The sequence below is a fragment of the Diadema setosum genome, chromosome 4 (genome assembly GCF_964275005.1).
Source record: "Diadema setosum chromosome 4, eeDiaSeto1, whole genome shotgun sequence".
NCBI classification, from domain to species: Eukaryota; Metazoa; Echinodermata; class Echinoidea; order Diadematoida; family Diadematidae; genus Diadema; species Diadema setosum.
In genome coordinates, this window is record NC_092688.1 from 37,236,523 (window position 1) to 37,361,247 (window position 124,725).

The 124,725-nt window shown below is 38.3% G+C and overlaps 1 protein-coding gene across 1 annotated transcript; it reads right to left on the reverse strand.

Annotated features, from left to right (window-relative positions):
• Window positions 1-3,527: 3,527 nt before the first annotated feature.
• LOC140227837 (uncharacterized) lies at window positions 3,528-106,200 on the reverse strand (the record flags this gene model as incomplete). Its single annotated transcript, XM_072308230.1, is given in 14 exon segments — window positions 3,528-3,599; window positions 17,441-17,623; window positions 18,778-18,849; window positions 20,308-20,490; window positions 21,862-22,044; window positions 34,253-34,413; window positions 35,590-35,835; window positions 36,289-36,372; window positions 36,779-36,904; window positions 37,890-38,231; window positions 39,521-39,826; window positions 104,169-104,282; window positions 104,285-104,509; window positions 105,879-106,200. Coding segments are annotated over 14 exon segments (2,619 nt in total), but the record flags the coding sequence as incomplete, so codon positions are not given.
• Window positions 106,201-124,725: the final 18,525 nt, after the last annotated feature.

The following is a 124,725-nucleotide window of genomic DNA, read 5'->3' on the forward strand; positions in this document are numbered from 1 at the left end:
CATTCATGGCACACGATGTATGCTTATGTGACACTTGTCAATTTTTCTCAGATGTCTTTCTGAACAACTTTCTACCAAGTGGAATTGACTTGCTGCGCAAGTGTTGTTGAGAGGGGGTTTCAAGATACCTCGATGGTGCATGCTCAGATCATACGATAAGCAAAGCCCGGGAGTGTCAGGCCATCGATGGTGACATGAGTTGTTAAAATTCTCGTTGTGTCAATTGCACGGATGATTATCCGTGTATTATCTGGATTTATCTATGTGGTAGAAGTCCCTTCACTACATTTTGTTGTAGAAGTTGGGAGCTCACAAGACCCAAGGCCTCGTGAAGGAGGATCGCCCAAATTTTGCTCTCGATTTTTGGTGTGAGAACAGCTTGGGCATTCGATGGCAATTGAGCATTTGCTTCGCGATTTTATAGAGCACTTACCTTCTGATATGGGCAGTGTGACTGCCTTCATTAGCAAATCAGCCAATTTTTAAATTTGGCCCAAATGAGATCAGAATTTAAGTTAAAATCAAATTTGGTACCAGGCTTTGAAAGAGTTTGGCTGTAAGGACGTGGCATCCGGATCAATTCGGTTGTCAAAATGACCATAACCACAAGGGCAGAGTCAAGGCCACCCATACAGGGCAACGCAATCAGTTTTGCCAGGAAGGAGGCTGACATGAGAATATCGTCGTCTGTTGAGCTGCCGATGGGGATGGCTAGCTTGCTGAAGTCTTCGATGGGCGGGGCAGCGCCCCTGTCCCCGCGGACATGGCTCGCATGTCCGGACTAATCGCCGGGAGGAGAAGCTCTCCTGCACCAGCTGGCATGGCTCGCATGCCGTTTGTCATTACCACGGTGTGCCGCCGCCCAATCCATGAAGCGGGTGAGTATCTGGTCTCTCTAGTTGAGCTTAAAGGCGGCCTTCCATGCCCTGATCTCCCCGCGGGGATGGGGGCTGAGACGTCTTCCTGATCACTAGACATTGGAGTTTGAGAGGTATAATCAGGGAGGTGTCTCACCTCCCTGGTATAATTCACTGCCGTCACACTTGAAAAAGATGCTTACTGCTCACTGACACGGGTATTTATAGCCAACTGGGACTGCCTGGAATTTTTACTTACTTTGAATTTCATTATGTGACTTCACTGCCTTAAACACCTGGGAAATGCTAACCTCTGAAGACTTATACGAGTATTACGTAATAGAATTTTATCAACAAGACCGGTCAAGAAGGTATATCTTTCAGCCATAAAAGAGAATCTTCACAAGTTACTGTCACAATGTTGGAGCAGGGACTCAAGAAGGTATCCGTCGAGTTTTAGTTTTGAGCGTTTTCTGAATATGTTTTTTTTTTTTTTTATACAACTTTGGTCGGTATAAAACAGGCACATACCTCCTGTAAAAAGCGTTTATAACGAAATTTCGGTTACAAATAAGAAAATGTTAGGCCCCAACATTATCCGCTCGATATTTTTTTTTTTCTCTAATTGTTTATTTGTTCGATTATAACAAAATTTCGCAAAAAAAAACCACAACAAATCAAAACAAAAACCCGAGGACTTCGGTATAACGGGAGTCGACTGTATATTTCAGCTCAGCTCACTTAGGCTCTCTGAGTCCTGGTTGTGGGGTTGTCCAGCATTCCACATTAAATAATGTTTTTTTTTTTTTTTTTTTTTTTTTTTTTGCAATGTTTCACTATGTGTCCCGTCCTCCGTTCTTACTCATTCTTGTCCCTTCTCGATTTCTTTCCCGATTCGAATGTTACTTCAATATCTTTCTGCTAGTGTCCTTTTGTTCTGGTCCATGTTCTCATTCTCTTCCTTCCCTCACTTCCTTTCTTTACTTTTTTGCCCACCTTATTTTTGCAAATTTCAAAGAAATCATATGTATATTGGAAAATGACAACACGTGTATCTGACAACAGAATAGCAAAAACCCCAAATATTACATTCATAGTATCATAATAACAATCTTTAAAGTCTAACATTAGCAATGAGATCAAAGGAATCAAGGATACACATTCAGAATAAAGAGGAAGAAAAACCATGCAGTAGCCTGCCGTCCTTAAGCACATGTTTGATTTTGATGGCAGCCTCAGAATCTAAAAAAAAGGAAATAAGAAACATAATAATACATAAACAAAATGGGCAATTTCCAATTGAAATGCTTTGTGTTGATGTTGTGGCGTCTTGTCTATCAATGTCTAAGAACAATTGTGACTCTTCTCTATGACGTTTAGCCTTGGTTAGTTCTCCTCTCCATCATTTTATTTTGTTCTCTTGCTTGTTCTCTTCCTCCTCTTTCACGAGTCCTTTCTTTTCCTGGTCCTCTCAAGAAACCCACTCCTCGAATAGTAACAGACTTCCATAACCATTTGTCTAGAGCCGCTTTCAGATTGCCAACCTCCGGACGTCATCCCAGACTGCAGTCTGGGGTGAACACGGAGTGACATTCCTCCCTAACAGTTTATGCAAACACGGGGTAAGGTCACGCTACCCTTTCACATATAGCTTCCCGTCTGGGATGATCTCGACATGCGTTTCCGCGGCAACTCGTCCGGGATGATCTCGGCACGTACGTTCCCTTGGCAACCACTCCCAGAGCGCGCGCTCCACGACCTGCCTGCAACGTTAAATTTGGCGGGGGTTTAGAGCGCGGGTTTGTTCGAAGAGTTTTTCTTTAGACTCGGTAGCCAACGTCGATCGCGTTTTAAAACTACAGTTTTCATACGTGGATGTCAGGATGGATCCTCGTTACGTACTTGTTATGCTGTTACTTCAGTCTATACAGCTGAGGAGTCGAGCAATGTTGCTAATTATACATCATGAAATGGAATCGGTACACGGACGACGGATTACAAAACGACGGAGAGAGATTTTGCGACACGCTGATGATTTTGTTATGGGTACGGTACTGGTACGTACATGTACGTGTACCGAGCAGCGAAAACTGTACAAGATTATTGTTATGTACTGTAAACTTTTTTACTTAAGTAAACACTAAATTGTATATTTATTAAGTTTGAAAAATAAAAATAACTTTTCTAAAATTAAATATTTAGATATAAATATTTCAAAAGGTGGTTGTATCAATGCTTTTATTTCGTCAATCTTGCAAATTGACCCCATGTGTAGTTATCCCGTACCATGTCCCGCACACAACTGTAGTTCCGTACAAGGCTCAAAACAAAGCGCGCGCTTGCATGCGGCGACTGGGATTTCCGGTTCGGTTTGTCACCCCGTGTCGTGCCGAGACATTTCACATTGCCGGCGAACAAGGGTGAACACGGGATGTCCTCCGGAGGTCACCCCAGAGTCGTGCTAGACGGTCTAGCGTGAGTGTCACCTCGTGTTCGCGCCGTGTTCGTGCCGTGTTCACCCGGAGGACAATGATCTCGGTATCTTTCAGATCAACAGTGGACGACGGTAGACACGGCACGACGTCCGGACGTCATCCCCTGTTTTCAGCCCAAACTGAAAGGGGTTTTGGATTCGTCATCAGGAGCTTATAAGTGTCCTTGAGCACAACCTTATCCTGTTTCGTGGCTGCTCTCGCCTGTTGAACTGCTCTCGCCTTCTGAACCGCTGTCATCACTGGGTGTCTATTGGAGAGTGAGGGGAGATCAGCAAAATAATAATGTTTTGTCAGATAGTTATAGAGATGCCATGTGAATTCTTGTCGGATGCAAATAAGTTACCGTGGTTACGCCAACCCTTATTGTCAGCATTGCTAGTTTTCACTCGCAGCTTATGGGACAATATTTTAGTTTGGCCAGTCTTTCTCCTCGGAACCTTCGATCTACACATTTATACACTGGAAGACTTTTGCCTGAAATTGTATTTTCTGTACTTTGAAATACATTTTCATTCGACGGTTTGAATAACGACGATTTATACTTATTTATCATATTTTTGGTGATTCACGTATTACACGTTTTAGTTTGTTTTTTTTAAGTGGACCACTCTTTTTCCATACCAACTTCATTGTTATCTTTAAAAGCATACACTGTACTTGAGCTGTTCTGGGTTATAGTATTTATATCATATCTTATCATATACTATGCGACTCACATTTCATTTCGCACTTTTTTTTTTCCTGGAATGGAATTTATCAAGCTATGTGGTTGTTCTTCGCCTGCTTTTTTCACTTCTTGCTGAATGAAAAATGAAAAAGAGTAGTGAGTTGAACTGAAAAAAGAATAGAAGTAAGCAGCCTAATTTTGCCCAAATCTGAGAGCATCAAAAGAAGAAGGCTAACTTTACATATTGTGCTAGCAGCAGCGTGCGTTGCGACAAGTGTTTATTTATTTATTTATTTTTTTTTTTGGAGCGACGACATGCTAGTCCGTGGACGTCGCGTCGGTATCAACGCTTCCCAATAGCCTACGTCAAACCATCGTTATGCATCAGTGGGTGCTTTGCTCCCCTCTATGTCAAGTTATAATGTCTAATGCCAGAGTCACCCTCGGCGGGATTTCGTACCGGGTCCATAAGGAATTAAAACCGTGTCGACCAGGTTCGAGCCGTAGAAACTCGAATTGACCCACATCGTAACCCGTGTCAATTCCTGATGGATTCCGGGGGATACGATACGGTGGTGAAAATTTTTGGTCATGTTCAAAATATTTTCTCACGGATTCCAATTCTGTATTGATATCTGAATTGACCCGGTTCGAACCGCATTGACTCGCATCGACCCGTTGCAACCCGCAGTGTAAAACCGTATACTGGTAAACCCTTGCTGTGTATCGCACAACCGCATTGCCTTCAATGCAACGGGTCATCCGGGTTGGTACTGGCCGAAGTGGGTTGGCACGGGTTGATAGGGGTTGAAATGATTCAGTTAAGGATTTTGAAAGCGGTTGTTTATACGATTCGATACGGGTCGGTGCGGCTCGAATCGGGTCGATATGGTTATGATTCCTTATGAACCCGGTTCGAAAACTGGCCGTGTGTGACTGTAGCATATACAGATTACCCTCCCTTCCGGGACTAATCAGGGTCATTTTCACCAGGATCAAATCCGTTTTGTGACCCGGCCTTGTGTGACTCTAGCATAAAATCTACTCCAATTCATAGTAACAAAATACTAGCTAATGTTGAAATTCAACTCATTTTTCTGCCTGAAATATGAATATACCAATCTTTTTTTTTTTCATCTCAAAAGTTACTAAGTTATCTAAGTAAAAACATGAAGACATCTGATTTTTTTTTTAAATTTTAATTTTATTAATATCTCAAAATAAAGTTGAAAGCAGATCAACTATGTACCTTCACTTCTTTTTTATTCTTCTCACCATATTTATTACCCTTCTTCTTTCTCTTCACCGATGACCATTATAGTATTCATGAAAATGACTGTAATTCTTATTTGAATTTCCTAAATTGCCCCCAACAAATGGAAGGAATACGACTTATTATACTGTCATAATTAATTGGAGAACGTGCTATTCGTAGAAGATTAATTATCAGACTATTCTCCAATGCTGTCTAAAGCTTGAGGATGTGTTTGGTAGCGATGTGGAATAATTTTTTTCAATTCAGTTCAAACTTTACTTCATTTTTCGAAAAAACATAAAAATTTCACTTTCTTTGGTAACAGAGAATAAGGTTTCATATAATCAAAACAGAGTAAATTGAGAAAACATAATTGAGGAACCTTGGGGTTCCTCATATCACTTCTTCCGAACGTCATGGTCGTGCGCATTGTGACTTGTCTTTGAAACCTTTTTTTTAAAGTGGCCTGGAGAGTATAAGCAAGGAGTGCCCTGACATGAAAATCTCACAGGTGCATAAATAGCCACCGGCCAAGTCTAGTCACTGCCTGTCGTGCCCTATGTAATGGCAGACAGAATATAAAGTTGTGAACGAAAGAGGGCAGGCTCTTATTGTGACAGTAATGTAAAGTATATACATCAAGTGAAACTGAAGTGGCGAGGTCTTCAAGACGTACTGGTGTAAGAAACAAAAAAAAATATATGGTGCAATCACAAGATGATATAATGCAAACTCCTTGCTGCGGAAAATATGGCTTTAAAAATAGGGAAAATTTATCATTTGTAATACGTAAAGGGTGCTGCTAATGATGGAATATAATGTTTCCACTTTGTGCAATTTTGGGGCATTTGATTTCAACTTCATTTTTATTGTTTCCACCGGCTTTCCCACTGATTTAGGTTATGTCAGCTTATCCTTAATAAGCTGCAATGCTTTATTACTATTGGATGCGTTATAATTGATACGAAAATCACAATTATTGTGTATACCTCTTTGCCTCCTGTAGTCACCCAGCAACTCGCTGAACGGCTTGTCATTTATGATGATGCACTCCATCTAGAGCATGATAGACAATGATATGGAAGAGGCACATATTCTATATCAATAAAATCAATTTTGATTTCATCTAAACAAAATTGTTTCATGCCGGAAATGAATTTAATCACGCGTTGTTACTAATTACGGAATGACGCATCCACCTTCGATGCACAAAGTTTTCATTTTCATTTTCTTTAACAAAAACTTCAACATTATTTATCGTAGGGTGTCGGGATAGATTACCTCTGATATCCGGGCACTTACCCCATGGGCAACTACCCTTCGGATAACTACCACCCGGATAATTACCCCCCTCCCCCCCCCCCCAGGTTTATTCCCCCTTAGGGCAACTACCCCCCGGACAATTACCCTCCTAGGGTAATCACCCTCCAGGGCCATAACCCCCTAGGACAACTACCACCCGGTCGCGTCATCTACCCTCCTAGGGCAACTACCCCCAAGGGCAATTACCCCTATAAGGACATTTACCCCGTGGATATCTACCCCCTGGGTAACTACCCCCTGGATGACTACCCCCCGGATAACTACCCCCCAGATAACTACCACCCGGATAACTACCCCCTGGATAACTACCCCCCGGATAACTACCACCTGGATAACTACCCCCCGGATAACTACCCCCAGGATAACTACCACCCGGATAACTACCCCCCGGATAACTACCCCCAGGATAACTACCACCCGGATGATTACTCCCCGGATAACTACCCCCAGGATAACTACCACCCGGATTACTACCCCCCCCCCCCCATAACCATACTCCGAACCACCCCCCCCCCCCCCCACCGCCCCCTCCTGATACTTACCTACTGGACAACCCTCCCTCCCCGCCCCCCGAAAGTTACCACCCGTTGTAATTTTTCCATAAGTTCATAACACCATATCAGAAGATGCACCTTTCTCTTACACTGTCATCATTTGTGACCCTGCACCTCAAAACAAACAAAAAGTCGCCAGATATGATTTTTTATAATTAAGACCATATTCTGAAAGAGCAGACTTTAAGCTTTAAAATGATGTATAACTCAAATCAAATGGACTCTCCTAACCCATCTAAATACTGGAAAGAAAGCACAAACTCAGGAAAAGTGGGAACTGAGAAAAGAGGCTCTGAAGTACAGTGTCTATTCAAGCGCTTAATCTTTACCAAACCGTGCTGGCTGTGCGATGAATGGGACAAAGAACAGGAAGTAAACCACCAGATTTACAACAATGAAGGGATTATCAGATTAAACTGAAATTCAGCATGCCTAATTAACACATTCTGTCCATAATTAATACCAATTTTCAAAGCAGTATAGCACTATCCTTTCAAAAGTTATTAGAGTTGAAAGTGAAGAGTGTGGACAAGGTTTTTTCAGAAATGAAAAAGGGATTCTAAAGACACGCATAATCACACTATTCTACCAAAAATGTTCGAGATAAACTGCAAAGAAAACACACTTTCCTGCCCGTTTTATGATACCAAATTTTAGCATAAAAGAAGACCGCTCTTTCAGAAAATATGAAAAAGTCAAGTTCGGCTAGGTTGACCCATTTCACTTATTTTCAGTCCTCACGCAAAATCAGTAGGTGCGACTTTATGTTCGTTTTGAGGTGCACGGTCACATTTACTCTTTTGGCTTGTCATTTTCTACCGTTATAACACATTAGACGATAAATATAAGAAAAGGAGAGTTGATTTCACTGCAATTAATATTCCGTTAACATTAGCGAGGGACCCTTCGATATAAAGCCATAATTTCTGATAGGATCCGGGCACGGTTTTATGAAAGTTATCAGTCCTGACAAGCTGTCAGATCCACACAATTACCAATCGTTGTAGGTCGATCAAAGCAGGTCCATGGTAACAAGTCGGTGACTCGAGATTATCAATCAAGCAGAACCCATGGTTTTACTGAAATTATTAGAGACTAACAAGATGTCATAACTGGCAACTTTTATCAAACGGTGCCCTAATCTGTCATAAGAGTAAAACTACAGCTTGTTTTACATACAAGTAGAATTGTGCTAGTTTTAAAATTAAATGTTCTCGACACTTTAAGAGGAAATCCAGTTCAAATATAAGTTAGTCTCATTAGAAAGAGTAAAATATTACGAGTTTAACGGTATTTTTTTTTTTTTTTTTTTTTTTTACAAAACACCCCTAGTTGCTAAAGGGATCGTATAGTTTTGGTTGAGACCTAATTTCAGGTTTCTAACAGTTTTTGGTGAGATAATGAGAAACCTCTTATGAAATATGAAAGAACTTGTAATTCCATGAAGAATTTAACGTTTATTTGATGAAAATTGGTTTTGAAATGACTGAGATATCCAAAACAGAGCGATTCTAATAAGTGTGGGACCCACACTTTTTTTTAATGATCGCTTTGTTTTACTTTGTTTTTTGGATGTTTCAGTCATTCCAAACCCAATTTTCATCAAATAAACTTTGAATTCCTCTTAAAATGGTATGCTCTGTACTATAACATCAGTGTTTTCTTGGTATCTCGCACAAAGTTTAAAGCCCAATTCTCATCTCCACCAATACTGTACTATCTCTTTAACGAAGTCTTTTGTCCTGCACCCTCTTTTTGAATAGATCTATAGAGAGTTGTAGTTGACAGAATCCTTTTTACATTATAGGGCTGCTCTGTTTTATCCCGGCCATTTAAAGAGTTTTTTTTTTCTTCAAATTCATGAAATTCTTCCGTCGAGATGTTTTCATTGCAACTGATTGACAAATTGCCCCACATCGACGTAAATAAGCACTGAATTGATCAGTGTTTTAGTAATAGCCATGATAAAAAATCATGGGCGTACATACTCGAGCAGGATTCGAACCTACGACCTCCTGATCACCGGACAGGCGTCATCTCCACTAGACCACCGAGCTTTCGCCCGACAGCAAGTGTTGGTTCTAATCCTTATAGCATGCAGCGGGTACTGCTTTGTTATTCAAATTCATGAAATTCTTCCGTCGAGATGTTTTCATTGCGACTGATTGACAAATTGCCCCACATCGACGTAAATAGTATTTGTAAAGTATTTTTTTTTTTTCACAAAAACTTCACAAAATAACATGCTCTTTAATATTTCGTAAGGGGTTTCTAATCATCTCACCCAAAAGATGTTTAAAACCTAAAGTTAGGTCTCGACCAAAACCAGATGATATGACATTTTTTTTTTTTCAATTCAAATAGCAAACGTTGTTCGAAAATAACAATGAGAGACGTACTTTTCTGGGGGAGAGTTATTGTAATAGGGGTGATTGTTTGGAGCCTAATTTTAATAAGGAGTACTAAACTTGTCAAGGGAGGTAATGCTCTGCGGTGATCATACCCAGGAGGTGACAATCTCTTCCCACATCCTTGATATACTAGTTGTTAATGCCCAATAATGCAGTAGGGCAATTCTGAAATGAGCGTTAACGGTATAACACTAAAATAGTTACACAATTGATGAAACAATACAAAGAAAGCACATTAAGACAGAGACGAAGTACACAAATAATGATACAGTGCACTCCTGTTACAACGAACACGGTTATAACGAAATTTCGTTATAACGAAGCAAAACTTCTGGTCCCAAAAATATCGCCATTAAAGTCTATGTACAAAATTCGCTTATAACCGCCGAAGACGGTTATAACAAAATTTTCGTTATCACGAAGTCTTTTCTGAGCGCCACTGACAAAGAAACACAAAAGAAATGTGCTCCGTTACAACGAAATGCGGATCGCACTCGAAAATGCATAGCGGAACAAGCATTTTTAAAGCGTCTCTGCATGAGTGAACGCATCATTGAATGTTCACTCCCGTGTATCACGCACAGTTTCCGAGGGGAACTTGCGTTATTGTAATACAATAATCTGAAGTCAGATAAGGTTTGTTTCATTGTTCCGAAGTCCTTTAATACAAAACACACAGATTCTGATACAACTAAATGTCCGTTAGTTCGGAAATGAAAGAGGGTTTGTTATTAAGCACATTTTGGCGTTATTCCAAAGGTTCGTTAATCCGATAATAAAATATGGTCCTTACTTTTATTCTTATACGGTTCGTTAGTCCGAAAATGACAGGAATTCAAAACGTTTGTTAATCGGAACATTACAAAAAGTATCGTTAATCCATGGTGGAAAAAGGAGAGTACACTAACAAAGCTTAAGAATTGCAATTCTTGTAATCGTCTTAAGATAAATAAATCTTCGAAATAACAAACCTTTCTCATTTTTTTTCATTAACAAAATTTCTTCGGAATAACGAACCTTATTTAACTTTCGGATGAAAAAGCCTTCGGAACAACGGACTTTCTGAATAGTGAACCTTTCTCTTTTTTGATTCATAAACCTTCAGAATGACGAACCTCATTTCATTTTCAGATCAACGAACCTTCGGAAAATGAACAATATATTATTTTGATCTATAAATTATGAACTCTCGGAATAACGATTCTGCGGAAATGCGAACCGTCACATAAACAAACCATACTACCGTACTAACGTACTTTAGTAAGAAAAAACCTTTGGAATAGCGAACTGTAACCAAATCGTACACCGTCATTTCTACACATGTGTGACAACACAAACAACTTTATGCTCTTTTTAAAATGTAATATTTAAACGAAATTAAAAAGGTAATCTCCCATTTCACATAGCTTTCCAGCGTATTATGAGGATTCAACAAACAGAATTTTTTATGCGTGGTTTCCTTCTTTTCGTTATACATTGCATATTACATTTGTTCGGTTATAACGAAATTTCGTTAAAACGAAAAAAAAAAACAAACAAACTGCCGGTCCTGAGCATTTCGTTTTAACGAGAGTGCACTGCAATGAACACACGTAGACGAGATAAATCCCTTGTAATGAGAGAAAGAGGAAAGGTGAGTTATGAATGACAGGAATAGACTACTTTCACGGTGGACAGAGAAAAGCGAGAGGGAAGAGGAAGATGATGGGTCAAAACCAGGGCACGTGAGGCATGAGATATAAGCGCCTCAAAATAAAGAAGTGTTACATGGAGTTGTAGTAAACGATAGACGATTGTGGTTAAAAAAAATATTGCAAAAATTTTAACTCATTCTGAAGTGTAACATTGTGTTATGAGTGGTTCACAATCTACAAGCTTTGCTTTTTAGTGGACCTCTCTATTATTTCTTCCTTTTTTTTTTCAACTGAAGCATGACTTTGCATTTTTTTTTTGCCAGTATGCGCTCCTATGTTTATTGATACCATTTATTGATTAAGACAAATGTTCTTTGTTTATGATGTAAAACCTGATCTATCTTGTGTTATGTTTTTGTTGAAAAAGAAAAAAAAAGAAGAAGAATGAAAATAAATGAATTGAATTGAATTGAAAACATTTCTTCAAAATGTCTTTAGTTCAATGGTAAAGGCATTCAAACTTAAAACTTTTTTTATACTATACTATCAAGAGAAATCCAAAATTTCGGAACAGTAAAAGAAAATACAGATTTAGCGAAAATAGTTTTGGTTAAAGGCATTGACATTTACTGGATTACCGGGTAGGATATGAAGGGACAGCTTCGTTTTTTGTGAACATAGAGTCAAAATACAGAGGGAGAAATTAAGCTTGTACATAAATCGTCCTAAATGCAAACGATACAAATCGTAAATCCTTAAGATGTTGTTTTCATAAGATGATGTATCAGTATGGCATCTCCGTGATTCCTGGCAAATAATACAACGAACTTCGTTTCCTGTAGTAATGATATTCTTTTTATCAAAAGTAAGATTGGGGGTGGGGGGGGGGTGGGGGCAATGACCCGGGAGGTAGTTACCCAGGGGGTAATTGGCGTGGTGCACTGTCCTGGGGGTAATTTTCCTCTTGATAGTTATAGGGGAGGGGGAGTTGTAGGCCTACTTAATCATCCATGGGAAGTTATCGGAGGGGGTAGTTATCGGGTGGAAGTAATCTAGGGTCTAGTTTTCGGAGGAGGGGGTAATTAACCTGGGGATAATTATCCTGGTGGTAATTATCTGGGGGGGGGGGGGTAGTTATCCGGGGGTGATTATCCGGGGGGTAATTATCCGGGGGTAATTATCGGGGGGGGGGGGGGTAATTATCCGGGGGGTAATTATCCGGGGGGTAATTATCCGAGGGGTAATTATCCCGGGGGTAGTTATCCTGGGGGTAGTTACCCAGGGGGTAGTTCTCCGGGGGGTAGTTATCCAGGGGGTAGTTCTCCGGGGGGTAGTTACCCAGGGGTAGTTTTCCGGGGGGTAGTTATCCAGGGGGTAGTTATCCGAGGGGGTAGTTATCCAGGGGTAGTTATCCGAGGGGTAGTTATCCAGGGGGTAGTTTTCCTAAGGGGGAATTGCCTTAGGGGGTGATTGTCCTAGGAGGGTAGTTGTCCGGGGGTAGTTGTCCTAGGGGGTAATTACCCTGGAGGGTAATTGCCATTGGAGGGTAGTTGTCCGGGGGGTAGTTGCCCTAGGGGGGAATTGTCCTGGGGGGTAATTATCCGGGTGGCAGTTATCCGGAGGGTGGTTTTCCAGGGGGTGGTGTTCCTAGAACCCTAGATTACTTCTATCTGGATTGATGGACTTCCGAAATTGTTGCCACCACGAAGACTTAACTGTTGCAATGATAAAGTCACGACATCAAAGTCTTGATGTAACCCTCCCCCTGTTTTGAACAAGACAGTGCTGGACTGATGAAAATGACTAATTCTTACTTTACAGAGTGAAGCCTGTGAGGCAATTGTCTTAAAGAATGTCCTTGGAAGGTTCAACCATTGGAGATCGGCACGTGTAAGATGGGGCAGACGACAAAGAAATTCAGCCAAATTTGCTGCTGCTGACTCTGAGACGAATCGTTCTTCTGTCGATAATCTAAATATTTTTAATTCGCTGATCTGCAACAGTAAGAGAGAACAAATAATCAGTTACGAACTTTTAAGCACAGGCCTCAATACTCATTTTCTTTTTTCTGTTTCTGATTCTCGATGTTTTCGTAATGTTCTTAGCATGGATAATTAATTTGTACATGTAGCTATAGCTACATAATCATCAAATAATGTTAACTTACATAATGACGTAGTGATATATTAATACAATAATATCGTCCTTATAAATATTGAGTAACTCAGTGAAGCCTGGATATTAGACATAATAGCTGTGATGAAGGTGACCTGTCATTCTCTGTGAATGGTCAATGACTAGAGCATCAAACATTACAGTAAATCCAGGAGAGAATAAACCGTTGGATAAAAGGAAGGCGTCACATTGCTTTCTCGATTATCATTGAGACTGTATGACTCGACGTCCTAGTACCCTTTACTCTAAGGTGTAAGTGTCTCCGTCCATACACTCAAACATGTCCTATATACTTTGGAAACAAAATGATAGCTTGGTCACAATTATGATTTGCATTATATAGTTTTCTGTTTCTTTTATTTCTTAATCATATAGGCACACCTCTCTTCCCTTGTTTGGTTCCATTCAATTACCTGGTCTGAACTTTTATCCGTTCTCCGTTTCTCTTTCGCTAACACTGACTATCCGGGGCTTACAGCCGAACAAGCTTGCTTTCATGTAAGTCCCATTATACTTTTCTTTGTACAACCCCACTTCGATTTCGACCAGTTATCATAGATTATTGAAATCGTTAAAGCCACTGAAAAAAATAATGTAATTTATTTCCATTTATTGCAATAACTTCTTTGTTAATCTGAATGAAACATAATGAAGTCACCTTAAATTTCTTTATTCAAACCAATAGACGAAATTTATAACATGAAGTAGTCATTATTTTCATTAATTTGTCAAAGTCATCGTTTGTGTCTTTTCGTCTGTTTTGTCCTAGTGGTCCTCTTTCTTTTCCTATGTAACGAAAAAAGCAAAAAAAAAAAGAAGAAGAAGAAGAACAACAACAACACACAAAAACCAAACAAAAAACATATCTATATTCTTTTTTTTTTTGTTCTTTTTAGGACTAAAACTACAGCTGCACCATCTCAATCGCAGCATTTAGGGATTCCCCTAATTCCTCCCCATCTCTCCCTCCATTCCCCTCCCACTCCCTCCCTCTCTCTTTCTCTCTCCATGCTTTTACACTCACTGTTTGTTTCATGGCAGAAAATTAATAATCAAACTTATCAGAGAAAAAAAAAACACCTGTGTATCATCAGAAAAGTAAATACTGTGTACAGCCCATCCGGACAAAGTTTATTTATTTAGGAATTGATTATGTTTACATTTCAGTATATTTTTCATTGCATGAAAAGTGCCCATATCTTTGCTTTCGTTCATACATTGAATATCATAATGGTAAGGAGGACTTTAAGAGTAACAATCATTGTTTAATCAATGTAAAAAAGAATAAGATTTATTTGCAAAGGAATTAAATTCCGACATAATTATAAATCACACATACCCGGTTTGTTCTCATTTTCGAAGAAGAATTTACGTAACCCTCCAAACACTTTATTATCATTCTTTTTCACGTAATCAGCACACTTATGTGATGCGATGACACTCATAACGACGTTATTGAAAGTAGCAAAAAGGCATTCTCCTTTTTTACATATGAATACGATGAGCACATTTTGACATGACCTGGTCTTCCAAGAGTTTGCGAGATGACTGCCATGTTTATGCTAATGCTTAACACAGATCAAATCCTGCTCTAAATTTCGTGTATGTTTCGCCATGGATATTCAGCAAAGACTGTTATGTTTTGAGGTTATCGCTTTTGGTTGCAAAAACAGAAAAATATTATTCAAATCAATTCAATAATAATACCATGTCACTGTGATTTGACAAACAAACAAACAAACAAACACTTTGTGAACTTATACCGTATGTCCCCCCCCCCCCCAAAAAAAAAAAAAAATACAACGGGACCCTCCGCAATGACATCTTTAAAAATAGTTAATCAATCCAAATAAAAATTCAGGGTATGAAACTGTAACTCATTGTCCACATCTTATGAGGAATTTTGTAGAGGATGCCGAGAATGTCTTCCCTCTAAGTTCTGTCTATTGTATTCACACACAAAAGCATCGAAGTGCTAAACTTGGAAGAATCAGACTCATGACATGCTTTACAACTTTTCACATTTCTCTGTGATCGCTTAATTGAATGAGTTTTTTTTTTCTTCAAAATAGAGCTAAGATGTTATATTTTAAGACCCTGAAGTAGCATTTAGACAGTTTTATCATATTGGGTGTTATCAATGCGAAAATTTTGATTGTATTTTTTTTTTTTTTTTTTGGGGGGGGGGGGGGACATACTGTATAGCACATTGAAATCGAGGACTTGCACTCACGTACCTCCACGGCATGTGTTATCCCCCAAATTATGCGAACATTGACATCTCTGAAGACAATTATTGTATTTGACTTGCTTCCACTCAAGTAAACGTTTACCCTGGGTAACTTGTTAATTTTAGTGAAGCAATTAACCTAGATTTGCTTATTTACAGCTAAGATTAACATGTCATCATTTTGTTTAGTCTTTTCTTTTATTTATCAGTCATTGTTTATTGGCCCGCTACACGTACATGTACGTGTGTGTCCGTGCCTCTGTTAAGTTACAATGCCCTAGCAGTCCTTTTTCTTCTCCCTTCCTGAAGAAAAATAAATAAATATGAAATAAACACTAAAATAGAGAAATAGATAAATAGATAAACAAATAAAATGTGAACAATGTTCATTTCCTGGGAATAATAGAACAGCGGCACTACCACATCACACCATCTATAGGAATCTTATCCCATCCCCACATTCTCCTCTCTCTCTCTCTCTCTCTCTCTCCCTCTCTCTGTCTCTCTCTCCCTCTCTCTCTCTACGCTTGCGCAGAGTTTGTGTCAAAGCAGAAATTTAATACCGATAATCAAACTTATCGTAGGGAAACGTGTGTATCATCGGAAAATTGGGAATGGTAACCCGTCTTCTTTCCCATTGGTGCATGGTGGCAGTCACGTGGTCATCGTTGATTATCATATTTACCATGCTCAAATGATTATATGTTACTTAACACTAAATGACATTATCACAGGTTATTGAAAGTACCAGAAATATTATACTCTCCTTTATACATAGAGCATAAGGAGTGAACAGACTCAGTCAATTTAGATTGATTTGATTTGATTTCTGAGTTTCTTTTCCATACATAAATGACATACGAAGTCAAGTGAACGAACTAGGGGAGATTGATCACAGTATAATTTGAATCTGATAGTTAAAACAAATAAATGATTAATTCAGATATCCAACTTTTTTTTTCTAACACAATGCAAAATGAAAACAAACAAGCATTATTTCAAGCATTTATATTTACGCAACTATAGGATCCCGTATATCTGTCGTTGAAAGATTAAGCAACTCTTGATGTACAGAAATTCAGGAGACCATCACCACAAGCAAACGCTTGACGAGGACAATGGCCTCAGAAATGATAGTCTAAACGAAACGACATTGTAAGAATAATGATAAAAGTCACCACTCACTGAGTGACGAAAAAGAGGAAAGGAGGAAAGAATTTTCCTGAAAGAAAATAAATGAATACATAAATAAATAGATAAAATGTGCACAATGTTCATTTCCTGGGAATAATAGTACAGCGACCCTACCACATAACCGCATTTATAAGGATCTTATCCTCCTCCTCCCTCCCCCACATTCTCTTCTCTCCCTCTCTCTCTCTTCCTCTCTCTCTCTTTCTCTCTGTCTTTCTCTCCCACTCGCTCTCTCTCTCTCTCCACGTTGCGCACTGTTTGTGTCATAGCAGAAATTTAATACCGGTAATCAAACTTATCGTAGAGAAACGTGTGTATCATAAGAAAAGTAAAGACTGTGTAAAACCCATCCGGCTAAGGATTGTATTTCGGAAGTGTTTATCTTTATTTTTAATACATTTTCTAATGCAAGAAAAGTGTTTAAACCTATTCTTTTGTTAATACATTGAGTGTCATAATGCTGAGGAGGACTAGAGTTGCAAACATTGTTTAATCATTGTTAAACAGAATGAGGTTAATTTGCAAAGGAATTACAGCCGACAAATAAATCACACATACCAGGTTCTTTTTCATTTTCGAAGAAGAAATTATACATGCTTCCGACATTAAATGACTCATATCAACTATAGTCAAAGACTACATTACCTGGCAGGATGATGCTGAGGCGACAGCTGTTGAGAGGAAACTATCTGGCAAGTAGGGACATCTCAGACTAAACTTCGAAAGACGTGGAAGACCAAACACCCACTGGGCAAGGTCTCCTCCCATCGGGGACTGATTTAGTAAATAATCATCAAGGTCGAAAAACTCTAAGGCAAGATGTTCAATCTGAGAGGGAAAAGCAAATTAAGATATTGTGAAGACTTAAAGGTGAAGAAATAATGAAATCATATGAAAATGGTGGGAAGGAATAATCGAAGACGAAGCGAAGAGACCAATGTAAAGGTGGATAGAATGCTGCTGTATCCCATTCTAAATGGTAACCCGACTTCTTTCACATTGGTGCATGGTGGTAGTCACGGGGTCATTGTTGATCATCATACTTACCATGCTCCCATTAAAATAAAATGATTAATTCAGACATCCAACATTTTTTTCTTACACAATGCAGAGTGAAAACAAACAAGCATTATTATATGCATATGTATTCATGCAAACATACGATCCCGCATATCTGGCGTTAAAAGACAAATTAAGCAACTCTTGATGTACAGAAATTCAGGAGACCATCACAATAAGCAAACGCTTGACGAGGACAATGGCCTCAGAAATGATCGTCTAAACAAAACGACATTGTAAGAATAATTATAAAAAGTGACCATTCACTGAGTGACGTAAAGTTAAAGGGGGGAAGAATTTTCCTGAAAGAAAATAAATGAATAAGCAAATAAATAAATAAATAAATAAATAAATAAATAAATAAAATGTGCACAATGTTCATTTCCTGGGAATGATAGTAACGCGACCCTACCACATCACCGTATCTATAGGGATCTTATCCCTCCTCCTCCCCCTACATTCTCTCTTCTCTCACTCTCTCTCTCTCTATGTCTTTCTCTCTCTCTCTCTCTCTCTCTCCACGTTGCGCACTGTTTGTGTCATAGCAGAAATTTAATACCGGTAATCAAACTTATCGTAGAGAAACGTGTGTATCATCAGAAAAGTAAAGACTGTGTAAAACCCATCCGGCTAAGGATTGTATTTCGGAAGTGATGATCTTTATTTTTCAATACATTTTTCCTTGCATGAAAAGTGTCCAAACCTATTTTTTTGTTAATACATTGAGTGTCATTATGCTGGAGAGGACTAGAGTTGCAACCATTGTTTAATCAATGTTAAACAGAATGAGGTTAATTTGCAAAGGAATTACAGCCGACAAATAAATCACACATACCAGGTTCTTTTTCATTTTCGAAGAAGAAAATTAAACGAGCTTCCCACACTAAATGACTCATACCAACTATAGTCAAAGACTACCTTACCTGGCAGGATGATGCTGAGGCGACAGCTGTTAAGAGGAAACTATCTGGCAAGCAGGGACATCTCAGACTGAACTTCGAAAGACGTGACAAAGTACACACCCATTGGGCCAAGTATCCTCCCATCGAGGACTGCCTTTGTAAATGATTATCACGGCCGAAAAAACCTAAGGTCAGATCTTCAAACTGAGGGGGAAAATCGAATCAAATTATTGTGAAGACTTAAAAGGCGAATAAATGATGAATTCATGTGAAATTGGTGAGAAGGAATAATCGAAGACGAAGCGAAGAGACCAATGTAAAGGTGGATAGAATGCTGCTTTATCCCATTCTGAAGGAACGGATGCTCGTGGCAGTGGGAATGGTAACCCGACTTCTTTCCCATTGGTGCATTGTGGCAGTCACGTGGTCATAATACCATGTTCACATGATTATATGTTACGATAACACTAAATGACATTATCAGGTTATTGAAAGTACCAGAAATATGTACTCTCATTTATACATAGAGCAAAAGGGGTGTACAGACTCAGTCAATTTTGATTGATTTGATTTGATTTCTGAATTTCTTTTTCATACATAAATGAAATACAAAGTCAATTGAACGACCTAATTAATCACAGTATAATTTGAATCTGATAGTTAAAACAAATAAATGATTAATTCAGATATCCAACTTTTTTTTTCTAACACAATGCAAAATGAAAACAAACAAGCATTATTTTAAGCATTTATATTTACGCAACTATAGGATCCCGTATATCTGTCGTTGAAAGATTAAGCAACTCTTGATGTACAGAAATTCAGGAGACCATCACCACAAGCAAACGCTTGACGAGGACAATGGCCTCAGAAATGATAGTCTAAACAAAACGACATTGTAAGAATAATGATAAAAGTCACCACTCACTGAGCGACGAACAAAAGAAAAGGAGGAAAGAATTTTCCTGAAAGAAAATAAATGAATGAATAAATGAATTGACAAAACATGTGAACAATGTTCATTTCCTGGGAATAATAGTACAGCGACCCTACCACATCATCGCATCTATAGGGATCTTATCCTCCTCCTCCCTCCACATTCTCTTCTCTCTCTCTCTCTCTCTCTTTCTCTCTGTCTTTCTCTCCCACTCTCTCTCTCTCTCCCTCTCCACGTTGCGCACAATTTGTGTCATAGCAGAAATTTGATACCGGTAATCAAACTTATCGTAGAGAAACGTGTGTATCACCAGAAAAGTAAAGACTGTGTAAAACCCATCCGGCTAAGGATTGTATTTCGGAAGTGATTATCTTTATTTTTTTTATACATTTTCTCTTGCAAGAAAAGTGTTTAAACCTATTTTTTTTTGTTAATACATTGAGTGTCATAATGCTGAGGAGGACTAGAGTTGCAAACATTGTTTATTTGCAAAGGAATTACAGCCCACAAATAAATCACACATACTATAGGTTCTTTTTCATTTTCGAAGAAGGAATCATACATGCTTCCCACACTAGATGACTCATATCAACTATAGTCAAAGACTCCATTACCTGGCACAATGATGCTGAGGCGACAGCTGTTGAGAGGAAACTATCTGGCAAGTAGGGACATTCTAGACTGAACTTCGAAAGACGTGGCAGAGCAAACACCCATTGGGCCAAGTCTCCTCCCACTGAGGGCTCCTTTTCTAAATCATTATCACTGTCGGAAAAACCTAAGGTCAGATCTTCAATCTGAGGGAGGAAAGCGAATTAAAATATTGTGAAGACTTAAAGGCGAACAAATAATTAAATCATGTAAAAATGGTGAGAAGGAATAATCGAAGACGAAGCGAAGAGGCCAATGTAAAGGTGGATAGAATGCTGCTGTATCCCATTCTAAAGGAACGGATGCTCGTGGCAGTGGGAATGGTAACCCGACTTCTTTCCCGTTGGTGCATGGTGGCAGTCACGTGGTCATTGTTGATCATCACACTTACCATGCTCACAGGATCACATGTTACGATAACACTAAATGACATCATCAGGTTATTGAAAGTACCAGAAATATGTACTCTCCTTTATACAAATAGAACAAAAGGAGTATACTGACTCAGTCAATTTTTATTGATTTGGTTTGATTTCTGAATTTCTTTTTCATATCGAATACAAAGTTATTTAGACGAACTAATTGATCATAAATGATTAATTCAGATATCCAACATTTTTTTTAACACAATGCAAATTGAAAACAAACAAGCATTATTCTGTGCATATCTACTTAAGCAAACATACGATCCCGTATATCTGTCGTTCAAAGAAAAATTAAGCAACTCTTGATGTACAGAAATTCAGGAGACCATCACCACAAGCAAACGCTTGACGAGGACAATGGCCTCAGCAATGATAGTCTAAACAAAACGACATTGTAAGAATTATAAAAGTCACCACTCACTGAGTGGTGGTAAAGAGAGAGGGAGGGAAGAATTTTCCTAAAAGAAATGAATAAACAAATAAATAAATAAATAAATAAATAAATAAATAAATAAATACATAAATAAAAAAAAATGTGCACAATGTTCATTTCCTGGGAATAATAGTACAGCGACCCTACCACATCACCGCATCACCGCATCTTATCCCTCCTCCTCCCCCTACATTCTCTTCTCTCTCTCTCTCTCTCTGTCTTTCTCTCCCACTCTCTCTCTCTCTCTCTCTCTCTCCACGTTGCGCACTGTTTGTGTCATAGCAGAAATTTAATACCGGTAATCAAACTTATCATAGAGAAACGTGTGTATCATAAGAAAAGTAAAGACTGTGTAAAACCCATCCGGCTAAGGATTGTATTTCGGAAGTGATTATCTTTATTTTTAATACATTTTCTCATGCAAGAAAAGTGTCTAAACCTATTCTTTTGTTAATACATTGAGTGTCATAATGCTGAGAAGGACTAGAGTTGCAAACATTGTTTAATCATTGTTAAACAGAATGAGGTTAATTTGCAAAGGAATCACAGCCGACAAATAAATCACACATACCAGGTTCTTTTTCATTTTCGAAGAAGAAAATTAAACGAGCTTCCCACACTAAATGACTCATACCAACTATAGTCAAAGACTACATTACCTGGCATGATGATGCTGAGGCGACAGCTGTTGAGAGGAAACTTTCTGGCAAGTAGGGACATTCCAGTCTGAACTTCGAAAGACGTGGTATAGCACACACCCAATGGGCAAGGTCTCTTCCCATCGAGGACTGGATTAGTAAATCACCATCAAGGTCGGAAAACCCTAAGAACATATCCTCAATCTGAGCGGGAAAAGTGAATTATAATATTGTGAAGACTTACAGGTGAAGAAATAATAAAATCATACGAAATTGGTGAGAAGGAATAATCGAAGACGAAGCGAAGAGACCAATGTAAAGGTGGATAGAAGACAGATGTATCCCATTCTAAAGGAACGGATGCTAGTGGCAGTGGGAATGGTAACCCGACTTCTTTCACATTGGTGCATAGTGGCAGTCACGTGGTCATTGTTGAACATTATTACTTATCATGCTCACAGGATCACATGTTACGATAACACTAAATGACATTATCATAGGTTATTGAAAGTACCAGAAATATGTACCCTCCTTTATACACAGAGCAAAAGGAGTGAACAGACTCGTTCAATTTGGATTGATTTGGTTTGATTTCTGAATTTCTTTTTCATATCGAATACAAAGTCATTTGGACGAACTAATTGATCATAGTATAATTTGAATCGGACAGTTAAAACAAATAAATGATTAATTCAGATATCCAACATGTTTTTTTTTTCTAACACAATGCAAGTTGAAAACAAACAAGCATTATTTTATGCATATATATTTATGTAAACATATAGGATCCCGTATATCTGTCGTTCAAAGAAAAATTGAGCAACTCTTGATGTACAGAAATTCAGGAGACCATCACTATAAGCAAACGCTTGACGAGGACAATGACCTCAGTGTGAAAACAATACGACATTGTAAGAATAATTATAAAAGTCACCACTCACTGAGTGGCGATAAAGAGAAAGGGAGGGAAGAATTTTCCTGAAAGAAAATAAATGAATAATTGAATAAATAAATAAATAAATAAATAAATAAATAAATGTGCACAATGTTCATTTCCTGGGAATAATAGTACAGGAACGGATGCTCGTGGCAGTGGGAATGGTAACCCGACTTCTTTTATATTTGTGCATGGTGGCAGTCACGTGGTCATCATGGTCATTGTTGATCATCATACTTACCATGTTCAAATGTATGTTTCGATAACACTAAATGACATTATCAGGTTATTGAAAGGAGCAGAAATATGTACTCTCCTTTGTACCTAGCAAAAAGAGTATACAGACTCAGCCAATTTTCATTGTTTTGATTTGATTTCTGATTTTTTTTTTCATACATAAATGGAATACGAAGTTAGTTGAACGAACTAATTGATCACAGTATAATTTGAATCTGACAGTTAAAACAAATAAATGATTAATTCAGATATCCAACATTTTTTTCTAACACAATGCAAAATGAAAACGAACAAGCATTATTTTATGCAAATTATATTTATGCAAACATAGGATCCCGTATATCTGTCGTTCAAAGAAAAATGAAGCAACTCTTGATGTACAGAAATTCAGGAGACCATCACCACAAGCAAACGCTTGACGAGGACAATGGCCTCAGAAATGATAGTCTAAACAATACGACATTGTAAGAATAATTTTAAAAGTCACCACTCACTGAATGGCGATAAAGAGAGAGGGAGGGAAGAATGAGGGTAAAAAAGAAAAAGGAAAAAGAAAGTGCAAATGTGAAGTGATTGCATGAAAATGAGTTGAGTCAGTGGCTCAGGAAAACTATCCCGTTACACTTTTTCCCATTATCCCATCCATGGTCATTACAGTTAAAGACAGTCCATACTTTTGTTTGGATTTTTTTTTTGGGGGGTTTTCATCTTAATTTCTTGGTCAGGTTCTCATAAATATTACAGATTCATATAAACAACATGGACAGAAATGAGTAAAATTGTTCAATGAGTAAAGATGGTCCTAGTGGACCAACAAGGGCAGGACCCAACGGGACGAAATGGTCGTGGAAAAGCGTCTTTCAGAATCACAAGAGGACTTAGTAAAATCAAGTGATATTGTATGAAGACATTAATAGAAGTATTAAACAGAGTTAACAGTGGCCCAACAACAACAAATATGATGCGAATTGGTCCAACTGTGTTCACTACTGCACCCAAAACGGACGTCCAACAATTTAGAAACGTAGAATTTGTATCTACTCTCACTGTTTTAGGAATAGATATTTCGTACTCTTTTCACGACCGGAATGCGCAATTAAAGATAATTTTTATGAGTATCAAATCACAATTGTATATTTGGAGATCTATAGAGACCTATCCCTTTGTGGGAAAATACAGATTATTAAGACTTATGCATTATAACAAACGCAAACAGAAAAACTGACCAGAAATGAATAATATTTATCAGTAGAAAATTGATTCCATCGGAATTTCATCGGGATTAGAACCCAAAGTTGAATTATTGGGAAACTTATTTCGTCGGAAAATTTACATAAAGAACTCTAACCCAACTACATTGATTATCTATTTGAAGAAACTCTAGATATCGCACATTGGTGCAATTCTAAAGTGTATTTCGGGTAGAATTGGTTTTGTTACCGTAATATTTTATTTACAACTTTTTCTCGTATTTAAAACGCACGTTCAGACGTTCAGAACCGCAACATACAATCACATAGATCTCATGTGGCGTAGACAACAAAATGGTATAGAGTTTATTACTATCGCATATTGAGATTGGTGCAATTCTGAAAAATAAAAGTGTAAATATTCTGGACGAAACTGACTTCGTCACCCTATTTTAAGGATTTTAGTTCAAAAAGGGTTATGTCTCGGTGATGGTGATTTTTTTAATGCCTCCGCCAAGGACTGATTCAGGCTAAAAATACGTCGCCCGCTAGACTATGGAAACGGTAACCCGACCTGATTATGTTACGATGGTAATGACTTTATTGAAAGCAGCAAAAAAGCTACTCTCATTTACACACTGCTAGAGCGAAATGAGTATACCTGTGAGCTGAGTCAGTGGCTCAAGGAATTTATCAATCTTGCCCATTATTCCCCTCCATGGTCATTATACTTAATGACTGTTTTTTTATTGGGGGGGGGGTCAAGTTGTGATCAATATTGTCCATAGTCATATGAAGAGCATGCTCACAGAATGAGTAAAATTCTTCAAAGAGTAAGGTTCCCACCATATACAATTTTATTTATCATTCATATATGTAATGTACTCGAGAATGATTTCATTTGATTTTGTGCCCTGTATATGCTATTTGTACATACTGAACGTGTAACTCATAATTTATGTGTTAATTTGTCATGGATGGTTATTGTAGACGCAACACTGTATGGTTTGTGTGGAAACTTAATAAATGAAGTGAATTGGAATGAAATGAGAAATGACCTTTTAGTGGACTGACAAGGGCAAGTCCCAATGGGACGAGTGATGGTTCAAATCTTCGTCCACACTCACAAGAATAGTAAAATAGAAATGTTGTATGAAGACATTAAAAAAAAAAAAGGGGGGGGGTAAAGAACAGAGTTATTGGTTTCCCAACCTGTTTTCTAGGTGAAGATGGATATGTTCGTAGCAGTAAATGACCATTTACATGACAGCATTAAGAAATGTAGCCATAATGTAAAATAGAAATAGAACGCTACCCGATGTATTGTGTAGCGTCATGGAACGCATACCCAATTATGCAGTGTCAGGATTAAGTTGATAACAGAAAGAAACAAAATTGGTGGATGCATGGAATAAGTATATCAATAATGTTTTTCAAAAGAAAATGATATGAACTCCCTGTACTCCCAAAGCAAGTAGCAGATGCATCCCGGGAATAAAAGCAATCATGAGGTAAGACTCCTAATCTTTCTCCTAGCACTTCATCCGCACGATTGGTCTCTAAATAACATTCCTCCACACAATGGTGACCTTTGCATTTGACATTGTCTTCTTTGACTGCAATCATTCCCGTATGGTGCATTGCTCTTATAACACCCACATTTGGAAAAAGTGCAATTTGTCATTGTTGTCTTTAAAGTTCATGTGCTCAGTCATGCATGATGTTTGTGAGCATAATCAGGTATCAATGGAAAGAAGACGAGTTTCCCTATCCTCACAAGCAACATCGCGCATTCCAAAACTGACAATTATAAAATAGAAGCCCTTCAAAGTTGGGTTACTTTTTTTTGATACGCACTGTGGAGGTGAACAGGATATTGCTCAAGTGATTCCAATACCAAGCTTAGTTGACGGGTGAAGACGGAGGGATGTTATATGCGCCTTTTAATTGATCAAAAAAAAGTTGCAGCCTTTTTTCTATGTTGTCTGGTGCGTCTCTGGATTGTTTTGATTGCATCATGAAAGTTTACCCTGGGACTTCGAGTACAATTTTTTTTTTGTTCATTTTTCCATCTGTGAAGATGGCTGGATAGCCCATATTCAGCTACATTAATTTTTATTTTCCTTTTGACGTGTTGGAGAGTTTGCACCAAAAAAATGGGATAATCTTTCTCCGAAGTGATGACGTAACGGCGCAAGAGACCTCCCCTCATATTGAACGAACTTCCTGACCTGCAGAATATGCGTGTTTGGCGATCTTCCCTTCTAGTGTGTATGGTCTTCTTCACTGTATGAACACCTCGTAGGAAAGGGGTCGTGTGGGCTTAGCAGCACTAATGTGCATTTGCAGTCAAACCACCTTTCCCTGGCTTTGACACAGAGGTGCTTCTTGTACTCCAGCAAAAATAAAGAAATAATTAGATAAATAAATAAATGAATAATGAATAAATAAACAGATAAAAGAAAAAAAAAACCGGAAATCACGGTCGTCCTCGGCTACTCGCCAGGCTTCCCAACCCTAAAGATACATTGCTAGGTAAATTAAACTTCTTTCTCAGGTGTATCTTCAGGCCATGATACTTTTGAAGTCGTGAAGGGACGTTTCACGGCTTTTCCGTACAACAATTCGAAGAAGATAGATAATAACACACCACACAAACACACTCATGTTAGTAGGCAGTTCATCTTTTTTGAATTAGTGAAAACCGTCGGATTATAATACCATAATGACTCAAACTTGTGTTGACGACATGGTTAAGGTCTATATCCGTGCCGAGAGTGGTATGAGGCAATTTGTTCAGTACTCACCCTGCAAGTTTCAACTAAGGAACGCGATATAACATGTGGAGATTTATAGTCATTTCACTTCTCGTATGGCGGCATTAAAATAACCGGGTATAATAAAAATGGATACATTTGTTGTTACAGTTTTCTCAACTCCATCCTCCCCCCCCCCCCCGAAGAAAAAAAAAACAAAAAACAAGATGTCCGTCAGATCGGAACAGCAGCATTTCATGATCACAGGAATGCTTTTATTGCAGTATTTAGTCACACCTCCAAGGTATATGTATCGTTGGGTGCTAACACGGGATTGTGATCTATCTGCTGGGCGTATGCAGCAAGGAATGGGGGCAGTCCAGCTTGATTTCGCAAGGCTGTTTATTCGTAGCGGCCGAAGGACAATTAATAGTGTTTATACCGTATACGGCTAGTGAAAACGTATTGCTCTGTAGCCAGGCCAGGTGACTTTCGTCATCATTATGCTCGAAATAATCTTCTTAATTCTCGGGTTTTTTTTTTTTTTCATAATAATTACTTTACCAACGAGTTATGACTGGACAATATATATATCTGAAGCGCATCAAATACAAGTTGACCTTGGTTTCACTCAAACTTGCATTAGATTTAGATCACATTATAATGTTCTCCGTGACGACTGCATACCTGGATAAGGATCTTCCCTCTTAAACATCAATTTCACAGTGATGATGGTCACAAGAGGCATTTTAAAACACCTACGATATTGTACGAGACATCTGTGAATGTATTTCTAGATATAACTTTGATCCTCTGTTTGAGAACCGTAGCCTGCAGTGAAACAGCGTTTTTATTATACTTATTCTTATAATTCCAGGTAGAATAACATTTAAAACCTGTTTTTGTCTCTGTATATTATAAAGAGGCAAAGAAAAACCGTTTCACTGTTTAGTATGTTATCATCCAATTAATGCATTGCCTCTGTGAAATAACTTATCAGCATTCCATCTGCAATCTGTACACAATAGCATACTTTTTGGGGGGGGGGGTAGGAACTGTTGTGAAAAGCCCTTACCTGACAGTTCGAAGCCTCATCGCCTAGGATCTTGTAAAAGTCCGGGTAAAATTGTGATTTCCGTATTCGTATTTTACGCAGTACACTGCTCGAACACATGCTCTCCGCCAAGTCACGTGACACAGTTCTTCCGCATTCCAAAGATGTCATATGTAGAGATTGCTGATAGAACGAATATGAATTGACAGTAAAGGAAAGTAATTATTCACAGAAGAATGTGGTTGATAAAATTACACGCAGTTGATTGGATGTTTGAAACTCAGAACAAACGGGATCATTATGTTGATACACGTTCGATACATATCGTAATATCACTTATTACCACTCGTGAAGGGAATAATTTATTCTCATTTTGATATAGTATGCGAAAGAACAGAGGGACGATAAATATGACTTCATCCATGCTCATGTTTTGTGCCCTAAATAGGTGTATGCCCAAATACATAATTAGGTACTTTACACGATACTCATTTTGACGTCTCCCTTCGACACACGGCGTCTTAAGTATAATCAAAGTTGAATGATTACTGTATAAGGAGCATTTTGACAACTGTAACTGTCGCGAATCGATCTGATTTTATTCGACCATGAATATCCTCTATTTTCCTCTTAGAGTCCAATTATTTTGTCATAAGAACAATAAAGAACATATTACTTGACTCATCATAACTATTGTATTCTTTTAATGTCACAAGGAAAAAAAAAAAACTATATACGATTTACCAAAACAAACGTTCTGATTAATTACATGATACGAGTGCATGAATTAAGGGAAAACACACACCAAGTCACCAAAATCAACTATATCATGCGATGAAGACAATTATTCTACATTAACAATACTGAAGTCCATATTACACTTTTACAAGATTTTGTATTTCAGAACTCAATCAATAGGACCTCGTCAAGTTCTTCCGCATTTCAAAAGTTGCATATCTAGAGATTGCTGATAGAACGAACATGAATTGACAGTAAAGGAAAGTAATTATCCACATGAAGAATGTGGTTGATAAAAGTACACGCATTTGATTGGAGCCTTGAAGGGGTCATCCCACGAGACCGACACCCACGAGTCATACGGTCCACGAGATCGACATCAAAAATAGGTCCATGAGTCATACAGCCCATGAGTTATACGGCTCACGAGTCATACAGCCCATGAGTTCGACACTAGGCACAAAAGGCTCATGAGACCGACACTAAGCAATGAAAGCTCACGAGACCGACACTACACAATTAAGGCTCATGAGACCGACAGTACGCAAAAGAGGCTCACAAGACCGACACTAAGCTTAAAAAAAAAAAAACAAAAAAAAAAAAACCGAGACCAACACTAGGCAAAGAAGGCTCACGAGACCGACAATAGGCAAAAAAAGCCCACGAGACCGACACTAGGCAAAGAAGGCTCACGAGACCGTCAGGATGAACAGCGCCATCTGCATGTCAATTACAAATATGTACCTATACAGGGTGTTCAATTAAGGAGAAAATTACATACTGGCGGGTGCAATTTCGTTACGCTGTCGAGCGAGAGATTGTTGCTAACTAATAACAGCACCATCTACATATCAACGACATTAAGAATGTATTCTTACAGGTGTGGCTTTTAGGGGGCAGTTCTGTCACGCTACGGGGAGCGACAATGTTACCATTTTTTTTTATAGACAGTGTCCTCTTCATAGGACCCCCCCCCCAAAAAAAAAAATGAAAAAGTGATAGAGGACAAGAACGATGAATGGTTTACTTTTAGATGCCATCATGCTATATTTAGTAGGCTTTCCTAATTTCTACTTAGACGGTGGACAGAATCCAATTTTTATTTCGCCCTTTTCTTTCTCGCTTCACAAGTTAAGTAAGCCTTAATAGATATCCTTTCTGCCTGCTTTTACCCGCCTGCTTAGAGTTCAATTTGTAATTTTCTTTTTAACTTTAATGTATGAAATTCAACGGATGAAAACTTTTTTTTTTTTAATCGCAGCGATTCACCTCGATTTCACTAGCTTGTGTTTGTAAAACTATTCTTCTCAAAACAGTACATTTTTCATGAAATAGAAAAATTACTTTCATGGATGCATCTTCTTTTTTCGAATTCTTAACGCTGCCTTAATTGACAATTACATTATTTTCTGTGATTTTTCATTATTTCAACACCTTTGCAGATGATAAGCCCCCCCCCCCCTCATGTAAAGCAGGTGTGCACTACAACATTGACCATTTTGTGAATAATTTTCTTGTAGTGAACTTCATTTCATACCTGGGTATTTTTTCTAGTTGGTTGATCTGAATGTCCGCATCATTTTATTATTTTTTTTTCTAAGTAGGTATATACCGGTATGGGCTTTGCAGACAGGAAAACAGGGGTGTTTTGGCATTTTCGAAAGTAATGTTGAAACATCCCATGCACTTTGACTGAATTTTGTTTATTTTTTTCACAAACACTCACATATGCAAACACAATTAAAGATCTTGAACCGTTCAGGGGGTGAGGGAGGGTAATTGACGGGGTAATACCCAAGCAACTCTCCTTTTCCATCTCTTATACCTTCTTTATGCCATTATCTGGACACCCTATACAATTAATTGGTCTATAGGGGGCGCTGTTCATCCTGTCGGTCTCGTGGGCCTTCTTTGCCTAGTGTCGGTCTCGTGAGCCTCTTTTACCTAGTGTCGATCTCGTGAACCTCTTTTGCCTAGTGTCGGTCTCGTGAGCCTTTTAAGTGTAGTGTCGGTCTCATGGGCTTTCTTTGCTTAGTGTCGGTCTCGTGAGCCTTTTGTGCGTAATGTCGAACTCATGGGCTGTATAACTCGTGGGCTTATTCCACTTGATGTCGAACTTATGGGCTTAATTTACTCAGTGTCGAACTCGTGGGCTGTATAACTGGTGGGCTGTATGACTTGTGAGCTGTATGACTCGTGGGATGTATGACTTGTGAGCTGTATGACTTGTGGGCTGTATGATTCGTGGGTGTCGGTCTCGTGACGTGCCACCGGTTTGAAGCTCAGAACAAAAGGGATCATTATTTTGATACACGTTCGATTCATATCGTAATATATCACCACTCGTGAAGGGAATAATTCATTCTTATTTTGATAAAGTATGAGAAATAGCAGAGGGACGATAAATATGACTTCATCCATGCTCATGTTTTATGTCCTAAACAGGTGTATGCCCCAAATACATAATCATGTATACACCAACGGCGTAGCCAGGATTTGATCTTGGGGGGGGGGGGGGGGGGCGGTTAGTCTGCGAGGGAGCGAAGCGACCGAGCCCGAGCGAGCGGATCGAGCGAGGGGGGGGGGGGGGTGTGGGAGGGGGGTGTCCCCCCTCCCACGGTAAGAACTTTTTGCAGTTTGATGTTGCAAATGGTGCAATTTGATGCATGTTTTTGCTCATTTTATCGACGTGAAACAGTCCCAAGTGTTTAAGGTAGCAGTATATTTTAGTGTAGATTATTATTGAACAATTTGCCTATAAAATGGTATAATTTATATACACTTCTTGTATTAATTCTTTTCACTGAATATCATGAACGCGACTGAACCCGAGCGAGCGGAGCGAGCGAGGGGGGAGGGGAGGGTGTGGGAGGGGGGTGTCCCCCTCCCACGGTAAGAACTTTTTGCATTTTGATGTTGCAAATGGTGCAATTTGATGCATGTTTTTGCTCGTTTTATCGACGTGAAACAGTCCCACTTGTTTAAGGTAGCAGTATATTTTAGTGTAGATTATCATTGAACAATTTGCCTATAAAATGGTATAATTTATATACACTTCGTGTATTAATTCTTTTCACTGAATATCATGAACGCGACTGAACCCGAGCGAGCGGAGCGAGCGAGGGGGGAGGGGAGGGTGTGGGAGGGGGGTGTCCACCCTCCCACGGTAAGAACTTTTTGCATTTTGATGTTGCAAATGGTGCAATTTGATGCATGTTTTTGCTCGTTTTATCGACGTGAAACAGTCCCACTTGTTTAAGGTAGCAGTATATTTTAGTGTAGATTATCATTGAACAATTTGCCTATAAAATGGTACAATTAAAATACACTTCGTGTATTAATTCTTTTCACTGAATATCATGAACGCGACTGAACCCGAGCGAGTGGAGCGATAGAGGGGGGAGGGGAGGGTGTGGGAGGGGGGTGTCCCCCCTCCCACGGTAAGAACTTTGTGCATTTTGATGTTGTAAATGGTGCAATTTGATGCATGTTTTTGCTCGTTTTATCGACGAGAAGCAGTCCCACTTGTTTAAGGTAGCAGTATATTTTGATGTAGATTATTATTGAACAATTTGCCTATAAAATGGTACAATTAAAATACACTTCTTGTGTTAATTCTTTTCACTGAATATCATGAACGCGACTGAACCCGAGCGAGCGGAGCGAGCGAAGGGGGAGGGGAGGGTGTGGGAGGGGGGTGTCCCCCCTCCCACGGTGAGAACTTTTTGCATTTTGATGTTGCAAATGGTGCAATTTGATGCATGTTTTTGCGTGTTTTAACGAGTTGAAACAGTCCCACTTGTTTAAGGTTGCAGTATATTTTAGTGTAGATTATTATTGAACAATTTGCCTATAAAATGGTATATCATTTAAACAATCTTCTTGTATTAATTTTTACACTGAATATCATGAACGCTGTCTGCAGTTCAGCAATCAAACAGAAAAAGCATGCACACGAGGGTGTAGATAGGGGCATATCCCCTCCCACACGAAGGTGATTTTGCGTTTTCAGACCTGAAATTCAGCGATCTGGTGCAAATTTTTGGTGCAATACTTTTTCATCGAAGTGTTAAAATCACGGAATTTAGCTCTTATTCCGAATGTGCACCATCTGTGTGTATGTATAAAGTCTATAGTGAGGTAGAGCTTATGGGAAGGGGGATTCCCCCTCCCGCTCGCGGAGCTTTTGCGTTTTTAGAATTGAAATAAAGCGATCTGGGTATAGCCACAGTCTACTTCTATGCATGGCGGAAGGGGGGGGGGGAGGGGCGGGCGAGCAGGGAGAAGGCGTGGGCGAGTGTTATCTCCACCCTTCCCTTCCGATGGAGCTTTTGCCTTTTTAAGGTTGGAATTGAGATATCTCGTATACGCATATTTGATGGAATCAACATTTGGGAAATCACAAAAAAAAAAAAAAAATGATGGGGGGGGGGGAGGGCTGAAGGAGGAAAGGGTCGATTAAAAGGGGAAATTCCCCTTATACATGAGGGAACCTTGAGTTTTCGGAATATAAGTGATAAGTCTTGTGCACCCAGGATTATTCATATTTTTATTTTTATTTTTTGTAAATCTAAAAAGTGTTTACTAAGCTAGGGAAAGAGGCACAGAGGGGGAGGGTTTGGGAGGGGGATACCCCCTCCCAAGCACGAGAGATTTTGCATATTTTGAATTGAAATTCAACAATCTGGTGCACACTTTGAGTGAAATATTCAAGAAAATATCTTATTTGATGAAAGGTTGCAAAGGAGACCCGATTCATGTGCATGCATACAGTATACACGCATTTTTTTTTCCGCCTCCCAAATCCCAGGTCCAAATCTTAGGGGGGGGGGGCGACCGCCCCCATCGCCCCCCCCCCCGGCTACGCCAGTGGTATACACGATACTCAGTTTGACGTCTCCCTTCGATACACGGCGTCTTTAGTATAATCAAAGTTGAACGATTACTACAAGGGACATTTTGTCAACTGTAACTGTAGCGAATCGATCTGATTTTATTCGACCATAAAACTGTTCTATTTTCTCCGTAGAGTCCAATCATTTTGCCATAAGAACAATAAAGAACATATTGCTTGACTCATCATAACTATTGTATTTTTTCTAAATGTCACAAGGAAAAATCTATATACAATTTTCCAAAAGAAATGTTCTGAATTATTACATAATACAAGTGCATAAATTAAGTGACACGGTGATTAAGAGTTAAAACACACAACAAGTCATCATAAGATTAACTGTGTCATACGAGGAAGATGAGTATACACTAACAATACTTAAGTCAATATTACACTTTTACAAGATTTTGCATTTCAGAACGATTTATCCAATCAATGGCACCTTGTCATGTCTTAAAACCAACTTTGAGCAACTGCTGTTGAGGTTGTAGATTATACACTCAATTTCACATAGAGAAAGACGCACACATAAGCACGGAATCTTATTATTGTTCTACATAAATTTTCTGAAATATTTCAAATCAATATTTAAGCTGCGTCACTCACCACTTGGTTCTTTCGCATCATGAACGTCAATCCTGACACTGTGTGTTCTGATGGATTGTAGTATAGTCTGTATTCACCCCATCGTTCTCCCACAGCCCTTGCTGCCTCCTCAGTATGACATTCAAACGCAACGTCAACACAGAAATTACGTTGACCACGCTCTTTGTTAACGGAGGAATGAGATGAGAAATTACTGGTATCACAGTTTATCAAGCCTTTGATGATATCAAGGCCAAGCTCTTTCCCTGAAGCTGAGGTGAAGTAGAGTACGTAGCGAAACTCCTGAGGTCGACGAAGAAGTTTGTTTTTTACCTCGTCGAACTTTGAGCGATCATTGGTGAATAAATACCCAATATATACCCCTGCAATGTATTCTTGAAACAGTTTGTGGGGAAAAGAAACTGTTGACTCAACCAAGGATGAAATGATAACATCGCGTCGACGCTCCCTTGTTACGACATCTCTTTCTATAGTCAAAACACCCACTCTGCAGCATGTTTTCATGGCTTTCAAACACTTTCTGAATTTGTTTTCAGGAAAGGAAATATTTCTGTCCAGTAAACCGTTTAGGGCTATCTCGCTTATTTCTTGAATTGCCATTCCAGCTTTATTCAAATGCTTAGCAATGTTCTGGTTCTGTAAATTTGCACAGGCCTTTGATGCGTAATGTTCTTTCAGAAAAGATATCATCTCAAAAAATATCATGGAGAAAGTTTGCAAATTTTCCATTTCTGTTCGTCTCTCTTCACTGAAGTCTTTCCACATCAGACAAAGCATCGCACAATAGATAGGAAATGGAGCCATATTTGACTGGATTACATCATTTTCCTCCATAAAACTGATCAAGCTTTCTGCAAGATTGTCTTTTTCCGCAATCCGAAAGTACCTCCTAATGTAAGTTGATAAATTCTCCTTGTTAAATCCATCAACGCTAAGAATAGTGTAAGCGTCAGCAATAGTCTTGTCCATCATGAACTCATCTGTCCTCCATGGTCGTGTGGTCACAATTACTTTGCATGACTTATATTGCTCAATTCCCAAAATGCGAATGATCTCACTGCTGTTAATTTCACTTAATTTCCCGGTAAACTCATCGAACCCATCAAATATAATGAGGACTTTATTTTGATTTCTTGTAATGTAATCATGTATTTGGTTCATTTTTGCTGTATTAGAATCAGAGAGATATGTTTTCACAATACCACCAATACTTTTTTTGTTAGTGACCTCTCGAAGAGGTATTAGGAGCACCATGTCCAGATCCTGGAGAATCCGTCCCTGGCACCAGTCCCAGGCAATCTTAGCACAAAGTGTTGTTTTCCCAACACCTCCCTCACCTTGTATCAGAAGCCGCTTTGAAAGATTCCCATTTTCATCGTTGGTCAGAAGATCGTCGTATGTAATTGTCGTCTTACGCTTGCTATTTTTGTCTATGATACTTATATTCGTATAAATGTCATCCAATTCAACGCGCTCAATAAAGTTGAGTGGATCCACCGTGACTTTGCGTCGTGACACACGGTAATACGCCTTCAGCTCTTCCTTGCATTGTTGTACTTGTTCCTTAGTAAGCGATGATGGTTCTTAGAAGAGAAACCAAAAGATAGAAAAAGTGAAGACACAAAAATCATTACTGTACATATGAATGTACATAAATACCCACACACAAAAAGACAGGCCTATTATCCATACACAGATAGACAGAGAGGGAGAGAGTGAGAGAGAGATAAAAAATAGGGCCTGGAATATAATAAATCGATTGATCCAGAAGATGCTAGTGTAAACGATAATTGCTGATAGAGGATGTCATTACAAGGCACTCAATGCTACAAAGTGTTACGAAATCATTGTTTTTACTAACTGCATTACATAGCACAACTGTATCATTGTACAACGAAATGACGAATGTTGTTAAAAAGGATAAGATGTAATCATGAAAATATAAAGTCACTCTGCATAACGTTATAATCTTTTTTTTTTTTTCCAACGAACACTGACGAATAAGATTGTGGCTACCTACGTAACATATTTCTTACCCAGCATTAATTCTTCTTCCTCCCTGTCCTCGTGAAATATTTCTGGTATGTTTGGTCTTCGCCAGCAGGGGTTCCAGCCACATCCTGAAATATATCATCGACCACGACAGAGCATCATTATCAATGATCATTTTCATATAAAATTATATTCTGGGCGCAATATTTTCCACATCGTTCTCGTTTCCCCTCTTTTAATACCCACATTCTCAGGCCACCATCATGTCAAGAATACGCTTATGACGTAGTGTTTGATGTTTATGAATGTTATTATTTGTTTTATTTTACATCGAATTAATCATCCTTGGTAATAGATTCGAAAGTTCTGTGTACAAGGGATATTCGGTCGTCTGTATTGATGTTATTTTTGTATCAGAATGATGAAAAATGAAAAGAATAAAACCAAAGAAATACACACAAACAAACACACACATACACACACACATTTACAAATGAATAGAAATAGAAAACCTTACAGAAAATAGACAGACACCTTTTCGCGGTAGGTAGTCCGGATGTTTGTTTTGAAGATACTTTCCAACAAGGAGAAATAGGATGACTATGGCAACAGGCACACCAATGGTGAGTCCGACGATGAGACCCAAAATATTACGTTTCCCTGAAATTTGATAAAGACACAAATGAAGCACTCTTTGTGTATTACTCAATTATCAAGACATTGAATATGAATATACATGTAAATAAACGTTAATATTTGTGTATTGATTAAGTCATCCAACGAGACCGACAGCCGCGAGCCATACGGCCAACTAACTCGACATTAAAAACAACAACAACAACAACAACGACAACAACAACAACAACAACAACAAGGAGGTACATGAGTGATATACTGTTCACGAGTCATACGGCCTGTCAGCTCGTTGGGCAAACAAGGGTCCATAAGTCCTACTCTATATGCAAACAAGACTTTACAAGTCTGACGGGTATAAGGCCAAACAAAAACAAAAACAATCTTGAGACAGACACTGCACTTATTAAAGCCAAGCGAGTGCTGGACTGGTGGGCCGTTTTTATTGCCTAAACTCATTGACCTTACTTGCCTAGAAGTGTCGATATCACGGACTGTATGACTCGTGGGCTGTATAACTGATCGTTGGTGTCGGACTTGTCACGCGTAGCCCTGAAAATTGTCGTAAGGTGATTTTTTCCTACATTTTTTTATTCAATTATTTGAAATAGGTTAACGTCGTTTTCTTTCTTTTTTTTTTAGTAGTAAATTTGAGACTGGCAAAATGGACATTTTTTATTGTGTGTGGAGGAAGGCAGGGGCGGATCCAGAAATTCTGTAAAGGGGGGGGGGGGGGCGTGACTAATATTTCTGGTGGCACTTCCGGGATTTATTTCAGATTTTTTTTCTTTTTATTTCTTTTGTTTTTCACGAAAAATAAGGGGGGGGGGGTGGGCGTGCGCCGGTTGCGCCCCCCTCTGGATCCGCCACTGGAAGGTTACTTTGCTCAAAATATGAATAAACGAATTGTACTTCTCCGTGACCAAACTCAATCAGAACATTTGTTTGAAATATCAATTGTACACCAGTGACTATTGACCAGAGACATATAATTGACAACATTTCACGAAACCTGATGTAGGCAGAACGGTGATTTCTCGGGTCGACGTTCCATTCAGCGAGTCACCGGTAGCCACGCACATGAAGGTTTGCTCTGTCCCATGTACAGCTGAAACAGTGATCGTCTCGAACCTCTCGTATGTGCCATCAGAAAGTGTGTTCTGTAGTGAAACCACGGAATTCAGTCTCTTTCCCGACTCCTCGGTCCATAGCATGGTAACGTTAGGTTTGAATCCACTCACGACACACGTAAGATTAAAAGAAGGGGTGTTGGAGAGATATTGGTATGTGCATCGGCTTTGACGAGATTGACTCTTATCAACACATTCCTCGATTGTATGTCCGGTTGCCATCGCTAGAGAAATACAAAAAAAAAAATATTTTGAATTGACATATCATTATAGGCCTATTTTGTATTCCAATCCAGATTCCATTCAGCATTTCCAAATATCTAAAAAGACCTTTGCAGTTTGTTTTTATTCATAGAAAACAACATTTTTTTTATTTTATCTTACGGGATTTGCATAATTACAAATTAAACTAGAACCCAAGATTGTTCATTTTGAAGAAAAATGAGAAGTGGCTATCATGAATAGGAAAAAGAGAAAGAACTGTCATGTTTGTTTGTTTTATTTTCAATCTGTACTTTATTAGGATGAAATTACTGATATATAACATGGAGATGTAATATCGAATCAATTTTACCATAGAAAATCTATGAAGTGACAAAGAGTAAGGTAATTAGAAGAATAGTGACAAAATTAACTTATTTTAATTACCAGAAAAATATCATTGATAATTAGGCGAATAACGCATTACCTTTTTCATTACATATTTTCAATCACACATTATCAAAATATCCATATTAAGTGACTCAGTGCAAGGATTTAAGCAATCAAGTTCTACAATCAAATTCACGTGATTTCCTGCTTATTTAGGGATCACATGAATGCTCGAACATTGGTAATTTCTATAGGAACTCCAGAATGTACAGAAGTTAACATAATTATATCTAAATGAAACAATGTAAAAAAACATGCTGAAAGTGCTTTCGTATGTTCCTTCCAAATATTGTTGTTGCTTTTTCGAGCATATCTTTATCAAAACATAAATGAATATTGCCGCGTGTTCACCATGTTCCCCGCGCTCACGGCAGTCAGGTTTCTGGTCACTGTGGACGAAACGTGATAGATGTGTGACAACACGATGGGACGGGGTGAACACACGACGGGATGGACACACGTAATAGGCCGTGATGCCCGCGAATGTCATGTCATGTTAGAAATTTGCCATGGCAGTTCCGGTGCTAATGAGAAACCTATCAAAGTCTTCCGTTAGCCAACATCACGGCTACAATAGAAATTGACTGTACTGCTTGTAGCATACCTGTGACCCCGTGCATGACAGATGATTTAGATAATATCGACAAGGCATCATTTTATTGCTCCTGGATTCATTCAGCTTGCGTGTGTACAACATATACATATATATATATATATATATATATATATATATATATCATATATAATCATATACATTTCTATTTCTATTTGAACTGAATTATTGAGAGGAATTTCATCTTGTCCAGTCTAGAATCTTCCCCCCATTACTGTATGACACGGCGAAAAAGAATATCTTACTTACAACCGATTGTGATGATCGTGGTATTTTCAAAAATTTGGGTATTCTTCAGCACCACCTGACAATAGTAACAACCCTCATCTGCCACCTCCAAGTCGCTGATGACGAGGCTGAAGTTCTTGTCGATATCAAACCGTTCCTCCCTGCTCCGAAATTCCCTATCGAAGAATTCAGCCTTTACCGTCCTCAGCTGCTGCTCTGAGATGCTCTCCTTGGCCCACTGCACATCGAGAGGCTCCTCCTGGATGTCGCATGGCAATCGGATGTCTTCTCCTTTCCATCCTTGAACGTTGGGGGCAGTGCCTACCACTGAGGCTATAACATGAAAATATTAGCAAAGTATAGGTTCATGTCCTGCATGCATGACTTACCAAGCTACATGCACTAAACTGTCTTCCCAAAGTCACCTCCTCATATGATGCATACTAGTACTGATCTTTGTGCTTCCCTTTCTCTATGTTACCAAAGGAAAACCCAAAGTAGTTGTTACGCTTTCATTAAAGGACAAGTTTACCTTCATTTTTTATTATAGACATGTGGGTTGAGTGAATGCAGCATTATTAGTAGAGCACATCATTGAGAGTTTGAGGAAAATCGGACAATCCGTTCAAGAGTTATGACTTTTTGAAGTTTCTGCTCACTCAAGGCTGGATGAGAAGACTACTATAGCTTGTGATGTCACATGAGTACAACGATATAAAGAAAGAATAAAGAAAATGCAACATATTTTCACTTTTTTGGCATAACAAAAGAACACTTGACTTCTCTCTTTCAGAAGGCAGGGGGAATAATATTACCCTTAACATGTCAGTAACAAGTCGAAGAAATGTGCACTTTATTCATAAAGTAAAGTTTTGTGAAATTCTTTTTCTATTTTCTTTATATGGTTGTACGCATATGACATCATACACTGTAGTAGTCTTCTCATCCAGCAGTGACTACGCAAATATTTAAAAATTCATAACTTTTGAACGGATTGTCTGATTTTCCCAAAACTTTCACAGATATGTTCTTCTAATATTATTGCATTCACTCAATCCACATGTATATGAAGGTGGACTTGTCCTTTAAGAGTTGTACCATTATTCTTTCACATACGAATGTTGTGGGACGAGGCTTTGGATGAGTTTAGTCTAAGATTCAAAAAGCACAGCTTTTTATCCAAGATAACTGGAAATCGTACACATGTGATGTTATCTTATTATAACAATCATCAGTTTACACTCTTTTATAGTCTCTTCTCCATATTTCGAAGTTCATAACAAAAGCACGGATTATATCTATATCACAAACATGGATTTGCACTTGCACAATTGAAATGAATCAACAATAACCTTAATGAACATTAAAAGAAAAAAAATATGACTGATAATATGTACGTGAGCACAAAATTGAATTGGCATGTAACCCCAACGAGAATCAATGACGTCATGATTCTCCTTTGAAGCCCCACAATGAGTGCTGACCAGAAAAAAAGAAAAAGAAAGACAGCCTTTATTGAAGGACGAGTCCTCCTTCATATACATGTGGATTGACTGAATGCAGCAATATTAGAAGAACACATCTGTGAAAGTTTTGGGAAAATCAGACAATCCGTTCAAAAGTTATGAATTTCTAAAGTATTTGAGTAGTCACTGCTGGATGAGAAGACTACTACAGTGTATGATGTCATATGCGTACAACCATATAAAGAAAATAAAAAAGAATTTCACAAAACTTTACTTTATGAATAAAGTGCACATTTCTTCGACTTGTTACTGACATATATGTTAAGGGTAATATCATTCTCCCTGCCTTTTGTTATGCGAGAAAATTGAAAATATGTTGCATTTTCTTTATTACATCACAAGCTATAGTAGTCTTCTCATCCAGCCTTGAGTGAGCAAAAACTTCAAAAATTCATAACTTTTGAACGGATTGTCCGATTTTCCTCAAACTCTCAATGATGTGCTCTACTAATAATGCTGCATTCACTCAACCCACATATCTATGAAGGTGAACTTGTCCTTTAACGTCCCTGTTAGAAAGAGCACAGTATTCCACAGTGTGTTGACAATACTACTATGTTCACATAGTCAATTGATTTCACACTGTGGTATAGTTTTTCATAGAGCAGTGGCGGATCCAGAGGGAGGCGCAAGAGGCACACGCCCCCTTTATTTATCGTTAAAAACAAAAGAAATAAAAAGAAAAAAAAAATGAAATGAAACCCGGAAGTGGCACCAAAAATAATAGTTACGCCCCCCTTTACAGAATTCCGGGATCCGCCCCTGATATAGAGTGCGTGCATATAGTAATGTTTTATAAACTGATGATTCCCAATGTGTTCACAATGTTAAAAACTCTGTAATCTAACAATGTGAAGAGATGTGTTTTATAACATTTGTTCTGCACTATATTAAAAGGAACACATTATCCTTTCCGGCAGGCATGGGCATTGTCAGAGGCAATTCGTTCATACAACCTACGCGTAAAATATTTCTCATTTGTCAAATGCAGTCTGATGTTCCAATGAAATGAACATGTGAATTAAACAAAAGTTTGTGAACTCATCCCTAAAGGTGTTTGTTTGTTGGTTTTTTTTTTTTTGCATTGAAAAGCACCGAAGTTAACACACTCACTGCATAATACTTTTGTACACTGAGCTGAGAAAAACACAATTTGGTTTTGTCTAGTTATGACATGTGTTGACTATAGACCAATATTCAAACGATGTCAAAGAATATAACGAGCAGTAAACAGAGTTCTTTCGTATACAGGTATTTCAGGTATTTTCCCAAAACCGGTAATTTTTTTGGCAGCTTTGTAGTTTGAACACATTTATTGGCATCACTCGGCTTGGACTTGACAACGTTATACTGACTGCACGATCGGGAAAGCATAATTGGGCTTACCTTCTCCAACGTGTCCACAGAACACAGTAATAGCCAATCTTAATAAGAGAACGAGGTCGTATCTTCTATCCATCACAATCATGTAGTCAAAGACTGAGAGAGTTCAAAAAGAATAAGTTGAATACACTTCGACCGGAATATCCAGAGAGACTGCCAAGTAATCTAGATAAAAAACATCACATCTTTTTTAAGTGATAGCCGAACACACCATGCCTTGCACCGTTCCGAGACCAACGGGATTCTTTCGTTGAGTGGGCGCATGGAAATAATGGCGACGCAGCCGTTTGCTAGCTGTAAATTCGCACATTACAATGTACATCGCATAGAGCATAATAATTGACACAGTTCATAGCACACCTATTGAAAGGTTCAATATGGAATACATAATAATTATTTTGCATGACAATAACTTCATACAACGCATACTGACTACACATTCTTTTCCCGCGCCCAAAGATGGACCTGAAACGAAACTAATGCTATTACCTTAAATAGAATTGGACTGTGTGCAGTCCTCAATGTTGGGCATGGTACTGCAGCACACATCGTTATGATGAATGAAATGTTGAAGGTTCAAAATTGTATATGCTTACAATTAAATTCTAATGAAGCTGCTTCATACTCTGCTGTTTACAGCCTCTGATACCTGAATAAATGAGTGATATACCAATGGTTCTTAAAAAAAAAAAAATCATATTGCGCTTCGTTTTGCGGCACTGTGTGACCTGTTATGTAGAAGATGGTATTGACAATCACTTCAAATGGCTTAAAAGTGTTAAGTGGTTAACTGCTCAACTGCTGTCGTATTATTGATATTGTTTCATCTATAAGAAGAAAAGAAAATAGGCCTAAGTAAAGTTCCGCTGATGATGGTAAAAATATTTGTATTTTTACAAGAGTTTTATCCGAAATTACAGATCCGTTGACTCATATTTTCAATTCATCAATTTCCAATGGTATGTTTCTGGCTAAAGTAATTCCAATTATAAATCTAATTGTCGACCAATTCCCTTATTATCTCCATTGTCTTTTTTGTTTGTTTGTTTGTTTGTTTGATTGATTTCCCGTACTATAAAATCAACATATTCCATACATAAATGTCAAGAAAAGAAAAACATAGGGAGGTTGGCCATTTTCAGTAGTGACAATGATTGTCACTTCTGGACCCCATTTCATAAAAGATGTTAGCAAGGCAACTCTTGCTGGAATAGCAACTCCCAATTGCAGCAGCCAACCAGGAAGCTGGATTCTTGTCGTTACTATGACAATTGCTATTCCAGCAAGGGTTGGTATCATATCAACTTTTTAATGAAATCACTGGAAATGGGGCCCAGGTCTTCCATAGGGCCCTGTTCACAAAAATGTCACACAATCAGGGACTGATAATAGAACAAGGCAATCGCCAAATTGTGTCTCGCCCATTCGCGTACAAGGAATTAATATTTTTCATTTTCCATCATTTACCATCCAAGTTTGGTCACAAACGGACAAAGGGATCAAAAGTAATGAGCCATAATCGAAACGCGCCATAAAAACTTAACATTGGGCCCTAAAAATTTGTTGACCCCTTTCTGTGACCTTTGACCTTGTGATGACCTTTAACTCCCCAAGGGACATCTACCGTCCACGTTTGGTCACAAACGGACATAGGGATCAAAAGTTATGAGCCACAATCAAAATGCGCCCTAAAAACACAATATTGGGCCCTAAAAGTTTGTTGACCCCTGTCTGTGACCCTTGACCTTGTGACGACCTTCACCTCCCCAAGGGACATCTTCCATCCAAGTTTGGTCACAAACGGACACAGGGATCACAAGTTATGAGCCATAAACAAAATGCGTCCTAAAAACTTAACATTGGGCCCTAAAAGTTCGTTGACCCCTGTCTGTAACCTTTGACCTGGTGGTTACCTTCAATTTCCCAAGAGACATCTACCATCACCCAAGTTTGATTGCCATTGTAGCAACATGTGCTGAGTTACGTGTGATAAGAGAGTCTTGCAAGTAAACTTTAACGTATAACCTCAAATGACCTTTGACCTTATCATGTGACCTCTTACGGCACCATAACATGAAGGTACCCCGAGTGCATCCATCACCCAAGTTTGATTGCCATTGTAGCAACATGTGTCGAGTTACATGTGATAAGAGAGTCTTGCAAGTAAACTTTAACGTATGACTTCAAATGACCTTTGACCTTATCCTGTGACCTCCAACGGCACCATAACATGAAAGTACCCCGAGTGCATCTATGACCTAAGTTAGGTTGTAATCCAAGCAACTTATGTGAAGTTATTTGTCAAAAGAAAGTCTTGCAGGAAAACTTTAACATAGAAAAGAGAGTCTTGCACATACTCTTTAATATATGACCTCAAATGACCTTTGACATCATCACATGACCTCTGACAACACCATAACATGAAGATACCCCTAGTGCTTCTATCACCCAAGTGTGGCTGCCATTGCTGTAACAGTTGCCAAGTTATGCATCATAAGAGAGTCTTGCAGGTAAACTTTAACATTTGTGACGGACGAGGGACGGACGAGGGACGGACGAGGGACGGACGAGGGACGGACGCCATTTGGATCCCTTACTCCCGCCTTCACCTCCGGTGGGCGAGACAATAAAATATAACACAAACAGAGATAGAACGGTAGATACATTACTACATTTTGACTACATGATATACCACATTATACATAATATTATTGTTCATAGGTTTGGAGCATATAAAAAATCAGCGGAAAGGATATCGATTCTGTCTAAATTAAACTTAAAATGGGTAAAAAGTTCAATGTATTAGAAGAAGTTATTTATATTAGAATTATTATCTTTCTTAATCGACACAAATATATACGAATTTTCAGTTTCTCAGAAAAACAATGCACTATTCATGGAGTTCATCATTTCGCTGACAAAGTAGTTAATGTAATTGACAATCATTCGCATCTAATTACGATTTTTTTTTTTTACTTCTCCAAGGCCTTCGATACAATTAATCAGAAAATTTATCTTACAAACTATGGCATTATGAAATACGTGAGAAGGCTTTGCAGTGGTTTAAGAGTTGATTAGACAATAGAAAACAATTTGCTACAAATAAACATAACAATTCAGTTGCAAGAAATGTTAAGTGTGGTGTCATTTTAGTCTTTTAGGACCGTTGTTATTCATAATGAAATTATTAATGATTTTTCTTCTGTATCTGAAGTGCTTTCCTTAATACAATTTGCAGATGATACGACCTTTTTTTTTTTCTCATGATGATGTTGATGTTCATGTCCAACTAATTGAGTCACGGCGAATAGATTATCACTGAATGTTCATCGTGTCACTGCCGGCAACCCAGGGACAGCCTGGTGGTAGTGTCGCTGCCCGGAAAGCAGTAGATGACAGGTTCGAGTCCCACCGGTTCCTTTTTTCCGACATGTTTGTTAATTTACACTTCATTAATTTTGTTCGGATATAACGAAATTTCGATTATATGATAGAGAAAACTGCTGGTATGGCGAGGACGGGTTATACGTTGTGACGTTGAATGGCGGAGTGAACGGACGTAGTTCTGGCGTGCTCTCGACTTTTACTTCCCCGGAAATCATATACACCTTACTTTTTCACATCTCTACCGAGAATGTTATCTGAACGTGACAAGGAAAAAAGAGACTTCAATCTTCGAAAACAAACTGGAAATAAATCACGTTCAAAAACCAAGCCAAATGAAATCGAAACTGAAGGAAGTGCGACTGGGGCGTCTTCTCGTGATGAATCGCCAGATCCCTCCGTGCGGCCCAAGGAACCCAGCATTCCTAGCGGCTCCGCCCAGCAGGCTGCGCAGGACCAGAGCGAACCGTCCATACGGGAGCTTATGTCCATGATGACTGATCTGAAAGAAACTATCACAACAAAAATGGACACTGTCCTTTCGGAAGTGGTTTCCTTCAAGAGAGACCTAGCCGAAGTCAAAAAGAACATTGCAGAAATGGAGCACAGCGTAGCTGACACCTCGGACAGGATCGCCGAAGTTGAAGATAGTAAGTTGCCCAACCTGAGAAAAGAAATAGACAAAGTACGATATGATATGGAAGAGAAAATGCTGCTCTACGAGATTCACAACCGGAAACTAAATCTACTCATATACGGCGTCACCCCACAAAGCAACGAAAATGTCTACGAAGAAGTCTACACTGTCCTCGCAAACCTCCTTGGGGTTTCCCGGGACCAGGCGGAGAAAATACCTCTTACCAACGCTCACCGAGTGCCTCGTGCGAGGAATCCCAGGGAAAACCAGAGTGACCGAGCGAACAACCCCCCGGACCCCATCATTGTCCGATTCAGCCGTATGGTGGACCGCGATAGAGTCCTCCGAGCTTTCGAGAGGCCGGTACAGCGCGAGGACCCGCCGAGAGCTGCCGCACCCAGAGCTGCTGCACCTGGCGCCACCAAAGTCTCCAACGAACGGATCACGATCCGTTCTGATCTACCCCCAAGTATGAAGCGAGAAAGAGGAAGGCTCGCAGCCATCGCGTACAAACTTCTACAGCAGCAGAAAGTCTCCACCAGAATCATCATTAACAAAACCAAGGTCATCCTGCAAACTAGGAAAAAGCAAGACGAGGGATGCCAGATCCTTGGTCGACCTACAGTGAGTCAGGAAAGTAAAAAGAAAATGCATTAATATTGCAAGGGAAAAGAACAGGTTAGCACTTTTGCATCTATTGTCAATGTCCAGCTCTCGTCTTCTTTTACTATGTTTATAGATACAACTCTGTTGTCTTGTATCACGAATTGAATCTGTAGATTATAATAACTTTGAATTTGTTTATCAAGGGACAAAAAAAAAAAAAAAAAAAAAACGTTCCTGGCATTCATAGCAAACAATTAGATGTAATTGTAGAGATTGATGAATTGTTCTCTGCAAGTATGTATGCTAACTTACAACTACCATTTTTATTTTTTTTTATTTTCTGACAAAACAAAAAAAAAATCGAATCCCTCGTTTCTCCGAAACTGTGCATGACAAGGGTTAATTGCACAGTAAATTATCATTACGTTCATAAATGATATTACTTTAATAAATGTATATTGGAATAGAACAGTCATTAAGTGTTCTGATATAAAGCTGAGTATCATTTTGCTATTTTTGCTCATTGACTGTATCGATGTATACATTGGCCAAAAAAAAGAAAACAACAACAAAACAAAACAAAAAAAAAACATTTCCATGAAGCGGAGTATCATTTTGCCTTTCTGCTCATAGACTTTACTGATTCATACTCCGGCCAACTAAAAAAAAAAAAAAAAAAAAAAAAAAAAAGTGCCGCATATCAGTCGGTTATATTAAACGACTTTCCCTTTATCAGATCATTCAATCTGCAGCTTATTACAGGGGTCATATAAATCTACATTTCTACAGCGTTTTTATTGCCCTAAAACATGGCAAAGTCCTACACTCAATGATTTGCTATCAATTCACTCCTCAGTCCATATCCCTATACAACCCTTCGATTTTCTCCCGATTTTATTTGCAGAAATACTTTTCTGTCAACACCATCAATATTATGTTCGTATGGACCACATCACTCCGCTAATAGCTACGAGCCTTTCCTTATTTTTTCAATGCTGAGTGTGGTCATTGTAGTAGCATCATACCAATGGGATGTTGTGTGATCTACGTCTTTGTTTTGCATATTATGCATATCCGCATACGCTTCCACTTCAGTCAACAAACTTTCATTTTTTAGGTGGCACTGCCATATTTGTTTCTTTTTCTCATGTGTGGCAAATTGTAACGTTCATACTGCACTGAACCGTGACAAAACATGTATAAATACATGCAGGTCACATACTCTTTGTAATTATTGTGTGCTTCATAATTACATAAAGAATCTCCTCCCCCTTCCTCCCCCCTCCAAAAAAAAAAAATATATATATCTACCCGAAATTGAGGTAACCTACATTTTTTATTTATTTATTTTTTTTTTATTTGCAAACCGGATATTTCAAATAATAGTGCTTTCGGCTCAGGGTACCAGCCATCCTGACCTATTATTCAATATTACAGTCTTGACGTATATGCTAAACTGTGCATTAAGCATGCTGTTTGTTCACGTTCTGATAAAGTTACAAATATTTCTTTCGCAAATGAGCATACACCTGCCCACATACCGGTTTTGACCGACTATAAACTCCCCTATGCAGTCTGTGACCTAAGATGGCTGCTCAGCTCGCCGAGTTGACATACAATCTATCATTATCATTTTGGCGCCACTTGCAGCGAGATTTAGTCTCATGAACTTGTTTTACGCCTATATGCATGTACACTAATGATTGGAAAGTCGGTTTTTTTTTTTTTTTTTTTTTAAATGAAACTACTGGAATGTTGTTCCCCCTTCTTATTGCTTGCTTTTTTTCTCCTCTTCTTCTTCATGCTTTCGAACTGACGTTTAAAAGCTCACGTTTTTACGATACGGATATGTTTTTTTTTTTTTCTTCTTTTCTGTCTCTGCATGCTCGTATATAAATGTACTGGTTTGCACCTGTTGTATTCCTAATACCCTGGTAACGAATTGGCCGCTCAGCTCACTTAGCTGACATACAAAGGTCTATAGTCGTTGCCATTTTGACACCACTTACTTTTGTCACACGATTCGTGGCTGGTCAAATACATTAACGTTGGAAAATGCTTTAAGCGCAATTAAAGATGTTATCCGCCGCTATATGCAATAGCGGCACGGGTTCTGTTAATTTTTCTTTAAAGTCATTTAAAAAGGATATAAAATTGTGTATTATAACTTTCTTTTCTGTGATATGACCACGTGCCCAAATATTGGATTTCACTGTATATATAAGTGCCAGACACATGGTACTAACTGATTTTGTAATTTGAATTGGCTGCTCTGCCTACTGAGTTGATAGTTAGTCTGTGTTGTTTTCTCTTCGGAGCCGCTTGTGGCGCAATATTGTCACATACTAAGTAGTTTGTAACTGGTCATGCACTGTTATATGGTTGATAACGTTTTATACACTTTATTCATCATCAATTTGCCAGAGCTGCAAAGACTCTGCTGAAATTATTCAAAAACTTTTTTTGAATATCAAAGTTATTAAAGGAAAGATGGTACATGTATTGGCCGACGTGCCTCCTGCCGTTAATGCCGTAAAAATATATGTTTAAGACAACACTCTTGCGTTCTCTGAACCACTATGACTGTCATTGTCAGTGTTGAAAGTTTATTTCTATGTTTAAATTTTTGGAGAAAAAAAATTATGATTTGTATATAAGGTATTCCACTGATGGTTCATTAGCAGTAACCACCCTACTGGATAGGTTCACCGACCTATCATACTATCCAATCTCAACATTCACTCTTTATTTATGCTTCTTGCACCTTGAAATGCTATTGTCTACATTTTATGCTGTTATGATCTTCTGTTCGAATCAGGAGCACCTGCTTCGTCATGTAAATGTATACTGGTTTTGGCCGGCTACTTGCCTGACATGCCTGAATTAGTCGCTCAGTTCAGACGACCGGTATTTAGTAATCAGCTGTTATTTTTGGCACCTTTTTAATACAATATATCACATTGTTTGTGGAGGGTTAACAACACTTAGAAAATCTGTTTGAGCTTACATGAGCAGTAACCATTTAACAGGCTTGGTTCACCGACCTGGCACATTATCCAATCTTTTCATTTACTGTTTATCTGCGCTTCATGCATTTGAACTGCTGTTTGCCCACATTTTTATGCTGCTATGATTCTCTGTCGCATTGCGAGCACCTGCTCACATATTAACGCATATACTGGTCTAACAGGCCATGCCGGCTACTCACCTTAAATGCCTGAATTGGTTGCTCAGTCCACTGAGACGACCGGTATTTAGTAGTCAGCTGTTATTTTGTCGCCTTTTTTAGTGCAATTATATTATGCAATTTATCACGTTGTTAGTGGATGGTCAACAACACTTAGAAGATGTGTCTAAGCTATCTGGCACTATTCATTATAATCTGTTGTTGTTTTCATTTCGGAGCCACTCGTGGCGCGATTTCATCACATGGTCTGATACCGGCCATGTGTTGCTATGATAGGAAATGTAAAATACGCATCACCCATTATTTATCATCAGAGCGGCGAGGACTCTGCTAAATCCATTAGAATTTTGTTGTTTTTCCTATTTTTTTCAAGTAAAAAATGGTATTGGCCAATTTATCGCATCCTTTTAAGTTTATTAAGAAGAAAAAAAATGTAGACAACACTCTTGCGTTCTGTGAACTATTATGTTATTTGAGTGTAAAGTTTATTTCCAAGTTCAACAATAACATAAAAAAGAAAATGACTGTGACTTGCCACAAGGCATTGCAATGATAATTCATTGTGCAGTAACCACCCTATAACACAGAATAGGTTATTTCCAAGTTATTCCACAGAATAAGTTATTTCCAAGTTCAACAATAACATAAAAAAGAAAATGACTGTGACTTGCCACAAGGCATTGCAATGATAATTCATTGTGCAGTAACCACCCTATAACACAGAATAGGTTCACCGACCTGACATATTATCCAATCTCAACTTGGTAATGCTAATCTATGCTCATGCATTTGAACTGTTGTTTGTCCACATTCTATGCTGTCATGATATCTCTATAGTATTACGAGCACCTGCTTACATTTAAATGTACTTGTTTTGTCCGACTATTGTACTTGCCTGACATGCCTGATGGCCGCACAGCTCGCCAAGTCGACATACTTATCATTAGTCAGATGTTATTTTGGCGCCCTTGTAGCGCTACCTTTTCATTTTGTTCGTTAATAGTCACATCTCCCTGATCATGTATATTAATGGTTGAATGAGTTTCCTTCAATAGCCATGCATTATTTGATGTCCATACAACAGCGGTACAGACTCTGTCTGAACTATTTTTTACACTGGTTCCGCTCCTTTTGACTTTCTTCTTCCTATATTGTCGAACAAAAGTATACCAAAAGGTGTATATATAATTTGATATCTTCTACAAACTCGTCATTAGAGTAAACGCCATGATTATGTTACTCTTATGTTATGTTACTCTTCTGCCATTTGCTTCCGCCATTTGCTTCTGTGTATTTTTGCCCCGGAAGCCCACAGAGACACTTGATTTGTTCTTGTTATTGTGTTGTGTGTGTTCTATGTCACTCTCTGTTAATGCCTCTGTACATTCTCACTTACCTCATTCTGCTTTTTCTCGTCTCACTTTCTTCTTCTCCGCAGCGATCTTCTGCTTATCGTGATTTTGACGTCGTTTATGCTTATAGATTACTCCAGTGTTTTGCCTCTTTCTGGCGACTGGTCATTTTCTTGTACCATCTACTTATCTACGATATCCTAGTCTTGCTGATATCGCAGACTTTTGTAATCTCGTCTTGCATCTTTAACCATGGCTAATTTTCTTAATGCTCCTTTTAATTCGGTATCGAATGATGATCTATTTGAATTGTTTAGGAACACCAGTTTAGACTCTGACCCTGCTAGCTGGCTAACCAACACACGACCCACCCTTTATGATGATTTTGTCACCGAAAGCCTGAATACAGCAGCTAGTGAATTGCCTCATGATTTTAGTAATGATCCCACTCAAAATATGTTGTGCAATTATATCACAGTGAATCAATACAAAGATATCATTCACAACTTCTCTGAGGACACGTTTTCTTTATTACACTTAAATATAAGGAGTTTGAATAAACATTTTGATGATTTAAAGTTTTTATTAGAATCGGATGAAAGTCAGTCGTTATCGGTTATCGGATTAAGTGAGACATGGTTGACTTCCAATGCAGGAAATTCTTTTGCAATCGATGGTTACGATTTATTTGTTAATAATAGGCCTGATAAGAATGGTGGGGGTGTGGCATTGTATATATCATGTTGCTTTGAAACTATTGTCCATGAAGGTATTTCTAGAATGGACAATGTTGTTGAATCTTTGTTCATAGAAATTCTCATCCCAGGATGTAGAAATCTTATGGTAGGCATTGTATACAGACCTCCTAACTCAAACGCCAATGATTTTTTAACGTATTACTCAGATTTGGTAAATTCACATGTTTTCCGAAATAAGGATTGCTTTTTGCTCGGCGATTTTAATATTGATTTGCTGAAGTCTGAGCATGACAATATCTCTAGTGATTTTATTCACACACTTCTATCCTCATCCTTTCTCCCGCTTATCTCCAAACCCACACGTACTACAGATCGTTCTGCCACCCTCATTGACAACTTTTTTTGTAATGTTTTACCCCTCCCCGATTCTTTCATAATTCTTTCAGACATGACTGATCATTTTCCAATAATGACTTATTTTACTCTTAAAACATCATCTTATATTAAACCTCTGTCACTTCCTTTGTTTAGTCGTAGAGTTTCACCCGAAAAGCTAGCTAGTTTTGATGTGGCTCTCGAGAATGCTGACTGGTCAGGAGTGTTTGGCAGCGATGATATCAATATATCTTTTCATAATTTCATGGAAATATTTAATCATCATTTAGATGATGTAATTCCAAAACAAAAAAATAGAACAGACTATAAAAAAACACCCAGATTACCTTGGATCTCAAAATCAATCCTTCGTTCAATTAATAGGAAAAATCGTTTGTATTATAAGTATAAGTTGGAAAAAACTGAGCGATCGAAAAATAGATATACATCATACAAAAATACTCTGACAATGATTTTACGTTCTGAAAAGAAAAGATATTACTTCAAGCAATTCTCGAGATATAGGTTTGATATGAAAAATACTTGGAAAATTCTGAAACAGGCCATGAATGTTCCGAGTAAACACTCTGACATTGATAAAATTAAAGTGAATGATGAAGTGATTAATGATTCTCATCATATGTCAAATATTTTCAATTCCTATTTTTCAAAAATAGGTGAAAATTATGCTCAAACTATTCCTGCAACAGAAACTCATTTTACTGAATTTTTAGGTCAGCGCAACTCTGATTCCATATTTTTGACACCAACTAATAGATTTGAAATTATTGATATAGTTTCCTGTTTTGAGAACAAACGAAGTTCTGGTTATGATGAGATAGATAATTTCATACTTAAGGGTGTTATTTCCTCGATTGCTGATCCACTTGTTCATATATTCAATTTGTCAATCCTCAACGGTGTGTTTCCGGATAAAATGAAATTGGCTAAAGTAATACCAATATTTAAGAAAGGTGATAAACTTGAAGTCAGTAATTACCGCCCAATTTCATTATTGTCTTCACTTTCTAAGGTTTTAGAAAAACTTATTTATAAGAGAATGAGCAATTTTTTGAAGGTACATGAAGTTTTTACGAACTATCAGTTTGGTTTTCGTGAGAAACATAGTACTTCGCATGCTCTTTTATATTTCGTTGATAGAGTAGTTCATGCCATCGATAATCACTCTCATTTAGTTAGTATTTTCTTGGACTTCTCCAAGGCCTTCGACACCATCAATCATGACATTTTACTTTATAAATTATCGCATTATGGAGTACGTGGGAAGGCCTTGGAGTGGTTCAAGAGTTATTTGTTCGATAGAAAACAATTTGTAACAATTAAAAACAATGATTCAGATATCAGAGAAGTCAAATGTGGCGTCCCACAGGGAAGTCTTTTAGGGCCGTTATTGTTCATTATTTATATCAATGATTTTTGTCGTGTATCTGATGATCTCTCTTTTATTCATTTTGCAGATGATACTAACGTATTTTTTGCCCATAATGATATTGATTTTCTTGTTCACAAAATTAACATTGAATTGAATAAAGTGACAAATTGGGTTAGAGCTAATAAGTTATCACTTAATGCTCAAAAAACGAAATATATGATTTTTAGCAATACTGTTGATAGTTTAAACACTAATATAGTTTTAGATGATTCTCATCTACAAAGAGTATCAAATATTAAATTCTTGGGGGTCATTGTAGATGATAAACTTTCCTGGAAATCACATGTTGATAATATTTGTAATATAATATCGCGTAATACAGGTGTTATTAATAGATTGAAATTTCATATTCCTCAAAAAACATTACTTATGTTATATTCGTCGTTAATATTGCCTCATTTGAATTATGGAGTTTTAGTATGGGGCAACACGCATCAGAATTTATTTGAAAGAGTGTCCCTCTTGCAAAAGAAAGCCCTCCGCATTATCTGCCATTCCCCTGTGCGTTCTCATACAAACACGTTGTTTACCTCCAATAAGCTCTTAAAAATTAAAGATTTGTTTTTGTATAACTTAGGCCAATTTATGTATAAGTATTGTAACAATTTGCTTCCGTCTATTTTTAATTCCATGTTCCTAAAAAACCAATCATTTCATGAATATCCCACTAGGCGTTCCAATGAATTTCACTTACCCCTCTTACGCACGATTCTTGCTAAAAATACACTTATTTATATCGGCCCAAATTATTGGAATTCTCTGAATCAAGATATAAAAAACGCCCCATCCATACATTCTTTCAAGAGGAGACTGAAGTCCTTTCTATTGCAGTCGTATGACTTTCCAGGACTCAACTAGCCATTTGGCCTTCTCTCTCACATACAGACTTACTCTTTCCTCTTTGAAGAATAAATTCTAATCTTTTGGATGTCTGCTGCTATCCACGCTTTCGCCAAAAGAGTCAAAGACATGAACAATAATGATGAATGTCTGTCTTATTCCTGTTCTCACGTCCCTTCAATTCCTTGCTTTTCTCCTTTCAGACGCTACAATCACTTTTTTCCCCTCCACATCCATTTTCTGTGTCCCTTGATACACTTCTGTCGAAGATCGCTGTCTCTCTCTCTTGTGCATTTTCGTTTGCTATTTTGTCTTCTATTTGTTCATCGTTTCCATTCCGTTTTGTCCCGTACAGCCTTTTCTTCAGTAGTTGTTTTGCTGTCTAGTCTTGTTTCATGTTTTTTCGCGTCTGTTAGTCTTGTCCATCCCGTTTTGTCCCGTACAGCCTTTTCTCCAGTAGTTGTTTTGTTGCCTAGTCTTGTCCTATGTTGTTCACGTCTGTAATAGTAAGTGTATTTATCTGTGATTCTAGTTCTCAGTGGGCTTCCAGACTTCTTCCTCTTTTTTTCCCCTCTCCTATAGTATTTATAATGCTTTAATTAATTTTTCCATTGACGTTATTATTCCAGAGGGGCCCACATTCTACAAGCTCTGTCTTTTTAGTGGGTCTCTCCATTTTTCGCACTTTAAGCAAATTTATACATGTACTATATTTCGATCACTTCTGTTTTTTTTTTGTTTTTTTTTACTATAATGTATAATTACTATGTGGTCCTCCTCAATTGTTTTATATTCTTTTCGATACATAATGTTATGTTTACCTTATTCTCTGTTGTCAAAAGAAGTGCAACTTATATGTTTTGTCGAAAAATGAAATAAACTTTGAATTGAATTGAATTGAATTGAACATGAACTACAGTACTCTCCGCGTAATTGGGTATTGCTTAAACGGGTACTCAGTTTAATTGGGTGGTAATGTCAAAATCAGTTCCATTACACATTAAAATTACCTGATAATCGGGTTGCCTCTCCGCATAAATGGGTAAATAATTTTCTTCTAATCTAATTTCTACCCACATTTATCGCAGATATGACACTTTAAGAAATCATGAATGTCAAATTTTCCACGGCTTATGGCATTCTCTAAAAGAAGACGATCATTCGGGGAGTTATCAAAAATGAAAACACATGTACCAGTACCGACTTCCCACACGTAAACGAATATTACACATGTAGCTGGCACTCACAATTTCACAGACAGACAGGAGTTGAACACACTTCATGTCCCTTGCGCTCCGAATGTGCCTTATAGTCCATGGGCCAGGCCAGATATTGGTACCATCTGAGGTGGCAAAACCTTTTTGGTGTCATTTTGTTTGTCGGGCATAGATATGCTTATCAAGCTATGATAGCATTTCCAAATGAATAGCTTAGTCATAATAAATGAATTTTTAACCAATGTGGTCTCGTTGTTATATCCCTATACTTCTGAATCGAAACTAACCGCTATACAAAGAAGAGCACTGTCTTCTGTATGTTCCATAGAGCTGTAAAATGCAGCTCTATGGTATGTTCACGTGTGTTCTGTTGTAAACGCGGTGCGCTTAGTCTTTAATCAAGGCAGCGAAGGGAATATCCAAAGGATATGATGTCCACAGCGCTTAATCTTTATTCTAGACGGCGAAGGGAATATCCAAAACGTATGATACATTGTATATCCTTTTATCTAAAAACAACAACAACAAAAACAATCCCTCGTGAATTTTACCGTATTTTTCAATTATTTATAATTTTTCCGGCGAAAACTCCACGGTGAAAACGCTAATACCACGCCAATGTCGCTTTATTTCCCTCCAACAATATAAGATAATGCAAAAACAATGTACCAGTACACTACGATACATTAAGATGTATTATTGTAAATGAAGAGAGTGATTGTTGTTTAAAACTGAGGTAGTCCTATTTGTTGATAAGGTAGTATGAAAATAGTATACATAATTCCTTTTTTGAGGAACTTTACATATGATAATTATATGATATGTACATTGGTCTAGATAAAGACTAAGCGCACCGCGTGACAGCTGTGGACATCATAACCCTTTGGACATTCCCTTCGCTGCCTTGAATAAAGACTAAGCGCACCGCGTTTACAACAGAACACCTGTGGACATACGGAAGACAGTGCTCTTCTTTGTATAGCTGTTAGTTTCGATTCAGAAGTATAGGGATATAAAAACGAGACCAAATTGGTTAAAAATTCATTTATCATTACTAAGCTACTCATTTGGAAATGCTATCATAGCTTGATAACCATATCTTTGCCCGACAAACAAACTGACACCAAAAAGGTTTTGCCACCTCAGGTGGAAATCTACCAACAACCCATTTTTCGGGTCTTGGCCCATGGACTATTACAAGCACGCGTGTTAAGCATACAGTGTAGGTGTTTGATGCAGTGTACAATGCATGTACATACATATTGTGTGTGTCCAATGTGAATGAGACGTGTTCTTCTGTTAATCGAGTACTCCGCTGTAGAAACGCTCTGCCCGAGCCTACCCGATTATGCGGAGAGTACTGTATATACTTTTCAGTAACACTGTTGATGTATTGAATTGTAACATAGTTTTTAAAGATTTTAATTTAGAAAATGTGTCAAATTGTACATTTGTTGGCATCATTGTTGACAACATATGTATTGGCGTAAACTGGTGGGGGGGGGGGGGATAGCTGGTATATATCCCCCCACTCAGAAATCTCCCTCGTGTGGAAGTAGCCACAATCACCCCCTCCCTCTCATTCCCCTAATTTTTGTTTATATTTTGAAATATTTTCAAAAGCCCTCCACCAAGCTCCTTCCCCCCCCCCCCAAAAAAAAAAAAAAAAGAATAAAAGGCTGCACCAGTCCGGTTGTGGGCTTTTTATCTTTACTGTATGTATATCTAGGCAAATCAAATTTCTGAGAACAATCTAATAAGATGCTAAACTCAATGATTCCGCAACAGTTCAGTACCGTATCTCATTGATATTTTGGATTCATTTTAATCAGGTTGATAATAATTATTATGTTATTTGTATGGTACATTGTAAAAATTAAGTTGCAGATTGGCTGTATGTTACATAATTTACTTTTTATTGTTATCATCTATGAGGTATTATGTCAATCGGCTTTTATACCTTTCTCCTTCTCTCCGATTTGTCTCTCCCACTCGTCCTCGCTTCTTTCTTTCTATCTATCTCTCTCTCTCCCCCTCTCTTCAAACTACTCTTATGCGAAATAGTGAAACATTTTGTAATCACCATCCAAATATGGTTCTCAGGGGTATTCAGAGTTTACTGGTTATCATTTGAGATTCATTTTCAATATTCATAACTCTACATTGAAAGAATTAAACAAGCAACATGTCTGTTTGATACGGTTTCATGGGGCGCCCTCCCCGTCCAGCAGTGGCCATAATATGTGATTGAAAGTTCGCAAGCCACACTTTTGCAATACTCCTGTTGCGCAATAATTATTCCTGAATGTTATAATATTGCAATATTTTCTTTGATTTATTTTTGGAATATTTCTTCTTTTTTTTTTCCGGATCCACATATACATTCAAAAAATTGGTATCTTATATTTATCATACGATTTATATTGACAATTTTGTATTTTTTTTTTCCAAGACGGTGCGATTTTTATAACACACATATTTTCTTTGATGATAATGATAATGAGTTGAATTGAGGTTGTTGTGTGATATTGATTGATTGAGTGTAATAGCAGTATTCAGATTATTATTAGGAAATAATTTCAATTGTTATGAGAATAATTGAAATGTGAAATATAAATGAATGCTGTTATGTTTGTATGCTTATTGCATATGCGTGGGTATAGCCCCCCCCCCCCCTATACTTGTATGTATGAGGTATTACGGTTTTTGTACTTTTACCATTAATTATATATCATATTGTTAAAAAGATAGTAATGTTAAAAGTTTATATGGATTGAAATGATGATTCTAATAAGATGAAAAACAAATAGATTCATCATTTTATATCTCTTTGCATATCTCATTCCAAGTATTCTCTTCTGTCTCTTTCTATCTCTCTTGCTATCTCCTTCCCACCCCTTCTGTGTTTCTCTTTCTCCGTCTCCATACACAAATGTTTAATATCTGTTATGTCATCACTGCCCCCTTATTCTTTTTTTTTAGTATGCGTATAAACAAAATTTGAAAGTTGTTGGAGAAGTATAATGATTTGTGCATCTTTGATATATTTCAGTCTGTAAGTTTGTGAATGTATATGATGAATTTTAAGATAAACCATTACCATTACCATTACCATTACCATTACCATCACCATAATATTGTGATGGTGACTATCGCCGGTCTTCCCCACCCTCCACTCCTCAGTACGGATTTACACCCGTGGTTGACAACAAACTCTCTTAGAAAAGACATATAGATCATATATCTGTTGATTATTCCATGTAACATAGGAGTTTTGAATAGACTGAAATTTCTTTTTTTTAATAGAAAAGTCTTTATTTATGTTATACTCCTCTTTGGTATTGCCTTACTTGAATTTCAGAATTTTAGCTTGGGACAATACTCATCAGACGCTCTTGAATAGAGTATTAATACTGCAGAAGAAGGCCATCCTTATAATGTGCCATTCTGCTATATACGATCACATACAGATTTATTTTTGACTCTAAGTAGTTATGAAAAATTAATGAGTTGTTTTTATTTGATTTAGGTCAATTTATGTACATTTACTCGACGTTCAAATGAATTTCACTTACCACTTTTTCGAACAATTTTAGCTAAAAATCCACTTATTTAATTGGCCCAAATTCATTACTGGAATTATCTGAATCACGAAATCAAAACTGTTCCTTCTTTGTACTCATTTAAAAGGAAATTGACGTTTTCTCTTTGGCAATTTTTACAATGACATCTGCTATGAATCGTATTAGTCTACAAGCTTATTTTGATATCTTATGCATTGTCACTTACATTGACGCCTGCATTGACCGATTAGAGTCGTGGTTGTGCCTATATAGTGTTCTTTACAAGCTATAGTCCCGCAGTTATTTTTTTTTTCGAGATCTCCACTCTATTCGCTTTAGATATAAGGGAGAAGTGGACATCTCTGTGTTTGTCTGTTTGTTTGTTTGTTTGTTCATTGTCGAACCTCCACGTATCGTTATCCCTGTTGTGCTAGTCTTGTTTCCTGTCGTTTCGTCAGGTCAGTATTTTCCCCTTAACTAGTCTCGTTGCTGCATGTCCTAGTCTTGTTTCATGTCTGTTTATGTTTGTGTTGTATCTTTTACTTTTGTGGTCTGACTCTTTGTAGGCTTCCAATTCTTTTTTTCTCAGACTTTATTTTTTCTGTCCTAATAACGGGCCCATACTTTACAAGCATTGTCTTTTCAGTGGGTCCCTCCGTTTTTCGCAAAGTGCATATTGATATTTCACTTTATTTCATTTAACTTCAGTCCAATTGTAATGTTTCTTTACTGTAAGTTTACAATTGTTTCCTCTGTTAAATCCACATCGTCTTGTATACATGATTTTTTTTTTATCTCTAAAGAAAGTGGGATGTATATCATGTTATTCTTATTGTCGATAAACGATATTATTAAAATCTGAAATTAAATTGAGTTAAAAAACCACACGCAGCACTGCTTTGCTCATTTCCGTTATGAACACATTTGAAATAAATCATGGCACTAAGGAGGAGTCCACTGAATGATAAGTTTTAATTTGTTTAAAAATATGGCACTAAGGAGGAGTCCACTCAACAATAAATTTTAATTTGTTTGAAATTATTAAAACCTCTTTGTTTTTTATCTGAAAGAATTCGAGAACCACAATGTCGTAAAACAATAAATGGATCTGATATTTGACTTCCAAATTATAAGATTAGTTTTAAATCTCCAAGCGTTAATGCGTTGAGTATTATTCTCATTGGGGCTAATGTTTGGTAGGTGGGTCCAAAAGTTGGCCTACGTAAATCACGTAATGCAAATGGAAATGAAGGGAGAGAGAGAGAGAGAGAGAGAGAGAAACAGAGAGATAAATACTATGGAGACAGGGCCTGGAAATGTTTAGCGGGAAGTAGTCGAGCCAAAAAAAAAAAAAAAACAAAACAAAAAAACAAAACACACATTTCGGAAATACATTGAATACATTGAATGGAGATACATACGATTGTAGCAACAAAATAAAGGACACCGTAAATTTTACAAGTGATAACTGTTTTACAGGCAATCATGGAATTCTACAGAAATTGTATTAAATAACAAACACACATAAAACGTCTACACGAATTTGTATTACCTGTACATTTTAAAAAACAGAACTATACAAAATAGACAAAGTTACTACAGGCTGTATTACCATCGCACCAACGGCAACTTCCCGAAACGTGGACGTCCCATAGCAGGCATTCTCGAAAGAAGTTATTAAAAGCTTAATTCAACAACGCATAATGTAGAATGTATATCAGTTTTCTGATCGAAATGGTGAACCGTAACTGCAACACTGAGATTGTGTATTTCATTTTTTTTTTTAATGATTGATGGGTATCAGAATCAGTTTTCACGAGAGGAATATTATCCAGACATTCGATAAAGGCTCAAATCCAACTTCATTTTCCAAGCAGGGTGCAAACCTAATTTCATTAATCGGCCAAGGTCCAAAACTCAAATCATGAAGCGAGAAAGGTGCCAACTCAATATCATTTTCTCGATGAGAGTGTGTATAACCCCAATTCCACTGCTCGAGCAGACTGCGCAATGCAGGAGTGTTCCTTGAATCGTGTTCCGTGAACCATAATGATTGGGTTGATCCGATTCGATTCGAGTAACTCAAGTCACAGTTTTATGTGTTAATCCACTCTTAAAAGAGCGAGTCTAATCCCGAAGCAAGATTAGCAGCTCATCACAACGGAAACCATCCCTATGACCCTCCAAAGCTTAGGCACTCTCCATCAAATGCATTAAATGAGTGTAAGTACATATAAATAAATAAACTAATCAAAATGATTGCGGAAATAGACAAAAAGCGATAATATCCCATGAGCTATAGAATGATAATGAAGATTCACATTGCAATGAGATATTTTGTATGCAATTTCCGAAAACTATGAGGTAATCCTTATAATGAACATTACATAGTATTCGGTCGAATATAAATAACAACACCTTTTTTATGTATACACATGCATTATAGGTAGCTCAATTACAAATGTCTCTACATGTAAAATTGTCTTTACACGAAATGTATTATAACTGAATATTAATCGTAATAGTTGAATGTCAATCTATCAACTATGAGAGCGACAATTGTGACAAGCAAATTTCAAAATAATCTACCGGTATGCATTAATGTTGATAAGACGAATATCAATCATGAGTCGGCTTTGACTTGAGTAGAATGATGATTTTATATTCCTATTCTTATGTGCCAAAAGAATGTTGTGCTGAAACTCCATGTGCAATGTAATATAATCATCTTTGTGTCACGTCCTCGTTCTTCATCTCCATCGAGGGTCTATGACGTATTGTACTTTTTGGTTTTGTTTTTAAACACAATATTCGTCTCATTAAAATTGTTCCAAATGCACGATAAATTCATGACTCAATGGTGATATAAATCTTTGTTAAATTTGTTACAACTTTGGGAGAGTATTGACATGGCTTCAATGTAGAACGTTTTACCATGGATCTTGTATTCACACTACAGGTGAACACGTGCGAACATAGTGAAATCAGGACAGTCTTCCAAATTCATTGTTATAACAATATTCATTGCCTGTGTATATATGTGTGAGTGAGTGTGTGTGCATGAGTGCACGCGGTGGGTTTTTTTTTTCTCTCAGTATAACGTATGCTTACACTCTTGCTAACTGTTCGTAATCCTGCTCCTTAGTTGTTAGGAGCCGATGAAAATGTATTGTGCATGAGTCAAATAAAACGTCTTTGAAAACAAAACACAGTAATTGTATCTACAAGACCCGTCAACAAGGTATATCTTTCAGCCATAAAAGAGAATCTTCCCAAGTTATGTCACAATGTTGGAGCAGGGGCTCAAGAAGGTATCCATCGTGTTTAAGTTTTGAGTGTTTTCTGAATGTATGTTTGTTTGTTTTGTTTTTTCAACTTTGGTCAGTATACAGGCACATGCCTCCGGTAAAAAGCGTTTTATAACGAAATTTCGGTTACAAGTAAGAAAAATTCAGGCCCCAACGTTATCCGCTTCATGGTTTTTCTTCTGATTGTTTATTTGTTCGATTATGACAAAATTTCGTAAAAACGAAAGAAAACTGCCGACCCCAAGGACTTCGGTATAACGGGAGTCGACTGTATTTCAGCTTAGCTCACTGTGGCTCTGTGAGTACTGGTTGTGGGGTCGTCCAGCATTCCTCATTAGAATGATTTTTTTTTGTGTGTGTGCAATATTTCACTATATGTCCCGTCCTCCGTTCTTACTCATTCTTGTCCCTTTTTGATTTCTGTCCCGATTCGAATGTTGCTTCAATATCTTTCTGCTATATAGTGTCCTTTCGTTCTGGTCCATGTTCTCATTCTCTTCCTTCCCTCCCTTCATTTCTTTACTTTTTTTTAACCACCCCTTCGGTTCTTCAGTTTAGTTCGATTTCATTACTGCATCTATTTTTCAAGGAAATCATATATTGAAAAATGACAACACGTGTATCTGACAGTAGAAAAGGAAAAAATCAAACAATATTGCATTCATAGTACGATTTGTATCATAATCACAATCTTTAAAGTACAAATATAACAATGAGATCAAAGGATTTAAGGATACACTTGTTTCAGAATAAAGGGGAAGAAAAAAACATGCAGGAGCCTGCCGTCTTTAAGCACATGCTTGATAGTGATTGCAGCCTCAGAATCTCAAAAAGGAAATAAGAAACATGATAATATATATACAAAATGGGCAATTTCCTATTGAAATGCTTTGTGCTAATTTGGTGGCGTCTTGTCTATCAATGTCTAAAAACTTTGTGACTCTTCTCCATGACGTTTAGCCTTGTTTAGTTCTCCTCTCCAGCATTGATTTTGTTCTCTTGCTTGTTCTCTTCCTCCTCTTTTTTTTTTTCGAGTCCTTTCTTTCCCTGGTCCTCAGTCTCAAGAAACCCACTCCTCGAATAGTAACATATTTCCATAGCCGTTTGTCTAAAATTCGTCATCAAGAGCTTATAAGTGTTCTTCAGCACAACCTTGTCCTGTTAAGTGACTGCTCTCGCCATCTGAATCGCTGTCATCACTGGGTTTCTATTGGAGAGTGAGAGGAGATCAGCAAAATAATCAAGTTTTGTCAGATAGTTATAGAGATGACATGTGAATTCTTGTCGGATCCAAATAAGTTATCGCGGTTACGCCAACCCTTATTGTCAGTATTACTAGTTTTTACTCTCAGCTTATGAGATAATATTTTAGTTTGGCAGTCTTTCTCCTCTGCACCTTCGATCTACACATTTTACGCGAAGATTTGCCTGGAATTGTATTTTCTGTACTTTAAAATACACTGTAAATACGTTTGAATAACGATGATGTATTACTTATTTATCATTTTTTGAGTGATCCATGCATTACACGCTTCAGTTTTTGAGCGGATCACTCTTTTTCTACACCTACTTTATTCTTATCCTTTATAGCATACCTGAGGTGTACTTGGTTATACTATTTATATCATGTCTTATTATATGCTATGCGATTCACTCTTTTTTGTACTTTTTTTTCCTTGATTGGAATTATTCAAGCTATGTGATTCTTTTTCGCCTGCTTTGTTTCACTCCTTGCTGGATCGAAAAATAAAAAGAGAACTGAAGTGAACTGAAAAAGTGGCGTTGCATGTCTTCACTCAAAATAGCTAAATCTTTGCTGGTGACTGTCTAGAAAATCTTAAACTGAAGAAAGCAACCTAATTTTGTCCAAGTATGAGTGCGACAAAAGTAGAAAGCTAACTTTACATATTGTGCAAGCAGCAGCGTGCGTTGCGAAAAGTATTTTTTATTTATTTTTTTTTTTAAGCGACGACATGCTATTGGACGTCGGTATCGACACTTCCCAATAGCCTACGCCAAACCATCGTTTTGCATCAGTGATTTAGGTGCTTTGCTCTCCTCTTTGTCAAGTTATGATATCTAAATCTACTCCAGTTCATAGAAACAAAATACTAGCTAAGTTGAAACTCAACTCATTTTCTGACTGAAATATGACTATAACAATCTCCTTTTTTTAATTTTTCATCTCAAAAGTTGAATAGATTGAAATAGTATCTTCCTTCTTCGGCTTTGATTACGCTTTATTCAAGTTTGGTATTGCCGTACTTGAATTACGGAATTCTTGCTTGGGGGAATACATTTTCGACATTGCTAGATAAACTTTTTCTTCTGCAAAAGATGGCGCTCAGAATTGTTTTTAACCTTCATATCCGTGCACATACTGACAAGCTGTTCTTTGAACACAAAATTCTGAAAATAAAGGAGTTGTATTTGTTTCAACTTGGTCAATTTATGTTTAATTACAACTGCAACCATCTACCCAAAATATTTTATTCTTTATTTCACTGTAACAGCCACGTATTATCCCACGAGACAATCTAAAGAATTATTTCATCTTCCCTTAGTGAGAACTGTACACACAAATTTGTTTATACCGGACCCAGATTTTGGAATAGCTTAGATAATGATCTAAAAGAATCTGTGAAGTTAATTACATTTAAGTATAAACTCAAAAAATATTTGTTTTCTAAATATACCAGTTAATTCTGTTCAATGAAAAAACTCGTCATGTTTCACTTTTCCTTGAGATTTTGTAGTGTGTCCACAGACCTTTTCCATCCCTTTCCTTTTCCCTCTCCTTTTCCTTCTCTATTCTTCCCTGCTCCTTTTTCCTCGTTCTTTGTTGTCCAGTATCCGTCTGAGTGCATTTTCTCAAGTTCTGTTATTTCTGTGTTTTGTGTTATTGTTGTTGTCGTCGTTATGTTTTTTGTGGCCGATTGCATATCTTCCTTTCCGCTCAATTTTCCTGGCATACCTGGCCCCATAGTGTCTGTGCCACAAATGTTACATAGTTTATACGTTTGCATTCTAAAATCCTAGTAAGTATTGTTCATAGTATCAGCATCATTATATCAATGAGTAAAATGTACAATAGTATATAGAAGAATTTAAAATGAATATGTTTTATTGGTATAACAAATTGGTGCTGTTGTTGTTTTGTTCCAGTGTTCCACGTCTTACAAGCTTGGCTTTTTTAGTGGAACACTGTTTTCCATCATCGTGATTATTTACTATTTTTGTTGCCATGGCAAAGTGCATTGTTTCTTTTTTACGACATCATTCGTGTATATACTTTATATTGTATTTAAAAAAATTCTTTATCAGACGAGTGTAAGAGAAATGGGGAAAAAATTGTATCACTTTGGATCATGTCAACTTTTTCTTTTCTTTTCTTTTTGATGATGGAAACAAATAAACTATTGAATTGAAAAGTTACAAGCATTATCTTAGTAAAAACACAAAGGTATCAAAGTTTTTTTCTTTTAATTTCATTAATATCTTAAAGTAAAGCTGAAAGCAGATCAACGATGTACCTTCACTTCTTTTTCCATTCTTCTCACCATATTTTATATCCTTCTTCTTTCTCTTCACCAATGACCATTATGGTATTCATGAAAATGATTGATTGTAATTCTTATTTCAATTTCTTTAATCATCCTCAGCAAATGGAAGGAATGTGACTTATTATACTGTCATAATTATTTGGGGAACGTGCTATTCGTAGAAGAGTAATTATCAGACTATTTTCCAATGCTGACTAAAGCTTCAGGATGTGTTTGGTAGCGATTTGGAATAGTTTATATCACTCCTTCCAAACGTCATGGTGGTGCGTATTGTGACTTGGGGTTGGAGCATTTTTAAAGTTGCCTAGACAGTATAAGCAAGGAGTGCCCTGACATGAAAATCTCAAAGGTGCATAAATAGCCACCGGCCAAGTCTAGTTACTGTCTTCGTGCCCTGTGTTATGGTAGACAGAAAGGACCGAATTCACGAAGGTGGTACAATAAACCATGGTTTAAACCATGGACAAAATCATGGAGCGCCAAGTGTCGCATGGATTATTTCGTCACGAAATAGTCATTTCGTCGATAAAAATCATTATTTTGTAACGAAATGACAACATTTTGTAACTAAATGAACATTTCGTCCACGTCCTCAAAGCTGTCATTTTGTCGACGAAATGACCGATTTCGTAACGAAATATTCCGTGCGACAATTGGCGCCCCATGGTCTTTGTCCCTGGTTTCAACCATCTTTCCATTTGTACCACCTTCGTGAATTCGGACCATGATTATATAAATAAGTTGTGAACGAAAGAAGGCGGGTTCTTATTGTGACAGTAATGGGAAGTACATCAAATGAAACTGAAGTGGCGAGGTCTTCAAGACGTACTAGTGTAAGAAAAGAAAAAAAAATGTATGTTGCCATCACAAGATGATACAATGGAAACGCCTTGCTGCGGAAAATTATGGCTTTAAAAATGGGGGAAATTACTCATTTATTATACATAAGGGGTGCTGCTAATGATGGAATACAAATTTCCAGTTTGTGCAGTTTTTGAAGGGGCATCTGATTTCCACTTCTTTTTATTGTTTACACCAGCTTTCAAACTGATTTAGGTTATGTCAGCTTATCCTTAATAAGGTATCGATGCTTTACTACTATTACATGCGTTATAATTGATGAGATGAAAATCACAATTATTATGTATACCTCTGTGCCTCCTTGATAGTCACCCAGCAACTCGCTTAACGGCTCGTCATTGATGGTGATGCATTCCGTCTAGAGCATGATGAACAATGATATGGAAAAGGCACATATTCTATATCAATACAATCAATTTTGATTTCCTTTAAACAAAACTGTTTCACGGCAGCATACCGAATATGAATTTGATCACGCATTGTTGCTAATTATGGAATGACACATCCACCTTCGATGCACAAAGTTCTCAAAAACCTGAATTGATTGTCGGGTGTCGGGACGGATTGCGAGTACAAGTGATTACAACGTCAACGCTTGAGATATTTATATATATATATTTTTTTTTTTTTTTTTTTTTTTTTTTTTTTTACTTTCAAATCTCACTGTATCTGCCATTGGCATTGGGGAAGTATACGACTAGATTACTTCTATCTGGATTGATGGACTTCGGAAATTGTTGCCACCACGAAGACATATAACTGTTGCAATGATAAAGTCACGACATCAAAGTCTTGATGTCAACCCCCCCCGTTTTGAACAAGACAGTGCTGGATTGATGAAAATGACTAAATCTTACTTTACAGCGTGAAGCCTGTGAGGCAATTGTCTTAAAGAATGTCCTTGGAAGGTTCATCCAGTAGAGACCGGCACGTGTAAGATGGGGCAGACGACAAAGAAATTCAGCCAAATTTGCTGCTGCTGACTCGGAGACGAATCGTTCTTCTGACGATATGTCATATATTTCCAATGCGCTGATCTGCAACAGTAAGAGAGAGCAAATAATCAGTTATGAACTTTTAAGCACAGGCCTCAATACTCATTTTCTTTTTTCTGTTTCTGATTCTCGATGTTTTCGTAATGTTCTTAGCATGGATAATGTTATTAATTTGTACATGTAGCTATACTACATAATCATCAAATAATGTTGTGGGGGCGCTGTGGCATAGTGGATAAGACTCCCGACTCCCGAACGGAGGACCGTGAGTTCGAATCCCGCCCAGTGCTTACATCCTTGGACAAGATGTTTTTACCCACAATGTCCCTCTCGACCCAGGTGTATAAATGGGTACCTGGCAACGCTAGGGTAATAATAATAGCAGGGCCCTCTGGTAGAGCAGTGGCAACACTGAAGAGGCTACCTTGGGTAAATAAGACCTTATTATTATTATTATTATTATTAACTTACATTATGACGTAGTGATATATTAATACAATAATATCGTCCTCATAGATATTGAGTAACTCAATGAAGCCTGGATATTAGACATAATAGCTGTGATAAAGGTGACATGTCATTCTCTATGAATGGTCAATGACTGGAGCATCAAACATTACAGTAAATCCAGAAGAGAATAAACCGTTTGATAAAAGGAAGGCGTCACATTGCTTTCTCGATTAATATTGAGACTGTATGACTCGACGTCCTTGTAGCCTTTATGTTAAGGTGTAAGTGTCTCCGTCAACACTCAAACATGTCCTATATATTTTTGGAAACAAAATGATAGCTTGATCACAATTATGGTTTGCATTATAGTTTTCTGTTTCTTTTATTTCTTAATCATATAGGCATACCCTCTTCCCTTGTTTGGTTCCATTCAATTACCTGGCCTGGTTCTTCGTTTCTCTTTCGCTAACACTGACTATCCGACGCTTACAGCCGAACAAGCTTGCTTTCATGTAAGTCCCATTATACTTTTCTTTGTACAACCCCACTTCGATTTCGACCAACTATCATAATTGATTATTGAAATCGTTAAAGTCACTGAAAAAAATAATAGTGTAAGTTATATTTCCCATTTATTGCAATATCTTCTTTGTTAATTTGAATGAAACATAATGAAGTAACCTTAAATTTCTTTATTCAAACCAAAAGACGAAATTCATAACATGAAGTAGTCATTATTTTCATTAATTTGTCAAAGTCATCGTTTGTGTCTTTTCGTCTGTTTTGCCCTAGTGGTCCTCTTTCTTTTCCTATGTAACGAAAAAAGCAAAAACAAAAAACAAAAACACAAAAACCAAACAAAAAACATATCAATATTCATTTTTTATTCTTTTTGGGGGGACTAAAACTACAGCTGCACCATCTCAATCACAGCATTTAGGGATTCCCCTCAATCCCTTCCCCTCTCTCCCTCCACCCCCCCACTCCCTCACTCTCTCTTTCTCTCTCCATACTTTTGCACTGTTTGTTTCATAGCAGAAGTTTAATAATCAAACTTATTGGAGAAAACAAAAACCTGTGTATCATCAGAAAAGTAAAGACTGTGTAAAGCCCATCCGGATAAAGTTTATTTATTTTGGAATTGATTATGTTTGCATTTCAGTATATTTTTCATTGCATGAAAAGTGTCCATATCTTTGCTTTCGTTCATACATTGAATATCATAATGGTAAGGACTATAAGAGTAACAATCATTCTTTAATCAATGTAAAAAAAGAATAAGATTTATTGGCAAAGGAAATAAATTCCGACATAATTATAAATCACACATACCCGGTTCGTTCTCATTTTCGAAGAAGAATTTACGTAACCCTCCAAACACTTTATTATCATTCTTCATTATTCATTTTCACGTAATCAACACACTTATATGATGCGATGACACTAATAACGACGTTATTGAAAGTAGCAAAAAGGCATTTTCCTTTTATACATATGAATACGATGAGCACATTTTGACATGACCTGGTCTTCCAAGGGTTTGCGAGATGATTGCCATGTTTATGTTATGTATGGTATGCTTAACATAGATCAAATCCTGCTGTAAATTTCGTGTATGTTTCGCCATGGATATTCAGCAAAGACTGTTATGTTTTGAGGTTATCGCTTTTGATTGCAAAAACAGAAAAAATATTATTCAAATAAATTCAATAATAATATCATGTCACTGTGATTTGACAAACAAACAAACAAACACTTTGTGAACTTATACCGTATGTCTCCCTCCCCCCCCCCCCAAAAAAAAAAAAAAAATACAACGGGTCCCTCCGCAATGACATCTTTAAAAATAGTGAATCAATCCAAATAAAAATTCAGGGTATGAAACTATAACTCATTGTCCACATCTTATGAGGAATTTTGTAGAGGATGCCGAGAATGTCTTCCTTCCAAGTTCTGTCTATTGTATTCACACACAAAAGCATCGAAGTGCATTCAATAGCAGCTAAACTTGGAAGAATCAGACTCATGACATGCTTTACAACTTTTCATATTTCTCTGTGACCGCTTAATTGAATGAGGGTTTTTTTTTCAAAATAGAGCTGTTATATTTTAAGACCCTGAAGTAGCATTTAGACACTTTAATCATATTGGGTGTTATCAATGCGAAAATTTGATTGTATTTTTTTTTTTTTTTTTTTTTGGGGGGGGGGGGGGACATACTGTATAGCACATTGAAATCGAGGACTTGCACTCACGTACCTTCACGGCATATGTTATCCCCCAAATCATGCGAACATTGACATCTCTGAAGACAATTGTATTTGACTTCCTTCCACTCAAATAAACGTTTACCCTGGGTAACTTGTTAATTTTAGTAAAGCAATTAACCTAGATTTGCTTATTTACAGCTAAGATTAACATGTCATCATTTGTTTAGCTTTTCTTTTATTTATCAGTCATTGTTTATTGGCCCGCCACACGTACGTGTGTGTCCGTGCCTCCGTTGTGTTACGATGCCCTAGCAGTCCTTTTTCTTCTCCCTTCCTGAAGAAAAATAAATGAATATGAAATAAATACTAAAATAGATAAATAGATAAATAGATAAATGAATAAAATGTGAACAATGTTCATTTCCTGGGAATAATCAAGGAGGTTCAAGAGAGTGGAGTCACAACTGTCGTATTTCCTTTGAAGTCACGTTTGATGCCGCCACTCGAAAGTATTTGAAGCATGTGGCAAACTGGATCTGCCGCGCAGATAGGAAGACAATTGACTCATGTCTCATTGCATAATCATCAGCCACTTTCTAACGAAAATATGTCTTTGTGATGGTAATTACTTTTCGCCATCCCTACTTATAAAAGGTGATATATAATGGTAAAGACACGGGGAGCGCGAATAGAAATTGCGCAAAAAATGATGAAATGAAAATGAAAATTACTCGACTGGCCGTGCCCGGCCACTAATCTGATGTATCTATTAACATAGAATTATACTCGAAGATTATTCCATATCAGTTTTATTTGGAGGAATTAAGTGGAAAAGTGATAAAACCGGCTTTCCGGGAGGGTACAGTTTTAAACACTTTTACATGATACAGCTCTGATTTACACTTTTGCACATATTTCTTGAAGGGATTGGCCTTTGTTTAATGAGCTTTATCATTAGGTGAGATTTCGTTTCATTTAATAGATAAACAAGCAAAATATAGCCAACATTAAAGGGGACCTCCGGATGATTTTCAGACTTTCACATTTGAACAACTATAAATTAGTTATGCCGAGTACAGAGTTTCAGAATTTGTAGTGATTGGGTTGAGGAATAAGAATGTTTTCAAAATTTACAACAAATTGCAATGAACAAGACGATGACATGGCAGCCTCACCATAAGAATGCGAGAGTTGGGGCTCAAGGAAGCAGAACAAAAGAAGATGGCATGCATACATTCTACACAGGTGAACTTGTTAAGCAAGTGGTATTGTAATGGAATTACACTGCTACATTGCTAAAATATGTGAGGCTCCTACGTCATCAACATTGTTCAGTGTAATTCGTTTAAGATTTTTCAGAGTATTGTTTCTCTGCTCAAGGACAACAATAAATTCTACAAATCTACACATGGAGCCGTTGATTTATGCACTACTTGATGTGAAATTATGAAAATCGTCTGGAATGCCCCTTTAAGTTAACGTTCAAAATAAAACTTCAGAATGCTCAGCAAGACGGCGGCATCAAACCCCGACACCAAAGGCACAGATGCACCTGTGGAATTCTTTTGTACGTCAATAGAAAAGTGACAACTGTTTGAATAATTACAGCCAGTTGGAACTCCATCTCTTAAACCTCCTTGCCCCATCTATAGGGATCTTATCCCACCCGACATTCTCTTCTCTCTCTCTCTCTCTCCCTCTCTCTGTCTCTCTTTCTCTCCCTCTCTCTCTCTCTCTCTACGCTTGCGCACTGTTTGTGTCAAAGCAGAAATTTAATACCGATAATCAAACTTATCGTAGAGAAACGTGTGTATCATCAGAAAAGTAAAGACTGTTTAAAACCCATCCGGCTAAGGATTGTATTTCGGAAGTGATTATCTTTATTTTTTTTTAATATATTTTCTCTTGCAAGAAAAGTGTCTAAACCTATTCTTTGTTAATACATTGAGTGTCATAATGCTGAGGAGGACTAGAGTTGCAAACATTGTTTAATCAATGTTAAACAGAATGAGGTTAATTTGCAAAGGAATTACAGCCGACAAATAAATCACACATACCAGGCTCTTTTTCATTCTCTAAAGAAGAAATTACACATGCTTCCCACACTAAATGACTCATATCAACTATAGTCAAAGACTACATTACCTGGCACGATGATGCTGAGGCGACAGCTGATGAGAGGAAACTATTTGGCAAGTAGGGGCATGACAGACTGAACTTCGAAAGACATGGCATAGTACACACCCATTGGGCCAGGTCTCCTCCCAGCGAGGACTGATTTAGTAAATAATCATCAAGGTCGTAAAACTCAAAGAAAAGATCTTCAATCTGAGAGGGAAAAGCAAATTAAGATATTGTGAAGACTTAAAGGCGAAGAAATAATGAAATCATATGAAAATGGTGAGAAGGAATAATCGAAGACGAAGCGAAGAGACCAATGTAAAGGTGGATAGAAGGCTGATGTATCCCATTCTAAAGAAACGGATGCTCGTGGCAGTGGGAATGGTAACCCGACTTCTTTCACATTGGTGCATGGTGGCAGTCACGTGGTCATTGATCATCATACTTACCATGTTCACATGTGTATATGTTACGATAACACTAAATGACACTATCAGATTATCGAAAGGAGCAGAAATATACTCTCCTTTGTACATAGCAAAAAGAGTATACAGACTCAGCCATTTTTCATTGTTTTGATTTGATTTCTGATTTTCTTCATACATAAATGGAATACGAAGTTTGTTGAACGAACTAATTGATCACAGTATAATTTGAATCTGACAGTTAAAACAAATAAATGATTAATTCAGATACCATAATTTTTTCTAACACAATGCAAAATGAAAACAAACAAGCATTATTTTATGCACATATTATGCAAACATAGGATCCCGTGTATCTGTCGTTCAAAGAAAAATTAAGCAACTCTTGATGTACAGAAGTTCAGGAGACCATCACCATAAGCAAACGCTTGACGAGGAAAATGGCCTCAGAAATGATAGTCCAAACAATACGACATTGTAAGAGTAATTATAAAAGTCACAACTCTTTGAGTGAAGATAATGGTACGTTCCCACTGCCGATCAGATCAACTCGATCAATCCCGATCAAGCTTTTTTGGCCTGGTCGGGCTCGCTCGGCATTGGTATTCGGGGTCGATCTACCTTGATCGGCATCGCTCCTGCTTCCTTCACGATAATTTTGGACATGTCCAAAATATTCGAGTAGGAAGCCCGAACACCAACAGCTCGGGTAGTGATCGAAAAGAGATCGAGCTGATCGGGAATCGGTCGTATAGAAATCTAGTGTGGTCGGGACCGATTTTTCCCCGAGCTCTGTTCCCGATCATCTCGAGTTATACTCGAATGCTACACGATTGATTTTAGATCATCTCGATCCAGGATTCATCAGTTTCATGAATAACTCGACCGCTACACGACCGATACAGGACTGCTGTCGATTGATACTCGACTAAACTCGATCATGCTTCGACCGGCACTCGATCAAATACCGAGCACTTTTTGACAGTGCTTGCACAGCAGGTGCAGACGTACTTTCTTAAAGGGAAGATAAACCCCAAGAGCAATGTGGATTGAGTGAAAGCAGCAACATTATTAGAACACATCAGTGAAAGTTTGAAGAAAATCGGACAATCGATGCAAAAGTTATGACTTTTTAAAGTTTTGGTGTTGGAACCGCTGGATGAGGAGACTACTAGAGGTTATGACGTATGAGTGGACAACAATACCAAGAAAATATAAAGAAAATTCTACAAAAATCCATTTTTCATGAAAATTACAAATTCCATTAAATTGATATTGACATATGTTAAGGGTAGCAATTATTCCCCCTGCTTTCTGAAAGAGGTTGGTCCATTGCTCTTTCATGATTCTAGAAAAGTGAATTTTTGTTGAATTTCCTTTATATTTTCTTTGTATTGTTGTCCACTCATACGTCATATCCTCTAGTAGTCTCCTCATCCAGCGGTTCCAACACCAAAACTTTAAAAATTCATAACTTTTGCATCGATTGTCCGATTTTCCTCAAACTTTCACTGATGTGTTCTACTAATGTTGCTGCTTTCACTCAATCCACATTGCTCTTGGGGTTTATCTTCCCTTTAACACTCATTTATTGTTCATGAAAAATATATGCAGTCCTTGGTCACATTAAAAAGTTAAATGTCGTCAGTATCTTCAGCCACTCCTGGCCCACTGAAGAAAAGAAAAGGGCCACGAAGAGAGAAAAGACAACAAATCCTAAACAGACATGGCAGAATTAGACTTTCCAGACAAAAATTTCAGAAGAAAGAAAGGAAACACGACTGAAACTGAGAAAAATTCGGTATTCTGGCAATATGACTGTAACGTGAAAAGAAATTATTTACTTTAGTTATAAACTGAGAACTGTTTCTTGAATTCTTTTGCTAGCTTGTCTGTTTCAAAGTTAAAGTTGATTACGTTGATATAAAATCTTTTTCTTACGCTGACGTGTTAAAACAGTAGTTGTAACTTAGATTCATAAATGCTCAGTGACTTACTTTACTTTTATTTACGTAGATATTACAATTTTGCTTCGCTTAATAATGTTATTTTTTATTGAGAGTTGTATGTACATTGCTTAAAGTCCACCTTGATATCGATTGGCTGGGATGAGTTGACCAAAAAAAAAAAATAAACAACCAAGATTTTCATCATTTTTGCTAATATAAAATGTTATACTGTTTTAATTTTCATAATAATGTACTCTGTTCCACATATCAGCACACTTCATGAATTTAGAAATTAATGTGATACATGCATTTTCTTTTACACACTCTTGGGCTTGTACTTTATCAATGAATACATACATATTTTTCATTCACTTTTTCATTCTTAAATAATGAGAACAACAATGACAAAGATAACACGACTCAATAGGGTTGTAGAACAGTCATTTTTTTAACTCTATATAATGGTGCATTTATGGGCATATAGGCCTATGTTTCATTTTAGACCAAATTAATTTCAGCCCACCTATATGTAATGCACTTACGAAGCGTGGCGGTGTAACATTTTTTTTTTTTTTTTTTTTTTTTTTTTTTTTAGAGACATCAAACTTTGATTTGCTATTCTTCATATCCAATGCCAATATTGAATGTATAATACGAACGAACCTATTAAAATATGGTGTCCCGGCAGACAGAGTGCTACAAAATTGTCTCTTATTTAAAAAGATATGAGCGACTGAATGAAATCCTTACATTATTCAATAGGAAAAAACACCTCAAATTCTAATTGACACAATGATAATCAATCTTCGTGCAGGCGCTTTGATCTCCATGAAAATTTGTGATTTACAAAATCTGTAACTTTTGGGCACTGATATCCTACTTGACTGAGCGATAGTGAAGCCGTAAAAACTGATAACAAAATAACTACTGAAAACGGATAAAATGAATGAATGCAAGTGAATGCATTTTTTTTTTTTTTTGGTACCTTTTTGAGTGGCTCACAAACAGAGTGATCAGTCTTTATCATCGTTTTTCAGGAAAAATGACTATAGAATCGAAACGCCTGCGCGAGAATTGATGATTGTGGTTTCAAAATAGGAAGTGTTCTTCTATCAACTATAGGTTTTGCTGGCCAATTTCGCACTTTTGTCAGTCCAGTTCCTAATTGCTGCATTCAATTTAGCAAAATATAGCATAGATGACATGTTCGGTAGTTCAATTTTCGAATCATTCGAATGATTCGAAGTGACAGAGATTTTGCAGAAACGAACAAAACTAGAGGAGGGGGGCTTGCAATATATGTGAATGAGAAATGGTGTCGCAATTACAAAGTACATTACGAGATCTGTCACCAAAATTTGGAACTTCTCTGTGTTTCGTTCCGACCATTTTATCTGCCAAGAGAATTCAACAAAGTAGACATATTTCTTGTTTACATACCACCCGACGCTAACGCGGATGCAGCTGTTCGAGATATCATGGATACCGTGAATGCCATGGAAACGGCGTCACCTGATTCACCGAAGATTATACTTGGTGATTTCAACCATTGCTCATTAGAGGACGCACTGCCCAACTATGTGCAGTGTGTGCAGATTCCAACTCGCGGACATCGGGTTCTTGACAAATGCTACTGCTCAGTGAAAGATCCTTATAAAGTAAACATCCGTTCCCCCATTGGTAACTCAGATCATTCTACTGTTCATTTGATGTCTAAGTATAAAAGTAAATTGAAATCAGATAAAGTAACCGCAAAACAAGTTAAAGTATGGAATGAGCATTCTATGGAAATGCTACAAACCTGTTTTGAGTTGTCTGACTGGGATATGCTTATAGGAAGTGCTGATGATCTAGAGGAAGCAGCTGATATTGTCAGCAGTTACGTTCTTTTTTGTGAAGAGCTTCATGTCTCCAACAAGACGGTCAAATGTTATCCAAATGATAAACCATGGGTGACGAAAGAATTGAAGGCGCTGTTTCATGCAAAGAAAATCGCATTTCAAAACAGAGATTTCGATAAAGTGAAAGAAATCAGCAAACAAGTGACGAAAGAAATCGCAAGCTCGAAAATGAAATACAAAGTGAAACTTCAAAAGTGTTTTCGATCAAATAACACGAGGGAAGCATGGAAATGTTTACATACATTAACAGGATCTAATCAGAAGAAGAAACAGGCTTCTGCATTTGTGTCAAACAGTGCCCTTATTACAGCGAATGAACTTAACAAATTCTATGCTCGTTTCGACACCATGGATTTCTCTGCCGAAGTCACATCAATGTGTTTCAGAGCTACGAGAGCTTAGCGTCACACCCCCTCGCGTTGACCAGCAAACAGTCGCGACTCTTTTCAAACGGGCTAAAGTGAACAAAGCAATGGGCCCGGATAAGATACATGCTAAACTATTAAAATGCTGCGCCCAACAGCTTGCAACTCCCTACTGTGAACTTTTCCAAATGTCATTGAATGAAGGTATGTCTCCGGCCAGCTGGAAATCAGCGATCGTGATTCCGGTGCCGAAAACAAATCGCACTTCACAGCTTAACGACTACAGACCAGTGGCACTTACCTCGATCGTTATGAAATGCTTCGAGAGACTGATAATGCAGTTCCTTTATCCATCAGTGTCCCATCTTCTTGACAAACTTCAATTTGCATATCAACCTAAAAAGTCTGTGAATGACGCTGTTCTCACACTCGTACACGAGCTCGCTCAGCACACCGATAAACCACGACGCTATGCACGTGCCTTATTTGTAGACTTTTCCTCGGCGTTCAATACTATGCAGACTCACATTCTTCTTCAGAAGCTGCGTCACATGAATGTACCATCTTATCTGATCTTATGGATAAAAGATTTCTTATGTAATCGGTCTCAATCTGTGAAAGTTCAAAATTGCTTTTCAGACCCTGTCGTTTTGAACACAGGTGCCCCACAAGGCTGTGTTTTGTCGGCGTTGCTGTTTATTCTGTACACGAACGATTGTAAATCAGCAAGGGAAAATGTATTCATTTTGAAATATGCAGATGACACTGTTATTTTAGGACTTATTGATGAGGATGAATCTAGCTACCGGGCCGAGGTTGAACGTTTTACCTCTTGGTGTGACAAGAACTGTCTGCAGTTAAATCTCACTAAAACTAAGGAGATTGTGTTTGATTTTCGGAAAATGCCCCCACAGCCAAAATTTATAAATATTGGTGGTACAGATATTGAGATAGTCAAGAGTTACAAATACCTAGGGACAACAGTGGACAGTAAACTTTCTTGGACTGAGGAGTGTAGATCTGTTATCTCAAAAGCCCGGACTCGTATGTACTTTCTGAGAAAACTGAGATCACTACACATTGATAGAACTATTCTCAATCTTTTCTATAAATCACTTGTTGAAAGTATTGTATTGTTTAACTGTGTCATCTGGTTCGGGGTCTGCAGGAAACAAGACTTCAAGAGAATGGAAGCTATAGTGAGACAGGCTAGCAAAATCACTGGGGAAAGTTACGACCTTACAAAGGAATGTACAGATCGGATCGCCAATATGGCAGATGGTATTATGTTAAACGAGAATCACCCTCTACATGATTATTTTGAATTCCTACGATCAGGCAGAAGACTACGGTCTCTGAAATGTCGTACAAATCGATACGCAGACTCCTTTGTTCCATACGCAATCAGGATGTGTAATAACAACCGCTGATTTTTGTATAAAGTGAAGGGAGAGCTGTAGCTGGTTTGGTGTATGACGGCGGGGGGGGGGGGGGTATTTTGAGCATTATCAAAAACACACAAGAATTTTATGGTTTGCAATTATTTGAATAGAATAACTTCTAAGTGAATTAAGATTAATGTGCAATAGTTGTCTGATTGTGCACATCGGGTGTGTCAGGGATTCAGTGAAACGAAGCGGATTTTAGCTGTGTGTATGGGGGGGGGGGGGGTGTAAGGAACATGTGCAATATGTGTTATAATTTATGGATTATGATATTTGGAGTGGTCTGTGTAAAGTAAGGTGTTTCAGAATTTGTGGTTATACAACTTTTTGCGGCAATTGATTTCTCCATAGTTTTCTGTGTATGTACACAAATATATTTATTTTTCCCCCTCTGCACGTTAAACACATGATGCCAGTCAATGTTGTGATGTATGTTTGGTTCCCTGTATTTTTTGAGTATTCACTTGATGTTTTATATGTAATGTAATATCATTTGCTATTTATCTGTTGCCAATATGTGTCTATGAATGTGTGACAAAATCAAATTTCCATGCCATGTTTTTATACATAATTTGGACAATAAAGAAATGAAATGAAATGAAATGAAATGAAATTTTATGATCTCTTCATTCAAATTCATTTTGGAGCATTCAAATTACATTTAGCCTCATTCTAATTAACACTTTTTCAATTGAAATTCGTAAAACAAGCACCATTTCGTTATTCGTTCATTCAGTTTAGAATGATATAGTCACGTGATCACGGGCATGCTGCTCTCGTTCATTCAAATTCATTTTTGGCAATCAATTTAACATCTTTTGCAGTCAATTTAGCACGCATGTTTATGGTCTGGTTCTTTCTTTATTTTTTTTAATGTAGTTATTGTTTTCCAAGCGTCATTACATTTCATATTTTCGTACTCATTTTAGACATTTTGGCAACATTTTTTTTTCTTTAATGTGCTTAGTGACTCTTCAAGTCCGAAGATAATGCAATATGTGCATGGCCACAACTTATCTCGCCGTTGAGCGCTTTATTCCGTGTGTCGGCCAGTTCTAGGAAGTCAAGGTTATGATCATCAAATGTTCCTATAATTCTTTTTCTGTCCCCTTGAGAAAATTGTAATACGTGTGTATCTAACTTGTGCCGTCATGACTGGAAGAAGATGAAGTTAAACTATATAATAGTGTTGGTACATGTAGGCCTAAAATGGCATGTATGAAAGAAAAGGGGCGTTACAGAACAGCAGACTCGAGTAATGATCAAAAATACGATACTTTTACTGCTTAACAGTGCGTGGATGACACAATAAGTCACATACAAATACGCATTTAAATGTTATCAACTTTTCAAAAAAGAAAAACATGACATTAATTTGATTGAACATGTTAGGAATTTGACTGCCCATATGCGAAATTAAATGACTGAAGTACCCCTTTCGCCAGTGCTGGCGATTTTGAATGACTGGAGAGCACGTGCCAATTTGAATGCCCGTTTTACGAATTCGAAAGGCACATATGCAAATCTCATGGATCGGAATGCTAATTGAACTTGCAATTTTGAATGACAGAATGTGCAGTGACGAGGATTTCGCTAAATTGAATGAACCTTTTATCAAATGGACTGACAAAAGTGCGAAATTGGCCGGGAAAACCTATACCAAAGATAATCATTTCTTTCGTTCATTCATGCTTTTGCAATTAATAGTCAGTTTTATAGCACTCTTTTGGCCATGCCGTATTCAAGTGTAAATACTGAATTGTATATAACCAAACGAATAACTGTAACCAATTCTTCTTTCACTCGATCACTGTACGAACCTGCCGACACGTTCGATGCAAGATCTTACGCAGATCGTGTCATGTCGAGCTGGTCTAAGAAGTCTAGTAGAAATCGAGTATTGACCGTGTAGCGATCGTGTATTGATTGTGTGTAGATCGGGATGTTCGAGTAGAGAGCTATGTGGTTGTCGAGGAGAGATTCTGGAGATGTCGAGAATGGTCGGGTGTGGATCGTACAAGATCGAATAGCGGTCGGGAAGGGATCGTGTTGAAGGACGATCGAGCATTTGGTCGGGATTGCTCTGGTAAAAATAGGTCATCGGGATTGATCTCGCTTGATCGAGTTGATCTGATCGGCAGTGGGAACGGGGTATAAAGAGAGAGGGAGGGAAGAATGAGGGGAAAAACGAAAAAGGAAAAAAGTGCAAATGTGAAGTGTTTGCGTGGAAATGAGTTGAGTCAGTGGCTCAGGAAAACTATCACTTTTTCCCGTTATCCCCTCCATGGTCATTATAATTAAAAACAGTCCTTACTTTTGTTTGGATTTTTTTTTTTTGGGGGGGGGGGGGTTTAATCTTAATTTCTTTGTGAGGTTCTCATTGATATTGTCAGATTCATGTAAACAGCATGGACAGAAATGAATAAAATTGTTCAATGAGTAAAGATGGCCCTAGTGGACCAACAAGGGCAGGACCCAACGGGACGAAATGGTCGTGGAAAATCGTCTTTCACAATCACAAGAGGACTTAGTAAAATCAAGTGATATTGTATGAAGACATTAATAGAAGTATTAAACAGAGTTAACAGTGACCCAACAACATCAAATATGATGCGCATTGGTCCAACTGTGTTCACTACTGCACCCAAAATGGACGTGCAACAATTTAGAAATGTAAAATTTGTATCTGCTCTCACTGTTTTAGGAATATATATTTCATACTCTTTCGTACTCACGACCGGAAGGCGCAATTAAAGATAATTTTGACGAGTATCAAATCTATAGAGAGCTACCCCTTTATGGGAAAAATACAGATATATGGTTAAGACTTTGGAACTTCATCGGGATTAGAACCCAAAGTTGAATTATTGGGAAACTTATTTCGTTGGAAAATTTACATAAAGAACTCAAACCCAATTACATTGATTATCTATTTGAAGAAACTGTAGATATCGCACATTGGTGCAATTCTAAAGTGTATTTCGGGTAGAATTGGTTTTGTTACCGTAATATTTTATTTACAACTTTTTCTCGTATTTAAAACGCACGTTCAGACGTTCAGAACCGCAACATACAATCACATAGATCTCATGTGGCGTAGACAACAAAATGGTATAGAGTTTATTACTATCGCATATTGAGATTGGTGCAATTCTGAAAAAAAAAAAGTGTAAATATTCTGGACGAAACTGACTTCTTCACCCTATTTTAAGGATTTGAGTTCAAAAAGGGTTATGTCTCGGTGATGGTGATTTTTTTTAATGCCTCCGCCAAGGACTGATTCAGGCTGAAAATACGTCGCCCGCTAGACTATGGAAACGGTAACCCGACCTGATTATGTTACGATGGTAATGACTTTATTGAAAGCAGCAAAACAGCTATTCTCATTTACACACTGCTAGAGCGAAAGGAGTATACAGACCCTGTGAGCTGAGTCAGTGGCTCAAAGAATTTATCAATCTTGCCCATTATTCCCCTCCATGGTCATTATACTTAATGACTGTTTTTTTTTTTTTTGGGGGGGGGGGGGGCCCGGGGGGTCAAGTTTTGATCAATATTGTCATAGTCATATGAAGAGCATGCTCACAAAATGAGTAAAATTCTTCAAAGAGTAAGGTTCCCACCATATACAATTTTATGAATCATTCATATATGTAATGTACTCGAGAATGATTTCATTTGATTTTGTGCCATGTGTAATGCTATTTGTACATACTGAACGTGTAACTCATATCTAATTAATGTGTTAAATTTTCATGGATGGTTATTGTAGACGTAACACTGTACGGTTTGTGTGGAAACTTAATAAATGAAGTGAAATTGAATGAAATGAAAAATGACCTTTTAGTGGACTGACAAGGGCAAGTCCCAATGGGACGAAATGAAGGTTCAAATCTTCGTCCGTACTCACAAGAATAGTAAAATAAAAATGTTGTATGACAGTATGAAGACATCCCAAAAAAGGTAAACAACAGAGTTATTGGTTGCCCAATCTGTTTTCTGGGTGAAGATGGGTATGTTCGTAGCACTAAATGACCATTAACATGACAGCATTAGAATGTAGCCATAATGCAAAATAAAAATAGAATACTACCCGATGTATTGTGTAGCGTCATGGAACGCATACCCAATTATGCAGTGTCCCGATTAAGTTGATAAAAAAAAAATGGTGGATGCATGGAATAAGTATATCAATAATGTTTTTCAAAAGAAAATGATATAAACTCAAAAAAGCAAGTAGCAGATGCATCCCGGGAATAAAACAATCATGAGGTAAGACTCCTAATCTTTCTCCTAGCACTTCATCCGCACGATTGGTCTCTAAATAACATTCCTCCACACAATGGTGACCTTTACGTTTGACATTGATCACTTCTATGACTGCAATCATTGCCGTATGGTGCATTGCTCTTATAACACCCAAATTTGGAAAAAAGTGCAATTTGTCATTGTCATTTAAAGTTCATGTGCTCAGTCATGCATGATGTTTGTGAGCATAATCAGGTATCAATGGAAAGAAGACGAGTTTCCCTATCCTCACAAGCAACATCGCGCATTGCAAAACTGACAATTATAAAATAGAAGCCCTTCAAAGTGGGGTTACTTTTTTTTTTGATATGCACTGTGGAGGTGAACAGGATATTGCTCAAGTGATTCCAATACCAAGCTTAGTTGACGGGTGAAGACGGAGGATGTTATGTGCGCCTTTTAATTGATCAAAAAAAAAGTTGCAGCCTTTTTTCTGTGTTGTCTGGTGCGTCTCTGGATTGTTATGATTGCATCATGAAAGTTTACCCTGGGGCTTCGAGTGCAATTTTTGTTTGTTCATTTTTCCATTTGTGAAGATGGCTGGATAGCCCATATTCAGCTACATTAATTTTCATTTTCCTTTTGACGTGTTGGAGAGTTTGCACCAAAAAAAAAAAAAAAAATAAAAATGGGATAATCTTTCTCCGAAGTGATGACGTAACGGCGTAAGAGACCTCCCCTCATATTGAACGAACTTCCTGACCTGCAGAATATGCGTGTTTGGCGATCTTCCCTTCTAGTGTGTATGGTCTTCTTCACTGGATGAACACCTCGTAGGAAAGGGTTCGTGTGGGCTTAGCAGCACTACTGTGCATTTGCAGTAAAACCACCCTTTCCTGGCTTTGACACAGAGGTGCTTCTTGTACTCCAGCAAAAATAAAGAAATAAATAGATAAATAAATAAATGAATAGATAAATAAATAAATAGATTAAAGAAGAAAAAAAAAAAAACCCGAAAATCACGGTCGTCCTCGGCAACTCGCCAGGCTTCCCAACCCTAAAGATACATTGCTAGGTAAATTAAACTTCTTTCTCAGGTGTATCTTCAGGCCATGATACTTTTGAAGTCGTGAAGGGACGTTTCACGGCTTTCCCGTACAACAATTCGAAGAAGATAGATAATAACACACACGTACACACACACACACACAAACACACACATGTTAGTGGGCAGTTCATCTTTTATGGATTAGTGAAAACCGTCGGATTATAATACCATAATGACTCAAACTTGTGTTGACGACATGGTTAAGGTCTATATCCGTGCCGAGAGTGGTATGAGGCAATTTGTTCAGTACTCACCCTGCAAGTTTCAACTAAGGAACGCGATATAACATGTGGAGATTTATAGTTATTTCACTTCTCGTATGGCGGCATTAAAATAACCGGGTATAATAAAAATGGATACATTTGTTGTTACAGTTTTCTCAACTCCATCCTCCCCCCCCCCGAAAAAAAAAGATGTCCGTCAGATCGGGACAGCAGCATTTCACGATCACAGGAATGCTTTTATTGCAGTATTTAGTCACACCTCCAAGGTATATGTATCGTTGGGTGCTAACATAGGGTTGTGATCTATCTGCTGAGCGTATGCAGAAAGGAATGGGGGAAGTCCAGCTTGATTTCGCAAGGCTGTTTATTCCTAGGGGCGGCCGAAGGACAATTAATAGTGTTAATACCTTAAACGGCTAGTGAAAACGTATTGCTCTGTAGCCAGGCCAGGTGACTTTCGTCATCATTATGCTCGAAATAATCTTTTTAATTCTCGGTTTTTTTTTTCATAATAATTACTTTACCAATGAGATATGACTGGACAATATATATCTGAAGCGCATCAAATACAAGTTGACCTTGGTTTCACTCAAACTTGCATTAGATTTAGATCACATTATGTTCTCCGTGACGACTGCATAAAAACCTGGATGAGGATCTTCCATTCTAAAACATTAATTTAACAGTGGTGATGGTCACAAGAGGTAATTTGAAACACCTACGATAGTGTACATACCTTTGAATGTATTTTGAGATATTTTTTTTTGATCCTCAGTCTGTTCGAGAAACTTTCCCTGCAGTGAAACAGTGTTTCTCTTTTTTGAATATTTCTCTTTATAATTCCAAATAGAATAACATTGAAAACTTGTTATTTGCCTCTGTATAATATAAAGAGGCAATTAAAAAAAAAAAAAAGGTTTCCCTGTTTAGTATGTTATAATCCAATTAATGCATTGCCTCTTTTAAATAGCTTTAGTATCATTCCATCTGCAATCTGTACATAATAGCATACTTTTTGGAACTGTGTTGAAAAGCTCTTACCTGACAGTTCGAAACCTCATCGAGTAGGATCTTGTAAAAGTCAGGGTAAAATCGTGAGTCCGATATTTGTACTGTACGCAATACACTGCTCGAGCACATGCTCTCCGCCAAGTCACGTGACACAGTTCTTCCGCATTTCAAATCCATCATATCTAGAGATTGCTGATAGAACGAACATGAATTAACAGTAAAGGAAAGTAATTACCCACAGAAGAATGTGGTTGATAAACGTACAGGGAGTTGATTGGAGATTTGAGACTCAGAACAAAAGGGATCATTATTTTGATACACGTTCGATTCATATCGTAATATCACTTATCACCATTCGTGAGGGAATAATCTATTCTCATTTTGATATAGTACCAATGAGAAAGAGCAGAGGGACGATAAATAAATGACTTCATCCATGCTCATGTTTTGTGCCCTAAACAGGTGTATGCAGAACATACATAATCATGTACTCTACACTATACTCAGTTTGACGTCTCCCTTCGATACAAGGCGTCTTTAGTACACTCAAAGTTAAAAAATTACTGTAAGGGACATTTAGACAACTTTAAAGATAAAGTTTTGGTGCCTCAAAAGTTTCCCTGAATTTCTTGTTTTAGGTTGTGTTTCAGGTTAAAGTACCTTTCATAATCACTGTGAGACTTACTCGCCCCAAAGTGCTCTCATGTCTGAGTAATCATGCAATAATGGTTTCGTACCAGAGTAGCCGCCGCCGTACGGCGGCGAGGTAGTACACGTATTTTACGAAACCATTATTGCATGATACCGGTAACTGCAACCAGCAGCGTGCAGCCCCATACGCATAGCTAACTGCGACCAGCAGCCCCATACGCATAGCGTAATGGGGCTTCGCATTGTATCATTCAGGATCATGACAGATTCAGTATCGCGGGTAAATATCAACTTAAAATCCAAAAATTTCTTCAATTTGAAGACTTACCAGTTAAGTTGAAGTATTGAAAACAGGCTTCGGGCAACGTTTGGTTCTGCCAATAGTCCCTTTCTGTTCAAATTGATGACTGAATGTGACTCGGTCGAGAGGACCTTGGGAGAGCTACAAACACTGAATACTACGGCCAGCGCATGCGCACACAAACATCTTATCCGTTCATGGATTTGAAATTTGTGCGCATGTGATGTGCATGCGCTGGCCGTAGTATTCAGTGTATGTAGCTCTCCCAAGGTCCTCTCGACCGAGTCACATTCAGTTATCAATTCGAACAGAAAGGGACTATTGGCAGAATCAAACATTGCCCGAAGCCTGTTTTCAATACTTCAACTTAACTGGTAAGTCTTCAAATTGAAGAAATTTTTGGATTTTAAGTTGATATTCACTCGCGATACTGAATCTGTCATGATCCTGAATGCTACAATGCGAAGCCCCATTACACTATGCGTATGGGGCTGCTGGTCGCAGTTAATTGCATGATTACTAAGAAATGAGAGCACTTTTGGGCGAGTAAGTCTCACATTGTTAAGGCTGTGTCACACCAGCCTTGCGTGCGACTTCCGAAGAACATTTTTGCTATCCGGAGGTCCCCGCAGATGACCCGCACATGACAGTACTTAGCATGTATCTCAAAAGTAGTTACCCGGAGGTGCGCACGCTGGCTCTATTTACCCGCTGCCAAAAAAGGCCCTGTCACACCAGCTAAGCGGGCTTATTGCGTATGGGGATTTTTCAGCACGCAGAATAATTTCTGCGGCCGGACAAGGTTTAGGGCGAGTTTGGCGTGGGTATTACATTATAAACGCGTGATACCTAAGTCCTTCTTGCGTGTATTCCGTTGAACTGCGTGTTAGGCGCGTGGGTGTCACGTGATAGCTTCGTGATAGCTTCTTTTATGTCAGTTACGGGCGACATACGGGCTCTGCGAAGTACCTGCGCCACAACTGCGTGTTATCTGCGTACTAGTCGCCTGCGAGGTGAGTGCTAGTCTGAACAATAGGCTGGTTCGAGTGGGTGGGCAAACAATCATTTGTCAACTAGCTTTCAAGAAGTGAAGATGCCCCGTAGACGGAAAGTGCACAAGGGCAGAGAAAGTCCAGTGAATGGACAGCCACAAAGCCCGGAAGATTCACAGCAAATGCATCAAATTGCTGCTGAAGTCCATTCGGCGGATGAAGTCCTGTCCGAAAGGGACCAGGTAGTCCTCAACTCCACAGAGGACAGAGGACAAAGAAGAGAATGAGCCCACAAATGGCACGCACTCCCTTCACATAGGCATAGATCAGCGGGCAACTTACCTACTTCAAGCGGGTCAAATGCCTGTGAATTGCGGCGGCTACGGCCCTCCTACGGGTGTTCTGCGTGGAACTCTTCCGGAAATAGTTTTGGTCATGCTCAAAACTTTGCTGCGGGAAAATTGGACTAGCGTGCGCACCTTCGGGCAACTAAGGACGAGATAAGTGCAGGTACTGTCAAGTTCGGGCCAACTGCGGAGAGCTCCGGGTAGCAAATTTGTTTCCCCGCAAGTCAAGCCGCAAAACTTCTCCAGATACGGTATGGCAAGGCCTTGAGCATGCTCAAAACTTGTTAAGGAAGAGTCACGGGAGTTGAGCGTAGAGGTACGCGCAGAACACAAGTAGGAAACCCTTACCGGTAGCACCTCACAGGCAACTCCAAAGCAGGTACTTTGCAATCCCCGTAAGTCGCTCGTAACAGAAAATGGATCGGTTTCAAAGCTCTCATGCGAGTCACACGGAACGCACGCAAGTAGAAGCTAAGTAGCACGCGTCTTGTAAGTAAGAAACAAGTGCGAAAATTGCAAACATTCTTGTCCGCCCGCGGAAAATCTTCTACGTGCTTTAAACTACCTCCTCGCCACAAGCCCGCGTAGCTTGCCCGGAGAGGTGTGACACCGCCTTTAGTTATATGAAAGGTACTTTAACTCTTTATGTGCCATGGTGGAAACCCCCTGTGTGCCACGTTATTCTGAGACAGGAAGGTAGTCATGCTCTGAGAAAAAATTCTGTTTTTCCAATTTGTGTAAATAACTACAAATTTCTGTTAAGACGGGCACACTGGTAGGCAAAGTTAAAGAGGAATGCCAAGCTTTGTTCCGATATAAATTGTATGACGAATCTATTTTCATTTTTTCTTTTGAATGACCAGTTGCTACATTACTGTAAAGGAATGACTTTTGCTAGTAAAACCGTGACAAAAACTTAGAATGTACGAGCAAATCTAGATGGGAACGCCGCTTGATAGTCAATCACCACATAGAATGCAAGCCGTATATGAGAGGAACAAAAGCACGAGAGACGCTTTCATTGTGCCGCGGGATTAGCAGTGATTAGTGATTTGTCGATCGGTTTTGGCGGCTTTTTTTGTTGAGCAGAATATGCGAAGTTGGCACGCCGTCGACTGAGTCGGACGTGCGAACGTGGCACATAAAGAGTTAACCTGAAACACAAACTAAGACAAGGAAATTCAGGGAAACTTTTGAGGTACCAAAACTTTATATCTTTAACTATTGTCGCGAATCGATCTGATTTTATTCGACCATGAAACTGCTATTATTCATTTTCTCCGTGGAGCCAATTATTTTGCCATAAGAACAACAAAGAACATATTGCTTGACTCATCATAACTATTGTATTTTTTCTAATGTCACAAGGAAAAAAAAAGCTATATACAATTTACCGAAAGAAACGTTCCGATTAATTACATGATACAAGTGCATGAATTAAGTGACATGGTGATTAAGATTTAAAACACACACCAAGTCATCATAAGCTTAACTATACCAACTTTGAATAAAGCTGTTGAGGTTATTGATTATACACTCAATTTCACACAGGAAAAGACGCACACATATGCACGGAATCTTATTATTGTTGTACACAAAGTTTTCTGTAATATTTCAAATCAATATTCAAGCTGCGTCACTCACCACTTGGTTCTTTCGCACCATGAACACCGCTCCTGACAATGTGTGTTCTGGTGAACGGGTATTTAGTGTGTATTTACCCCATCGTTCTCCCACTGCTCTTGTGGCCTCCTCAGTATGACATTCAAACGCAACGTCAACACAGAAATTACGTTTACCAAGCTCTTCGTCAAGGGAGGAATGAGGTGAGAAGTTACCGGTATCACAGTTTATCAGGCCTTTGATGATATCAAGGCCAAGCTCATTCCCTGAACCTGAGGCGAAGTAGAGTACATAGCGAAATTCTTCAGGTCGACGAAGAAGTTTCTTCTTCACCTTTTTGTACTTGGTGCGATCATTGGTGAATAAATATCCAATATATACCCCTGCAATGTATTCTTGAAACAGTTTGTGGGGAAAAGAAACAGTTGATTCAACCAAGGATGAAATGTTTAAATTCCGTCGACACTCCCTTGTGATGACATCTCTTTCTATAGTCAGAACTCCCACTCTGCAGCATGTTTTCATGGCTTTCAAACACTTTCTGAATTTGTTTTCAGAAAAGGAAATATTTCTGTCCAATAAACCGTTTAGCGCTATCTCGCTTATTTCTTGAATTGCCATTCCAGCTTCATTCAAATGCTGAGCAATGTTCTGATTCTGTAAATTTGCACAGGCCTTTGATGCGTAATGTTCTTTCAGAAAAAACATCATCTCAAAAAATATCATGGAGAAAGTTTGGAAATTTTGCATTTCTTTTCGTCTCTCTTCACTGAAGTCTTTCCACATCAGACAAAGCATCGCACAGTAGATAGGAAATGGAGCCATATTTGACTGGATGATATCATTTTCCTCCATAAAACTAATCAAGTTTTCTGCAAGATTGTCTTCCTCCGCAATCCGAAAGTACTTTGTAATGTAAGTTGATAAATTCTCCTTGTTAAATCCATCGACGCTAAGAATAGTGTAAGCGTCAGCAATAGTCTTGTCCATCATGAACTCGTCAGTTCTCCATGGTCGTGTGGTCACAATTACTTTGCATGACTTATATTGCTCTATTCTCAATATGCGAATGACCTCACTGCTGTTAGTTTCACTTAATCTCCCGGTAAACTCATCGAACCCATCAAATATAATGAGGACTCTACTTTGATTTCTTGTAATGTAATCATGTATTTGGTTCATTTTTGCTGTGTTTGAATCAGAGAGATATGTTTTGTGACGGAGAACCGTGATGTGCCTTGGTGAAACCAGGGTGGGGTGGAATAAAAGTGTCCATTCGGGACATGAGAGTTGGAGTTGGCAAACATGGCGTGAACAGTCGCAGTCATTCGGTGCTGATCCAAGAATGTTTGTCGGTGTATGACAGTTGTTATGTCGGTGCTGACGGGTGTTCTATTGGTGCATGACATGTGGGGAACATGTCCGGGAAATGAACATACAAACAAGCTGTCTTTTGGGTAGTTATTTCGGTGTTTGGTACATCGTTGTAAGTATTGATGCCCGCTGGAAGCATGTGTTGTAGTGTTCGCACTCATGTGAGATGTGTACACAGGGTAGCGAACGTAATTGTCGTTCGTTCGTAGCAATATTGTATACTGCGTGACATTGCACGGTATGTGTAATGGGGCTGCGTTAGCAGTGGTTGTGAATGGAAGTGCGATTCGCGAAGCGATGCGATGAGTATGTTTTGCGCACTTGTACTGGTCTTCTCGCTAGCTGAATACCAGGGTTGCAGCATTGATTGCTGGAAAGGAAGGGTACGTATTATCGTTTCCGTTGTGTCATTTTATCAGATTAGTGTGTCACTTTCTGGTTATTTGGATTAGCATCGTTAGATGTGGCTTTACGAGGAAATTGGCCTCGAGATATACGAGTGTTTGTTCGGTCTGAATTGCTTAGACTATTCTCGTAGTTCGGTACGCAGTGGAGTGTACTGTGGAAGTTGCGTTAGCGACGTAGTCTTGAAATCTAGTCGGAAAACTAGATGTGAATAATCATGGCAGCCAAGTTCGATGCTGCAGAGTTTGTGAAAGACGTCACTCTTGGTAGATTGAGAGGGTTAGTGAAAGCCCAATTGATTGAGGTTGCAACTCATGTAGATGCTGATATCAGAGAGTGTAGTCGAAAGAAAGAAATCTTTGCAGTTCTGGTGAAGAAGCTTGAACTGGGTGGTGTAGAATATGAACACACGGACCAGAGTGAGAGTACAGATGAGATTGAGAGTGCTGGTAGAAAAACTGCTCCAAGTACTACCACTACTACTAGACCTAGTGAGATGAAGGTAGATTCCACACAACTAGAACTGGCTAGATTGGAGTTAGAAAGAGAAAAAATGAAGGCAGAAAATCTGAGACTCGAACAAGAGTTAATGCAACGTCAAATTGAGTTGACTCGGGTACAGGCCAGTAGCGTCCCAGGGGATAGGCCTAATGTTACTATGTCGAGACCAAAGACGCCCGATATTGCAAAAATGGCAAACACAGTCCCCCGCTTTGATGAAGAGGATGTAGACTCTTTCTTTTTCTCCTTTGAGAGAATAGCCAGGAATTTAGAGTGGGAGAAGAAATATTGGTCTATGATAGTACAACAAAAGTTCACAGGCAAGGCACATTCAGTAGTGTCTGCTCTCTCGGATGAGGAGGCTAATAACTATGACACAATTAAGGAAGCAGTCCTTCTTGCCTATCAGTTAGTCCCAGAAGCCTACAGGCAAAAGTTTCGAGGATATAGGAGAGGTTCGAGACAGACCTACGTAGAGTTTCAGAGAGAAAAAGAAATTATGTTTGATCGATGGGTTCGATCAATGAAAGTAGATCTCACTTATGACAATTTGAGAGAGATAGTGTTGATGGAGGAGTTCAAGAAATCGACACCTCCAGATCTGAGAACATATTTGGAAGATCGAAGAGTACATGATGTAAAGAGTGCAGCAGTCACCGCTGACCAGTATGAGTTGACACATAAAGTGAAAGCAAAAAGTCCTGAGGGAAAGAGGAAATTTGATCAGTTGAGAAATCCTGACACTCAAAAGTGGCACAGTAGTCATAGTGAACGCAGGGATAAAGTAAAGACTGAATCACAGAAAGAGCGACCAAAATCGCCACGGCCTCAATACAAAGAAGTGAGATGCTTTTTCTGTGGGAAAACAGGTCACATTAAGTCCGAATGTAGGCGATTGCTGGAACAAAATGAAGCAAAAGAAAAACAAAAGCAAAGAGCAACACATGGTTTAGTCCATGCAGACACACGTACACAGAACAGTTCAGATGCTGAAACAAAAGAGAAACCGAACCAAACAGCCACCAATGGTTTTGTTAAGTCAAGTGCAAGTGATGAACAGCGTCATCCAAATGTTGTGAAAAGTAATGTCTCAAAAATGACAGATAGGTGTTCAATTGGTTTGGATGAAAAGTACAAGGACTTCATTTCCAAGGGTACAGTTACCATTGCTGAATTTAGAGTACCGGTTGTCATCCTTCGTGATACTGGAGCTACACAGTCCCTCATGGTAGGAGATGTGAAGAGTATGCCCATAGACTGTAACACGGGTAGAAAGGTACTGATACATGATGTCAACGGAGGAACTCAGGCGGTCCCTCTATTCCGAGTGAATTTGGATAGTGGACTGATTTCAAGGGAAGTGATTGTGGGAATTGTTCCATTTCTTCCTATGGATGGAGTTTCCTTTTTGCTTGGTAATGACCTTGCAGGAGGTCGAGTGAGTGTCCTTCCGGTTGTTTCCGAAGTCCCAGTGTACGAGCGGGAAACCGAAAAACTGGTCTATGAATTCCCAGAAGTATTTCCAATATGTGCTATCACAAGGTTTCGAGCAAGTGAAGCAGAGCGTGAGAGAAAGGAGTCTGAAAGTGAAATTTCTCTTGATGACACATTCTTTGGAAAGGTGACTAGTGAAGGTGAAAGAGAACAAAGTTGGGAAGAAGGTGTGTTCAGTCAGCCAGCTTTAATCAAAGCACAGATGGAAGATGAGGAGTTGTTGAAGTTGAGAGAGGGTGCATTGACTGTAGATGAGGCGAAGGGAGTGCCAGAATGTTTCTATGTAAAGTCTGGTGTTTTGATGAGGAAATGGCGTCCTCCTGATCGTCCCGCAGATGAGGACTGGACGGTTGTCGACCAGATAGTTGTTCCTCCGCCGTATCGAAAGGAAATTCTACGTCTTGCACATGAAATTCCAATGGCCGGACACATGGGTGTCAAGAAGACTTTGTGTAGAATCAGAACTCATTTCTTCTGGCCCAAGATGAGAAAGGATGTGTCCGAATTTTGTCGAACGTGTCATGAATGCCAAGTGGTAGGAAAACCACAACATGCCATTAGATCTGCGCCGTTGATTCCTATTCCAGCTGTTGAGGAGTTATTTAGCCGAGTGATGGTAGAAGACAAAGGTGCAGTGGTGAGTGAGAGTGTCCTACACAGTGCTGAGAAAAGTGCAGAAGAGTTTGAATCTGATGCTCCAGATTCTCAGAGTGTGAGTTTCAAGTCGGGAATGATTCCGCGAGTAGAGAACTCAAAGGCACTAGAAAATCCAGAGTTACTGCTCAATCATTTGTCTGATTCGGAGAGGCAAGATGTTGTCGACATCTTCCAGGAATTTCCGGAGGTTTGCAGTGATAAATTGGGCTGTGCAAAAGACACTGTTCATACAGTAGATGTCGGTGAAAATGCACCCATTAAGCAGCATCCATATCGGATTCATCCTGCTAAGAGAGAACAGGTGGATAGGGAGGTAGATTTCATGCTTGCAAATGGAATCATAGAGCCTAGTAACTCAAACTGGAGTTCCCCAGTAGTGCTAGTCCCAAAGGCAGACGGAACGTCCAGGTTTTGTATCGATTACAGGAAGGTCAATACCATAACCAAGACTGATTCGTTTCCGCTTCCTTTGATTGAGGAATGTATTGATCGGGTAGGAAGTGCCGAGTATGTCAGCAAATTGGATTTGATGAAAGGGTATTGGCAGGTGCCATTAGACAAAGATGCAAGAGAGATCTCGGCGTTTGTCACGCCCTCCGGGTTATACCAGTGTCGTGTCATGCCCTTCGGGATGAAAAATTCCCCCGCAACTTTTCAACGGATGATGAATCGAGTTATTGCTGGTCATGATAACTGTGTTGTCTATATAGACGATGTGTTGGTTTTCAGCAATACGTGGGAGGAGCATGTTGCTCATCTTCGAGAGCTGTTCCAGAGGTTGTCACATGCAGGACTCGTGGTGAATCTGGCCAAATGCGAGTTCGGGAAAGCTTGTGTGACTTACCTAGGTCACAAGGTAGGCCGAGGTAGCGTCGCACCACGAGATGCTAAGGTCCGAGCCATCGTGGACTTCCCAGTGCCGTCATCGAAACGGGAGCTTCAGCGCTTTTTGGGAATGTGCGGATTCTACCGGAGATTCGTCCCCAACTTCAGTCACCTGGTGGTGCCCTTGACGGACCTGTTGAAAAAGGGTACAACGTTCCAGTGGTCGGCGAGCTGCCAGGATGCGTTCCAGAAGCTGAAGGCCGTCCTCATGAACGATCCCGTGCTTATCGCACCAAACTTCGAGAGGAGCTTCCAGCTAGCTACGGATGCTAGTGACCGAGGAGTAGGAGCCGTGCTACTTCAGGATGACGACAACGGACACAGCAAACCCGTGCGTTTCTTCTCCAAAAAACTGAATCGCCATCAGCAAAAGTATTCAACTGTGGAGAAGGAGTGCCTCAGTGTCGTTCTAGCCGTGCAACATTTCGAAGCGTATTTGGACGGTGGAAGAGACATCGTGGTGTACACTGACCATAACCCATTGACATTCTTAGAACGCTTCAAGCACAAGAATCAGCGTCTCTTCCGTTGGAGTTTGATTCTCCAACCGTACCCACTGAGAATTGTGCACATAGCAGGAAAGGACAACAAATTAGCAGACGCTTTGTCGCGAGTTTGAAACTGTGCACGCGCTGATAATGTTGCCGAACGATAACAATCTCAAATCTACAGTGAAACCTACATCAAGCTGAACATTTCAAACAAGACTCAAAACAGACAAGAAACTGATGTTGATATTTTTTTGTATATGACAAAGTATACAGGTGTTTATGTATTTTCGTTCAGTTTTCTTCCTTTCCCAAGGATTTGTGAAGGAAGAAATTGTATTTATGTTAATCATGTTTGTTTCAAACGAAAACAGTATAATGTGAGTGATGCTAGGAAGTATGAGAAAGTACTAGTACACAATATTCTGTCTTTATATGAAGACATCGCTTGAAAATTTCATGATGTGTTACGAGCCAAGCATTATATGATATTTTGAAAACCCAACATTACAGGAAGCGCCAGGATACAATATCTGTGGTGTGTAAGATTACGGTGAAAGTTGTGCTTCAGTTGCACACTTATATTCTGATTTCATTCAATGTATCCCAAAGAGTCAAAAGATTCAGATTTGTATGTATACCGATACGTTACTAGCAAATGCAAAAACAGTATAGCAAAACACAACCGGCCAGTCACAGGAAAACTGTTGATCAAATTATGAGTCATAATTATGTCAACCGATCTGTGTTAAAACAAAAGAATTTGTGTTGTTTTGTATAAATGAAAAGTGTTGAGTGACAGTGAGGCATAAAGAAGCCAAGATGTTATAATGTCACTTTTGTAAATTAATAACCTGTATATGTATTTCGTTACAGAGTGACATATAGTCACAATGTGTGTCGAATATGGTCTCGATATTTTCCAGAGTTTGCACATACACGTGTATATTACAACATCTTATCGCGTGACAGTACATATGTGTGAAGGGACAAAAAGAAATGTCCGATGTTCAAAATTTTGTTGTTGTTTTGGCTAACGTATGACGCAGAGTTGACATAAGTATAAGATGTATTAGCAAGTACATGAGTAGATGTACACATGTGTTGACGAGTTTAAATACGATTTTGTTATAATCATGAAATGTGTGCTGTTACCACATTCAGTGAAACTCCAGTGAAAGTTTGTGTTGGAGAAACAGACATATCTTTGCAACAGTCAGAACAATTTCGTGAAGAAATTGCATTTTTGGTTTTCACATTTAAAGATGAAGTGTATGTGTTACCAAAAACAAAATACTTTTCATGCCTGAAGTTATGAAAGTTTATTGGTCAAGTATGTGAGGATATAATTACAGTCGAGACTACCAGAAAGCACAGTCTCAGTCAAAACATTGATACTACTGGAGAAATGATTGATTACATCTGGTGTAATCTTTCCGGATTATGTGCACCCGTATGTGCACCCGTATGTGCACCCGTTGAAAACAGTTTCACATGTGTATTACTGTAAACATATTGATATTGTATTTACATGTTTTGTAGGGGGCTTGTCAAGTTTTCATATATTGTTCTAAAAGTGGACAATTGATGCCGGAGTTAACTGATTCTGATAAGGCTCAAAATCAGTAATTATAAGTGTATAGTATGCCAGGTGAGTTTGTAAGAAAACAACACAAAACTATTTGAGTTTGTATAGTCGTGTAAGCTGAATACGTGTAGTAAGCAAGAACAGTGAAGTAAGCCTTACAACGAAGGTGTTTATAGTCGAAAAGTTACATTCATAACTTTCCTCTTGTTGGGGGGAGGTGTGACGGAGAACCGTGATGTGCCTTGGTGAAACCAGGGTGGGGTGGAATAAAAGTGTCCATTCGGGACATGAGAGTTGGAGTTGGCAAACATGGCGTGAACAGTCGCAGTCATTCGGTGCTGATCCAAGAATGTTTGTCGGTGTATGACAGTTGTTATGTCGGTGCTGACGGGTGTTCTGTTGGTGCATGACAGTTTTTACAATACCACCAATACTTTTTTTGTAAGTGACATCTCGAAGAGGTATTAGGAGCACCATGTCCAGATCCTGAAGAATCCGTCCCTGGCACCAGTCCCAGGCAATCTTAGCGCAAAGTGTTGTTTTCCCAACACCTCCCTCACCTTGTATCAGAAGTCGCTTTGAATGATTTCCATTTTCATCGTTGATCAGAAGATCGTCGTATGTTATTGGTTTCTTACGCTTGCTATTTCGGTTTATGATACTTATATTCGTATAAATTTCATCCAATTCAACACGCTCCTTAAAGTTGAGTGGATCCACCGTGACCTTGCGTCGTGTCACACTGTAATACGCCTTCAGCTCTTCCTTGCATTGCTGTATTTGTTCCTTAGTAAGCGATGATGGTTCTTAGAAGAGAAACCAAAAGATAGAAAAAGTAAAGACAAAAAAAAATCGTTATTGTACATTTGAATGTACATAAATACCCACACACAAAAAGATAGGCCTATTATGCATACACAGATAGACAAAGAGGTAGAGTGAGAAAGATGAAAAAAAAAGAATAGGGCTTGGAATGTAATAAATCGATTGATCCAAAAGTGTAAACGATAATAGCTGATAGAGGATAACATTACAAGGCACTCTATCCTACAAAGTTTTACGAAATCGTATAATTATTTCTTTTTACTGACTGCATCCCAGCTAACACAAGAACGTTTTCTGAACGTTGTTGAAACATTCCAAGTTCGCTTTTTGGACGTTTTGTCAAAACGTTTTCAGAACGTCTTTTCGTGGAAGGTTTTCGACGTATTTAAAACGTTTCAAATGGACGTTATAAAAGATAATTTAAACGTTTAGAAAACCAATGAAAAACCTTTCGGAATTTTTAAGGACCTGCAGAAAACCTTTTGAACGTTGGGGACGTCAGTAAAACCTTTTAAGAATATTCAAAGCATTCTGCGGACGTTTTGCGGACCGCCTAGAACGTTCAAAAACGTTTTAAGAACGTCTAAATAGTTTTATGACCCTTTCCAGAACGTTCAAAGAACCTTCCATATCCGTCTAGAACGTCCAGAAAACCTTTTAAGAATGTCTGTTTATTTTCCATAGGGTATTTTAAAAAAGAGTTACATTTATGAGATTATAGACGCAATCTGAGATTAATGTATCCTACTGCTAAACCTATTATAATCCTATCATAACCGATGTCCTACCACCAATACTACACCCTATTCCTATTGAATCTGTATCACATTCTTTATATCACCAAAATGTTGTGATGCATGAAGACATGGTTACTAGAATTAGATCACACACACCTTAATTTGAATATTCATGATTATGCATGAATATTCATGATAAAAGACGTGCAGAGGACGAAATAAAAACGTTTTTAAAGCGTTCATTAAAGACGAAGTCGACATGGCAGACCTAATAAAAACGTTTTGTGGACATTTTCAAAGGACGAAGACAATGCAGGCACGTTTTGATACGTCCTTGACGTTTCTAAAACGTTTTCAAAAAAAAAAAAAAAAACGGCTTTGCGGTAAATGCTAAGTCCCCAATTTGACGTTGTATGTACGTTTTAAAAACGTCCATTTTATACGAAGACTTATGGAACCCCCCAAAAAAAGTTTAGGAAACGTTCTGAAACCGTTCTGTGTTTGCTGGGATTACATAACACATCTGTATCATTGTACAACGAAATGACGAATGTGGTTAAAAGGATAAGATGTAATCTTGAAAATAATTATAAAGTCACTGTGCATAACTTAATGATGCATTTTTTTTTTTTTTTTTACAACGAATAAGATTGTGGCTACCTACATATTAATATACATTTCTTACCCAGCATTAATACTTCTTCCCCCATGTCCTCGTGAAATATTTCTTGTATGTTTGGTCTTCGCCAGCAGGGGCTCCAGCCACATCCTGAAATATATTATCAACAACAACAGAACATCACTTTCAATGATCGTTTTCATATAAGATTATATTCTGGGCGCAATATTTTCCACACCGTTTTGGTTTCTCCTCTTTTCATACCCACATTTCTCAGGCCACCATCATGTCAAGAATACGCGTATGACGTACAGACGTACTGTTTGATGTATTTTTCCTTTATGAATATTTCTTTTATTTGACATCGATTAATCATCCTTGGTAATAGATTCGCAAGTTCTGTGTGCATGGGCGTAAATCCCGGGGGGGATGGGGGGGGGGATATATCCCCCCCCCTGAAATGGAGGAGGGGGGGGGATGGCCTGTACAATCATCCCCCCCTGAATATTGAGGGGAAAAAATGGAGGAAGCAGAAATGTGATTGTATCAATTTTGGCATATTGCATGACGTTTGTACGCCGGTCTTCAGACAGGTAACAGAGCTGAACAGTATTCTATCTTGTAGGAAAATGTATAATTTTCTCAAGCGCTCGCTCGCTTCGCTCGCTCGCGAAGAAAGTAACATCGACATACACTGTAAGGTATGGCTCAGGCGTTGAAAACGTCAAATAGTATAGGTCTACATGTAAACATGTTATGACGCGAGTAACTGGGGACCATCTGCAAAATATGTACGAAAACATACAAACAAACAATAACAACAACTTTATCGCCATAATTGAATCCCCTCCATTTCCTGAATCATTCCTGAGAAACGACAGTGACTGATGACTCAGTCAGGATACATCTATGGGCATACCAAGGGAAGATCAGGGACGTCGAATCTATGGGGGGGGGGGGGGGGCAAAGGGGCATTTGCCCCGCCCCAAAGGAAGTGTTTAGACAGACAAATCATTTATCCCCCAAGCAATACCCGAGATGAGGACAAATCTCGAACTTTCTTAATGGAAAATTGTCCAAATATCGCCAGAACTATGCACCAGATCGTTGTATTGCAATCATGAACATTTAAAAGGTCCGCTATACAGGATAAGGGATAAACTTTGTACACTTTTGACATAGACGTATATTCCCTAATTCATCAAAGAGTGTGCAGCAGATCTTTCACTTAACAAAAGCAACCTAATATGTATAGAGGCGTCGATGGGGGGAGGGGGATGGTTCTCAAATAAAAGTGGGACAAACAAAAGCGAAAAATATAGCTACAAACGGCAGTGTTTGGAGTGTAAAATTTTAAGATTTTGAAGCTCGCTCGCTCCGCTCGCTCGCATTTAACCGCTATGCCATTCTCCTGATGTTGCTGCCAGTAATTGCCAGCAGTTGCGCCCAGTGTGCCCCCTTAATTTCCAAAGCGAAAAAAATACAGCCACAAACGGCAGTCTTTGGACTGTAAAATGTCAAAATTTTCAAGCTCGCTCGCTCCACTCGCTCGCATTTAACCGCTATGCCATTCTCCTGATGTTGCTGCCAGTAATTGCCGGCAGTTGCACTCGGTGTGCCCCCTAAATTTCCAAAGCGAAAAAGTATAGCTACAAACGGCAGTTTTTAGACTGTAAAATGTCAAAATTTTCAAGCTCGCTCGCTCCGCTCGCTCGCATTCAATCGCTATGCCATTCTCTTGATGTTGCTGCCAGTGATTGTGAGCAGGTGCGCCCCCTTAATTTCCAATGCGAAAAATATAGCTACAAACGGCAGTTTGGGGACTGTAAAATGTCAAAATTTTTGAAGCTCGCTCGCTTCGCTCGCTCGCATTTAATTATTATTCCATTCTCCTGATGTTGCTGCCAGTAATTGCCAGCAGTTTTCGCCCAGTGCGCCCCCTTAATTTCCAAAGCGAAAAATATAGCTACAAACGGCAGTTTGGGGACTGTCAAATGTCAACATTTTGAAGCTCGCTCGCATTTAATCATTATGCCATTCTCCTGATGTTGCTGCCAGTACACCCGTAATTGCCAACAGTTTTTGCCCGGTGCGCCCCCTTAATTTCCAAAGCGAAAAATTACAGCCACAAACGACAGTTTTTGGGACTGGAAAATGTCAAAATGTTCAAGCTCATTCGCTTCGCTCGCTCGCATTTAATCATTATGCCATTCTCCTGATGTTGCTGCCAGTAATTGCCAGCAGTTTTCGCCCGATGCGCCCCCCCCCTTAATTTCCAAAGCGAAAAAATACTAGTACAGCCACAAAGGACATGTGGGACTGTAAAATATCAAAATTTTCAAGCTCACTCGCTTCGCTCGCTCGCATTTAATCGTTATGCCATTCTGATGTTGCTGCCCGATTGCCGGCAGTTGCGCCCGGTGTGCCCCCATAATTTCCAAAGCAAAAAGATACAGCCACAAACGGCAGTCTTTGGACTGTAAAGTGTCAACATTTTCAAGCTCGCTCGCCCCGCTCGCTCGCATTTAACTGCTATGCCATTCTCCTGATGTTGCTGCCAGTATTTGCCAGCAGTTGCGCCTCATGCGGCCCCCCTTAATTTCCAAAGCGAAAAAGTATAGCTACAAACGGCAGTTTTTAGACTGTAAAATGTTAAAATTTTCATGTTCGCTCGCTCCGCTCGCTCGCATTTAATCGCTATGCCATTCTCCTGATGTTGCTGCCAGTGATTGACAGCAGTTGCGCCTGGTGTGCCCCCCTTAATTTCCAAAGCGAAGAATGTAGCTACAAACGGCAGTTTTTTGACTGAAAAATGTCAAAATTTTCAACGCAAAGAGATTTCACCGTAGGAGGGGGAAACCCTCCTACCTACCATACCCTCCCCCTCGCTTGATTCGTTCCCTCACATAACCGCTCCTCCTAAGATCAAATCCTGTCTACGCCGATGATAGGCCCCATTATTTAGTAGGCCTTCACAGTGATGTTGTACAGCAAGAGCTGAAATACCACGATTTTGTCATTCAATAATATATTGTGAATATTTCATTTTCTTATTGTTTTTTTAAACAAAAGAAAGCAAAATTTTCACAAGTGAGCACCAGATCGCTGAATTTCAGGTCTGAAAATGCAAAATCTTCCTCGTGTGGGAGAGGGATACCCCCCCCCCTCCCATACATACCCTTCCCCCGTTCGGTCGTTCCGCTCCCTCTCACGGATATTTCCCCCCCCCCCCAAAAAAAAAAAAAAAAAAAAAAAATGTTTTCTACTCTTAAGGTCTGATTTTCCGCCGAAAGTTGTCTGACAAGCAAAAAAAAAAAAAAAAAAAAAAAAAAAAAAAAGCAACAAGAACAAAAAGTCTTTATGTCGTTGCTGTCACTTTTCTCCCACTTTATATTTCATGCAAAAGAGTGGGGCATCCGATCCCTGTAAAGTGTGTGTGTGTGGGGAGGGGGGGGGGGGAGGGGGGCACAAAGCTTCTCCCCCCCCCCCCCCAAAAAAAAAAAAAAAAAAAAGGCTGCGCAGGTCCGGTTATGGGCTTCTAATCGTGGTGATGGTGACCATCCCCCCCCCCCACTCCTCAGTATGGATTTACGCCGTTGGTGTACACGGGATATTCGGTCGTCTATACTAATGTAATTTTTGTATCAGAACGATGAAAAATGCAAAGAATAAAACCAAAGAAATACACACAAACACAAATATTTACAAATGAATACAAATATAAAACCTTACAAAAAATAGACAAACACCTCTTCGCGGTAGGTAGTCCGGATGCTTGTTTTGAAGATACTTTCCAACAAGGAGAAATAGGATGACAAAGGCAATAGGCACACCAATGGTGACTCCGATGATGAGACCCAAATTATTACGTTTCCCTGAAATTTGATAAAGACACAAATGAAACACTCGTTCACTTATTACTCCATTATCAAGACATTACATATGAATATAAATAAACGTTAATATGTGTGTATTGATTGAATCATCCTACGAGACCGACACCCACTCGCCAACTAACTCGACAAAAAAAAAAAGAAAAAAAAAAAACACGGTGCATGAGTCATTTACGGTTCACGAGTCATACGGCATGTCAGCTCGTAGGCAAAAAAGGGTCTATGAGTCCGACACTATGCAAACAAAGGGGTACTAGGACAAACAAAAACAAAAGCAAAAAAACAAACAAACAAACAAAACAAAACAAAAACAAACATGAGAGGGACACTGCATATATTAAGCCAAGCGAGTGCTGGACTGGTGGGCCGTTTCACCTTAACTCATTGACCTTACTTGCCTAGAAGTGTCGATATCACGGACTGTATGACTCGTGGGCTGTATAACTGATCGTTTGTGTCGGACTCGTCAATGCGCGTGACGCGCTGTTGTCGTAAAGTGTTTTTTCTTGTACTTATTTTTTGTTGCAGTTAATTGAAATGGGTTGATTTTTTTCTTTCCACTAGTAAAGTGGAAACTAGCAAAATGGACATCTTTTTTTCTTTTTCTTTTTTTTTTTTTTGGGGGGGGGGGGTAACTTTGCTCCATAGCAATCAATTGAAATGGGTTTACATTTTTTCTCTTTTTTTACTTGTAAATTGGAGACTAGCAAAATGGACATCTTTTTTTTTTTTTTTTGGGGGGGGGGGGGGTTAATTTTCTCAAAATATGAATAAACGAATATTGTACTTCTCCGTGACCTATCTCAATCAGAACATTGGTTTGAAATATCAATTGTATGCCAGTGACTATTCAGAAACATAGCATTGACAACACTTCACGAAACCTGATAAAGGCAGAACGGTGATTTCTCGGGTCGACGTTCCATTCAGCGAGTCACCGGTAGCCACGCACATGAAGGTTTGGTCTGTCCCATGTTTAGCTGAAACAGTGATTTTCCGAACCTCTCGTATGTGCCATCAGAAAGTGTGTTCTGTTGTGAAACCACGGAAGTCAGTCTCTTTCCCGACTCCTCGGTCCATAGCATGGAAACGTTAGGTTTGAATCCACTCACGACACACGTAAGATTAAAAGAAGGGCTGTTGGAGGGATATTGGTATGTGCATCGGCTTTGACGAGATTGACTTTTATCAACGCATTCCTCGATTGTATGTCCGGTTGCCATCGCTAGAGAAATACAAAATTATTTTGAGTTTACATATCATAATATTTTGTATTCTAATCCAGATTTCACTCAGCATTACAAAATATCTAAAAAGATTTTGGCAGTTTCAATTTTTTTCATGGAAAACCAAACTTTTTTTTTTATATTTTATCTTACGTGAATTGCATAATTGGAAATGAAACTAGAACCTAAGAATGCTCATTTTATAGAAAAATGTGAAGTGGATATCATGAATAGAAAAGAACAAGAACTGTCATGTTTGTTTGTTTTTAATCTGTACGTTATTAGGATGAAATTACTGATATATAACACGGTGATGTCATATCGAATCACTCTTAGAAAATAAATACAGTGATAAAGAGTAAGAATCGCGCAATAAAAGTAGACATTGAAAAAGAGTAACAGAATGATGTAATTCTAATCACCAGGAAAATAGCATTGATAAGTTAGGCGAAAAACGCATTACCTTTTTTAATTACATAATTTTCAGCAGAACTGAACGGAATGTCCCTGTTCAAAGATGTTGTGAATAAAAAATAAAAAAAATAATTTTGAATCAATCACATGTCATCAAAATATCAATATTAAGTGACTCAATGTAAGGACTTAAGCAACCAAGTTAAGCAATCAAATTCACGTGATTTCCTGTCAAATTAGGGGTCACTGGAATGCTCGAATATTAGTAATTTCCATGGGAACTCCTGAATGTGCAGAAATTAACAATTACAGTGTATATCTGAATGAAATAATGTTAAAAGCATGCTGAGAGTTTCTCCGGATGTTAGTTCCAAATATTGTTGCTGCTTTTTAACGCCTTTCTACAAATTGCTGCTTGAGGGGAAAATCGAGCACATTTTTATCAAAACATTATTACTGACTTTTAATGCGTGTACACCATGTTCCCGGCGCCCATGGCAGTCAGGTTTCTGGCCAACTTGGACGAAACGTGATGGATGTGTGACAACACGATAGAAATAAGGGATGAACACACGTCGGGATGGACACACGGAACAGGCCGTGATTCCCGTAAATGCCGTGTCAAATGTTGAAACTGCATGTCAAAAATTTGCCACGGCAGTTCCGGTGCTAATGAGAAACCTATTGAAGTCTCAATTATCGAACATCACGGTTACAATAGAAATTGGCTGTAGTGCTTGTATCATAAGTTACCTGTGACCCCGTGCATATGACAGATGATTTAGATAATATTGACAAGGCATTATTGTTATCGCTCCTGAATTCATTTAGCTTGAGTGTGTACGGATTTTTTTTTTATTTAAACTAAATCGTGGAGGGGACTGTCGTCTTGTACAATCTTAAAGTATCGTCCCCACTAACATATGACATGGCGAAAAAGAAAACCTTACTTACAACTAACTGTGATGATCGTACCATTTTCTAAACTTTGGGTATTCTTCAGCAACACCTGACAATAGTAAAGACCCTCATCTGCCACCTCCAAGTCGGTGATGACGAGGCTGAAGTTCTTGTCGATATCAAACCGTTCCTCCCTACTCTGAAATTCCCCATCGATGAATTCAGCCTTTATTGTCCTCAGCTGCTGCTCTGAGATTCTTTCCTTGACCCAGACGAGAGCGAGAGGCTGCTCCTGGATGTCACATGGCAATCGGATGTCCTCTCCTTTCCATCCTTGAACGTTGGAGGCAGTGCCTACTACTGAGGCTAGAAGATGAAAATATTAGTAAAGTAGGTTCATGTTCTGCATGCATGACTTACCAAGCTATGCATACACTAAACTGTCTTCCCAGAGTCACCTGCTCATATGATGCATGATAGTACCGATCGTGCTGCTTGCCTTAAATTTCTATAGAATTTGATAACCAATGGAAAACCTTAAAAAAATGTTACGCTTTCATGAAGAGTTGTAGCATTATTCTTCCAAATACGAATTTTGTAGGTCGAGGCTTTGGGTGAGTTTAGTCTAAGATTTTTAATGATCGAGCTTAGCTTTTTATCCAAGATAAGTGGCAATCATGGTGTTAGCGTAATATCACAACCAGTGGCGTATCTAGGGAAAACGGCGCCCGGGGCATGCACGAAAATTGCGCCCTAATTTCTGAAAAAGTGTTCAACCCCAACCCCATCCCGGTAGGGACTTTAAACAAGGTCCACATGATGCTTTTTCAAGCACATAAAAGGGATCTTTTGAGGGTGATTTAAATGTAATGAATTTTGATAGATTTTGGCGAGCGAGCGCAGCGAGCGAGCCGAATTTTTTTTTGTATTTCAGCTTACAAAACATGAAATTCTTGTCATTTTTTGCTTACCAAATCTTACAATTCTAAACAAGATATAGTGACGGCCTTATAGATAACGATTTATACCAAAAAACTGAGGACTTTAAAAAATACTCTACATTAGTACGCGCGAGTGAGCTGAAATTTGTATATGTCCTCGTCATCATCACGTATTGTTCTTGTCTTTTTTAATGTAAATTTTGGCGAGCGAGCGCAGCGAGCGAGCCGAAAATTTTTGTATTTCAGCTTACAAAACATGGAATTCTTGTCATTTTTTGCTTATTAAATCTCACAATTATAGTGACGACCTTATAGATAACGATTTATACCAACAAACCGAGGACTTGAAAAAAATAATCTAAATTAGTACGATCGAGTGAGCCGAAATTTGTATATTTCCGCGTCATCATTACGTTTTGTTATTATCTTGTTTGATTCGGTTTTTTTTGCGCCCCCCCCCCCCCCGTATGTTCGAAACCGTTGGCGCCTTCTTTTGATCCAATTGGCGATCGCTTCAGAACGAAAGAAATTGCAGCCGCTGCTCCGTGAAACATTTTGCCTGCTAAATATAAAATTACATGTGTGAACACAATAGACACTGTCATTTTGTCATCATCACGTTTTGTTCTTACCTTCTTTTTTATATAAATTTTGGCGAGCGAGCCGAACATTTTTGTATTTCAGCTCACAGAACATGGAATTTTTGTGTGAACACAATAAACATTGTCATTTTGTCCGCGTCATCATCATGTTTAGTTTTTATCTTGTTTGATTTGGTTTTCTGCCCCCCCCCCCCCACCATTCTCCCTCCCCCCTTCCGGGCGAGTCTTTTTTTCCTTCTTCTTCTTCTTTTCTTTTTTTTTTCTTCTTCTTCCTTTTTTTTTCCTTCTTCTTCTTCGTTTTGTTTTTCCATTTTTTGTGCCCCCCTGCCCCCCCTAGATACGCCACTGATCACAACCACCATGCAGTTTAAACTCTTTTAAACTTCTCTCCATATTTCGAAGTTCATCACAAAAGCACGGATTTCATTCATATCGCAAACAAGGATGTTGCACTAGCACTATTGAAATGAACCAGCAATAGCTCTAATGAGCATTAAAAGATATTGTTTACAAAATGTACGTGAGCACAAAATGGAATTGGCATGTAACCCGAACGAGAATCAATGACGTCATGATTATCCTTTGAAGCACCACAATGAGTGCTAACCAAAAAAATAAAAAAATAAAAAAGGAAAAAAAGAAGAAAGAAAGCTTGTATCAATGTGACTGCTGGAAAGAGTACAGCACTCCACAGTGTGTTCACAATACTATCATGCTCACATAGTCACTTGATTTCATACTGTGGTGTAGTTTTTCATCGAGTGCGTGCATGTAGGTCTAGTAAGGTTCTATAAACTGATGATTCTACATGTGTACACAATGTTAAAAACATTAATATAACAATGTGAAGAGATTCCACATCTTGTTCACGATGTGTTTCATGAACACTCTGTTCTACACTAACGGACACATTGTCCTTTCCAGCATGCATGGGCATTGGCAGGGCAATTTGTTCATACAACCTACGCGTAAAATAATTATCTTTCGTCAAAGGCAGTCTCATGTTCCAATGAAATGTACATGTGAATAAAAAAAAAAAGCTTGTGAGCTCATCTCTAGGGGGTGACTGTTTTTTCCATTGAAAACAATCAAAGTTATCACACTCAATGTTTATACTACTTTTGTACACTGAGCTGAGATAAACACAATTTGGTTTTGTCTTACTTATGACATGTGTTGACTAAAGACCAATATTCAAATGGTGTCAAAGAAAAATAACGACCAGTAAACAGAGTTCCTTCGTACACAGGAATTCCAGGTATTTTCTAAAATCAATAATTTTCAGGTAGTTTTTTCGTTTTGAACACATTTATTGGCATCACTAGCCTGGGACTTTACAACGCTATACTGAGTGGAGGATCGGGATAAATAACATTGGGCTTACCTTCTCCAACGTGGCCACAGAACACAGTAATAGCCAATCTCAATAAGAGAATGAGGTCGTATGAGTTCGTATCCATCACAATCATGTAGTCAGAAGACTGAGATAATTCACAAAGAATAAGTTGAATACACGTTTCGACCGGAATGTGCCGAAAGACTGTCCAGTCATCTGGACAAAAAAAATATCACATCTTTTCAAAGTTATAGTCGAACACACCCATGCCTTCCACCCTTCCGAGACCAACGGAATTCTTTAGTTGAGTGGGCGCATGAAAATAATGGCGACGCAGCCGTTTGCTAGCTATCAATTCGCACGTTATATCGCATAGAGCATTATTGTCGACACAGTTCATGAGACACATAGTCCAAGTTCAATGTGGAATAGATTTACACATTTGCTAATAATTTTGCATGACAATAACTTCATACAACGCATACTGAGTAGGGCCTACACGTTCTCTTCCCGCGCCCAAAGGCAGACCTGAAACGAAACTAGTGCTATTACCTTTAGAATTTGATTGTCTGCAGTCCTCAATGTTGGGCCTGGTACTGCAGCCATGGGCGTAAATCCCGGGGGGGGGGGGGGTGGGGGGATATATCCCCCCCCCTCCCCCTGAAATGGAGGAGGGGGGATGACCTGTACAATCATCCCCCCCCCCCCCTGAATTTTGAGGGGAAAAAATGGAGGAAGCAGAAATGTAATTGTATCAATTTTGGCATATTGCATGACGTTTGTACGCCGGCCTTCAGACAGGTAACAGAGCTGAACAGTATTCTATCTTGTAGGAAAATGTATAATTTTCTCAAGCGCTCGCTCGCTTCGCTCGCTCGCGAAGAAAGCAACATCGACATACACTGTAAGGTATGGCTCAGGCGTTGACAACGTCAAATAGTATAGGTCTACATGTAGACATGCTATGACGCGAGTAACTGGGGACCATCTGCAAAATATGTACGAAAACATACAAACAAACAATAACAACAACTTTATCGCCATAATTGAATCCCCTCCATTTCCTGAATCATTCCTGAGAAACGACAGTGACTGATGACTCAGTCAGGATACATCTATGGGCATACCAAGGGAAGATCAGGGACGTCGAATCTATGGGGGGCAAAGGGGCATTTGCCCCGCCCCAAAGGAAGTGTTTAGACAGACAAATCATTTATCCCCCAAGCAATTCCCGAGATGAGGACAAATCTCGAACTGTCTTAGTGTAAAATTGTCCAAATATCGCCAGAACTATGCACCAGATCGTTGTATTGCAATCATGAACATGCAAAAGGTCCGCTATACAGGATAAGGGATAAACTTTGTACACTTTTGACATAGACGTATATTCCCTAATTTATCAAAGAGTGAGCAGCAGATCTTTCACTTAACAAAAGCAACCTAATATGTATAGAGGCGTCGATGGGGGGGGGGGATGGTCCTCAAATAAAAGTGGGACAAACAAAAGCGAAAAATATAGCTACAAACGGCAGTTTTTGGAGTTTAAAATTTTAAAATTTTAAAGCTCGCTCGCTCCGCTCGCTCGCATTTAACCGCTATGCCATTCTCCTGATGTTGCTGCCAGTGATTGACAGCAGGTGCACCCGGTGCACTCCCCTTAATTTCCAAAGCGAAAATATAGCTACAAACGACAGTTTTTAGGACTGGAAAATGTCAAAATTTTCAAGCTCACTCGCTTCGCTCGCTAGCATTTAATCAGTATGCCATTCTCCTGATGTTGCTGCCAGTAATTGCCGGCAGTTGCGCCCGGTGTGCCCCCTTAATTTCCAAAGCGAAAAAATACAGCCACAAACGGCAGTCTTTGGACTGTAAAATGTCAAAATTTTCAAGCTCGCTCGCTCCGCTCGCTCGCATTTAACCGCTATGCCATTCTCCTGATGTTGCTGCCAGTAATTGCCGGCAGTTGCACTCGGTGTGCCCCCTAAATTTCCAAAGCGAAAAAGTAAAGCTACAAACGGCAGTTTTTAGACTGTAAAATGTCAAAATTTTCAAGCTCGCTCGCTCCGCTCGCTCGCATTTAATCGCTATGCCATTCTCCTGATGTTGCTGCCAGTGATTGTGAGCAGGTGCGCCCCCTTAATTTCCAATGCGAAAAATATAGCTACAAACGGCAGTTTGGGGACTGTAAAATGTCAAATTTTTGAAGCTCGCTCGCTTCGCTCGCTCGCATTTAATTATCATTCCATTCTCCTGATGTTGCTGCCAGTAATTGCCAGCAGTTTTCGCCCGGTGCGCCCCCTTAATTTCCAAAGCGAAAAATATAGCTACAAACGGCAGTTTTTGGACTGTCAAATGTCAAAATTTTGAAGCTCGCTTGCATTTAATCATTATGCCATTCTCCTGATGTTGCTGCCAGTAATTGCCAGCAGTTTTCGCCCGGTGCGCTCCCCCCCCCCCCTTAATTTCCAAAGCGAAAAAATGCTAGTACAGCCACAAAGGACATGTGGGACTGTAAAATATCAAAATTTTCAAGCTCACTCGCTTCGCTCGCTCGCATTTAATCGTTATGCCATTCTGATGTTGCTGCCCGATTGCCGGCAGTTGCGCCCGGTGTGCCCCCATAATTTCCAAAGCGAAAAAATATAGCTACAAACGGCAGTCTTTGGACTGTAAAAATGTCAAAATTTTCAAGCTCGCTCGCCCCGCTCGCTCGCATTTAACTGCTATGCCATTCTCCTGATGTTGCTGCCAGTAATTGCCAGCAGTTGCACCTGATGCGGTCCCCCTTAATTTCCAAAGCGAAAAAGTATAGCTACAAACGGCAGTTTTTAGACTGTGAAATGTTAAAATTTTCATGCTCGCTATACCATTCTCCTGATGTTGCTGCCAGTGATTGATAGCAGTTGCGCCTGGTGTGCCCCCCTGAATTTCCAAAGCGAAGAATATAGCTACAAACGGCAGTTTTTGGACTGAAAAATGTCAAAATTTTCAACGCAAAGAGATTTCACCGTAGGAGGGGGAAACCCCCCTACCATACCCTCCCCCCTCGCTTGATTCCTTGCCTCACATAACCGCTCCTCCTAAGATCAAATCCTGTCTACGCCGATGATAGGCCTCATCATTTAGTAGGCCTTCACATTGATGTCGCACAGCAAGAGCTGAAATACCACGATTTTGTCATACAATAATATATTGTGAATATTTCATTTTCTTATTGTTTTTTTTAAAGGAAAGAAAACAAAATTTTCACCACAAGTGAGCACCAGATCGCTGAATTTCAGGTCTGAAAATGCAAAATCTTCCTCGTGTGTGAGAGGGATACCCCCCATACACACCCTTCCCCCGTTCGGTCGTTCCGCTCCCTCTCACAGATATTTCCCAAAAAAAACAACAACAATGTTTTCATACTTTTAAGGTCTGATTTTCCGCCGAAAGTCGTCTTACAAGCAAAAAAAAAAAAGCAACAAGAACAAAAAGTCTTTATGTTGTTGCTGCCACTTTTCTCCCACTTTATATTTCATGCAAAAGAGTGGGGCATCCGATCCCTGTAAAGTGTGTGTGTGTGTGGGGGGGGGGGGGGGGAGGGGGCACAAAGCTTCTCCCCCCACCCCCACCCCCCCCCCCCAAAAAAAGGCTGCGCCTGTCCGGTTATGGGCTTGTAATCGTGGTGATGGTGACCATCCCCCCCCCCCTCACTCCTCAGTATGGATTTACGCCGTTGACTGCAGCACACATCGTTATGATGAATGAAATGTTGAAGGTTCAAAATTTTATATGCTTAGGCCTACAATGAAATTCTCATGATTCCGCTTTATGCTCGCGCTGTTTACAGCCTCTGATACCTGAATAAAATAGTGAAATTCCAATGATTCTTGAGAAAAAAAAAATATCATATTGCCCTTCGTTTTGCGGCACTGTGTGACCTGTTATGTACATTGTAGAAGATGGTACTGGCAATCACTCCAAATGGCTTAAAAGTGTTAGGTGGTTAACTGCTCAATTGCTGTCGTATTATTGATATTGTTTCATCTATAAGAAGAAAAGAAAAAAAAAGTGAAGTTCCGTTTATGATGGTATAGATAATTGTATTCTTAAGGAGTTTTATCCGAAATTGCAGATTCGTTGACTCATATTTTCAATTTATCAATTTCAAATGGTATGTTTTCTGGCTAAGGTAATTCTAATCATTAAGGTTGACCATTTTCAGTAGTGACAATGATAGTCACTTCTGGATCCCGTTTCATAAAAGATGTTAGGATGGCAACTCTTGCTGGAATAGCAACTCCCAATAGCAGCAGCCAATCGGTTCTGTCTAAATTAAACTTAAAAATGGGTAAAAAGTTGAATGTATTAGAAGAAGTAATTTGTATTAGAATTATCATCTTTTTTGATCGACATAGATATTTACGAATTATCAGTTTCTCAGAAAAACGTAACATTATCCATGCAGTTCATCATTTCGCTGACAAAGTAGTTAATGTAATTGACAGTCACTCGCATCTAATTAGGATTTTTTTTTTTTACTTTTCCAAGGCCTTCGATACAATTAATCAAAAAATTTTACTCTACCTACTATCGCATAATGAAATACGTGGGAATGCTTTGCAGTGGTTTAAGAGTTAATTATATTATAGAAAATAATTCGTTACAAATAAAGATAACAATAACATTCAGTTGTAAGAAATGTTAATTGTGGTGTCCATTTGTGGTATATCTGACGTGCTTTTCTCTATACAATTTGCAGATGATACGAATGTTTTTGTGGTTTTTTTTTTCTCATGATAACGTTGATGTTCTTGTCCGACTAATAATATATTGAGTCACGGCTAATAGATTATCACTGAATGTTCAAACATGAAATATATGTTTTTCAGTAACACTGTTGATCTATTAAATTGTTACATAGTTTTGGAAGATTTTAATTTAGAAAGTGTATCAGATTTTACATTTCTTGGCATTATTGTTGACAACATTGGCGTAAATCGGGGGGGGGGGGTGGCTGGTATGTATTCCCCCACCCCGAAATGAAGGAGGGGAAAAATCTCCCTCGTGTGGGAATAGACACAATCATCCCCCCCCCGCACATTCTCCTAATTTTTATTCATATTTTACAATTTTTACTCTTTTCATAGAAACAAAACTCGAATATCTCACCAAAAGAGGGAACCATATCTCTGAATTTCAGGCCTGAAAATGCCAAGTCTCTCTCTCTTTCTCTCGTGTAGGAGGGGGAAACCCTCTCCCACACACTCCCCGTTCGGTCCTTGAAGACTTACACATTTGTGGACTGACAAAAAGTGTACATCAGGTCTGTCACTTCGCCGTCGCGTGGGTGGGAGGAGATATCTAGATACCTTCAATTAACGGAGGGTTTCTCCCATAGATTATCTAGTACATTCTTTCTGGGATTGATATTTTCCCACATTCAATCATAGATATTTGTGTTTACGAGATATTTTCACCTCAATTCTAATGTAAATACTTCCCCGTATGCAGGGGCGTCGATCCTAGAAGACGGGGGTGGGGGGGGGGGGGGCAAATATATCATTTAACTCCCAAATGATACTCGAAATTAGGAAAATTTTCTTGCTTTTTGATTAAAACGTCCAAATATCTTATCCAAAGTGTGCACCAGATTGCTGAATTTTAATTCTGAAAATGCAAAATCTATTTGACAACTTCCCACAGATATTTCAACTCAACCCCCCCCCACATTCATAAAGACGGAATGACGCCCCCCCCCGCCCCTCCCATTCCTTCTCTTTCTCGGTCGCTCTGCTCTCTCGCACATAAGTATTTTCCATGTTTTGCCCCCCCCCCCCAGCCCCATCATTAAAACGAAACGATGCCACTGGGGAGGATTGCTTTATTGACTTAACACAATTAGAAACACAATAGCTATGAAGAAATACCTACTTTATTACATGCAATCCACGTGTGGAATATATTCATATTACCATTATTTCAATTCCATTTGAGCATTATGAAGGGCAATTCTAAGTTGTTGTTTTTTTTTTTTTTTTTTGAAAGTGGACGGGGTGTCAAAATCGTCTGGAAAGCAGAAATAAAAACAAAAGAAAATAGAAACAACAATAACAAAAATCTTCTAGTTTTTGCAAATACAAAACCCTCCACCAAGCTCCCCCCCCCCCCCCCAAAAAAAAAAAAAAAAAAAAGGCTGCGCCGGTCCTGTTGTGGGCCTTTTAGCTTGATTATGATGTATATCTACTCAAATCAAATGTCAGAGAACAATTAATATGCCAAACTCAGTGATTCCGCAACAGTTTAGTATACCGTATCTCATTGATTTGTTGATTTCATTTTAATCAGGTTGATAATGTTATATTTTTTGTATGGTATATTGTAAAAATTAAGTTGCGGATTGGTTGTCTGTTCCATAATTTACATGTTATTAATCGGTTGCACTATGTATGAGGCATTATGTCAATGGGCTGTTATACCTATCTCGCTCTCTTCTATCTCTCTCTCTCTTCCCCCCTCTCTTCAAACTACTTTTATGCGGAATAGTGCAACATTTTTGTAATCACAATCCAAATATGGTTCTCAGGGGTGTTCAGAGTTTATTGGTTATCATTTGAGAATCATTTTCAATATCCATACCTCTACATTGAAAGAGTTCAACAAGCAACATGTCTCTTTGATACGGTTTCATGGGGCGCCCTCCCCGTCCAGCAGTGGCCATAATATGTGATTGAAACTTGGCAAGCCACACTTCATACTCCTGTTGTGCAATGATTATTCCTGAATGTTATGATATTGCAATATTTTCTGTGTGTGTGTGGTTTTTTTTTTTTTGAATATCTTTTTTTTCTGATCCACATATTTTGTGTGCATTTTACACCTGCATTCATAAAATTGATATTTTATGTTCATCATACGATTTATATTGACAATTTTATATTTTTTTCAAGACGTTTCAATTTTCATAACACACATATTTTCTTTTGTAATAATGATAATGAGTTGAATTGAGATTATTGTGTGATATTGATTGAGTTTAATACCAGTATTCAGATTATTATTAGAAAATAATTGTAATTGTTATGACAATAATTGTAATGTGAAATATAAACGAATGTTATGTTTGTATGCTTATTGCATATGCGAGGGTAGCCCCCCCCCCCTTATATGTGTAAGGTGTTTAGGTTTTTGTATAACTTTGACCATTACTGATGTATAATATTGTTAAAAAGATAGTAATGTTAAAAGATTATATGGATTGAAATGATGATTCTAATAGTAATATAAGATGAAAAAGAAATAGATTCCTTATCTTATATCCCTTTGCACATCTCTTTCCAAGTATTCTCTTCTGTCTCTTTCTATCTCTCTTGCTATCTCATTCCTACCCCTTCTGTCTTTCTATCTCTCCGTCTCCATACACAAGTGTTTAATATCTCTTATATCATCACTGCCCGCATTTTTTTTAGTAGGTGTATATTAAAGCAAAATTTGAAAGTTGTTGGAGAAGTATAATGATGTGTGTATATTTTATATATTTTTGTCTATAAGTTTGTGTATGTATAGATGATGGTGACATGAAGATTATGTTTTTTTTTTTTCTCGCAGCTTTTTGAATGATTGTGTATGTACAAGTGTATTTGTTTAATTTTGATATTTTGGTTATCAGGTGTCTTATATATATATATATATTGGGCCGTGACGCCAGAAAAGGGCCCTTAGGGCATTAAATACCTAAAATGAGTTTTCACCTCCACGTTGTAGAAGGAACTCTGACATACTTAGATATGCAAACCTTTTTCTGAAATTCCAGTCCTAAATGACCCCATTACGACATTCAAACCAGCATGTATTGTCCAAATCTTGTCACTTTTTGATGTGTCTATGCGTGTGCGCGCAGTTAGCTAGTTGATCTTTTTTTGCGCGTATTGCTTTGTCAAACTTCTGCGCCGTTTTCTGTCGTTTGCGCGCAGCGGCGCTAAGGGCCCTTTTCTCGCGTCACGGCCCAATATATATATATATATATATATATATATATATATATATATATATATATATATGTGTGTATACGCGCCTGGACCATAGGGACCAGTGCGCACTTAATCATATCCATTATTACGTATATCGGGCAATGATTAAACCGTTGGACAATGCATCGACATCATAAGCTTGTGCGCTATGACCGTAGTTACCAGCGCATACTGAATCACATTCATTATTACACAATAATAATAATTACAATTGTTCAATGCATCGGGTGGACTTGACGCGCTTTATAGCGCGTGACACAATAACAAAGTAACAATAGAGGCCAGTGCGCACTGAATCACTTTCATTATTACGTATGAGTAATAGCATCTGGAAATTTGTATTGATGTAAAGGAAGCCCAGGTGTATACATGCATCAAATTAACCAAATATGCGATGAATTATTAAACAAAATTGTTAAGAGTTATTAAACAAATTGCAATGAAGATAGTTCACAATTAGATGCAGAATACTGAAAGATGGATTATTGCGGAAATCCTTCAGTAAACAGGAGGACACGACGATTTCAATCTAAGACTTGAAATTACAGATGTAGAATTTATTTTCATGGCGGCACTTCGACACAAGTTCTGGTCTCTTGTTTAGTAGCGTTTGCTTACTTGCGTTCATGATAAGAAGCTTCTTATCATGAACGCAAGTAAGCAAACGCTAGTAAACAAGAGACCAGAACTTGTGTCGAAGTGCCGCCATGAAAATAAATTCTACATCTGTAATTTCAAGTCTTAGATTGAAATCGTCGTGTCCTCCTGTTTACTGAAGGATTTCCGCAATAATCCATCTTTCAGTATTCTGCATCTAATTGTGAACTATCTTCATTGCAATTTGTTTAATAACTCTTAACAATTTTGTTTAATAATTCATCGCATATTTGGTTAATTTGATGCATGTATACACCTGGGCTTCCTTTACATCAATACAAATTTCCAGATGCTATTACTCATACGTAATAATGAAAGTGATTCAGTGCGCACTGGCCTCTATTGTTACTTTGTTATTGTGTCACGCGCTATAAAGCGCGTCAAGTCCACCCGATGCATTGAACAATTGTAATTATTATTATTGTGTAATAATGAATGTGATTCAGTATGCGCTGGTAACTACGGTCATAGCGCACAAGCTTATGATGTCGATGCATTGTCCAACGGTTTAATCATTGCCCGATATACGTAATAATGGATATGATTAAGTGCGCACTGGTCCCTATGGTCCAGGCGCGTATAGTTTGTTTTGTTTTGTTTTTGTTTTGGTATCACGCGCTAAAAATGCGTTAATTCAATCCAAATGCATTTCTGGGATGTATTTAATCATTGCCTGATGATTGCCCCTAAATGAAGGTGGCATGAAACTCCGAGTAGCAATAAAATACGGATGAACCTGATGTCAACCGAGTGAACTTGTTGCAATACTTCTGTCTAAAGCTCTTCCTTTGAGGATATCGAGCACTCTTCATAGAAGGATAGAATCACCAAGTATATATATATATATATATATATATGTTCATCTTGGAATTTTCCACGTGTTGGACTTCGAATGTTGTAATTATTAGAAGAAAGAGTCTCAAGTACGCCATGGATCCAACGATTACAAAATTTTCGGTCTGCCTCAGACCTTCGTCAGTGCAGTCTTTGCACTGACGAAGATCTGAGGCAGACCGAAAATTTTGTAATAAAAATTTTGTAATCGTTGGATCCATGGCGTACTTGAGACTCTTTCTTTATATATATATATATATATATATATATATATATATATATATATATATATACATATATATATATATATGTGTGTGTGTGTGTGACCGTGCACCACAAAACAAACAATAAGTCGCTTACCTTGATTTTACGAAAGCACTCAAAAGCAGATGAAATGGTTCAACTAAGTCAATCTTGAGTTTTTTATATCTTCTTCTACATGATCCTTTAGTTTTGAATCATAACATGAATGTGAAAGTGTGTTTCCAGCAGTTTTTCTACAACCCTTTTAGGGAAGAGAGTAGAATGATCAGTTATGTATTAGAGGCCCCTTTTCATTCCTTTGTACACTCTTCACTTTCAAGTCTGATAACTTTTGAAAGGATGGTGCTGCTGCTTTTGAAGTTGGCAATAATCATGGACAGAATGTGTTTATAGAACATATTCAATTTCAGCTTTATCTGATAATCCTTTCATAGTTCGTAGCTGTAACATTTATCCAATTACACATACTGTCGTACATGTTTTGAATTGATTGTAAGCGCTTTAGGCCTTGTGGGAAAAGCGCACTATAGATAATAGTAATAATAACGATAATAATAATAGTAATAATAATAATGATAATGATAATAATAATGATAATAATAATTGTTGTTGCTCCGACGGTTGACATCCTGTGTTTTGTCCTTTTCATCGCACAGCCAGCGCGGCTTGGTGAAAGATTAAGCGCTTGAATAGACCCTGTACTTCAAAGCCTCTTTTCTCAGTTCGCACTTTTCCAGAGTGTGTGGCTTCTTTCCAGTATTTAGGCAGGTTAGGGACGTCCATTTGACTTGAGTTGAGACCATTTTTGTCAACCCTTGCAATTTTCAAAATGTAGTCATTTTGCACTCTCAGAGATACTGAAACTAGCGAGAATTCGGCTTGCCATAGAACCAGTTACGTTCACAATGTGTGGAATGTGGTTGTCATTGTCCGTTACCATTGTGAATGAGTCGACCTGACGACAATGACACCGTCCGCCCCACATTCCGCACACTGTGAATGCTGCTGGTTCTATGGCAAGCCGAATTCTCGCTGTTTTCGGTATCTCTGAGAGTGCAAAATGATCACATTTTGAAAATTGCAAGGGTTGTACATTTATGATAACAATTTACTTCCATCTTTTTTTTTGATCCAACGTTTCCCCAAAACCAATCATTCCATAATCATTCAACTCGACACTCAAATGAATTTCACTTACCACTTTTTCGAACAATTTTAGCTAAAAATCCACTTATTTAATTGGTCCAAATTACTGGAATTCTCTAAATAAAATAAAAACTGTTCCTTCTTTGTACTCATTTATGACAAATTGCCACTCCTTTTAATTGTAAATATCAAGTAAGAATTAATCTCATATCCGCATCTTGGAATCTACACCCTACAAGCAATCCTTTTATGTAGATTCTTCATATATATCACATGCTAATTTGTCTTAAAGCAGCCTCTGCACTTTGACAATTCATCCATGCTTTTGTATTGTTATGTTTATGGTTGATCTATTTGGAACAATATAATACAAAACAATTCAAAAGGAAATTGACGGTTTTTTTTTTCTTTTGCAATTTTACAATACAATCTGCTATGAATCGGATTTCTTCTACAAGCTTATTATGATACCTCCTTGTAAAATCTATATTACCACTTACATTGACGTCTGTACTGGCTGATTAGAGTCATCCGATGGTTGGCTGGAGTTTCTTTACAAGCTAGTCCCGCAGTTAGTAGGTTTTTCTTCGAGATCTGTACTCTATATGCTTCAGATATAAGGGCGAATTGGAACGTCTGTGTGTTTGTTTGTTTTTATATTGTCGAACCTCGCATGTATCGTTATCTCTGTTGTGCTAGTCTTGCCTTCTGTCGTGTTGTCAGGTCAGTCTTTTCCCCTTAACTAGTCTCGTCGCTGCATGTCCCAGTCTTGTTTCATGTCTGTTTGTGTTTGTGTTGTTTTCAATATAATATGTATATTTTCCTTTTTTTAGTCTGACTCTTTGTAGGCCTTCAATTCATTTTTTTTTCTGTCCTAATAACGGGCCCACACTTTACAAGCATTGTCTTTTCAGTGGTCCCTCCGTTTTTCGCAAAGTGCATATTGATAATTCACTTTATTTCATATAACTTCAGTCCAATTGTAATGTTTCTTTACTGTAAGCTTACAATTGTTTCCTCTGTTAAATCCACATCGTCTTGTATACATGATTTTTATCTCTATAGAAAGTGGGATGTATATTATGTTATTCTTATTGTCGATAAACGATATTATTAAAATCTGAAATTAAATTGAGTTAAAAACCACACGCAGCACTGCTTTGCTCATTTCCGTTATGAACACATTTGAAATAAATTATGGCACTAAAGAGGAGTCCACTCAATAATGATTTTTTTTTTTTTTTGATTATGAAAACCTCTTTGTTTTGTATCTGAAAGAATTCGAGAACCACAATGTCGTAAAACAATAAATGGATCTGATATTTGACTTCCAAATGATAAGATTAGTTTTAAATCTCCAAGCGTTAATGCGTTGAATATTATTCTCATTGGGGCTAATGTTTAGTAGGTGGGTCAAAAAGTTGGCCTACGTAAATCACGTAATGCGAATGGAAATGAATAGAGAGAGAGAGAGAAACAGAGAGATAAATACTACGGAGACAGGGCCTGGAAATGTTTAGCGGGAAAATTCGGAAATACATTGAATACATTGAATGGAGATACATACGATTGTAGCAACAAAATAAGGGTCACCGTAAATTTTACAAGTGATAACTGTTTTACAGGCTATCATGGAATTCTATAGACATTCTATTAAATAACAAACACACAAACGCACATAAAACGTCTACACGAATTTTTATTACCTGTACATTTTAAAAAACAAAATTATACAAAATACATAAAGTTACTACAGGCTGTATTACCATCGCACCAACGGTAACTTCAAGAAACGTTGACGTCCCTTAGCAGGCATTCTCGAATCAAATTATTGAAAGCTTAATTCAACAACGCATAATGTAGAATGTATATCAGTTTTCTGATCGAAATGGTGAACCGTAACTGCAACACTGAGATGGTGTATTTCATTTTTTTTTTAATGATTGATGGGTATTAGAATCAGTTTTCACGAGAGGAATAGTATCCAGACACTCTACGGGATTCTTGCTTGGGGTAATACATATCAGATATTACTTGATAAACTTTTTTTATTGCAAAAGAAAGCACTCAGAATTGTTTTTAACCTAACTACACGAGAACATACAGATCCTTTGTTTTTTTACCATAAAATACTAAAAATAAAAGATTTGTATTTGTTTCAACTTGGTCAGTTCATGTTTAATTACAACAGCAACCTTTTACCCAAAATATTTCACGATTCCTTTCATCGAAACAGTCATGTACATAACTATCCTACGCGACGATCCAACGAATTCCATCTTCCATTCATGAGAACCGTACATGCCCAAAATACATTTCTGTATACCGGACCCAGACTTTGGAATAATCTAGATAATAGCTTAAAAGACTCACCCTCATTCCTTACATTTAAATACAAATTCAGAAAACATTTGTTATCTACTTATAATTCTAGATAATCTGAATTGTTTTAATTTATGCTTGAGGTTTCACCTGTCCTGATGTCGCAGCACTTGGCGTGTTCTGTATGCAGACCTCTCTTCTCTCTTTATTCTTCTTTCCTCTTCCTTCCTGTCTTTTGTTCCTCGTAGACTTGTTGTCACCGTCTTCTCTCTTCTCGGTACTGTCTCGCGTCGCATACGTGTGTGGGTAACTGAATGTCTGTACGAGTGTGTCGTCCTTCTTATATTTTCCCGGTACACCAGTTCAATGAACACCGTCTGGGCATTAGCATTGATACTTATTTCCTATTATTGTCGAAGCCAGCGTATAGCTATATTTTTTTTTTTTTTACAAACGACTTAAGTAATCTATATTCAGTATGAATGCTGTAAGAAAATAATAAAACAAACTTGAATAATATATTGCTTACTCATCAATTATCTAGGGATCCACGTCCTACAAGCTTAGCTTTTTTGTGGATCGCTATTTCCCAAAATTGAAGTTATTTTCTGAAAGCTCGCGAAGTATACATGTATACGCATCGTTCCTTCTGATTATTGTACATATGTTGATGTATATAATTTATTTCGCATATTACATGAACCTTTTGTAAAAGTGTAGACAATATCATTTTATGATATGTATACTTTGTATTACGTTTTGATTTTCGTTGATTGGAAATAAACTATGATTGAACCTTGAACCTATTCGATAAAGGCTCAAATCCAACTTAATTTTCCAAGCAGTGTGCAAACCTGATTTGATTAATCGGCCAAGGCCCAAAACTCAAATTCATGAAGCGAGAAAGGTGCCAGCTCAATATCATTTCTCGATGAGGGTGTGTATGTAACCCCAATCCCACTGCTCGAGCAGACTGCACAATGCCGGAGTGTTCCGTGAATCGTGTTCCGTGAACCATGTAGATATGATCAGGTTGATTCAATTCGATTCGATTCGAGTTCATACAAGTCACAGTTTTTGATATAGTAGTGTCAACCCACTCTTAAAAGAGCGAGTCTAATCCCGAAGCAGGACTAGCAGCTCATCACAACAGAAACCATCCCTATGACCCTCCAAAACGTAGTCAGTCTCCATCAAATATAGAATGCGTGTAAGTACATAATAATAAGTAGATAAACTGATCATAAATGACTGCGGAAATAGACAAAAAGCGACAATATCCCATGAGCTATAAAATTATAATAAAGAGTCACGTTGCAAAGTACTTTGTATGCAATTTCTGAGAACTATATATGAAAATGATAATATCCTTAAAAATGAATATTTGTTAATGTACGTGTAATTATACTGAACACGAATTATTCGATCGTCTATACACCACATTTTTTTCTATGCATGCATTACAGGTATAGCTCATTTACAAATGCCTCTATACATGTAAAACTGTCGTGCCGCGAAATGTATCATCACTGAATATTAATCATAATACAAGTAGTTCAATGATAGGGTGTATGAGAGCGACAATTGTGACAAGCAAATTTCAAAATAATCTACCGGTATGCATTAGTGTTGATAAGAGTGATGATTTTATATTCCTATTTTTTATGTGCCAAACGAATGTTGTGCTAAAACTCCATGTGTAATGTAATATAATCATCTCTGTGTCACGTCCTCGTTCTTCATCTCCATCGAGGGTCTATGACGTATTGTATTTTTGGTTGTTGTTTTTTAAACACAATATTCGTCTCATCAGAAGTAATTCGAAGATTGCTTTAAAATCAAAATCAAATTACTGTAAAAATGCACGATAAAGATTCATGATTCAATGATAGTATAAATATTTGTTAACGTTCTCACAACTTTGGGAGAGTATTGACATCGCTTCTGGATGTCAATGTAGAAAGTTTTACTATGGATCTTGTATCCACAGGTGGACACGTGCGAACATGGTGAAATCAGGACAGTCTTCCAAATTCATTGCTCTTCTTCACAATATTGCTAAGCACGTTATATGAGCGTGTGTGCATGAGTGCATGCGGTGTTTTTTTTTTTCAGTATAATGTATGCTTACATTCTTGCTAGGTGTTCGTAGTCCTGCTCCTCAGGAGCTCATAAAATGTATTGTGCATGAGTCAAATACGTCTTTGAAACAGAACACAGTAATTGTATCTACAAGACCGGTCAACAAGGTATATCTTTCAGCCATAAAAGAGAATCTTCACAAGTTACTACCACAATGTTGGAGCAGGGACTCAAGATGGGATCCGTCGTGTTTAAGTTTTGAGCGCTTTCTGAATGTGCGTTTTTTAAAAACTTTGATCGGCATACAGGCACATGCCTCCATTAAAAATCGTTTAATAAAGAAAATTTGGTTACAAATAAGAAAAATTCAGGCCCCAATATTATCCGCTCTATGTTTTTTTTTTCTTATAATTGTTTAATACTTGTTCAATTGTAACAAAATCTCGAAAAAAAAAAACCCGAAAGAAAACTGCCTGTCCCGAGGACTTCGGTATAACGGGAGTCGACTGTATTTCAGCTCAGCTCACTGAGGCTCTCTGAGTCCTGGTTGTGGGGTTGTCCAGCATTCCTAACTAGAATGATTTTTTTGCAGTGTTTCACTATATCATGTCCCGTCCTCCGTTCTTACTCACTCTTGTCCCTTCTCGATTTCCTTTAAAATCCGGAAGTTGCGTCAATGTCTTTCTGCTAGTGTCCTTTCGTTCT